This window comes from Nyctereutes procyonoides, unplaced genomic scaffold (genome assembly GCF_905146905.1).
Source record: "Nyctereutes procyonoides isolate TBG_1078 unplaced genomic scaffold, NYPRO_anot_genome, whole genome shotgun sequence".
NCBI lineage: Eukaryota > Metazoa > Chordata > Mammalia > Carnivora > Canidae > Nyctereutes > Nyctereutes procyonoides.
The window spans coordinates 47,954,645-48,069,033 of record NW_026575131.1 but is presented as its reverse complement, the minus strand read 5'-3'; the positions used below and the strand labels follow the sequence as shown (position 1 = coordinate 48,069,033).

Genomic DNA, 114,389 nt, shown 5'->3' with positions numbered 1-114,389 from the left:
TAAGTATTCTGACTTCTGTCACCATAGATTTGTTTTTCCTAATCATAGAAGGGGAACCACACACTCTGCCCTCTTGTGGCTAGTTTTTCTTTTTCTTTCTTTTTATTTTTTTATTTTTTATTTTTTTAATAATAAATTTATTTTTTATTGGTGTTCAATTTGCCAACATACAGAATAACACCCAGTGCTCATCCCATCAAGTGCCCCCCTCAGTGCCCGTCACCCACTCACCCCCACCCCCCACCCTCCTCCCCTTCCACCACCCCTAGTTCGTTTCCCAGAGTTAGGAGTCTTTATGTTCTGTCTCCCTTTCTGATATTTCCTACCCATTACTTCTCCCTTTCCTTCTATTGCCTTTCACTATTTATATTCCCCAAATGAATAAGTCAATTGGAGAAGGACAAACATTATATGTTCTCATTCTTTCTTTTTTTAAACAAAACATTTTTTTTTTTTTTTTTTAGAGACAGAACATAAAGACTCCTAACTCTGGGAAACGAACTAGGGGTGGTGGAAGGGGAGGAGGGTGGGGGGTGGGGGTGAGTGGGTGACGGGCACTGAGGGGGGCACTTGATGGGATGAGCACTGGGTGTTATGCTAAATGTTGGCAAATTGAACTCCAATAAAAAAATTTAATAATAAATTTACTTTTTATTGGTGTTCAATTTGCCAACATACAGAATAACACCCAGTGCTCATCCCGTCAAGTGTCCCCCCCCAGTGCTCATTACCCAGTTGTCCCAACCCCCGCCCACCTCCCCTTCCACTACCCCTTGTTCATTTCCCAGAGTTAGGTGTCTCTCATGTTTTGTCATCCTCACTGATATTTTTACTCATTTTCTCTCCTTTTCCTTTATTCCCTTTCACTAATTTTTATATTCCCCAAATGAATGAGACCATATAATGTTTGTCCTTCTCCGATTGACTTATTTCACTCAGAATAATACCCTCCAGTTCCATCCACGTCGAAGCAAATGGTGGATATTTGTTGTTTCTAATGGCTGAGTAATATTCCATTGTATACACTTAATATAGTGTTGATGAAATTTATCTTTGTCACATTATCAATAGTTTATTCTCTTTAAAACTACTGGGTAATATTTCATTGTCTGAATAGCCCACAGCCAAAACACACCATACTGTTTATGAACTTTTAGGTTATTTCCAGGTTTTGCTATTAGGAATAAAGCTGCTGCCAATGTTCTTGGGCAAGTCTTGTTATGAACAAATGTTCTCATTTTTCTGGAGTGTCAGCTTGGAGTGGAATACCTGGGTCACTGTGTAGGTAGACTATGAGCTTTTGCCAACAATTCTCCAGAGTAGTTGAAACAATTTATACATCCCTCATCAATGCATGAAAATTTTATTTGCTTCACATCCTGATAATGCATACTGTTAATTTAATTATGTTTTAAATTTAAATTCAATTAATTAACATATAGTGTATTATTAGTTTCAGAGGTAGAGTTTAGTGATTCATCTGTTGCATATAACACCTAGTGCTCATTGTGTCAGTGCCCCCCCCCTTTTTGAAGATTTTATTTATTCATGAGAGACACAGACAGAGAGAGAGGCAGAGACACAGGCAGAGGGAGAAGCAGGCTCCCTGCAAGGAGTCTGATGTGGGACTCGATCCCAGGAATCCAGGATCAGGCCCTGAGCCAAAGGCAGATGCTCAACTGCTGAGCCACCCAGGTGTCCTTGTGTCAATGCCTCCTTAATGCCCATCACCTAGTTACCCCATCCTCCCAGCCACGTCCCCTCCAGCAAACCTCACTTTGTTTCCTCAAAAAAAAAAAAAAAGTTTCTCATGGTTTGTCTCCCTCTCTGATTTCATCTTATTTTACTTTTCCCTCTTTCCCCTACGATCCTCTGTTTCTTTCTTAAATTCCATATGAGCGAAGTCATATGATAATTGTCTTTCTCTGATTGACTTATTTTTACTTAGCGTAAAACCCTCTAGTTCCATCCACATCATTGTAAATGGTTAAGATTTCATTTTTTGAAGGCTGAGTAATATTCCATTAAAGAATTTAAAAATATTTATACAAAATAACTAACTAACATCTTTATTCATTCATCTGTCAATGGACATCTGGCTCTTTCCATATTGTGGCTATTGTGGACATTGCTGTTATAAACATTGGGGTGCAGGTGCCCCTTTAGAGTACTATGTTTGTATCCTTTGGGTAAATACCTAGGAGTGCAATTGCTGGATAGCTCTATTTTTAATTTTTTGAAGAAGCTCCATACTGTTTTCCTGGGTGGCTGCACCAGCTTGTATTCCCACCAGTGGTGTAAGAGAGTTTCCCTTTCTCTGCATCTGAGCCAACACCTGTTGTTTCCTGAGTTGTTGATTGTAACAATTCTGACATGAGGTGGTATCTCATTGTGGTTTTGATTTGTATTACCCTGATGCAGAGTGATGTTGAGCAGGTTTTCATGCGTCTTTTGGCTATTTATGTCTTCTTTGGAGAAATGTCTGTTCATGTCTCTGCCCATTTCTTGACTGGATTGTTTGTTTTTTGGGTGATTTTGATAAGTTCTTTATAGGTTTTTGGGTACTAACCTTTTATCTGATAAGACATTTGTAAATATCTATCCCCATTCTGTAGCTTGTCTTTTAGCTTTGTTGACTGTTTCCTTTGCTGTGCAAAATAATTTATCTTGAAGTCCCAATAGTTCATTTTTGCTTTTGTTTCCTTTTCCTTTGAAGACCTGTCTAGCAACAAGTTACTGCATCTGAGGTAAAGAGGTTGCTGCATGTGTTCCCCTTTAGGGTTTTGATGGATTCCTGTCTCACATTTAGGTCTTTCATCCATTTTGAGTTTATTTTTGTGTATGGTGTAAGAAAGTGGTCCAGTTTCAGTCTTATGTATGTAGCTGTTCAATTATTGTTCAAGAGAATATCTTTTTTCCATTGGATATTCTTTCCTGCTTTGTGGAAGATGAGTTGACCAGGGTTGAGAGTCCATTTCTGGGTTCTCTATTCTGTGTCATTGATTTATGTGTTTGTTTCTGTGCCCGTATCATACTGTCTTGATGACCACAGCTTTGTAATAGAGCTTGAAATCTGGAATTGTGAGGTCTTCCATTTGGTTTTCTTTTTTAACATTCCTGTAGCTACTCGAGGTCTTTTCTGGTTCCATAAAAGTTTTAAGATCGTTTGTTCCAGCTCTGTGAAAAATGTCGATAGTATTTTGATAGGAATTGCATTGAATGTGTAGAGTGCTCTGGGTAGTGTAGACATTTTAACAATATTTGTTCTTCCAATCCATAAGTATGAAATGTTTTTCCATTTCTTTCTATCTTCCTCAATTTCTTTCATAAGTGTTCTATAATTTTTAGAGTATAGATCCTTTATTTCTTTGGTTAGGTTTATTCTTAGGTATCTTATGGTCTTTGGCACAGTTGTAAATGGGATTAATTCCTTAATTTGTCTTTCTTCTGTCTCATTATTAGTCTACAGAAATGCAATTGATTTTTAAAAAAGATTTTATTCATGAAAGACACACACACACACATACACACACACAGAGGCAAAGACATAGGCAAAGGGAGAAGCAGACTCCCTGCAGGGAGCCTGATGCAAGACTTGATCCCAGGACCCTGGGATCATGCCCTGAGCCGAAGGCAGACACTCAACCACTGAGCCGCCCAAGGATCCCTGTGCATTGATTTTATATCCTACCACTTTGCTGAATTCCTGTATGAGTTCTAGCAATTTCTGAGTGGAGTCTTTTGGATTTTCCACATACAGTATCATGTTGTCTGCAAAGAGTGGAAGTTTGACTTCTTTGCCACTTTGGATGGTTTTTGTTTCCTTTTGTTGTCTCCTGAGGCTAGGACTTCCAGGACTACGTTGAACAACAGTGGTGAGAATGGATATCCCTGTCATGTTTCTCACCTTACGGGAAAACCTCTCAGTTTTTCCCCATTGAGAGTGGTATTTGCTGTGGAATAAATCCCACTTGGTCATGGTCAATAATCCTTTTAATGTACTGTTGGCTAGTATCTCGGTGAGAATTTTTGCATCCGTGTTCGTCAGTGATACTGATCTGTAATTCTTTTTGGTGGAGTCTTTGTCTGGTTTTGGGATTACGGTAAAGCTGGCCTTATAGAACAAGTTTGGAAGTTTTCCTTCCATTTCTATTTTCTGAAACAGCTTCAGAGGAATAAGTATTAGTTCTTTAAATGTTTGGTAGAATTACCCTGGGAAGCCATCTGGCCCTGGACTCTTGTTTTTTGGGAGATTTTTTGATTACCGTTTCACTTTCCTTGCTGGTTTATGGGTCTGCTCAGGTTTTCTATTTCTTCCTGTTTCAGTTTTGGTTGTTTTTATATTACTGGAGATGCATCTATTTCTTCCAGATTGCCTCATTTGTTGGCTTATAGTTGCTCATAATATATTCTTATAGTTTTTGTATTTCCTTGGTGTTGGTGGTGATCTCTCCTCTTTCATTCATGATTTTATTTCTTTGGGTTCTCTCTCTCTCTCTCTCTCTTCTCTTTCTGGCTAGGGGTTTATTTATCTGATTCTTTCAAAGAACCAGCTCCTTGTTTTGTTGATTTGTTCTACTGTTCTTTTGATTTCTATTTCATTGAGTTCTGCTCTAATCTCTATTATTTCTCCTCTCTTGCTGTATTTAGGCTTTGTTTGCTGTTCATTTTCCAGCTTCCTTAGGTATAAGGTTAGGTTGTGTATTTGTTTCCATTAATTTTTAAAATTCTTCTTTAATTTTCTTGACTCATTCATTCTTTAGTAGGATGCTCTTTAACCTCCACGTATTTGTGTTCCTTCCAAATTCCCTTTTGTGATTGAGTTCATATTTTAAAGCACTGTAGTCTGAGAATATGCAGGGACAATCCCAATCCTTTGGTACTGTTTGAGAGGTGACTTGTGACCCAGTACATAATCTATCCTGAAGAATGTCCCACCTGAGAAGAATGTGTATTCTGTTGCTTTAAGATGGAATGCTTTGAATGTATCTGTGAAGTACATCTGGTCCAATGTGTCATTCAAAGCCATTGTTTCCTTGTTAATCCTCTGCTTAGATTATCTGTCCATTGCTGTGAGTGGTGTGTTAGTCTCCTACTATTGTTGTATTGTTATCAATGTGTTTCTTTAATTTTCTTGTTAATTGGTTTATATAATGGCTGCTCCCAAGTTAGGGACATAAATATTTAGAATTCTTATACTTTATTGTTGGATAGACTCTTTTATTATGATATAGAGTCCTTCCTCATCTCTTATAATCTTTGGTTTAAAAGAGTCTCTTATAATATTTGGTTTAAAATATAAGAAAAGATTCTCTCATAACTTTTGGTTTAAAATCTAATTTGTCTGATATAAGAAATGCTACCTCAGCTTTTCTTTGATGTCCATTAGCATGATAAATGGTTCTCCATCCCCTCACTTTCAATCTGGAGGTGTCTTTGGGTCTAAAATGAATCTCTTTTTTATTATTTAAATTTGATTTGCCAACATATGGTACATAATTAGTTTCAGATATAGTTTTCAATAATTAATCAGTTGTGTATACACCCAGTATAAAAGGAATCTCTTTTAGATAGCATATCAATGGGTCTTGTTTTTTTTTTTTTTTCAATTCAATATGATACACTCTGACTTTTGAATGGAGCATTTAATGCATTTACATTCAGAGTTATTATTAAAAGATATGAATTTATTGTCATTTTATTACCTGTAAAGTCACTGTTCCTGTAGATTGTCTTCATTCCTTCCTGGTCTTTGTTACTTTTGGATTCTCTCCTCTTTCAAAGGATCCCCTTTAATATTTCTTGCAGGTACGGTTTAGTGGTCACAAATTCTATTAGATTCTGCTTGTTCCAGAAGCTCTTTATCTCTCCTTTTAGTCTGAACGACAGCCTTGCCGGATAAAGTATTCTTGGTTGCATTTTTTTTTCTCATTTAGCACCTTGAATATATCATGGCAGCCCTTTCTGGCCTGCCAGGTCTCTGTTGACAGGTCTGCTGCTAGCTTTAGGTTTCCACCCTTGTGGGTTAAGGACCTCTTGTCTCCAGGTGCTTTCAGGATTTTCTCTTTATCTCTGAAGTTTTCCAGCTTCACTATGATATGTCAAGGTGTTGACCTATTTTTATTGATTTTGAGGGAGTCTCCCTGTGTCTTCTGGACTTGAATGCCTGTTTCCTTCCCCAGATTAGAGAAGTTCTCAGCTATAATTTGTTCAAATGAACCTGCCAACCTCTTTCTTTCTTCTTCCTCTGGGACCCCAATTATTGTAATATTGTTTTGCTTCATGGTATTGCTGATCTTTTGAATCCTCCTTTCATGATCCAGTAGTTCCTTATCTCTTTTTTCCTCAGCTCTCTTATTCTCCAACATTTTGTCTTTTAAATCACCGACTCTTTTACCACATTTGTCTTAACAGTTAGAGCCTCCATTTTAAAACAGATTTGATTTATTCATAAGAGACACACAGAGAGAGGCAGAGACACAGGCAGAGGGAGAAACAGGCTCCCCGTGGGAAGCCTGATATCAGACTCAACCCTGGGACTCAGATGACTGCCCCTCCCCACAAGTTGAAGGCAGACACTCAACCACTAAGCCACCCGGGTGTTCCTAGAGCCTGCATTTTTTATTGCATCTTGCTAATAGCTTCTTTGATTTTGGCCTGATTGGATTTAATTATTTTATTTTATTTTTTATTTTAATTTTTTTTATTGGAGTTCAATTTGCCAACATATAGCATAACACCCAGTGCTCATCCCGCCAGGATTTAATTTTTTAAAAAATTTCTCCAGTATGAGATTCTCTAGTGTCTTCTATGCTTTTGTCAAGCCCAGCTAGTATCTTTATAAAAATTATTTGCATTATAGTTCTGACATCTTACTTATATCTACGTTGATTAAATTCCTGGCAGTGGGTACTGCCTCTTGTTTTTTTTTGGAGGGAGGTGAGTTTTTCCATCTCATCATTATATCTAGAAAAGAATAGATGAAAGTGAGAGAAAATACAAAAATAGCAACAACACTAGTAAAATACAGACTAAACCAATCAGAAGATAACAGAAACAAAATAAAACAACAGAGAGAGAGAGAGAGAGAGAGAGAGAGAAGAGAGAGAGAGAGAAATCAAACCAGAAATTGACCAGAACACAAGAATAAACTAGATACTAGGAGTATTTTGGTCGGATTGTTAGAAGAAACTAGATCTTAAAACAGGAAAGAAAGAAAGAAAAACTTATATATGTACAAAAATATAATTGAATATGATGAAAGGAAACCATAAATGAAAGAAGTATATATAATGTAAATGTAAAAATAAAAGTTAAGAAAGACTTAAAAATAATTGATAAAACAAGAGATTAGCTGAAAAGGAAAAAAAAAAAGTAATACCGAAAGACCAAAGAAGAGTAAGAAAAAGTGACAAATGCTATATACTATTTTCTCTGTGAGCTGGATGGAGTATTGCATCTCTCTATGATCAGTAAACTTGGTGCGAGCTGGTTGTTCCTGCTGATCCTATAGGGGAAGGGCCCATTATGCCAATTCTCAAGTGTCTTTCCCCAGGTGGAATTGGACCCCACCTTGCCAGGGGCTGGATCAGTGTAAGTAGCTTCAGCTTCGGATTGCACTATGTGGCACTGTTTTTCTCCCTCAAGACTTTCAGCACTGATGGGGGCAGGATGAAAATGGCTGCGGGCTATCTCCAGCCCTGGAGCTGGAAGTTCATACCTCCCCACTTCAGTGAACTTTATAGAAAAGCAGCCAATCTTTAGTAGAATAGGTATTATTTCTTCTTTAAACGTTTGATAGAATTCCCCTGAGAAGCCATCTGGCCCTGGGCTTTTGTGTCTTGGGAGGTTTTGGATGACTGCTTCAATTTCCTCCCTGGTTATTGGCCTATTCAGGTTTTCTATTTCTTTCTGTTCCAGTTTTGGTAACTTGTGGTTTTCCAGAAATGGATCAATTTCTTCTAGTTTGCCTAATTTGTTGGCATATAGATGCTCATAATACGTTTTAAAAATCATTTGTATTTCCTTGGTATTCGTTGTGATCTCTCCTCTTTCATTCATGATTTTATTAATTTGAGTCTTTTTTCTTTTAAATAAAGCTGGCTAGGGGTTTACCTATCTTATTCATTCTTTCAAAGAACCAACTCCTGGTTTTGTTGATCTGTTCTAGTTTCTATTTCATTGGGTTTGGCTTGAAACTTTATTATCTCTCTTCTGTTTGGTGTAGGCTTTACTTGCTGTTCTTTCTCCAGTTCCTTTAGGTGGAGGTTAGCTTGTGTATTTGAGTTTTTCCAATTTTTGAGGGATGCTTGCATTGCTATGTATTTCTCTCTTAAGATCACTTTTGCTGTATTCCAAAGATTTTGAATTGTTTTATCTTCATTTTCATTAGTTTCCATGAATCTTTTCAATTCTTCTCTAATTTCCTGGTTGACCCATTCATCTTTTAGTAGGATGCTCTTTAACCTCTATCTGTTTGAATTTCTTCCAAATTTCTTCTTGTGATTGAGTTCTAGTTTCAAAGCATTGTGGTCTAAAAATATGCAGGGGGCAATCCCAATCTTTTGGTATCAGTTGAGACCTGATCTGTGTCCCAGTATGTGGTCTATTCTGGAGAAAGTTCCATGTGCACTTGAGAAGAATGTGTATTCAGTTGCATTTGGATGGAAAGTTCTGTATATATCCATTTCAAAGGATAGAAAAGGATGGAATACTTCCAAACTTGTTTTATGAGGCCTGCATTACCTTGATTTCAAAACCAGACAAAGACCCCACCAAAAAGGAGAATTATAGACCAATATCCCTGATGAACACGGATGCAAAAATTCTCAACAAGGGCAGGCCCAGGGGCGCAGCGGTTTAGCGCCACCTGCAGCCCAGGGTGTGATCCTGGAGACTCGGGATCGAGTCCCATGTCAGGCTCTCTGTGTGGTGCCTGCTTCTTCCTCTGCCTGTGTCTCTCTGCCTCTCTCTGTCTCTATGAATAAATAAAATAAAATCTTAAAAAAATTCTCAACAAGATATTAGCCAATAGGATCCAACAGTACATTAAGAAGATTATTCACCATGACCAAGTGGGATTTATCCCCGGGATACAAGGCTAGTTCAACACTTGTAAAACAATCAATGCGATAGATAATATCAACAAGAGAAAAAACAAGAAGCATATGATCCTCTCAATAGATGCAGAGAAAGCATTTGACAAAGTACAGCATCATTCCTGATCAAAACTCTTCAGAGAGTAGGGATAGAGTGAACATTCCTCAATATCTTAAAAGCCATCTGTGAAAAGCCCACAGTGAATATCATTCTCAATGAGGAAAAGCTGAGAGCCTTTCCCCTAAGATCAGGAACATGACAGATATCCACTCTTACCACTATTGTTCAACGTAGTACTAGAAGTCCTAGCCTCAGCAATCAGACAACAAAAAGACATTAAAGGCATTCAAATTGGCAAAGAAGTCAAACTCTCCCTCTTCACAGATGACACGATACTGTACATAGAAAATCCAGAAGACTCCAAGATTGCTAGAACTCATAAAACAATTCAGCAATGTGGAAGGATACAAAATTAATGCCCAGAAATCAGTGGCTTCTATACACTAACATTGAGACTGAAGAAAGAGAAATCAAGGAGTCAATCCCATTCACAATTGCACCCCAAAGCATAAGATACCTAGGAATAAACCTAACCAAAGAGGTAAAGGATCTATACCCTAAAAACTACAGAACACTTCTGAAAGAAATTGAGGAAGACACAAAGAGATGGAAAAACATTCCATGCTCATGGATTGGAAGAATAAATATTGTGAAACTGTCAGTGCTACCCAGGGAAGTTTACATGTACAGTGCGATCCCTATAAAAATAGCATGGACTAAAAAAAATAGCATGGACTTTCTTCACAGAGTTGGAACACATAATCTTAAGATTTGTATGGAATCAGAAAAGACCCTGAATGGCCAGGAGAAATATTGAAAAAGGAAACCAATGCTGGGGGCATCAAAATGCCGGATTTCAAGCTGTATTACAAAGCTCTGATCATCAAGACAGTGTGGTACTGGCACAAAAACACACATAGATCAATGGAACAGAATAGAGAACTCAGAAATGGACCCTCAACTCTAACAAATATTCAACAAAGGAGGAAAGACTATCCACTGGAAAAAAGACAGTCTCTTCAATAAATGGTGCTGGGAAATTGGACATCCACATGCAGAAGAATGAAACTAGACCACTCTCTTGCAACACACACAAAGATAAACTCAAAATGGATGAAAGATCTAAATGTGAGACAAGATTCTATCAAAATCCTAGAGGAGAACACAGGCAACACCGTTTTTGAACTCGGCCACAGTAAATTCTTGCAAGATACATCCATGAAGGCAAGAGAAACACAAGCAAAAATGAACTGTTGGGACTTCATCAAGATAAGAAGCTTTTGCACAGCAAAGGATACAGTCAACAAAACTAAAAGACAACCTACAGAATGGGAGAAGATATTTGCAAATGACGTATCAGATAAAGGTCTAGTTTCCAAGATCTATAAAGAACTTATTAAACTCAACAGCAAAGAAACAAACAATCCAATCATGAAATGGGCAAAAGACACGAACAGAAATCTCACAGAGGAAGACATAGACATGGCCAACACGCACATTTAAAAATGCTCTGGATCACTTGCCATCAGGGAAATACAAATCAAAACCACAATGAGATATCACCTCACACCAGTGAGAATGGGGAAAATTAACAAGGCAGGAAACCACAAATTTTGGAGAGGATGTGGAGAAAAGGGAACATGCTTCCACTGTTGGTGGGATTGTGAACTAGTACAGCCACTCTGGTAAACTGTGTGGAGGTTCCTCAAAAGGTTAAAAATAGAGCTACATTATGACTCAGCAATTGCACTACTGAGTATTTACCCCAAAGATACCGATGTAGTGAAATGCCAGGACACCCCCACCCCGATGTTTATATCAGCAATGTCCACAATAGCCAAACTGTGGAAGGAGCCACTATGTCCTTCAACAGATGAATGGATAAAGAAGATGTGGTATATATATACACAATGGAATATTACTGAACCATCAGAAAGAACGAATACCCACCATTTGCTTTGACGTGGATGGAACTGTAGGGTATTAGGCTGAATAGATTAAATCAATTGGAGAAGAAAAATCATCATACGGTTTCTTTTTTTTAATAATAAATTTATTTTTTATTGGTGTTCAATTTGCCAACATACAGAATAGCACCCAGTGCTCATCCTGTCAAGTGCCACCCTCAGTGCCCGTCACACATTCACCCCCACCCCCGCCCTCCTCCCCTTCCACCACCCCTAGTTCGGTTCCCAGAGTTAGGAGTCTTCCATGTTCTGTCTCCCTTTCTGATATTTCCTACCCATTTCTTCTCCCTTCCCTTCTATTACCTTTCACTATTATTTATATTCCCCAAATGAATGAGAACATACAATGTTTGTCCTTCTCCAATTGACTCATTTCACTCAGCATAATACCCTCCAGTTCCATCCACGTTGAAGCAAATGGTGGGTATTTGTCGTTTCTAATGGCTGAGTAATATTCCATTGTATACATAGACCACATCTTCTTTATCCATTCATCTTTCGATGGGCACCGAGGCTCCTTCCATAGTTTGGCTATTGTGGACATGGCTGCTAGAAACATCGGGGTGCAGGTGTCCCGGCGTTCATTGCATCTGTATCTTTGGGGTAAATCCCCAGCAGTGCAATTGCTGGATCATAGGGCAGGTTTATTTTTAACTCTTTGAGGAACCTCCACACAGTTTTCCAGAGTGGCTGCACCAGTTCACATTCCCACCAACAGTGTAAGAGGGTTCCCTTTTCTCCGCATCCTGTGCAACATTTGTGGTTTCCTGCCTTGTTAATGTTCCCCATTCTCACTGGTGTTAGGTGGTATCTCATTGTGGTTTCTTTTTTTTTAATATTTTATTTACTTATTCATGAGAGACACAGAAGGCAATAAGCTGAGCCAGTAAGGCATCCCAGTCATATGGCTTTACTCATATGGGAACTATAAGAAATAGTGAAAGGGATTATTAGGGAAAGGAGGGGAACTGAGTGGGAAAAATTAGGGAGACCAACCATGAGAGACTCCTAACTCTGGGAAATGAACAAAGGGTTGTGGAAGGGAAGGTGGGTGGGGGGTTGGGGTAACTGGGTGATGAGCACTGAGGAGGGCACTTGATGGAATGAGCACTGGGTGTTATGCTATATGTTGGCAAATCTTACTTCAATAAAAACAAATGAAAAGAAAAAAAAGTAAAGTAGTCAGTCACCATTGTCTTCCTGGTAATTGCCCTCACCCAGTGTTCACCCAGCCTATTTCTGAGTGTTTTTATCTCAGGCATGTGACCCTATTTTCCATCTCCATACTTTACAGATTACTGCAGCACACATCTGTGCTGCTTTTCCCTGGGGAGGGAGGAGATGCCTCATCCCAGTTCAGCCTCTTGCTGGGCCTCTGCTTGGAGTTTGGTCGCCTGATGCCTGGGTTTGAGGTTTATGGCCACACCTAGCAGAAAGCCAGAATGGGTTCACTGTTTGCTGCTGGCTTCCCTGATACAATGCCTGGGAACTTTGCTGCACTCAGGCATGCCCATTTTTTTCTTTCTTTCTTTACTTTTTTTGTGATCCTAGGGATCGTGAGACCATGCTGTCACACTTGAGACTGCTCTGCTTCACCACCTGAGCATCAGGCAGGGACGTCCCCCACTGGAGCAGACTTCTAAAAGTTATGATTTTGTGCTCTGCTGCTTTTGACACTTTCTGGTACCCAGCTTACAGAAGCCCCCTACCCCTGCGGTTTATCTTCTGATATATCACCTTGGATTCACATCTCCACACCTCCTACCTTGAAAAAAGGTGGTTGCTTTTCTATTTGAAGAATTACAGTAATTCTTTTCTCAGTTCTCTGGTTGATTTTGTAGGTGTTCAGAATGATTTGATAGCTATCTAGCTGAATTCCAGGGACCAGACAAAATTAGGGTCCCCTACTCTTCCACCATCTTAACTCCTGTTAGTTTAATTTTAGCTATGTTAGTGGATGTGTAAGTGGTTTCTTGTGTTTTAGTTTGCATTTGTGTGTGTGTGTGTGTGTGTGTGTGTGAATAATGATGTAGTGGATGATTGCTGCAATAATTCCTCCTATCCCTCAAGGACTTTGCTGCTCCTCCCATCAAGAGGTTATATTTCTGTACTTCATGAAGATAAGCTGGATTTTGGGACTTTGGCTAATGGAACATTATCAAACATGGCAGGAGCAGATGCTTGAAAAACCCACACTGAGGTTTTCCCTCTTTTAGTTATGGTTAGAGTCTTTTTTTTTTTTAAAGATTTTTATATATATAGAGAGGGAGCAGGAGGGAGAGAGAAAGCACTCTTATGGGAGGGGGAGAGGGAGACAACCTTAAGCAGTATCTCCATTGACTGTGTAGCCTAACCCAGGGCTTCCTCTCACAACCCTGAGATCATGATCTGAGCTGAAATCAAGAGCTAGGCACTTAACTGACTAAGCCATCCAGTCACTCCAAATTATGGTTAGTCTTAAGAGCAAAATGTGAAGAAGCCTCAGCCAACCTCTCCTCTAGGTTGAGAGACCACATGAAGAGGGCCTTGCTGATGGTTGGCACTAATCAGCAGGCATATAAGTGAGGCCATCTAGGACCAGATGGCCCCTTGCAAGCCTCCAGGTGACAGCGGTTGCATGAGTGACTCTAGGTGAGACTATCAGTAGAACTGCCCAGCTGAGTTCAGCCTAGATTGAATTTCACAGAATTATGAGCACATAATGTAATGGACACAGAAGTTAGTATCAGAAATAGGATGCTGCTGTAACAAAAACTTAAAATGTGGAGTTGACTTTGGAATTTGGCAGCAAGAAAGCAGCTGTAGAGAGGTGAAGAAATTTCAGCTGGAAACATGGTGAGAGACCCGGTGCCAGGCATTAGAAAAAGCCTATGTGGTTACATGGTATAAGAACCATTGGCAAAAATGTGGTGGTAACTTGGGAGACAGACCATGAACTTGTGGATCTGGTTGAGGAGGAGAGCTTCCCCAATCTCTGTCCCTATCCCCAACCTTCCTCCTGACTGCCTGATGATGGTCCCAGAAGAGAGGTGGGTGAGAAGTCCTTGTGTCCAATGCTCCCAAATTCTCCACCCTCACACCAGCCCACCTTTGTCTTTAGCAATCTGTTAAAACTTCTAGCAGAAATCTCCCCTCTTGTCTGGTGGCACTGTATTCATCCCATGCTACAGGTGAGCCAGTGCTCTTGTCCATTTCTCTTCTAGATTTCTGGCTAGTGGTTTGCCTGTGACCTCAGCTCTCTGATGGGTTCAAGGAAATTATGTTTTTGTTGATTATTCAGCCTTTTCTTGTTGCTTTGGTGGCAGCAATGCCTGGCAGTTTTCTACATCCAAGGCGGAAGCCAGAAACTGGGTTCTTTCCTAAATCGCATGTCTTTTTGGAACTGATCACTTAAGACATCACCTTCCTCTTTTCTGTAAGTTTCCTGAAAGCAAAGATCATGCTGGAGCTTGTTTGGTGTGACTGCTTTTAAACCCAGCACTGCCTTGGGCAGAAAATAAGTCCTTGGCATGCTTGCTGAGTCTGTGAATTCATACTGGAAATACCAGCAGGCTTCAGGATTGTGTGTGGGCTGCTTCCTTTCATCAACATGGAGTCAAAGCTGTGGCCTCTGAAAGTTGCTAACACCCAGCAGTCTCCCGAGGAGTGCAGACAGTGTGGTGCCTAGAATTGGTGGAAAATTTACTACCAGGCATCTGAGTCAGTCTGAGGCTGTATTTGTAGATTTAGGAGATGCTCCCTCCTCGAATTCTTCTCCTATGTGTTGCCAGGCATCCAGTGAGGCTCTCCATCCAAGTCATTGTCTCTGCACCCTCTCTGGTTACACAAGAGAGTGATTATATGATTTCAGTCATATGTGGAATTTAAGAAATAAAACAGATGAACATAGAGCAAGGGAAAGAAAAATAAAATAAGAGGAAAACAGAGAGTGTAGGAAATCATGAGACTCTCAATTCTAGAGAAAAAAACTGAAAGTTCCTGGAGGAGAGGTGGGTGGGGCGATGGGGTACCTGGGTGATGGACAATAAGGAGGGCATGTGATGTGATGAACACTCAGTGTAGTATGCAACTGATGAATCACTGAATTCTACCTCTGAAACTAATGCTATCATATTAACTAAGTTGAATTTAAATAAAAAATTAAAAAAAAAAAGAGCGACTTAGTAGAAAGAGCATAGGCTTTGCCAGTAAAGAACCCAGAATGTGTTTCTTGGTCTTGCTCATTCCTGGTTTTGGGATATCACGCATGTTTTCTTGTTGAACGAGTGGTAGATTGATGCTCATCTCACAGAGTTGTAGGAACCCTTTCATAAGCTAGTCAGGAAGCTTCCTTGTGGGGGCCGTTCTTATATCTTTGCTCCCTCATCAATAGGAAATCTGAAGCACCACCAAATGGTCTGACTGTACAGTTGCTGGTAATGCTAAGGAAAGAAAAAAGTAGGGATGCCTGGGTGGCTCAGTGGTTGAGTCTGCCTTTGGATGAGGGTGTGATCCTGCAGTCCTGGGATCGAGTACTGCATCAGACTCTCTTCACAGAGCCTGTTTCTCCCTTTGCCTCTGTCTCTGCCTCTCTCTGTGTCTAACATGAAGAAATAAATAAAATCTTTTAAAAATACATAAACACACTTTTGCTGTATCTTTGCCAATGCCTGTTATTTCTTGTGTTGTTGATTTTAGCCATTCTGACTGGTGTGAAGTGATATCTTATTGTAGTTTTGATTTGTATTTCCTTGATGATTGGTGACATTGAGCATCTTTTCATGTGTCTATTGGCCATCTATGTTTTCTTTGTATTTATTTATTTATTTATTTATTCATTCATTCATTCATTCATTCATTTATTTATTTATTTTTACTTTTATTTTTTAATAACAAATTTATTTTTTATTGGTGTTCAATTCGCCAACATACAGAATAACACCCAGTGCTCATCCCATCAAGTGCCCCCCTCAGTGCCCGTCACCCAGTCACCCCCACCCCCCGCCATCCTCCCCTTTCACCACCCCTAGTTCGTTTCCCAGAGGTAGGAGTCTTTATGTTCTGTCTCCCTTTCTGATATTTCCTTTTTTTTAATAAATTAATTTTTTATTGGTGTTCAATTTACCAACATACCGAAAACACCCAGTGCTCATCCCGTCAAGTGTCCCCCTCAGTGCCCGCCACCCATTCATCCCCACCCCCGCCATCCTCCCCTTCCACCACCCCTAGTTCGTTTCCCAGAGTTAGAAGTCTTTATGTTCTGTCTCCCTTTCTGATATTTCCCACACATTTCTTCTCCCTTCCCTTCTATTCCCTTTCACTATTATTTATATTCCCCAAATGAATGAGAACATATGTTTGTCCTTCTCCAATTGACTCATTTCACTCAGCATAATACCCTCCAGTTCCATCCACGTTGAAGCAAATGGTGGGTATTTGTCATTTCTAATGGCTGAGGAATATTCCATTGTATACATAGACCACATCTTTTTTATCCATTCATCTTTCGATGGACACTGTGGCTCCTTCCACAGTTTGGCTATTGTGGACATTGCTTCTATCCATTTTTTATTTTGTATTTTTTGATATATATTTTTTATTGAACTTTGATTTGCCAACATATAGTATAACACCCAGTGCTCATCCTGTCAAGTGCTCCCCTCAGTGTCCATCACCCTGTCACCCCATCCCCCCACCCACCTCCCCTTCCAGTACCCTTTGTTCATTTCCCAGAGTTAGGAGTCTCTCATGGTTTGTCTCTCTCTCTAAAATTTCCCACTCAGTTCCCCTCCTTTCCCTTATAATCCCTTTCACTATTTTTTATATTCCCTGTATGAGTGAAACCATATGATGATTGTCCTTTTCCAATTGACTTACTTCACTCAGCATAATACCCTCCAGTTCCATCCACATTGAAGGAAATGGTGGGTATTCATCATGTTTAGTAGCTGAGTAATATTCCATTGTACATATAGACCACATCTTATTTATCCATTCATCTTTCGACAGACAGGCTATTGTGGACATTGCTGCTATAAACATTGGGGAGCAGGTGTCCCAGTTTTTCACTGCATCTGTATATTTGGGGTAAATCCCCAGTAGTGCAATTGCTAGGTCATAGGGTAGCTCTATTTTTAACTCTTTGAGGAACCTCCACACTGTTTTCCAGAGTGGCTGCACCAGTTCACATTACCATCAACGGTGCAAGAGGGTTCCCCTTTCTCTACATCCTCTCCAACATTTGTTATTTCCTATCTTGTTAACTGTTGGTGGGAATACAAAGTGGTGCCGCCACTCTGGGAGGCAGTATAGAGGTTCCTCAAAAAGTTAAAAATAGAACTACTGTACAATCCAGCAATTGCAGGACCATTTACCAAAAGAATACAAAAATACTAATTCAAAGGGGTATGTGAACCCTGATATTTGTAGCAGCATTATCTACAATAGCCAAATTATGAAAACAGCCCAAGTATCCAAGTGAATTGGTAAAGAAGAGGTGGAATATACATACAATGGAATATTAGCCATCAAAAAGAATGAAATCTTGCCATTTGCAGTGACATGGATGGAGCTAGGAAGTCTTATGCTAAGCAAAATAAGTCAGTCTGAGAAAGACAAATACCACATGATTTCACTGATAAGTGGAATTTAAGAAACAAAACAAATCATTTGGGGGATATAAATAATAGTGAAAGGGAATAGAAGGGAAGGGAGAAGAAATGGGTAGGAAATATCAGAAAGGGAGACAGAACATAAAGACTTCTAACTCTGGGAAATGAACTAGGGGAGGTGGAAGGGAGGAGGGCGGGGGGTGGGGGTGAATGGGTGACGGGCACTGAGGGGGGCACTTGATGGGATGAGCACTGGGTGTTATTCTGTATGTTGGCAAATTGAACACCAATAAAAAATAAATTTATTATTGAAAAAAAAAGAAACAAAGCAAATGAGCAAGGAGGGGGTAAGGGGCAGGGAACAAACTAAGGAACAGAGTCTTAACTATAGAGAACAAACTGAGTGTTACCAGAAGAAAGATGAGTGCGTGGCTGGAGGGAGAGTGAAATAGGTGTTGGGGATGAAGGAGTGCACTTGTGAATTATATGTAAGCGCTGAATCACTATATTTTACTCCTCAAACTAATATTATATTGTATGTTAACTAGCCGGAATTTAATATTTTTTTTAAATTAAAAAAGTTTTACCCTTCAAAAAAATACATAAACACATAAAATATTATCTTTTGCAGGAAGTCAGGTGAAGGATTTCTGTTTATTGTTTTTGAAACTTCCTGTCAACTTACATTTATTTCCAAATAAAGACTTAAACATAAAGATGTCTGTGAATAGATAATACATAGATAAAAACAATCTGTTCACTCTGAACCACAGACCTCGTAGGGGCCAAGACACCAGGGGATTGAGTCTCCGTGTTTGAGAGGTCTTCCTATTTCACAAAGATAGTAAAATTAACCAAGAGGCTTTAGTAGGAATACTAGTAATATTAAGAAAATACTTAAAAAGGGATATGTGAGTGTCAGAGATATTCTTCTTGGGGAAAGAAGCATCCAGACCAGCAGTTTACTAAGTCAGCTCATCTATATTCAACCAATGATGAAGTATGTTTTAAGTCAGACTTAAAACAGGAAGTGTTTTTAGCACACACGGACCAAGACCAGATGGCATCCTCTGTGGCTGGGCTCACTGGTGTCTGCACTATGAGACATGGGCATCCAAGGTTGCTGCCAGGTAGGCAGATTATCTGCAATCATGATAGACAACTAAAGCTACCCGGGAACTCTATCTAGTTTAATACTTTTTCTGTTCTTTGCTTTATTTCTGGTTTTTGCTCTATTTCTGGTTTTCTCACTACCTCTTTAAGGGAGAACAGGGAGGAATTTTAAGAAAGGTATTAAGTCAGTTCTATTAAGTTTTTACAAGAGAAAGTGGGTGAAAATTTTTTTCTAGGCATGCTTGGGGACTTATCAGAGCTTTCTCATTGTATGGCCTGTTTTAGACCAGGTTCTCCAAAGAAACAGAACCAAGTTTCTGTGTATGTATACCTGTATATGTACGCATATGAATAGAGGTGTAAATTTGTGTGTAGATATATATGTATATGTGTGCGTGTAGAGAGAGAATGTGTTAGTTTAAGAAATTGGTTTATGAGATTGTTAAAGTTGGAAAGTCCAAAATCTGTAGGACAGGCTGGAAACCCAGGCATGTTTTCAGGGACACTGATGTTGGATCTCGAGTCTGAAGTCAGTCTGGAAGCAGAATTCTCTCTTCTTTGGAGGAGGTCAGTCTTTTTTTCTCCTAAGGTCTGTAACTGAGTGGGTGAGGCCCACCCACATGATGGAGGGTAATCCACTTGACTCAGAGTCTACTGACTTCAGTGTTCCTCTTATTTAAAAAACCCACCTTCACAGCAACATCATGCCTCCCATGAATGGAATGACAGATTCTAACAGGTGGCCGGGTGATGATTGCCTGTGGGGTAGATTCCTTCCCACCTGCAAAGATTTTCATACCACGAGGCCTGTCCGGTGCTCAGGCTGCTCAGGACCAGCCTGGGAGAGAAAGGGAAGGGCTGTGTCCTCAGTGTGCTGTAGGAGGGCTAGGAGCTCACTAGGAAAGAACCATAGAAGCCATGGGTGCTCCACCTGGAGAGTCCACTTAACCAAGAGATGGTGTCTTGACCTGTCAGTGCAATAGTTCTCTACCCCTCCCCTGTCATTAGCTCCCCTTCTCATGATTCCTGGGCTCCCTCCATTGGGAGAGGTTGGCATTTCTAAGGTATGTCCCACACATCAGCTGTCTGCACATAATTTTTCCCCTTTCCTGTAGCACCGAGGCTCCAGAGGACAGTGTCTGTTAGTGACTGACTCCTTGAGGAGTCCAGGGGGAGGGAGAGAAGAGGACTGCTTTTACAATCTTCATAAATGACAAGAGCTTTGGGAGAGCCATGGACTGCAGCATCAGAGCCACCACCCATGATGCAATGGCCATGAGGATAAGGGTTGAAACTGGAGCTCCATCTCTTCTCTCTGTCACATCTCTGTTTTTTGTTTTTGCCCCAGGACTCTTGATGCTGCTGCTGTTGCCATTGGGAGCTGCAGCCCAGAAACCTAGCGGTGAGTCTGCCCAGCCAGCCCCTCTGATGACATAAGCTGGGGAGTGCATGCTGGGGCCTTGGTCCTGCCACCAATAAGAGGGGAAGTGGGGGAATATTCTTGAGGTAAGGCTCTGGTCCCCTGGAGAAACTGCTCTACCTCCCTAGATGTCCAGAGCTTTCTTTTTCCTCTTCCAATGGCAGCTATCCCTCTCTTCTTCCTCCACTTCCCCTCTTCTGCTCCTGGACACCCAGCTGGCAGCAGGCTTCCTCCATTTCTTGAGCTTTCTGACTGTGGTCTCTGTCCCCACACCCTTTGCCCCCACAGGCTGTGCTCGCTGGTGCCCTCCGAAATCCACATGTGTCAATGCCACCACTTGTCGCTGCTCTCCAGGATTCAGTACTTTGTCTGGGGAGGTCTTCAGCAGCCCCTTGGAGAGTTGTGATGGTACAACTTGTGACTTGGGTGGTGGAGGGGCATGGAGATGGTGGCGGGAGGTATTGGGAGGAAGGTGTTCTACTCTATGCCTCATGTTGCTTGTCTGTAAATTGGAGATAATCTTTGTACCTACCCTCGACGAATGGAGTGAGATTTAAAATTTATGTGTGTGAAGAACAGAAAGAGACTACTACAGAGCAGAGTGTCAAATACAAGTTATTATCATAGTCACTGCTGTTATTACTGTGATAATTCTCATAGCACAAGGAAAGGAGAGAGTAGTCGAAGCAACAGAAGGAAAGAAACACCTAGGACCTGGAAGCTCAGGCTCTCATCCTAATGTGAGCTCACCAGGAACACCAGGCCTCTTACCATTATGTTTTCCCACCTGACTTGTCACAGCAATCCCATGAAGCAAGCAGAGCTACATGGTTTTTTAAATGATCAAATTTGGACTCAAAGAGATTGAGTGACTAGGTGGAAGAACCTAGGTCTGGTTTGAAAATAGATTTTATTCTTCACCCAGACAGGGTTACAAAAGGAGATTATATTACTTAAAAATAATTAAGGTGGTTAATTTTGTGTTATGTGAATTTTACACTAAAAATAAGGAAAAATGAAATTATAGTGTTTTTACACCAATTTCATTAATTAAAATTGTGTTAGATGGATATTTTCATATAACAAAGGAAAGTATTCCTAATGTTAGAAAAGAAAAAAATACTCTTAAAATTTCCCAGTAGTCTGTGTAGTGTACTTATGGGTGATTTTCTTAGCTTTCATTCTTATTTTACTTTTTCTTTGTTCTTCTAAATACCCGTGTGTCATTTGATATTTGGGGGAAAGTAAATTTTATCATGGAAAAAAAGGTGATGTTACTTTCGCCATGCCCCTCCATGTTGTAGAGGTATCCCTACAGATCCCCCATGTATTTGCATGTGTATCTTGTGGAAACTCTTGGCTGGGTGAGCATGGCAAGGAGACATGGCTGGTGTGATTGGATCCCAGGTCCTTTCTGGGAGCACACCTGTCAGGTTGAGGATTTCTCATCATTGTGTCTTCCCCTTCTGCACACCTCATTCTCACCTGTCTCCCACCCCGCCCCACCCAACAAAATTGAAGGCAGGTGTCCAGCCATTGCCACCATCTGAGAGAAGAGGTCAGTCCCATCCACCAGGTGGGGGTGAACATGAATGTGTCAGGTGTGTCTTCCCACATCCTGTCATGTCCTGGTGCTGACACCCAAGCCTGGACCTGGGACCTTAGAAGGGAAGTCTAGGAGTTCTGGTGGGAAACTGCTCTGGAGGAGACAAGTTGCCTGCCCTGACTCAGTGTGATGCCATGAGTCCTTTCAGGCTCTGAAAGTCTTTGGTTTCCTGATTGGAATGTACAGAAGAAACATTCTGTCTCTGCATTTTGATACATTCCTGTCTTGTAGATTCTTATTGAACAGTTATTTTTAGCCAGTGATGTGTAGCCCCAGCTCTGTGGGTCCTGAAGCTACTCAAAGAAAACCTTGCTGGAGGGAATCTTTGCTCTCATGTTTAGAGAACAGACAGAGATAAGATTCCAGAAATGCCTGCAGTGACTCAGCTGTGAGAACTGCATGCTGCTTCCTCATTTCATATCTGTGATCGGCTCTGATAAGAGGAACTTCCTCCAGGGTTGGAGGTAGCAAGTCTCCTCCAGAAACATCCTCAGGCTTCTTGAAAATGTCTGATGTTGAGAGCTTGGGGGAGCAGGTGATGAGTACTCTGAGGTGTACTAAGGTCACCATGAGTAATTGGAGGTGGAAACTATCAATGGGCAGGGGCCTGACCACCTGGCTTTATCTTCAGGTGTGAATGGTAAGTTTTAACAGTCGATGACTCCTTTCACTGACTTAGCATCGAGAGTGGGCTTCAGTGCCACTGTCACCCTGACTGGAGCCCAACTCCACATCCACAATAGTGTAAACAGATTATAGTGCTTTCGTCCACCTCACAAGGCCTGCAGAAGGGGATGCAGACCTCCTCGTAGCTCCCATTCTAAAACAACAGAGTATCTGAATCTAGGTGCCCTCAGATCCAACCAGAGAGTAGAGATGAGCAGAGCAGGTAGCAGGCTTTCTAGAGCAGCTGGCTCCAGCTCAGACCTGCTCCAGGAATGCCACCTGCAGGCTGAGTTCTCTCCAGTCCTGTTGGCAGAGTCAGGCTGGAGGTCAGGCCTCTGCCCTGCAGGAACTCACACCTTTGGGAGGTGACCCTTTCCCCTGTTGTGTTCCAGACATTGATGAGTGTGGACCACCCCCGTTGGTGTCCTGTGGACGGTTAGCAGACTGTCAGAACACAGAGGGGAGCTACCACTGCATGTGCAGCCCGGGATACGCACTTGCTTCTGGGGCAACGACGTTCATGAATGAGAGTGAGAACACATGTCGAGGTAGGAACCTCCCTACATCTTCTATCTCTGCATCCATGAGGTTTAGGATCACTCACCCCACTTTCTCCAGGCTCAGAGAACACTCTGGACATCTACTCGGCATAATGTTTTTTCCAAACTCCAAGACTCAGAACCCTCTGCAGAGAGTCACTTCTGTAATTTTGGAATATCCTCCATGCCCACCTGGCATTTTCTTTTTTTTTTTTCTTTTCTCTTCTTTTATCTATTTATTTTCAAATTTTATTTATTTATTTATTTTTTAAAGACTTTATTTATTTATCTATTCATGAGACACACACACACACACACACACACACACACAGAGGCAGAGACACAGGCAGAGGGAGAAGCAGGCCCCATGCTAGGAGCCTGATATGGGACTCAATCCTGGGACTCCAGGATCACTCCCCTGGCCGAAGGCAGGAGCCAAACCACTGAGTCATCCAGGGATCTTCTATTTTCAAATTTTATTTAAATTCCAGTTAGTTAACATATAGTATAATAGTTTCAGGTATAGAATTTAGTGATTCATCACCTCCATACAACATCCCCTGCTCATCAGGACAAGTTCCCTCCTTTGTCCCCATCACCTACTTAGCCCATCGCCCACTCACCTCCTGTCTGGTAACCAGCAGTTTATTTTCTATAGTTAAGAGTCTAATTTCCTGGTTTGCCTCCCTCCACTGCTACTCATCTGTTTTGTTTCTAAAATTCCATATATGAGGGCCATCATATAATATTTGTTTTTCTCTGATTGATATATTTCACTTAGCATAATATGTTGTAGCTCCATCCACATCATTGTTAATGGCAAGATTTCATTATTTTTGATGGCTGAGTAATATTCTATTGGGTATGTACACCACATCTTCCTTGATCAATCATTAGCTGATGGACATTTGGGCTCTTACTATAGTCTGGCTATTGTTCGTAATACTGCTATAAATACTGGGGTGCATGAATCTCTTTGAATCAGTTTTGTGTCCTTTGAAAAAATATCTAGTTGGCATCTTATTTTCATAAAATAAGCAAAATAAGCTTTATTTTCATAAAGCAAAAGAGAGAGATGGCATCAAGATACTTCACAATTGGAAGCATGTGTGTTCCAACACAATATCCATCTTGTTCACCATCATCAATGACTGCCATGATGAGTCCTGCCCCCACTGTAGTCCACATGGGCTTGGCCACACTGGGAGCCCTGTCATACCCCTGGGCCCTGAAGGATCAGGGATACTGTCCAGAAACATGGGAGGAGGGATATTTGAGGCAATGCCCGTTGTCCCCTGCTGGCCCTGCTCCTGGCCAACAACTCCATCTGGAGAAGAGGCTTCCTGGCATATTGACATGGCTTTTCATGCTTGGCCTCTATCTATTACCCCATGCAAGGTTCTGTCTGACTGTCCCTAATAATTTCAATTCACTGAACTGTGGCAAATATGATCAGCATCTGGGATGTTGTTGTGTTGGTGGTGGGTAGGGTCATGTGGACCAGCCCTCAATACTCAGAGATTCAAGTGAATGGAAGAGGCTGCCATCTGGACCAAATGGCAAGAGAGGTCATATTGGGGACCACTGCCCCAGACTGATGGTCTTCCAAGGGGGTCAACACAAGTCCCAGGATGACTCAGACCAGTTGGGGACAGAAGATGAAGGCTGAGCCCATTTGTAGGGCCCACAGGTCCATGTCCTTTGTAGAGACACAGGGCCAAGAAGACAGAAACATCTTCCACCCCTCACTATCAGCACATGACCCCATTCCAGCTACTCATCCCCTGCTTAGTGCTGGTCTTACTCAGGTGTGGATTCTCACCACTTCCTGCCAGTCAGGGAAGGTCTTCTTGGGAATCAGAAAAAGTCACCTTCATCACCTGAAGGTCACTTGGCTGAACATAACCTCCTTGTCCACCTCAGCTTGGTGCCCACTGTCTAGGTGGCCCTGGACTGTCTGGCATCATCTTTATTCTCCCTTCCTCTGTAGAAAGTTTTCTTCTGAGGAGGCTGGCCCAGGTTTGGTCTTGGTCCATTTCTACAGAGCTGGAGTCTCAGAGACATAGTGGATGAGGGAGGGCTGTCTTGCTGGGTCACCAGGATTCCAAGGGGAAGTTAGGCAGCAAGAAGTTGCCCTGGAAAATTAGGAAAAAACCATCGCTGGGATCTCAGATAGTTCTGCTTGGGGAACACAGCATTTGCCCTGCACTTGGTTCTGAGGAAGGCCCACCCTGGACTTGTCTAAGTCCTCAAAATGGGACTAGATGGCCATGAGGTCCCTGCCTCAGCTGGGAGCTGCCATGAGAGGCCAAGGGAACCAGAACTGGCAGACAGGGAGGACTTAGGCTGATTCCTGCCACATCTGGACAACAGAACATCAGGGCCACCATACTGGCCCATAGGATGCCTCTGTGTAAATTAGAAAAAGCACACACTCATTGAAGTTGAGAAAGCAGGGGCTTCCAGATTTTTCTATCCCAGAAAACAGGTGTAGGCATCCATCACCCTCTCCTTTCTCCTGAAGATGTGGATGAATGTCAGCTGAAACCCAGACTGTGTAAAAGCCGCGGCATCTGCACCAACACCAAAGGCAGCTATACCTGCAAGTGCCCGCCTGGCTTTGAGCTCAATCTGGGCGACCTGAATCTGTGCACAGGTAGAGGCCCTGGAAGATGCTGTGAGGCTGTGCTGGAGTTGGGGAGAGGCCGAGGAAGATCCCGCAGCCCCAGGCGGAGAGAGAAGACCCTCAGTTTCCAGAAACACTGGGGGTTTGATCTGCCCAAGGATTCACCTCCCCAGAAGATACCACCACAGAGCAGGGAGGCAGCAGGGCCTTTCAGGCCTGGGGTTCCATTGTGGAGGTTCCAGAAGCTATCTGGGTCCCCCACTTGCCCCTGTTCATCTGTAACACTCAAGCAGGAAGTATCTCTATATCTCTGAGAAGAGAGCCTCAATTTTGAGCTGAGGAGGAAATGAGTAAGAGCCTTGATTGGGAGGTCCAGTTCCCATGACTCTGTTTCCCTCTTTGCCATAGTTATTGCCTGAAAATGGGGGATAGTGTCCCTGCTGAGCTCATCTTGAAGGAAGATTCCATGAGGAGGTTTGGCAGTGGAGAGGCAGCCATACTTTCAGGAATGGTGCGTGCTCAGTGCAGGCAGTGAGGAGACAGGAAACCTGGCCTGGGTAGGGCAGGGCTGACCCTCTGGGATATGTTCTAATAAGGACAGGGATGCAGCTTGGGATAGCATTTGTGCCATTCCCGAGCCCCCATCAGTCAACACAAGGGCATCTCAGTGTCACAACCTCCCTGGTTAGAGGCCCATCACAGCCTCCCCCCTTTATCCACCCCCACAATCCCCACCATATGTGAAGAGACTTAGCTTTGTCTGGAATGACACATATTCCTGGTTCTCCCCTGTCCACTTTGCAGGGAAATTATGCAGTTTTTACAGAGGAAAATGCTATCATTACATTTATATTGACAGGCTAGGTGGCTGGTACATGGTGTGTGTGTGTGTGTGTGTGTGTGTGTGTGTGGTATTCTTGATGTAAAGAGCTAAGGAGTCTGAGAGTAGGGAAGGAAGGATGGCCAGCGAGGGGAGGAGACTCTGACCATCTGGTTTTGTCCTCAGATGTGAATGAATGTACCTCGGGGCAGAACCCATGCCACAACTCCACCCACTGCCTCAACCACATCGGTGGCTATGAATGCCGCTGCCGCCCGGGATGGAAGCCGGTTCCTGGATCCCCCAATGGCCCAAACAGCACCGTCTGTGAAGGTCCAGAGCTCAGACGCCACATCCTGGAGACCCACACTCAGAACATCTGATCACATATTCAGTGACATCCACACAAACCAAGCAGCATGAACCCTGGGGGTGTCCTGCCCTACCAGGCATTAATTCCTTTGAGACTGCATGGTAAAAGATCTGGGGTTTCCCGGGGAAGGAGCTGGGGTACCAAGGAGCAGGCTCCTTGGAGACCCCAGGCAGCAGCTAATTACTAACTGGGGCAAAGGTATTTCTATATTCACAACCTGCACATCAGTACAGGGATCACATGCTAGGTGTCAGGCTTCCGCACACTTCCCATAAGCCCTGCATCACCAGGATGTGGGGTCAGCAGGTGATATCACCTCCCATCAATGGGAGACACTAACACAGGAAACAGGAGCAGGGCATGGAGAGGAAAGGTGTTCTGATTCCCATCTTTGTGCCCCCAGATGTGGACGAGTGCAGCTCCGGGAAGCATACATGCCATCACTCCACCTTCTGCATCAACACTGTGGGCTCCTACAAGTGCCGCTGCCACCAGGGCTGGAAGCCCAAACCTGGATTCCAGGATAAGCAACTGAACACCACCTGTGAAGGTACCTGGTCTCACCTGACCCCAGAATCCACCCCGACACAGACACACTCTTTTTTTTTTAAGATTTATTTATTTATGAGAGAGAGAGAGAGAGAGAGAGAGAGAGGCAGAGACACAGGCAGAGGGAGAAGCAGGCTCCATGCAGGGAGCCCGACGCAGGGCTTGATCCCAGGATCCCATGATATCGTGCCCTGGGCCAAAGGCAGGCGCTAAACCTCTGAGCCACCCAGGGATCCCCAGACACACTCTTTTTTCTTGTATATTTTTTTAATTTTTTTATTTATTTATGATAGTCAGAGAGAGAGAGAGAGAGAGAGAGGGGGAGGGAGAGACACAGGCAGAGGGAGAAGCAGGCTCCATGCACTGGGAGCCTGATGTGGGATTCGATCCCGGGTCTCCAGGATCACGCCCTAGGCCAAAGGCAGGCGCCAAACCGCTGCGCCACCCAGGGATCCCTTTTCTTGTATATTTTTTAATTGAAGTTTGATTTGCCAACATATGGTATGACACCCAGTGCTCATCCCATCAAGTGCCTCCTCAGTGCCCGTCACCTAGTCACCCCAACCCCATGCCCACCTCCCCTTCCACTACCCCTTGTTCATTTCCCAGAGTTAAGAGTCTCTCATGTTCTGTCTCCCTTTCTGATATTTCCCACTCATTTTTCTCCTTTCCCCTTTGATCCCTTTCACTGTTTTTTATATTCCCCGTATGAATGAGACCATATAATGTTTGTCCTTCTCCTATTGACTTATTTCACTCAACATAATACCCTCCAGTTCCATCCATGTCGAAGCAAATGGTGGGTATTTGTCATTTCTAATGGATGAGTAATATTCAAATGTATATATACACATCTTCTTTATCCATTCATCTTTCAATGGACACCGAGGCTCTTTCCACATTTTGGCTATTGTGGACATTGCTGCTATAAGCATTGTGGTGACACAGATACAGACACTCTTACAAGTAATGAAAATCTGTTCTAGCCCCTGCAGAGATATCCTTCCCCAACTGGACCCCACCCCCTGGAATCAAGAGCCAGGTGAGTGGCCCCAGCAGGGACCAGGAGGCAGGCATCCCTCTGTGCAGCCTGCCTGGTCCACCCATTTTCCCCAAGCTCCCACATCCACATGTGAGGATCTCTGACCTCTCTCATCTCTATTCTAGAGACTCTCTAATTTCTTTGAAAGAGTCCAAGAGCTGCACAGAGACTTCAAGCCAGCCTTGGCTCAGGAAACCATCCAGGTAAGGGCACACCCCAGGAGGGGCAAGGTGGAGGCATCCCATAGAGGCCTGGGAGCAGGAAGCCCCAACATAATGTCGCCTCTCTGAGGCCCTGTTTCTCCCAGGGTGGATGGGAAGAGCAGACATGCAGACATTGGTACATTGGTAACAACATTGGTTGTTAACACCCACCTGAGCCCATAAATGACTTTTCTTCCTGCTGTTTGTGGACATTGGGCTAATTTCATTCTTGGTATTTGTGAAAAAGGGTTGACTATGTGTGGCTGGATTGTAGAGGCAAAGACCCAGGGACTCTGAATCAGTAACACCTTTATCTACCAATGAGTCTCCAGGGTCTGTTTCTGGGGTTGTGTGGGCAGGGTCTTCATGACTCACTAGCTCTGTGTCCTCATTCCTCTAGGACCTAATACAGGAGGTAGATGAGCTGCTGGAGATTCCTGGGGATCTGGTGGCCCTTCCCCACTCAGAGCAGCATTGTGTGGCCACTAACCTGCTTGTTGGCCTGGAAGGTGTCCTCAGAAATGTAAGCCAGGCCCTGCCCAATGGGCCATGGACCTTCAATGCATCTGCACGCACAGGTAAATTCTGGAGTCTGCCCCAGGCTCCTGCTCTGTCTGTTCCCCACCTCATTTGTCCCCCGAATTCACTGGAGGGAGTGAATATATATGTATCCCTCAGTGTTACATCCATAAACCAGTCAGTAAGAGATTAAATGAATAAAACCAAATATTACACATTTTTATTGTAATATAAGTTATCAGCAGATGATATAATTATAAAGAATTTAAGATAAAATAGAAACATCTTCATGAGAAGACAATTTGCTAAATTTTTAAGAAAAAAATTGATATTATCTGATAACTAAGTATGATTTATTTTATTCAGGTAAAACTCATGTATCATAAAATTCAACATTTTGAACAAAAGATACAGTTCAGTGGCACTTGTACACTCACAGAATTGTACAACTATCACCTCCATTTCTAGAATATATTCATCACCCCAAAGTAATCAGTGTACCCATTACACAGTCATTTCTCATCTCTCTGTCACCAGCCCCTGGCAGCCACCAGGCTGTTTTCTGTGTCTGCAGATTTGCCTATTCTGGACATTTCATATCTATAGAATCTTGTAATAAGTTACTTTATAGTTTGGCTTCTTTCACACAGCATCATGGTTTCAAGGTGAATCCATGTTGTAGCATTTGGCAGTATTTCTTTCCTTTTTACAGTTGAATAATATTCTATCATTGTGAATAGAGCACCTTTTGTGAATCCATTCGTCTGCTGACTGACCTTTGGGTAGTTGCCAACATTTCACGATTTTGAATAGTGTTACTATGAATATTGGTGGACAAGTTTTTGTTTGAGTAACTGTTCTCAGCTCTTTACATACATACATAGGAGTGGAATTTATTTTCTTTTTTGAAAAATTTTTTTATTGGAGTTCAATTTGCCAACATATAGCATGACACCCAGTGCTCATCCCGCCAAGTGCCCACCTCAGTGCCCATCACCCAGTCACCTCAACCCCCCACCCACTTCCCCTTCCACTACTCCTTGTTAATTTCCCAGAGTCAGGTGTCTCTCATGTTTTGTCACCCTCACTGATATTTTCACTCATTGTCTCTCCTTTCCCTTTACTCCCTTTCACCATTTTTTATATTCCCCAAATGAATGAGACCATATAATGTTTGTCCTTCTCCGATTGACTTACTTCACTCAGCATAATACCCTCCAGTTCCATCCACATCAAAGCAAATGGTGGGTATTTGTCATTTCTAATGGCTGAGTAATATTCCATTGTATACATAAACCACATCTTCTTTATCCATTCATCTTTCGATGGACACCGAGGCTCCTTCCACAGTTTGGCTATTGTGGACATTGCTGATATAAACATCGGGGTGCAGGTGTCCTGCCGTTTCACTGCATCTGTATCTTTGGGGTAAATCCCCAACAGTGCAATTGCTGGGTCATAGGGCAGGTCTATTTTTAACTCTTTTGAGGAACCTCCACACATTTTTCCAGAGTGGCTGCACCAGTTCACATTCCCACCAACAGTGCAGGAGGGTTCCCCTTTCTCCACATCCTCTCCAACATTTGAGGTTTCCTGCCTTGTTAATTTCCCCATTCCCACTGGTATGAGGTGGAATCTCATTGTGGTTTTGATTTGTATTTCCCTGATGGCCAGTGATGCAGAGCATTTTCTCATGTGCTTGTTGGCCGTGTCTATGTCTTCCTCTGTGAGATTTCTGTTCATGTCTTTTGCCCATTTCATGATTGGATTGTTTGTTTCTTTGCTGTTGAGTTTAATAAGTTCTTTATAGATCTTGGATACTAGTCCTTTATCTGATAGGTCATTTGCAAATATCTTATCCCATTCTGTAGGTTGTCTTTTAGTTTTGTTGACTGTTTTTTTTTTAAATAATATTTTATTTTTAATTGGTGTTCAATTTGCCAACATACAGAATAACACCCAGTGCTCATCCCGTCAAGTGCCACCCAGTCACCCATACCCCACACCCTCCTCCCATTCCACCACCCCTATTTTGTTTCCCAGAGTTAGGAGTCTTCCATGTTCTGTCTCCCTTTATGATATTTCCTACCCATTTCTTCTCCCTCCCCTCTATTCCCTTTCACTATTATTTATATTCCCCCAATAAATGAGACCATATAATGGTTTGTCCTTCTCCGATTGACTTATTTCACTCGGCATAATACCCTTCAGTTCCATCCACGTTGAAGCAAATGGTGGGTATTTGTCGATTCTAATGGCTGAGTAATATTCCATTGTATACATAAACCACATCCTTTTATTTATTTATTGTTTTGACTGCTTATTTTTATTTTTTTTAGTAATAAATTTATTTTTTATTGAAGTTCAATTTGCCAACATACAGAATAACACCCAGGGCTCATCCCGTCAAGTGCTTCCTTCAGTGCCCGCCATCCAGTCACCCCCACCCCCCACTCTCCTCCCCTTCCACGACCCCTAGTTCGTTTCCCCGAGTTAGGGGTCTTTATGTTCTGACTCCCTTTCTGATATTTCCTACCCATTTCTTCTCCCTTCCCTTCTATTCCCTTTCACTATATTTATATTCTTAAAGGGGGATTTTAAGAGTCCCCCTCAAAATTTCTTGCAGAGCTGGTTTGGAGGTCACATATTCTTTCAGTTCCTGCCTGTCTTGGAAGCTCTTTATCTCTCCTTCCATTCTGAATGAGAGCCTTGCTGGATAAAGTATTCTTGGTTGCATGTTCTTCTCATTTAGGACCCTGAATATATCCTGCCAGTCCTTTCTGGCCTGCCAGGTCTCTGTGGAGAGGTCTGCTGTTACCCTAATATTCCTCCCCATAAAAGTCAGGGATTTCTTGTCTCTTGCTGCTTTGAGGATCTTCTCTTTATCTTTGGAATTTGCAAGCTTCACTATTAAATGTCGAGGTGTTGAACGGTTTTTATTGATTTTAGGGGGCGATCTCTCTATTTCCTGGATCTGAATGCCTGTTTTCCTTCCCTGATTGGGAAAGTTTTCAGCTATGATTTGTTCAAATACATATTCTGGCCCTCTGTCCCTTTCGTTGCCCTTGGGAACCCCAATTAAACGAAGGTTTTTCTTCCTCAAGCTGTTGTTTATCTCTCTTAATGTATCCTCATGGTCTTTTAATTGTTTTTCTCTTTTTTCCTCAGTTTCCCTCTTTGCCATCAACTTGTCTTCTATGTCACTCACTCGTTCTTCCACCTCGTTAACCCTCGTCGTTAGGACTTCTAGTTTGGATTGCATCTCATTCAACTGATTTTTAATTTCTGCCTGATTAGATCTCAGTTCTGCAGTCATGAGTCCCTTGAGTCCTTTATGCTTTTTTCTCGAGCCACCAGTAGCTGTATAATAGTGCTTCTGAATTGGCTTTCTGACATTGAATTGTAATCCAGATTTTGTAACTCTGTGGGAGAGAGGGCTGTTTCTGATTCTTTCTTTTGAGGTGAGGTTTTCCTTCTAGTCATTTTGCTCAGTGCAGAGTGGCCAAAAACAAGTTGTATTGGGAAAAGGAGAAAAAGAGAGGAGAGAAAGAAGGAAAGAAAAGAGAAAAAGAAAAAAGGGGGAAAAAAGAACAAAAGAGAAGAAAAAGGGAAGAAAAAGGAAAAAAAAAGGGTGGGGAAAGCAAACAAATCAAAAAGCAAAACAAAAAAAAAAACAAACAAAAAGCAAAAAGGAAAAAACAAAAAACCAAAAAACACGGGGGAGTATCTTCTGATTCTGTAGACTTTAAGTCCCTTGACTTCCCCTGGAACTGGTCCGTCCAGCTGGTCTTCTGGGGGAGGGGCCTGTTGTGCTGATTTTCAGGTGTTAGCACTTGGGGGAGCTGCTCTGCCCCTGCCTGCTGCCGGGCTCAGTCCAGGTTGTTTACCCCGTGAGGCCCCAGGAGGAACAGCCCCAGTGGCGGGGCCAGCTCTGCAGCCCTGGATTCAGCCTCCGCAGGAACTCCAGAGCTCTCCGTCTGCAGGGCCTGGGGGCTCCGGGGCGGGGCCGCTGATCTGCTCAGCTCGGGGCAGGAGCGTCCTTGCTGTCCTGGGCCCTCCCGGCCTCTGCCTGTCCCGGGGGGAGGCCGGATCCTGGGCTGTGTCCCGGCGCCCTGTGCTCCGGGGCCTGCGCTGTGGGATTCGCGCTCCCGCCCCGCAGCCCCCTCCCTGGAGCCGCCGCCCGAGCCCCTCCGAGCTGCTCCGGTTGGTCCCGCCGTGCGCTGCAGCCCTTAGGGAGCTCGGCGCACTCTCCTGCGCTCGCAGGTGTCTGTTAGTGTCCCCGGGTGCCCGAGGGCATCCCCGCCCTCCTGGGTCCTGCTCCAACTCCCTGCGAGCCCCTTTCCGCCCGGGAAGGTTGGTGCAGCTCCTGCTTCTCCGGGACGGGGCTCTCCTGTCCTGGGGACACTCGCCCCGGCCTCAGCCCGGCTCCTCGCGGGGCCCCTCCCCCTTGGACGCCTTTTGTTTCTTTCTTTTTTCCCCCCGGCTTCCTACCTTGATAGAAGCTCGAACTCTCCTTACTGTAGCATTCCAGCTGGTCTCTCTTTAAATCTCAGGCCGAATTCGTAGATTTTCAGGATGATTTGAAGGTTATCTAGGTAATTTGTTGGGGACATGTGACTTGGGGACCCTACTCTTCCGCCATCTTATTATTTTCTATTATTTTGTAGTTTGTATGTCTCTAGGAATTTTTCACTTTCATCCGTTTGTTGGTGTCCAGTTGCTCATAGTATTTTCGCATAAACCTTTATAAATTCAGTGTGTGTGTTTTCGTGTGTTTGTGTGTATGGAAACACACATATAAAATAATGATATTATAGCAGCTACTATAGGCAGAATTACTAACCTACTTCTCTTATATAACTCCTACCACTCATAGACTTGTCCCTGGAGGTGCAGGAGGAAGGATACAGAAATGTCACTTTGAGTCAGAATCTGGCAAAGATGATGCTGAAATGGGATGTGGTGCACAAATCTGGTGACTCAGGTAATGGCTGAGATGGGAGGAAGGTCACAAGTTGCCCCAGGATGTGACAGGCAGGGAACTGAATGATAAAGCGAAAGGGGATGTTTAGTAGGCCACAAAGAGTGCATCTGAGGAGGACAGGGCTCTGTTGTGCACCCCAAGGTTTCAACATGGTCTTGTCCTGCAGGTCCTTCTGTGGTGGGCCTCCTCTCTACTCCAGGAATGGGCAAGTTGCTGGCGGAGGCTTCCCTGGTCCTGGAGCCTGAGAAGCAGGCAGTTCTGCATGGGGCACCCAAAGGCTTGCCGCAGGGAGTCTCCCCTGTCCTGCTCTCAGACGTCATCTCTGCGTTTATGAGCAACAAGGTCACCCAGAAGCTCAGCTCCCCTGTCACTTTCATCTTCTCTCACCATGTGAGTGCTGGTGCATGGGGCTGTGGATGTGGAAGGAGCCTGGAAGGAGCCTGGGTCCTGGGCACAGCTTCGCTGCCTAGCTCACCCTTGAGGTTCTGCAGGGAGGTCCCCCATGAGTGCATCATTCCCCCAGGAAAGCCCTTTGCTAGCCAGCTTTGGATAAGCATTTCTGAGCACCAGAACCACTGGCTCCCACCTATGCTCTTCCTACAGTCAGCGACCCACGAGCCAAAACTAAAGGTGTTCTGTGTCTTCTGGGAGCACACTCAAGATGAATGTGGTCATTGGTCCACCAGAGGCTGCACAATGGTGGACAGTGGAGACACCAGCACCACCTGCCAGTGCACTCACCTCAGCAGCTTTGCCGTCCTCATGGCCCACTATGATGTGCAGGTGAGAGCCCTGAGAGGGACTGCATCCCTTGTCTATTGCTTTGTAACATATTTCCTCCATGTAGGGGTTTAGAAAAATAGAAATTTATATCTTGTGGTTTCTTCAGAGCAGCAGTCAGGCATGGTGTGGCTCAGTTGCTGTTCAAGGTCTTATAAGCCTGAAATAAGCCAGAGCTGCATTCTCCTCTAAGGCTCAGATTCCTCCTTGAGCTCCCTAGTTACTGGTAGGTTTCAGTTCCTTGCAGTTGTAGGGCTGGGGTTCCACTTTCTAGCAATCTCTGAGCACGAGATCATGCCTAGCAACTAGGGGCTACCTGCATTCCTTCTCTCATGGGCTCTTAGAGTGTATCGGCATTTCTTCTTTTTTAAAAAATTTTATTTATATTGAATTTAGTTAAAATTCACTGTATTTTCAGTTTCAGGGATAGAATTTTTTTGATAGTATTTATTTATTTATTTTTAATAATAAATTTACTTTTTATTGGTGTTCAATTTGCCAACATACAGAATAACACCCAGTGCTCATCCTGTCAAGTGCCCCCCTCAGTGCCCGCCACCCAGTCACCCCCACCCCCCCGCCCTCCTCCCCTTCCACCACCCCTAGTTCATTTCCCAGAGTTAGGAGTCTTTATGTTCTGTCTCCCTTTCTGATATCTCCTACCCATTTTTTCTCCCTTCCCCTCTATTCCCTTTCACTATTATTTATATTCCCCAAATGAATGAGACCATATAATGTTTGTCCTTCTCTGATGGACTTACTTCACTCAGCATAATACCCTCCAGTTCCATTACGTTGAAGCAAATGGTGGGTATTTGTAATTTCTAATGGCTGAGTAATATTCCATTGTATACATAAACCACATCTTCTTTTTTTGATAAATTTATTTTTTATTGGTGTTCAATTTACCAACATACAGAATAACACCCAGTGCTCCTCCCGTCAAGTGCTCCCCTCAGTGCCCGTCACCCATTCATCCCCACCCCCACCCTCCTCCCTTTCCACCACCCCTAGTTAGTTTCCCAGAGTTAGGAGTCTTTATGTTCTGTGTCCCTTTCTGATATTTCCCACACATTTCTTCTCCCTTCCCTTATATTCCCTTTCACTATTATTCATATTCCACTAATGAATGAGAACATACAGTGTTTGTCCTTCTCCGATGGACTTACTTCGCTCAGCAATATACCCTCCAGGTCCATCCACGTTGAAGCAAATGGTGGGTATTTGTCGTTTCTAATGGCTGAGGAATATTCCATTGTATACATAAACCACATCTTCTTTATCCATTCATCTTTCGATGGACACCGAGGCTCCTTCCACAGTTTGGCTATTGTGGACATTGCTGCTAGAAACATCGGGGTGCAGGTCTCCTGGCGTTTCATGATCAGGGATAGAATTTAGTGATTCATCAGCTGCATATAACACCTAGTCCTCATTATATCAAGTGCCCTCCTTAATGCCCATCACTCAATTACCCCATTCCCTTATACATCTCCCCTCCAGCAACCCTGTTTGTTTCCTTTAGTTGAGTCTCTTGCTGTTTGCCTCCCTATTTTCCTCTTATTTTATTTTTCCTTCACTTCGCCTATGTTCATCTGTTTTGTATCTTAAATTCCAGATATTAGTGAAATCACATGGTATTGATCTTTCTCTGAGTGACTTATTTTGTTTAGCCTAATACCCTCTAGTTCCCTCTATGTTGTTGCAAATGACAAAATTTCATTCTTTTTGATGGCTGGGTAAACATTACATTGCTTATATAATCCTCCTCTTCCTTATCCATTTATCTGTTGATGGACATCTGGGTTCTTTCCATATTCTGGCTATTTTGGCCATTACTGCTATAACCATTGGGGTGTATGTGACCCTTTGAATCATTATTTTTGTATACTTTTGATAATATCTAGAGGTGCCATAGCTGGATGGTAGTATAACTTTAACTTTTTTTAATTTTTTAATTTTTTTAACTTTTTTTTAATAAATTAATTTTTATGGTGTTCAATTTACCAACATACAGAATAACACCCAGTGCTCATCCCGTCAAGTGTCCCCCTCAGTGCCCGTCACCCAATCACCCCCACCCCCCGCCCTCCTCCCCTTCCGCCACCCCTAGTTCGTTTCCCAGAGTTAGGAGTCTTTATGTTCTGTGTCCTTTTCTGATATTTCCCACACATTTCTTCTCCCTTCCCTTCTATTCCCTTTCACTATTATTCATATTCCCCAAATGAATGAGAACATACACTGTTTGTCCTTCTCCGATTGACTTACTTCACTCAGCACAAACCCTCCAGTACCATCCACGTTGAAGCAAATGGTGGGTATTTGTCGTTTCTTTTACTTTTTTATTTTTTTTTAATAAATTAATTTTTATTGGTGTTCAGTTTACCAACATACAGAATAACACCCAGTGCTCATCCTGTCAAGTGTCCCCCTCCGTGCCCGTCACCCATTCACCCCCACCCCCCGCCCTCCTCCCCTTCCACCACCCCTAGTTCATTTCCCAGAGTTAGGAGTCTTTATGTTCTGTCTCCCTTTCTGATATCTCCCACACATTTCTTCTCCCTTCCCTTATATTCCCTTTCACTATTATTCATATTCCCCAAATGAATGAGAACATACACTGTTTGTCCTTCTCCGATTGACTTACTTCACTCAGCATAATACCCTCCAGTTCCATCCACGTTGAAGCAAATGGTGGGTATTTGTCGTTTCTAATGGCTGAGGAATATTCCATTGTATACATAAACCACATCTTCTTTATCCATTCATCTTTCGATGGGCACCGAGGCTCCTTCCACAGTTTGGCTATTGTGGACATGGCTGCTAGAAACATCGGGGTGCAGGTGTCCCGGCGTTTCATTGCATCTGAATCTTTGGGGTAAATCCCTAACAGTGCAATTGCTGGGTCGTAGGGCAGGTCTATTTTTAAGTCTTTGAGGAACCTCCACACAGTTTTCCAGAGTGGCTGCACCAGTTCACATTCCCACCAACAGTGTAAGAGGGTTCCCTTTTCTCCGCATCCTCTCCAACATTTGTTGTTTCCTGCCTTGTTAATTTTCCCCATTCTCACTGGTGTGAGGTGGTATCTCATTGTGGTTTTGATTTGTATTTCCCTGATGGCAAGTGATGCAGAGCATTTTCTCATGTGCATGTTGGCCATGTCTATGTCTTCCTCTGTGAGATTTCTCTTCATGTCTTTTGCCCATTTCATGATTGGATTGTTTGTTTCTTTGCTGTTGAGTTTAATAAGTTCTTTATAGATTTTGGAAACTAGCCCTTTATCTGATATGTTATTTGCAAATATCTTCTCCCATTCTGTAGGTTGTCTTTTAGTTTTGTTGACTGTATCCTTTGCTGTGCAAAAGCTTCTTATCTTGATGAAGTCCCAATAGTTCATTTTTGCTTTTGTTTCTTTTGCTTTCGTGGATGTATCTTGCAAGAAGTTACTGTGGCCAAGTTCAAAAAGGGTGTTGCCTGTGTTCTCCTCTAGGATTTTGATGGAGTCTTGTCTCACATTTAAATCTTTCATCCATTTTGAGTTTATCTTTGTGTATGGTGCAAGAGAGTGGTCTAGTTTCATTCTTCTGCATGTGGATGTCCAATTTTCCCAGCACCATTTATTGAAGAGACTGTCTTTCTTCCAGTGGATCGTCTTTCCTCCTTTGTCGAATATTAGTTGACCATAAAGTTCAGGGTCCATTTCTGGGTTCTCTATTCTGTTCCATTGATCTATGTGTCTGTTTTTGTGCCAGTACCACACTGTCTTGATGACCACAGCTTTGTAGTACAACCTGAAATCTGGCATTGTGATGCCCCCAGATATGGTTTTCCTTTTTAAAATTCCCCTGGCTATTCGGGGTCTTTTCTGATTCCACACAAATCTTAAAATAATTTGTTCTAAGTCTCTGAAGAAAGTCCATGGTATTTTGATAGGGATTGCATTGAACGTGTAAATTGCCCTGGGTAACATTGACATTTTCACAATATTAATTCTGCCAATCCATGAGCATGGAATATTTTTCCATCTCTTTGTGTCTTCCTCAATTTCTTTCAGAAGTGTTCTATAGTTTTTAGGGTATAGATCCTTTACTTCTTTGGTTAGGTTTATTCCTAGGTATCTTATGCTTTTGGGTGCAATTGTAAATGGGATTGACTCCTTAATTTCTCTTTCTTCAGTCTCATTGTTAGTGTATAGGAATGCCATTGATTTCTGGGCATTGATTTTGTATCCTGCCACGCTACCAAATTGCTGTATGAGTTCTAGCAATCTTGGGGTGGAGGCTTTTGGGTTTTCTATGTAGAGTATCATGTCATCGGCGAAGAGGGAGAGTTTGACTTCTTCTTTGCCCATTTGAATGCCTTTAATGTCTTTTTGTTGTCTGATTGCTGAGGCTAGGACTTCCAATACTATGTTGAATAGCAGTGGTGAGAGTGGACATCCCTGTCTGGTTCCTGATCTTAGGGGAAAGGCTCCCAGTGCTTCCCCAATGAGAATGATATTTGCTGTGGGCTTTTCGTAGATGGCTTTTAAGATATCGAGGAAAGTTCCCTCTATCCCTACACTCTGAAGAGTTTTGATCAGGAATGGATGCTGTATTTTGTCAAATGCTTTCTCTGCATCTAATGAGAGGATCATATGGTTCTTGGTTTTTCTCTTGCTGATATGATGAATCACATTGATTGTTTTACGAGTGTTGAACCAGCCTTGTGTCCCGGGGATAAATCCTACTTGGTCATGGTGAATAATTTTCTTAATGTGTTGTTGGATCCTATTGGCTAGTATCTTGTTGAGAATTTTTGCATCCATGTTCATCAGGGATAGTGGTCTTTAATTCTCCTTTTTGGTGGGGTCTTTGTCTGGTTTTGGAATTAAGGTGATGCTGGCCTCATAGAATGAATTTGGAAGTACTCCATCTCTTTCTATCTTTCCAAACAGCTTTAGTAGAATAGGTATGATTTCTTCTTTAAACGTTTGATAGAATTTTCCTGGGAAGCCATCTGGCCCTGGACTCTTGTGTCTTGGGAGGTTTTTGATGACTGCTTCAATTTCCTCCCTGGTTATTGGCCTGTTCAGGTTTTCTATTTCTTCCTGTTCCAGTTTTGGCAGTTTGTGGCTTTCCAGGAATGCGTCCATTTCTTCTAGATTGCCTAATTTATTGGCGTATAGCTGTTCATAATATGTTTTTAAAATTGTTTGTATTTCCTTGGTGTTGGTAGTGATCTCTCCTTTCTCATTCATGATTTTATTAATTTGAGTCTTCTCTCTCTTCTTTTTAATAAGGTTGGCTAATGGTTTATCTATCTTATTAATTCTTTCAAAGAACCAACTCCTGGTTCTATTAATCTGTTCCACAGTTCTTCTGGTCTCAATTTCGTTGAGTCTGCTAGAATTTTAATTAACTCTCTTCTTCTGCTGGGTGTCGGGTCGATTTGCTGTTTTTTCTCTAGCTCCTTTAGTGTAAGGTTAGCTTTTGTATTTGAGTACTTTCCAGTTTTTAAATGGATGCTTGTATTGCAATGTATTTCCCCCTCAGGACTGCTTTTGCTGCATCCCAAAGATTTTGAACAGTTGTATCTTCATTCTCATTAGTTTCCATGAATCTTTTTAATTCTTCCTTAATTTCCTGGTTGACCCTTTTATCTTTTAGCAGGATGGTCCTTAACCTCCACGTGTTTGAGGTCCTTCCAAACTTCTTCTTGTGATTTAGTTCTAATTTCAAGGCGTTATGGTCTGATAATATGCAGGGGACGATCCCAATCTTTTGGTATCGGTTCAGACCCGATTTGACCCAGTATGTGGTCTATTCTGGAGAAAGTTCCATGTGCACTTGAGAAGAATGTGTATTCAGTTGAGTTTGGATGTAAAGTTCTGTAGATATCTGTGAAATCCATCTGGTACAGTGTATCATTTAAAGCTCTCGTTTCTTTGGAGATGTTGTGCTTAGAAGACCTATCAAGGATAGAAAGAGCTAGATTGAAGTCACCAAGTATAAGTGTATTATCATCTAAGTATTTCTTCACTTTGGTTAATAATTCGTTTAAGTATTTGGCAGCTCCCACATTCGGGGTTATATATTGAAGATTGTTAAGTCCTCTTGTTGGATAGATCCTTCAAGTATGATATAGTTTCCCTCTTCATCTCTCACTACAGTCTTCGGGGAAATTTTAGCTTATCTGATATAAGGATGGCTACCCCTGCTTTCTTTCGAGAACCATTTGAATGGTAAATGGTTCTCCAACTTTTTATTTTCAGGTTGTAGGTGTCCTTCTGTCTAAAATGAGTCTCTTGTAGACAGCAAATAGATGGGTCCTGCTTTTTTATCCAGTCTGACACCCTGCGCCTTTTGAAGGGGTCATTAAGCCCGTTCACGTTCAGAGTTACTACTGAGAGATATGAGTTTAGTGTCATCATGATATCTATTTAGTCCTTGTTTTTGTGGATTGTTCCACTGAACTTCTTAAAGGGGAATTTTAAGAGTCCCCCTTAAAATTTCTTGCAGAGCTGGTTTGGAGGTCACATATTCTTTCAGTTCCTGCCTGTCTTGGAAGCTCTTTATCTCTCCTTCCATTCTGAATGAGAGCCTTGCTGGATAAAGTATTCTTGGTTGCATGTTCTTCTCATTTAGGACCCTGAATATATCCTGCCAGCCCTTTCTGGCCTGCCACGGTTCTGTGGAGAGGTCTTCTGTTACCCTAATATTCCTCCCCGTGAAAGTCAGGGACTTCTTGTCTCTTGCTGCTTTAAGGATCTTCTCTTTATCTTTGGAATTTGCAAGCTTCACTATTAAATGTCGAGGTGTTGAACGGTTTTTATTGATTTTAGGGGGGGATCTCTCTATTTCCTGGATCTGAATGCCTGTTTTCCTTCCCTGATTGGGAAAGTTTTCAGCTAGGATTTGTTCAAATACATATTCTGGCCCTCTGTCCCTTTCGGTGCCCTCGGGAACCCCAATTAAACATAGGTTTTTCTTCCTTAGGCTGTCGTTTATTTCCCTTAATCTGTCTTCATGGTCTTTTAATTGTCTGTCTCTTTTTTCCTCAGTTTCCCTCTTTGCCATTAACTTGTCTTCTATGTCACTCACTCGTTCTTCCACCTCGTTAACCCTCGTCGTTAGGACTTCTAGTTTGGATTGCATCTCATTCAACTGATTTTTAATTTCTGCCTGATTGGATCTAAATTCTGCAGTCATGAAGTCTCGTGAGTCCTTAATGCTTTTTTCTAGAGCCACCAGTAGCTGTAGTAATAGTGCTTCTGAATTGGCTTTGTGACATTGAATTGTAATCCAAATTTTGTAACTCTGTGGGAGAGAGGACTGTTTCTGATTCTTTCTTTGAGGTGAGGTTGTCCTTCTAGTCATTTTGCTCAGTGCGGAGTGGCCAAAAACAAGTTGTATTGGAACACGGGGGAGTATCACTGGTCCGTCCAGCTGGTCTTCTGGGGGAGGGGCCTGCTGTGCTGATTCTCAGGTGTTAGCACTTGGGGGAGCTGCTCTGCCCCTGCCTGCTGCAGGGCTCAGCGGGGGTTGTTTACCCCGTGAGGCCCCAGGAGGAACAGCCGCAGTTGCTATGGCAACTCTGGAAGCCTGGATTCAGCCCCCGCAGGAACTACGGGGCTCTTCGTCCCGTTCTCAGGGCCTGGAGGCTCCGGGGCGGGGCCGCTGATCTGCTCAGCTCGGGGCAGGAGCGTCCTCGCTGTCCTGGGCCCTCCCGGCCTCTGCCTGTCCCGGGGGGAGGCCGGATCCTGGGCTGTGTCCCGGCGCCCTGTGCTCCGGGTCTGCGCTGTGGGATTCGCGCTCCCGGTCGCGCAGCCGCCGCTCTGCGGAGCCGCTCGAGCCCCTCCGAGCTGCTCCCGGAGCCGCGCAGCCCCCTCCGCGGAGCCGCCGCCCGAGCCCCTCCGAGCTGCTCCCGGAACCGCGCAGCCCCCTCCGCGGAGCCGCCGCCCGAGCCCCTCCGAGCTGCTCCGGCCCCGCCGTGCGCGCTGCAGCCCTTAGGGAGCTCGGCGCACTCTCCGGGGCGCAGGTGTCTGTTAGTGTCCCCGGGAGCCCGAGGGCATCCCCGCCCTCCTGGGTCCTGCTCCAACTCCCTGCGAGCCCCTTTCCGCCCGCCCGGGAAGGTTGGTGCAGCTCCTGCTCCTCCGGGACGGGGCTCTCCTGTCCTGGGGACACTCGCCCCGGCCTCAGCCCGGCTCCTCGCGGGGCCCCTCCCCCTCGGAGGCCTTTTGTTTCTTTATTTCTTTTCCCCGTCTTCCTACCTTGATAGAAGCGCGAACTCCTCTCACTGTAGCATTCCAGCTGGTCTCTCTTTAAATCTCAGGCCGAATTCGTAGATTTTCAGGATGATTTGAAGGTTATCTAGGTAATTTGGTGAGGACAGGTGATTTGGGGACCCTGCTCTTCCGCCATCTTGCCCCTCCTCCTAACTTTAACTTTTGAGGAACCTCTACACTGTTTTTGAAAGTGGCTGCACCCATTTCCATAACCACTATAGTATAAGAGGGTTCACCCTTCTCCACATCTTTGTCAACATCTGTTGTTTCCTGGGTCGTTAATTGTAGCCATTCTGACAGGCATGAGGTGGTATCTCCTTGTGGTTTTGATTTGTATTTCCTTGATGGCGAGTGATGTGGAGCATTTTTTCAGGTGCTTGTTGGCCATATATGTCTTCTTTGGAGAAATGTCTGTTCATGTGTTCTGCCCATTTCTTGACTGGATTGTTTGTTTTTCAGGTGTGGAGTTTGATATGTTCATTATAGATTTTGGATATTAGCCCTCTATCTGAGAAGTCTTTTGCAAATATCTTCTCCCATTCTGTAGGTTGTCTTTTAATTTCGTTGACTGTTTCCTTTGCTGTGCAAAAGCTTTTTATTTTGATGAAGTACCAAAGGTTCATTTTTGGTATTTTTTTTCCTCTTGCCTTTGGAGACTGTCTAGCAACAAGTTGCTGCAGCAAGATCCAAGAGGTTGTTTCTTTTGTTTTCTAGAATTGATGGATTCCTATCTCACATTGAGGTCTTTCATCCTTTTTGAGTTTATTTTTGCATATGGTGTAAGAAAGTGGTCCAGTTTCATTCTCCTCCATGTGGCTGTCCATGTATCCCAACACATTTTGTTGAAGAGAATATTTTTTTCCATTGGATATTGTTTCCTGTTTTGTCAAAATCAGTTGGCCATAGAGTTGAGAATCCATTTTTGGGTTCTGTATTCTGTTTCAGCGTATTAGCATTTGTAACCTGTAGCCAGGAGGAGAAGCTCCCTCACCTCAAATGCTCTCATACTTTGAGTCTTTTTCTTCAGGAGAGCTCAGAGTTTTTGAGGGCTCACTGATTTGGCCATCCTTCCCAGGATAAAATGCCTCCCTAAAGTCAAGTGACATAGGACCCAAATTCCACCTGCAAAATCCTTTCACCACAGGACCCAATCTGGCATTGACTGAAAATCTGGAAGAAAGTGTATGTACACATTCTATCATTCATTGCCAAATTAGAGTTCTGCTTATCACTAGAGTCTTTAGGGCTGGAAATCTGTAGACAAGGGCTCTCAGGGGCTGCAGAAGGATGATTTTGTGGTGGCAGAGGTCCAAGGGGGCCAGGAATGCCAGTGAGTGTAGGTGGGTTAGGAACTATGTTTGCCTGCTCCCCTGGTTAGGTAAGCTGGTTACTTCCTCTGGATTACCATAACCAAAGACTTACTTAGGTGATCTGTAAAGTAAAATAAACTGTTGTGAGTTCTGGGGCTTTGTCTTGAGTGAGGACCCTCCTATCCCTCTATTCTTGTAGGCTCTGAATTAATCACGTCAGAATCCCATAGAGTTCTAGCATTCTGAACCCAAAGGAACTACTCTCAATAACATAACAATTTTACCTGGTTCCTCCATTCTTGACGTTGCTCTGTCAATAAATAAAATTAAAAATGATGGAAGAGTCATTCCCCCATATAGGGAAAATATAAGTATAATGTCTTCATTGCTTCTCTTGGCTGGGTCCCAGGAAGAGGATCTTGTGTTGCCTGTGATCACCTATGTGGGGCTGGGCCTCTCTCTGCTGTGCCTCCTCCTGGCAGCCCTCACCTTCCTGCTGTGCAAAGCCATCCAGAACACCAGCACCTCCCTCCACCTGCAGCTCTCGATCTGCCTCTTCTTGGCCCACCTGCTCTTCCTCATGGCCATTGACCGGACCGAGATCAAGGTAGTGTCATGTTCACAGAGGAGACCCTGTCCCGTCCCAAGGATTGCTCAGTTCACAGTACCATACTATATTGGTACATTAATAAAATGGCCTTGGGTTCTGGGGAGGTTAGAGGGGGTAAGTAGCCTATTCCACATTGACTAATGAACTAGAAGACAAACCTTCTGCTAAGAACTCTACCATATATAGGAGCACTCACTTCAATGGCAAGGTATGGCACAGGTCCTGGGCCCACCTCCTCTCTGAAAAATCCCTCCTGGTGGCACTTTTCTCCTCCCCCAGGTGCTGTGCTCCATCATCGCTGGTGCCTTACACTATCTCTACCTGGCCTCCTTCACCTGGATGCTGCTGGAGGGTCTACACCTCTTCCTCACTGCACGCAACCTGATGGTGGTCAACTACTCCAGTGTGAGCACGCTTATGAAGAAGCTCATGTACCCTGTGGGATACGGAGTCCCGACTTTAATTGTGGCCATTTCTGCCGCATCCAGGCCTCACCTCTATAGAACACTCACCCGGTAAATGCAGATTCTCTACGTGATCATGACCACCACTGGAATCAAAGTAGCACTTTTTATTATGCCAGAGAATAATGGAGAGAAGGCATAGGAAGTAAGAATTCTTAGGAAATCTTTTTAGTGGAAAATGATAAGAGTTAAGGAGAATGTCTTTAAAGCTCTGTCATTTGAATAGCAAAACTGAAGCTGAAAGAAGTGCTTAGGACATCAGTTAAAAAAATTGAATCTACTCTTTGTCCAAATCTTTCAGGATATTACAGTGTTTTTATTTCAAAAGTAGAGTTGATTTAAATAATCATATAATAGATTATATTATAGTTAAGATTTATGAGGTACCTCCTTTATGCCATGCATTTTTCCAACCATTTCTGTATGTGGTGACTATCTTAGTCCTTACACTAATACTATGAAGTCGGTACAGTCCTTTGCCCCATTTTACAGATGAATAAAATGAGCCACAGATAGTTTAATTAAATGCCCCAGGTGCATGGCTAGTAAGTGGCAGAGGTGGGATTCAAATCTAGAGTCAAGCTGTAGAACTTGTACTCTCTTATCTTCACCTTTAACGCTCAGTTTTGTGTTTTTACTCTTATTGACATGTATTTCACACACCATAAAATAGACTCTTTAGAGGCGTACAAGTTAGTGTTTTTAGAATAATCACAGATAGATAGGGAGTGTGCAAGCATGAGTGGCGGTGGGCAGAGGGAGAGAAACAAAGATTCCCAAGCAGGCATCATACTTAGTGTGGATTCCAACATGGGGCTCCATCCCATGACCCCAAGATCATGACCTGAGCCAAAATCTAGAGTTGGATTCTTAACTGACTGAGCCACACGGTGCCCCTTCCTTTAGTGTTTTAGACATTTAGTGTTTTCAATATATTCATAACAATCGATATAAAGAATTCATCTACAAAGTTTCTAATCAGTGCTTCCTTAGAGACATTTTCTTTTTTTTTATATTTTCAAAAAGATTTATTCATCCATCTGACAGAGATAGAGAGAGAGCACAAGCAAGGGAATCAGTGGGCCCAATGTGGGGACTGATCTCATGACCGTGGGATCATGACCTGAGCTTAAGGCAGATACTTAACTGATGGAACCATCCAGGTGCCTCTTGCTTACATTCTTCTTAGCCTATACTTTAGTTGTCCTGAAATGGCCTTTCACACTCCCCATTGTTCTGAAGTGCCTTGCTCACTCTCTACTTTACTGGAATGTTGGATCAAAAGTAGATTCTGTCACTGTGTGTCAGTAATACCTTCAACAATAGACTGAAGATTTTTATACATTAATTACCAATCTGTGATCATAAGAGAACATCTGTTTTGCGCTGTTGTTAAAACTAAATCAAACAACTCAACAACAAAAGACAAATAATTCAGTTTAAAAATGGGGGTACTTGGCTGGCTCAGTTGGAGCACATGACTCTTGATATCGGGGTCATGAGTTTGAGCCCCATGTGGGGTGTAGAGATTAGTTAAGTAAATAAAAAATGAAAAAATGGACAAAATATGTTAATACCCATTCCTCCAAAGATGATATGTAAATGACTAATAATCACATGAGAAGATGCTCAACAACCATAGTCATCAGGAAAATCAAGTCAAAAACCACAAATAAGATGTTACTTCATACCCATTAGTTAAAACGGTTAAAAAAGACAGGCAGTAAAAAGTGCTTGTAACGATGTGGAAAATTTGGAACACTTATACGTTGGTGGTTGGAATGTAAAATGGTGCAGCCACTTTGGAACTTGGTTGGACAGTTTGTCACAGGGTTCAAAGTATAGCTACCACATGCTAGGATATCTACCCAAAACAAATGGAATCGTATGTTCACACAAAAACTTGTACCTGAGCACTGAGGGGGGCACTTCATGGGATGAGCACTGGGTGTTATACTATATGTTGGCAAGTCAAACTCCAATAAAAAATTTAAAAAATATACAAAAAAACTTGTACCTGAATACTAATAGCATACTCTTCAAAACTGGAAATAACTGGAATGTCCATGAAGTGAAGAATAGATAACCAAGATGCAGCTGGATATCCATCCATCAGAATATTATTTAGCTATGAAGAAAAGGCAGGAGTATAACTTATCCATAAAAACGTGCTGCAATTCAGATAACATTGAAAGCATGATGCTAAATGAAAGGATCCAGTCATAAAAGACCACATATTGCATGATACCACTTATGTAAAATGTTCAGAACAGGCAAATCTGTTGAGTGAGAAAGCAGAGTAATGGTGCCCTGGGGGGAGGGGAGGAATGGAGTGTGTGGCGGTGGGGAACACATGACTGCTAGAGTGAATGAAGTTTCTCTTTGAAGAGCTGAAATTATCTTAAGGCACTAATCTAACCTTAAGTTAGATTTTGGTGCAGGCACGCAACACTGTGGATATTCTAAAGACGACTGAACTGGATAATTTAGATGGGTGAACTTATGGTATGTAAAATATATCTGAATAATGCCATGAAAAAAATACAAAACTAAGTGGATGGGTTTTGCAGAGGTGGGGTTCAAGGTGGGGCTTTTGCTGATGGAAAAAAATTATATTGAACAGTACAAAAAAGGCCGTTAAAACCATGTTAGATTCACAGGACTCTCTAAATCTGTTAACAGGTGTGTGGGCTTCTCCTTGGCTTCAACACCGTTTATCTCAGTGACAGCATTCACTCTTCATATCGCAACCAAAAATATAATTTCCTTATTGAATCATCCTTAGCCATCCTAATCCTTTAGACTTTCATCTAATCATGATGTCCAATGATACATTCTCACAGCCTCACATTTTATTTATTTATTTTTATTTTTAATTTTTTTTGATTTTTTAATAATAAATTTATTTTTTATTGGTGTTCAATTTGCCAACATACAGAATAACACCCAGTGCTCATCCTGTCAAGTGCCACCCTCAGTGCCCGTCACCCAGTCACCCCCACCCCCTGCCCTCCTCCCCTTCCACCATCCCTAGTTCGTTTCCCAGAGTTAGGAGTCTTTATGTTCTGTCTCCCTTTCTGATATTTCCTACCCATTTCTTCTCCCTTCCCTTTCACTATTTTTCCCTTTCACTATTTTTTATATTCCCCAAATGAATGAGACCATATAATGTTTGTCCTTCTCTGACTGACTTATTTCACTCAGCAAAATACCCTCCAGTTCCATCCATGTTGAAGCAAATGGTGGGTATTTGTTGTTTCTAATGGCTGAGTAATATTTCATTGTATACATAAACCACATCTTCTTTATCCATTCATCTTTCGATGGACACTGAGGTTCCTTCCACAGTTTGGCTATTGTGGACATTACATCCTCACATTTTTGTTTTATTGTTGCAGTATGTCAAATTATGTGTCTCTGCTCCATGTGAGATTTGTGGGTTTTAAGACCGTATTTACTTTCTTTATCATGTATCTTCAGAGCTAACCACAGAGCCTGTCACAAAAGAGTCACTCAGTATTTGTTGATGAATGAATGAATGTTGGTGAGTGAATGAATTTACATGATAGTTCTATATTCCTAAGGACCAATGCATTTTTGTGTTCTCTTGCTCAGCTGCTGGCTCAACCCAGAAGAGAGATTTATATGGAGCTTCCTTGGGCCAGTCTGCACCATCTTCTCTGTGAGTGATGACATCAAAGCATCCTTAATGCTCAGCTGGGGGTCATTAGAGGAGCAGAATTTTAAGGGAGGGTGACAGAGGCAGGCATGTCACTGGATTTGTTTAGTTTTCTAAGACTATTCTTAAAACTACAAACTCTACCATTGATAGTTAATATGAAAATGACTTAAATATGGAACTGATGTTGGACAGGCTAGGATGCAGAGAACAGATCGAAATTTTATTCAGTAAACCGTCTGTGGTTTTCTGAAGGTCAATTTAGGTTTCTTTCTGATGACCCTCTGGATTTTGAAAAGCAAACTGTCTTCCCTCAACAGTGATGTATCCACCCTCCAGAACACAAGGTAAGATGAAGAAAAGAGTGACAACCCAACAGACACGTGTGATCCTAAGGGCAAAGCTGTGTACCTCAGCAGTCCCTGATGCTTCTTCTCGGGGTCTTCTGAGGGGACCTGAGTAGAGAGATGAAGCTATTCTTCTATGGAAGATAGCTCAGATTCACTGGTGTGATGCTGACAACCTGGGCAAATGTGCTATGCTTTTTCTTTTCTTGAGAGAGAGAGAGAGAGAGAGAGAGAGAGAGAGGTGGAGGGGATAGAAGAGGGAAAGGGAGGGGGAGAATCTTTTGCAGGCTCCACATTCAGTGGGAAGCCTGACTTGGGGATCCATCCCAAGACCCTAAGATCATGATCTAGCTGAAATCAAGAGTCAGACATGTAAGTGACTGAGCCACCAAGTTGCCTCTGTTCTATTTCTAACCCCAGTTTGTGACTCCCTCAGAAACAGGAAGAATTGGCATTTGTTAACAAACATTCTTTGGACTTTTGCCATCAGTCCTACTTTTGCCATCAGTCCTATGACTAACGTGCAGAGACCATTTATTTTTCTATGAAGCACTTAGAAAAGCCTGTGACTAATCCCACATCCTAGTTTACACTTCCACACCCCACCCTTGATTCAGGCTCCTACTGACCCCTCTTCCATTCCTCTCTCTGGGGAAAATCCTATTCCATGTCAAATCTTCTGGGAGGCTTGGGCAGTCCTTTGCTCCAGCAACGTTTGTGCAAATTTAATGTTGTTCTTTCATTTTCCTATCATTATCCTTTCCAAATGAAAATAGAAATATTGCCTTTGTTATTTTTAATGCCCAGGTCCCAGCACAGAACCTGATGCAAAATGCCTTCTCCATAGTGTTGGATGAAATTCAGGATCTCTATATAGCATCATAAAACCTTTGAAAATTACTTTAGGAAATGTCCCTATCCTCCCAATCCAAATCAAAATGCCATCCTTGTCAAAGTGGTATGTTTTATAGGAAATCATTGATAATAAATTTCAAGCTGATCACCAGTCAGAGAACTCATCACCAGCAGGGGAAGACGAAGCATCAATGGACTAAAGAGGTGAGAAATGGCTTTCATTGTGTTGCCCTGGGTGAATCATTAGTCTTCTTTCTCTTCCTACCCAGGATGCTGACATTTAAAGCCACAGCTCAGCTCTTCATCCTGGGCTGCACGTGGTGCCTGGGCATCCTGCAGGTGGGTCCAGCTGCCCACGTCATGGCTTACCTGTTCACTATCATCAACAGCCTGCAGGGTGTCTTCATCTTCCTGGTGTACTGCCTCCTCAGCCAGCAGGTACTACTGCCCAGCTCCCACCTGGGATGCTTCCTATCCTCACTCATCTCAGTGAACTGATCCAGAGCATACTTTGCCTCTGCAGGTGAGGGAGGAATATGGAAAATGGTTCAAAGGAATCAGGAAAACAAGAGCTGAGTCAGAGAAATACACACTTTCCAGCAGGGCCATGTCTGATGTCAACAAAGCCATGATGGTAAGTAAGATCAGGCATTGCTCCCAGAGCACTTCATTAAGTGATCTGCTTGAGTACCATATGCTCACTCCATTTAGCAATGTTAGTGTGCAGCAAAATATGCCTCAGAGTGCTCTCACTTACTTTGTTTTTGACTCATTAACTATTTTTAAAAATTTTTATTTATTGCTTTTTAATTTGAATTCAATTAGCCAACATATAGTGACTCATAAACTGTTAACAATGACCTATTTTTAAAGGGTTGTTTTAGACAAATACCCACTATTTGCTTCGACGTGGATGGAACTCGAGGGTATTATGCTGAGTGAAATAAGTCAATTGGAGAAGGACAAACATTATATGGTGTCATTCATTTGGGGAATATAAAAATTAGTGAAGGGGAATAAAGGGAAAGGAGAGAAAATGAGTGAAAATATCAGTGAGGGTGACAAAACATGAGAGACACTTAACTCTGGGAAATGAACAAGAGGTAGTGGAAGGGGAAGTGGGCAGGGGGTTGGGGTGCCTGGGTGATGGGCACTGAGGGAGGCACTTGGCGGGATGAGCACTGGGTGTTATGCTATATGTTAGCAAATTGAACTCCAATAAAAAATTTAAAAAAAGATAAAAAAAGGATTGATTATATTTTGGACCACAAGCTAGTCTTAATAAATTTAAAAAGATTAAAATTAAAAAAATAAAGGGTTTAGAATATATTTTGTTCTTAGGAGCTGTGTTCATGTTAACACTTACACATCAACACTCTAATGAAGCACTTGCTGTATGCCAGACATGCCCACTCGGTAAACAAGACTCAGTGATCTGAAGCAGTGACGCACATTCTACTTAAAGCCATGTTATCCTATCCTTTTTCTCTACCTCCACCTATATCTCCCTGAGCAGCAAGTCACATAAAGGCAAGCATGGGGGAAGTTGATGTACATATTTATAAATTAAACAGAAATAAGTGTTATCTGGCATTTTGGAATCTTGTCAGAGAGCTTGATATTTTCAGTACTCCTGTAACCACCAGGAAAGCAGGAAGATAAACAATAATACCATAGGATAATTCATGGCTATGGTTATTAGGAACCAACACTTACTAGTTTAGATTTAACTGAGTATTTACCTATTGTTTCTAAACTCTTCTATTGTCTGTAAAAGATTCCCATGAGTCTCCCTTCCCATCTAAAGGAACCTACTCTCCTGCCAGGAAGTCTTCCTGTATTTCTCTCATTACCTTGTTCTCCCAGCCTCCACTGGCACTGGTTCTGCCGCTGAATCTTCTGTCTCCTCCCCCTTCCTCAGTAAATGTCTTACCACCTATTTCATAGAGAATTCAGAGTCATCTGATGACACCCGGTGAAATCTATGTCGTTGGCCATACCAACCAAACATCAGCATGCATCCTGTCCACAGTCCCTTATCATTGGTGCAATTTCTCTCCACCTCTACGTCGAGTGCTTCCACCTACTCTTTAATCCCATTCTTCATGGCTTAAAGGTAATTATCTTTAAGTTATTGTTCACACATTCTCCCTCTCTCTTGCTCTCCTTATGTCACAGTCTTAAAGTATTCTTTCACAGTTCTGCAAACATGTTTGGTTCTGTCCCATCTTAAAATCATGTACTACTTGTTCCCTTTTTAGCTATCAGCCAAGAGTTGACTTCTTTCTCTGTCTCCATTTCCTTGCCTTATACTCACTTCCTCCTCCTGCACCTCTTGCAAATATGGTTTCTTTACCCTATCATGCCACCCAAACAAACATGTCTTAGATCTACAATGATCTCCATGTTCCTAAAAAGTTTTCTCAGAAACTTGGGACAATATTAATCTTTTCTTTTCTTTTTTTAAAAAATATTTTATTTATTTATCCATCTCTCTCTCTCTCTCACACACACACACACACACACACACACACACACACACAGAGAGAGAGAGAGAGAGAGAGAGAGACCCAGAGACACAGGCAGAGGGAGAAGCAGGCTCCACCCAGGGAGCCTGATGCGGGACTCCATCCCGGGAATCCAGGATGGCTCCCCGGGCCAAAGGCAGGCGCTAAACCGCTGAGCCACCCAGGGATCCCCTGCCCTCATCTTTTCTGAGGAAACACTCCATCATTATCTCCTCTAGATTCTACTCACATACATTTATTTCTATGTCTTTCTTCCATTCTCCCTACCTTTTACCTCTTTGTTCCGTTTATGGCTCCATCCAATAGATCAGTTCCAGAATGACTTCAGTTCTCACTAGGTTCTTTCCACCTAGACAATAGCATCTATTTTTTAGGTTCAGTTACCACTTAGATACAAATGACAACAATATATATTTCTCCATTTGATCTCTGAGATCTAGATGAGTATTTATAGCTTCTTATTTCCTATATCTTGAAGACACCTCTAACTCAGTTTTATTAACTCTCTTCTTATGTTTGGTGTAAGTTTTATTTGCTGTTCTTTCAGTTCCTTTGGGTGCGAGGTTTGCTAGTGTATTTGAGTTTTTTCCAGTTTTGTGAGGGATGCTTGTATTGCGAGGTATTTCCCTCTTAGGACTCCTTTTGCTGTATCCCAAAGATTTTGAGTGGTTGCATTTTCATTTTCATTAGTTTCCATGAATCTTTTTTTAAAAAATAAATTTATTTTTATCGGTGTTCAATTTGTTAACATACAGAATAACACCCAGTGCTCATCCCGTCAAGTGCCCACCTCAGTGCCCGCCACCCAGTCACCCCCCACCCCCCGCCCACCTCCCCTTCCACCACCCCTAGTTCGTTTCCCAGAGTTAGGAGTCTTTCAAGCTCTGTCCCCCTTTCTGATATTTCCCATTTATTTTTTCTCCTTTCCCCTTTATTCCCTTTCACTATTTTTTATATTCCCCAAATGAATGAGACCATATAATGTTTGTCCTTCTCCTATTGACTCATTTCACTCAGCATAATACCCTCCAGTTCCATCCACATCGAAGCAAATGGTGGGTATCTGTCGTTTCTTTTTTTTTTAATAAATTAATTTTTATTGGTGTTCAATTTACCAACATACAGAATAACACCCAGTGCTCATCCCGTCAAGTGTCCCCCTCAGTGCCCGTCACCCATTCACTCCCACCCCCTGCCCTCCTCCCCTTCCACCACCCCTAGTTCGTTTCCCAGAGTTAGGAGTCTTTATGTTCTGTCTCCCTTTCTGATATTTCCCACACATTTCTTCTCCCTTCCCTTATATTCCCTTTCACTATTATTCATATTCCCCAAATGAATGAGAACATACACTGTTTGTCTTTTTCCGATTGACTTACTTCACTCAGCATAATACCCTCCAGTTCCATCCACGTTGAAGCAAATGGTGGGTATCTGTCGTTTCTAATGGCTGAGTAATATTCCATTGTATACATAAACCACATCTTCTTTATCCATTCATTTTTCTTTTTTTTTCCATTCATCTTTTGATGGACACCGAGGCTCCTTCCACAGTTTGGCTATTGTGGACATTGCTGCTAGAAACATCGGGGTGCAGGTGTCCCGGCGTTTCACGGCATCTGTATCATTGGGGTAAATCCCCAGCAGTACAATTGCTGGGTCGTAGGGCAGATCTATTTTTAACTCTTTGAGGAACCTCCACACAGTTTTCCAGAGTGGCTGCACCAGTACACATTCCCACCAATAGTGTAAGAGGGTTCCCTTTTCTCTGCATCCTCTCCAACATTTTTGGTTTCCTGCCTTGTTAATTCCCCCCATTCTCACTGGTGTGAGGTGGTATCTCATTGTGGTTTTGATTTGTATTTCCCTGATGGCAAGTGATGCGGAGCATTTTCTCATGTGCATGTTGGCCTTGTCTATGTCTTCCTCTGTGAGATTTCTGTTCATGTCTTTTGCCCATTTCATGACTGGATTGTTTGTTTCTTTGCAGTTGAGTTTAATAAGTTCTTTATAGATTTGAAACTAGCCCTTTATAGTTTCCATGAATTTTTTCCAATTCTTCTCTTATTTCCTTTTAATTACCCATTAACCAAAGCAGGATGCTCTTTAACCTCCATGTGTTTTTCCAAATTTCTTCCTGTGATTGAGTTCTAGTTTCAAAGCATTATGTTCTAAAAATATGCAGGGGACAATACCAATCTTTTGGTATCAGTTGAGACCTGATTTGTGACCCATTATGTGGTCTATTCTGGAGAAAGTTCCATGTGTGCTTGAGAAGAATGTGTATTCAGTTGCGTTTGGATGCAAAGTTCTGTAAATTTCTGTGAAATCCATCTGGTCCAGTGTATCATTTAAAGCTCTTGTTTCGGGCATTCTGGGTGGCTCAGCAGTTTAGCACAACCTTCAGCTCAGGGTGTGATCCTGGAGACCCTGGATCGAGTCCCATGTCAGTCTCCCTGCGTGGGACCTGCTTCTCCCTCTGCCTGTGTCTCTGCCTCTCTCTCTCTCTCTCTCTGTATGTGTGTGTGTGTCTCATGAATAAATAAATAAAATCTTAAAAAAAAAACAAAGCTCTTGTTTCTTTGCTGATGTTGTGCTTAGAATATCTGTCATTTGCAGAAAGGGCCGTGTTGAAGTCTCCTACTATTAGTGTATTATTATCTAAGTATGTCTTAACTTTGTTTATTAATTGATTGATACACTTGGCAGCTCCCACATTAGGGGCATAAATATTCATGATTATTAGGTCTTCTTGTTGGATAGACCCTTTGAGTATGATATAGTGTCCCTCTTCATCTCTTACTACAGTCTTTGGGACAAACTTTAATATCTGATATGAGGACTGCTACCCCAGCTTTCTTTTGAGGACCATTTGAATGATAAATGGTTCTATAACCTTTCATTTTCAGGCTGTAGTTGTCCTTAGGTCTCAGATGATTCTCTTGTAGACAGCAAATAGATGGGTCTTGCTTTTTTATTCAGTTCAAAACCCTGCACCTTTTGATGAGATCATTAAGCCTATTCACGTTCAGAGTTACTATTGAAAGATATGAATTTAATGTCATCGTAATACCTATTCAGTCTCTGTTTCTGTAGATTATTTCTTTGGGCTTCCTCTTTCTTTACAAGGTCCTCCTTAATATTTCATGCAGAGCTGGTTTGGTGGTCACATATTCTTTCAGTTTCTGCCTATCTTGGAAGCTCTTTATCTCTCCTTCTATTCTGAATGAGAGCCTTGTTGGGTAGAGTATTCTTGGCTGCATGTTCTTCTCACTTGGGACCCTGAATATAACCTGCCAGTCCTTTCTGGCCTGCCAGGTCTCTGAGGAGAGGTCTGCTGTTAATCTAATATTTCTCCCCATTTAAGTTAGGGATTTATTGTCTCTTGCTGCTTTAAGGATTTTCTCTTTATCTTTGGAATTTGCAAGTTTCACTATTAAATGTTGAGGTGCTGAATGGTTTTTACTAATTTTTTTTGGGGAAACCTCTCTATCTCCTGGGTCTGAATGCTTGTTATCTTCCTCAATTTAGGGAGGTTCTCATCTATGATTTGTTCAAATATGCTTTCTGGCCCTCTGTACCTCTCAGCGCCCTTGGGAACCCCAATTAAATGTAGATTTTTCCTTCTGAGACTATCATTTATTTCCCTTAACCTTTCCTCATGGTCTTCTAATTGTTTTTCTTTTTTTCCCCTCAGCTTCCTTCCTTGCCATCAACTTGCCTTCTATGTCACTCAGTCTTTCTTCCATCTCATTAACCCTCATCGTTAGGACCTCCAGTTTGGATTGCATCTCATTTAATGGATTTTTAATTTCAGCCTGATTAGATCTAAATTCTGCAGTCATGAAGTCTCTTGAATCCTTCATGCTTTTTTTCCAGAGCCACCAGTAGCTTGATAATTGTACTTCTGAATTGGCTTTCTGACATGGAATTGTAATCCAAATTCTGTAACTCTGTGGCAGAGAGGACTGTTTCTGATTCTTTCTTTTGTGGTGAGTTCTTCCTTCTAGTCATTTTGCTCAGTACAGAGTGGTTGTATGAGTGGGCTCAGTCCAGAATATCAAACACAATCTAATAAATTTCACCCCAGATGATTCTGACAAGGTCAGAGACCAGAAATTGAAAACAAATATCAGACTGAAATAAAACAAAAGGACCACTAAAGAAAAACAAATTTTAAAACAAAGTAGTAAAAGGTGAAAGATTTATATGATCTAAAGAGAAACAAGAGGGGTAGTGGAAAGGGAGGTGGGTGGGCGGTTGGGGTGACTGGGTGACGGGCAACGAGGGGGGCACTTGACAGGATGAGCACTGGGTGATATGCTATATGTTGGCAAATTGAACTCCAATAAAAAAATTAATCATCAGATTTCCACAAATTCTTTTTTTTACTGTTTTTTAAGCATTTGGTGCTAAAAAATTTATTGTGCAGATCAACTTTTACAATCCACTCCGTTTTTCTTTCCCTTTCACTTCATACACAAAAGTTCATCATTTAGTTTATATAGCATTATTTTGAAGTGAGCCATCTTGATTTGATCATGGCACATGGAAAAGGTAGACCAAGGGTGGATAACCTCACCAAAGATACTCGTCTCCTGGTACAAAACCAGAGATTTATTTTATTAACTCATACAATGACAATGCCAAGAATACCTTTAGATAGACAGTAAAGATAGTCTCTAATGTTACTGATTAAAAATAAACATAGCAGTAGTGAGAATATGGAGAAATGAAAATTCTCATACCTTGTTGATTGGAGCATAAAATGGTACAGTATCTTTTGAAAACAGTTTGGTAGTTCTTCAAAATGTTAAGCAAAGAGCTACATGACCCAGTAATTCTATTCTTAGGTACAACCATACCTTGTTTTATTTCATGCCACATTATTGCCTTTCTCAGATACTGTGTTTTTTTCAGACTGAAGGTTTGTGGCAACCCTATGTCAAAAGAATCTATTGCTGCCATTTTTCTAATAGCATTTACTCACTTCGTGTCTCTGTGCCACATTTTTGTTCTTACAATATTTTAATTTTTCAATTATTATTTTATTTGTTACAGTGATCTGTGATCAGTGATTACAATTCACTGAAATCTCAGATCATGGCTAACATTTTTTAGTAATGAAATATTTTTAAATCAAAAAGTAAGTAAATAAAGCATTTGTTATGAGAAGTGATCCATGTTATGAGAAATGATTTCCCAGACAGAACATGAAAGACTCCTAACTCTGGGAAACGAACAAGGGGTGGTGGGCGGGGGTTGGGAGTGACTGGGTGATGGGCACCGAGGTGGGCACTTGACAGGATGAGCACTGGGTGTTATTCTATATGCTGGCAAATTGAACACCATAAAAATAAATTCATATATATATATAAAATAAAGCTGCTTGTGGAATTGAAAAAAAAAGAAATGATTTCCCAGAAATAAGGAAAAGTTATATGCATAGATGAGGTAAACAATATGTAGAATTCCACAAATTCTTAAAGCGAATTATGAAGTTAGTTATTATAAAAATCCTTCTTCATTTGTTATATGTAATTATATTTTTGTAGTAATAGATCTTAAATGCTACAGAACTAAAAATTGCTAAATATTTAATAAATGTCATATAAAATATCTTAAGTACTTCATTAATATTAAAGTTGCCAATTAATACACCTAAAAAATAAAACAAAGTAGTAAAAAAGGCCAAGAATCCCAAAGAAGAAGAAAAAAAAAGAGAAAAAAAAACAAATGTAAAGAGAAAAAATAAGAAAAAAATAATGAGAAGGAAAAAAGGGGGGACTGGGAGATGGTGGTAGTGACAAAGTTGTAGTGGAGGGAGAATGTAGTCTCCCTGAGGGGTCCTAGAGGGTGATCCTCTTGGTTCTGAGTATATTAAGTTCTGTACGTTAGAAGATGCTCAGTCCCAAATTTATATAAACCAGAAACACTTGTAGAAAGCCCCAACATTGACCACCAAAACATAAATAAGATAAAAGGGGGGGCAGAATGGGAATGAGGAATCTCACAGAATGAACCAGTACGGTATACCACTTGATTCTGGGTGCATGCTGGTCATATTTTAGAAGGTATTAACTTCTGCCATTGTAGAACAAAGTGAGGCAGAGAAAATCAAAAACACAAAATAACAACAACAACAACAAAAAATATCTCCCAAAAATAAGTTGAATATGTTGAAGGGAATCTAGAAGTGAAAATATATCTAAAGCCTGTAATTGTAGAAGTATGAAAGTCAAAAAGGAAGAAACTTAAAAATGAAAAGGTGGTAAAATATTGTAGTTAAGGTGGGAAAAGAAAAAAATATTGGAAATTTATAGTCTGATATAAAAATGAGTTGTACTGGAAAAATGAAAAAAAAAAATAGGAGTACCCTCTAGTTCTTTGTACTGTAAATCCCTCGACTTCCCCTGAAGCTTTCCAGGGCTGCTTGGTCAAGAATTTGCTCTTCCCCTGTCCTTCTAGCGGGTCTTCTGGGGGAGGGGCCTGCTGTGCTCATTCTCAGGTGTGTGCACCTGGGGGAGCTGCTCCCCCCCTCCCCCGCCGGGTGCCGGGCTCAGTGGGAGCTGTTTACCCTGTGAGGCCTCTGTTCCTTGGAGGCCCCGCCCCTCTCAGGCACAGGTGACACAAGGAGGAATAACAACACTGGTGGCAGCCAGGTCTCCAGCTCTGGCGGGGTCAGCTCCCCCCCAGTAACTACTGCAGTCTCCCAGTCCGCACTGGCCTAGATGCTCCCGGGGCGGAGGTGCTGATCTGCACAGTTTGGGGGCGCCAGGTGGCAGAGGGTCCTTGCTGTCCTGTGCCCTTCCCACCTCCACCTGTGCCAGGGGGAGCGCAGGATTGTCACTTTGTCCACTGGGCACCTGGGATCCGGGACCTGTGTTGCTTGAATTGCACTCCTGGGCCGTGGCTCCCGACGGCAGCAGGGCACAGACCCCTCCGTCTGGAGCTCCCGCCTGACCGACTGGCTTCTACCCGAGGCCCCGCTGAATGCGGGCTCCAGCCCTTAACCGAGATTGGCCTGCAGTGTGCGGTGCGCTCTCCCCCTGGCGCACTTCCTCTATTAGTGACTGGGAGAATGGAGGCTCCACTGCCCCTCCTGCGATTCTGCTCGATTTCCCTGCTAAGCAATTTTCCCTCTTTTAATTTTTTAAATTCGCTATCCCTCTTTGGTACAAAGGCTTTGCACATATTCCTTGTCCTTGAAACACTCTTGTTTTCCTTGATTCAAAAGTATGTCAGCCTTCACATCTCAGTTCACGTGTCCATTCCTCCAAGAAGCCTTCTCTTCCTGCTTAGGTTAAGTCAGGTTCTCTTATTTTTCATTCTGATAGCCCCTGTGCCTTTTCTGCAGAGCATTTGTCAGAGTCATTTTAGTCTTGGTTCTCACTATTTGATTTGTATCTGTCTTCCCTGTAGATTTCAGGCCCAACAGGTGCCATGTTGGTTTTTCCCTCTAATGTATCCCCAGCATTTCACATGGTGCCAGGCACACAGAAATGCTCGATACATAACTGCTGCATGACTATTTAAATTAAATGAACAAAGTGCAGCTGCAGAAGGTGCAGGAACTGTCTTGCTCATCAATCTCTTTCTAATTTTCCCAGTGCTCATTAATGGTCTAGAGAGCAAACAAGTGAAGGAATAAATAATGGAATGAATTGCCTGACCAGGAGGGTAATAAGACAGGAGAATAAACTACTGATTCGGTAATGATGCCCCCTTTTCTTGCAAATTTCAAGTTAATTCTCAGCCTTGTGGTTTTTTTTTAAAGATTTTATTTATTTATTCATGAGAGAGAGAGAGAGAGAGAGACAGAGACAGAGACACAGGCAGAGGGAGAAGCAGACTCCATGCAGGGAGCCCAATGTGGGACTCAATCCAGTGCCTCCAGGATCCTGCCCTGGGCTAAAGGCAGGCGCTAAACCGCTGAGCCACCCAGGCTTCCCATCAGCCTTGTGGTTTTATTAATGACCTTCACATCTACTTATTAAGACCCAAGTATTTCTTTATGATCCAAGAGCATTGTGTAGATATACTGACTGAAACAGGTCTGGACTGAAAGACCAGACCAGACCTGAAAGGATATACATAGAGGGAGAAGCAGGCTCTCTGCAGGGAGCCTGATGCTGGACTTGATCCCAGAACCCCAGGATCATGACCTGAGGCAAAGACAAACACTCAACCATAGCACCCGGCATCATTCTCCTATTTCTGTCATTGTATCTTCTTTCCTGTATTTCCTCCTCTCCTGCCTCCCTCTTTCTCTTATGAAGACTGTAGTCTTTACATTCTCACACCTCATCTAAGATACTTAATTTTTTCTACAAAGTCCATTTTTTCCATGTAATGTTACATATTCACAGGATCCAGAGATTAGAACGTAGGCATCTTTGGGGGAATCATTATTCTGTCTACCATAACTACTGTACATAGGTTTGGTTTGCTTATTGTAGAACCACCAAAATCTGCCTCATGATAGATGGTATTTGAGTAAGTATCACTCCCTCCTCCTGAGATGATATACACATTATAGGAACATATTCTCTGTGAGAAAAATACACGCACATAGCCAAGGAAGGTATCTAAAGTGTGAATCATCTGATCAACTCTTTCATATACATTCTGTGCACAAAAGGCCAAGGAAAGGAAATCCATTCCTTAATGTGGTTGTGTCCTCTCCTGTCTCCTCAAATTTGTGTGTCTGGTGTTTAAAGATATTAGTGTCTCCCCCACCCCCCCGATCCTGTCATGTCCTCTGTGGCTTCCTGAAGCCTTGTTCAAGAAAAGCACAATATTTGCTCTTGTGTTTAGTTCTGAATATTTCCACAAGGCACAAGTTTTGTAAGCTTATTGTGTAAAGATAAGCATGTGAAACTGCCTAACTCAAACATCAGAAATCACACTACGCACTATGGACCCGGAAACAACTACCTCATATTGGAAATGGAAAGGATAAGGCATAACAAAGAGAATTTTGTGTTTTTCTCCTTTACATCATTGGTGATTGAAAACAGGTGATGTGTCCCACCTTGTGTTAACTCACCACCGACCTTTATTTCTCTATGTGTAAAGCAATATTTCACAAATCCAGAAGCAGAGGAATTAGGGTGGGTATATATATATATATATATATATATATATATATATATATATATATATATGTAAAATCTCCATACCTTGAAACAGATCATTTTTTTCTGTCACACATTCCATTGCTCTTACCTTCTGTATTTTGGGGATTAGGAAGTATAGAGTAAAAGAAGACCAGGGTGTTGCAAAATGTAATCTGATGTGGCTTTTTGTTTTAATCTGAAATATCCATCTGGCAAGGAAACATTGTGATTGAGATCTTCTTAAATGTGATTTGATCACATGACTCTGAGATTAAGACCCTAGCCAAAGCCAAGAGTCAGGTGCTCAACTGACTGAGCCACTCAGGTCCACCAAAGGAAAATGTAACATTCTCTTTCTGTAGTCTTGTATTTCATTTCTAAAATATTATTTTTTCTAGGTTAATTAAAATATCTGTTAAATTATATCCTCTTATCCCATGGAAAATTGGACCTGTTAATCTCTGAGCCCTTGAAAGAGGATAAACAAGACTTCATTGTGTGTGTATTTCAAGAAATTCACCATGTCAACAGTGTGAAAGAAGTCAATCTTGCTTGATACACAATGCCTGCAAAGTCTGGAATTTGTGTGCTTAGAAAACTCTCAACATATAAAGAGCCATCTGTGGACCAATTTCTTGGTCACTTTGTTTACAACCTTTTCTGAAGCCTCTCCTTCCTACAAAGATGCTTCTAGATGCTGAACGTCTATGAGCAGGAAAACCTGCCTCAATGGATTTTCCTACCCACAGCAACTATGAGAATGGACATGTTCACCCCAGAGTCTGGATTTTGAAATTTCTTTGTTCTGTGTTCTGTGGGCTTAATTATTCATGCTTTCAAAGATATTGATTTCTCACTAGGTCCAAGGGAGTGATCATGAAAGACATAGGTTTAACCTTCATTGAGATTTCAGGAGAAAATAAGTGATTTTTGCAGCTATAGTGGACTCAGAGACTGAAAGATTCCTATAAATCTTGTCTCTAAATCTGGATAACTTAAGTATAGACCATTTCAGTCACCATCTTGTTTTATCCTCATAGATGATATAAATGGAAAACTCTGATCATGATATGTATATTTTGGGCTTTGTGGGCTAGTGTATTAGTCACTACATTAGTCACATTAGACATTAGTCAAGGTTATCCAGAGAAATAGAACCAACAGGACACACATGTTTTTATGAAGGGATTTATAATGAGGTATTGGCTCACATGATTATGGATTTAAGTCCCATAGTCTGTTGTCTGCAAGCTGGAGACCCAGGAAAGTTAGTGGTTTAGTTTAAAGGCCTGAGAGCCTGAGAGCTGATGGTGTAGATTCTACACTGTGTCTGAAGTCCTGAGATTTGAGTCTGTTGATTGTAGAAGATGTATGTCCCAGTCAATTTACCAGACTGAATTAACTCAAACTTCCTCCACATTTAAAAAAAGATTTAGGGGATCCCTGGGTGGCTCAGGGGTTCAGCGCCTGCCTTTGGCCCAGGGTGTGATCCTGTAGTCCCAGGATCAAGTCCCACGTTGGGCTCCCATCATGCTTTTCCTTCTGCCTGTATCTCTGCCTCTCTCTCTCTCTCTTTCTATCATGAGTAAATAAATAAAATCTTAAGAAAATAAAAATAAAAAAATTTATTCAGGCCCTCAAGGGATTGGATGATGGCCATCCACATTGGAGAGGGGCTTCTGTTTTATCTAGTCCACCAAAATGGTAATCCTTTCTTGAAAACCTGTACAGATGCACCCAAAATTCATGTTAACCAGCTATCTGGCAACTTTTGGCCTAGTTGGGTTGACATATAAAATTAACCATCTCTGCTACGATCTGTAGCAACAATTTAATTGCCATTATAGCATGAAAACTGCTGTAGACACTCAGAAATGACGATCATGACTGTGTTTTAATAAAACTTTATTTTTAGACACTGAATTTAAATTTCATGGAATGTTAATATAACACAAAATATCATTCTTCTTTTGATTTTTTTTGCCTGTTTAAAAATGTATACTCCAGGAGGAGGGGGCAAGATGGTGAAGAGTAGGGTCCCCAAGTCACCTGTCCCCACCAAATTACCTAGATAACTTTCAAATCATCCTGAAAACCTATGAATTTAGCCTGAGATATAAAGAGAGAACAGCTGGAATGCTAGAGTGAGAAGAGTTCACGCTTGTATCAAGGTAGGAAAAAAAATAAAGAAATAAAAAGCATCCGAGGGGGAGGGGCCCCGCCAGCAGCCTGGCTAAGGCCGCCCAGCGAGTGCCCCCAGGACAGGAAAGCCCAAGCCCGGAGAAGCAGGAGCTTTACCAATCATCCCAGAAGGAAAGGCCCACCTGCAGGGAGCTCGGGCAGGACCCAGGAGGGGCGGGGATGCCCTCAGACTCCCAGGGGCACTAACAGAGCACCTGTGCCCTAGGGGAGAGCATGCCACACCCTGCAGCTGAGCTCCCTAAAGGGCTGCAGCTAGCGCATGGCTGGACCCGGGAGCAGCTCAGAGGCAGCTCCGGCGGTGGCTCTGCAGAGGGGGCTGTGCAACCCGGGAGCCCGATTCCAGAAGTGCAAGCCCTGGAGCCCAGGGTGCTGGAGGACACAGCGCAGGATCCGGCGCTCCCCCGGGACAGGCAGAGGCTGGGAGGACACAGGAGAGCAAGAATGCTCCTGCCCTTGCGGCCCAGCTGTGCAGATCAGCAGCCCCCGCCCCCGGAGTATCCAAGCCCCTGCAGACTGAGAGCTGCGGTAGTTACTGCTAGAGCTAACTTCAGGGCTGGAGAGCTGGCCACCGCCACTGTTGTGGTTCCTCCTGGGGCCTCACAGGATAAACAACCCCCCATTGAGCCTCACAGCGGCCTCATAGGATAAACAGGATAAACAACTCCCACTGAGCTGTGCACCAGGCAGGGGGGTGAGGAGCTCCCCCAGGTGGCCACACCTGAGAATCAGCACAGCAGGCCCCTCCCCCAGAAGACCAGCTAGACAGACGGGAAAAGCAAGTTGTTGACCAAGCAGCACTGGAAAGTTCCATGGGAAGTCGAGGGATTTACAGTATATAGAATCAGAGGATACTCCCACTTGTTTTTTATTTTCTGTTTGCTTCCCCCCTTTCTCTCTCTTTTCTTCTTCTTCTTCTTCTTCTTCTTCTTCTTCTTCTTCTTCTTCTTCTTCTTCTTCTTCTTCTTTCTTCTTCTTCTTTCTTCTTCTTCTTCTTCTTCTTCTTCTTCTTCTTCTTCTTCTTCTTCTTCTTTTCTTCTTCTTCTTCCTTTTCTTCTTCTTCTTCTTTCTTCTTCTTCTTCTTTCTTCTTCTTCTTCTTTCTTCTTCTTCTTCTTCTTCTTCTTCTTCTTCTTCTTCTTCCTTCTTCTTCTTTCTTCTTCTTCTTCTTCTTCCCTTCTTCTTCTTCTTCTTCTTCTTCTTCTTCTTCTTCCTTCTTCTTCTTTCTTCTTTCTTCTTCTCCTTCTCCTTTCTTCTTCTTCTTTTCTTTTCTCTTTTCTCTCTTTTTCTCCTTTTCCCAATACAACTTGTTTTTGGCCACTCTGCACTGAACAAACTGACTAGAAGGAAAAACTCACCTCAAAGGAAGAATCAGAAACAGTCCTCTCTTCCACAGAGTTACAAAATTTGGATTACAATTCAATGTCAGAAAGCCAATTCAGAAGCACAATTATAAAGTTACTGGTGGCTCTAGAAAAAAGCATAAAGGATTCAAGAGACTTCATGACTGCAGAATTTAGATCTAATCAGGCAGAAATTAAAAATCAATTAAATGAGATGCAATCCAATCTAGAGGTCCTAATGATGAGGGTTAACGAGGTAGAAGAACGAGTGAGTGACATAGTAGACAAGTTGATGGCAAGGAAGGAAATTGAGGAAAAAAAGAGAAAAACAATGAAAAGATCATGAGGATAGGTTAAGGGAAATAAATGACACCCTCAGAAGGAAAAATCTATGTTTAATTGGGGTTCTGAGGATGCCGAAAGGGACAGAGGTCCAGAATATGTATTTGAACAAATCATAGCTGAGAACTTTCCTAACCTGAGAAGACAGACATTCAGATCCAGGAGATGGAGAGATCCCCCCCTGAAATCAATAAAAACCATTCAACACCTTGACATTTAATAGTGAAACTTGCAAATTCCAAAGATAAAGAGAAGATCCTTAAAGCAGCAAGAGACAAGAAATCTCTAACTTTTATGGGGAGAAATATTAGACTAACAGCAGACCTCTCCACAGAGACCTGGTAGGCCAGAAAAGGCTGGCAGGATATATTCAGGGTCCCAAATGAGCAGAACATTCAGCCAAGAATACTGTACTCAGCAAGGCTCTCATTCACAATAGAAAGAGAGATAAAGAGCTTCCAAGATAGGCAGAAACTGAAAGAATATGTAACCACCAAACCAGCTCTGCATGAAATATTAAGGGGGACTCTGTAAAAGAAAGAGGAAGTCCAAGGGAACAATCCACAAAAACAGGGACTGAATACGTATCATAATGACACTAAATTAATATCTTTCAATAATAACTCTGAACGTGATTGGGCTTAATGACCCCATCAAAAGGCGCAGGGTTTCAGACTGGATAAAGAAACAAGACCCATATATTTGCTGTCTACAAGAGACTCATTTGAGACCTAAGGACACCTACAGCCTGAAAATAAAAGGTTGGAGAACCATTTACCATTCATATGGTCCTCAAAAGAAGGCAGGGGTAGCCATTCTTATATTAGATAAACTAAAGTTTATTCCGAAGACTGTATAAGAGATGAAGAGGGACACTATATCATATCATACTTAAAGGATCTATCCAACAAGAGGACCTAACAATCATGAACATTTATGCCCCGAATGTGGGAGCTGCCACGTATATCAATCAGTTAATAACCAAAGTTAAGTCATACTTAGATAATAATACACTTATACTCGGTGACTTGAATGTAGCGCTTTGACCATCGACAGGTTTCTAAGCACAACATCTCCAAAGAAATAAGAGCTTTATTTATTTATTTTTTAATAACAAATTTATTTATTATTGGTGTTCAGTTTGCTAACATACAGAATAACACCCAGTGCTCAACCCGTCAAGTGTCCCCTTCAGCGCCCGACACACATTCACCCCCACCCCCCGCCCTCCTCCCCTTCCACCACCCCTAGTTCGGTTCCCAGAGTTAGGAGTCTTTATGTTCTGTCTCCCTTTCTGATATTTCCTACCCATTTCTTCTCCCTTCCCTTCTATTCCCTTTCACTGTTATTTATATTCCCCAAATGAATGAGAACATACAATGTTTGTCCTTCTCCGATTGACTTATTTCACTCAGCATAATACCCTCCAGTTCCATCCACGTTGAAGCAAATGGTGGGTATTTGTCGTTTCTAATGGCTGAGTAATATTCCATTGTATACATAAACCACACTTCTTTATCCATTCTTCTTTCAATGGACACCGAGGCTCCTTCCGCAGTTTGGCTATTGTGGACATTGCTGCTAGAAACATTGGGGTGCAGGTGTCCCAGCGTTTCATTGCATCTGTATCTTTGGGGTAAACCCCAACAGTGCAATTGCTGGGTCATAGGGCAGGTCCACTTTTAACTCTTTGAGGCACCTCCACACAGTTTTCCAGAGTGGCTGCACTAGTTCACATTCCCACTAACAGTGTAAGAGGGTTCCCTTTTCTCTGCATCCTCTCCAACATTTGTGGTTTCCTGCCTTGTTAATTTCCCCCATTCTCACTGGTGTGAGGTGGTATCTCATTGTGGTTTTGATTTGTATTTCCCTGATGGCAAGTGATGCCGAGCATTTTCTCATGTGTGTGTTGGCCATGTCTGTGTCTTCCTCTGTGAGATTTCTGTTCAAGTCTTTTGCCCATTTCATGATTGGATTGTTGAAACAAGGGCTTAAATGATACACTGGACCAGATGGATTTCACAGATATTTACAGAACTTTACAGCCAAACACAATTGAATACACATTCTTCTCAAGTACACATGGAACTTTCCCAAGAATAGACCACATACTGGGTCACAAATCAGGTCTTTTTTTTTTTTTTTTTTTTTTTTACAAATCAGGTCTTAACTGATACCAAAAGATTGGGATCATCCCCTGCATATTTTTAGACCATAATGCTTTGAAATTAGAGCTAAATCACAAGAGGAAGTTTGGAAGGATTTCAAATACGTGGAGGTTTAGGACCATCCTGCTAAAAGATGAAAGGGTCAACCAGGAGATTAGGTAAGAATTAAAAATATTCCTGGACTATGAAGATATAACCATTCAAATCTTTGGCATACAGCAAAAGCAGTCATGAGGGGAAATATATCACAATACAAGCATCCATCCAAAAACTGGAAAGAACTCAAATACAAAAGCTAACCTTGCACCTAAAGGAGCTGGAGAAAAAAAAGCATATAGTTCCTACACCCAGCAGAAGAAGAGAGTTAATAAAGATTCGAGCAGAACACAACGAAATCGAGACCAGAAGAACTGTGGAACAGATCAACAAAACCAGGAGTTGGTTCTTTGAAAGAATTAATAAGATAGATAAACCATTAGCCAGCCTTATTAAAAGGAAGAGAGAAAACACTCAGATTAATAAAATCGTGAATGAGAAAGGAAACATCACTACCAACACCAAGAAATTACAAACTATTTTTAAAACATATTATGAGCAGCTATACACCAATAAATTAGGCAATCTAGAAGAAATGATGCATTTCTGGAAAGCCACAAACTGCCAAAACTGGAACAGGATAAATAGTAAACCTGAACAGGCCAATAACCGGGTTGGAAATTGAAGCAGTCATCAGAAACCTCCGAAGACACAAAAGTCCAGGGCCAGATGGCCTCCCAGGAGAATTCTATCAAATGTTTAAAGAAGAAATAATACAGATTCTGCTAAAGCTGTTCCAAAAGATAGAGATGGATAACTTCCAAACTCATTCTATGAGGCCAGAAGACCTTAATTCCAAAACCAGACAAAGACCCCACCAAAAAAGGAGAATTATAGACCAATATACCTGATGAACATGGATGCAAAAATTCTCAACAAGATACTAGCCAATAGGATACAACAATACATTAAGATTATTCACCATGACCAAGTAGGATTTAACCCTGGGATGCAAAGCTGGTTCAACACTCATAAAACAATCAATGTGATTCATCATATCAGCAAGAGGAAAAAACAAGAACCATATGATCCTCTCAATAGATGCAGAGAAAGCATTTGACAAAAGACAGCATCCATTCCTGATCAAAACTCTTCAGAGGTAGGGATAGAGGGAACATTCCTCAGCATCTTAAAAGCCATCTACGAAAAGTCCACAGCAAATCTAATTCTCAGTGGGGGAGTACTGGGAGCCTTTCCCCTAAGATCAGGAACAAGACAGGGATGTCCACTCTCACCACTGCTATTCAACATAGTACTGGAAGTCCTAGCCTCAGCAATCAGGCAACAAAAAGACATTAAAGGCATTCAAATTGGCAAAGAAGAAGTCAAACTCTCCCTCTTCACCCATGACATGATACTCTACATTGAAAACCCAAAAGACTCCACCCCAAGATTGCTAGAACTCATACAGCAATTTGGCAGTGTGGCAGGATACAAAATCATGCCCAGAAGTCAGTGGCATTTCTATACACTAACAATGAGACTGAAGAAAGAGAAATTAACCAGTCAATCCCATTTACAATTGCACCCAAAAGCATAAGATACCTAGGAATAAACCTAACCAAAGAGGTAAAGGATCTATACCCTAAAAACTACAGAACACTTCTGAAAGAAATTGAGGAAGACACACAGAGATGGAAAAATATTCCATAGTCATGAATTAGAAGAATTAATATTGTGAAAATGTCAGTGTTACCCAGGGCAATTTACACGTTTAATGCAATCCCTATCAAAATACCATAGACTTTCTTCAGAGAGTTGGAACAAACCATCTTAAGATTTGTGTGGAATCAGAAAAGTCCCCGAATAGCCAGGGGAATTTTAAAAAAGAAAACCATATCTGGGGGCATCACAATGCCAGATTTCAGGTTGTACTACAAAGCTGTGGTCATCAAGACAGTGTGGTACTGGCACAAAAACAGACACATAGATCAATGGAACAAAATAGAGAACCCAGAAGTGGACCCTGAACTTTATGTTCAACTAATATTTGACAAAGGAGGAAAGACTATCCACTGGAAAAAAGACAGTCTCTTCAATAAATGGTGCTGGGAAAATTGGACATCCACATGCAGAAGAATGTAACTAGACCACTCTCTTGCACCATACACAAAGATAAACTCAAAATGGATGAAAGATAGAAATGTGAGACAAGATTCCATCAAAATCCTAGAGGAGAACACAGGCAACACCCTTTTGGAACTCGGCCACAGTAACTTCTTGCAAGATACATCTACAAAGGCAAGAGAAACAAAAGCAAAAATGAACTATTGGGACTTCATCAAGATAAGAAGCTTTGCCCAGCCAAAGATACAGTCAACAAAACTAAAAGACAAGCTACAGAATGGGAGAAGATATTTGCAAATGATCTATCAGATAAAGGGCTAGTTTCCAAGATCTATAAAGAACTTATTAAACTCAACACCAAAGAAACAAACAATCCAGTCATGAAATGGGCAAAAGACATGAACAGAAATCTCACAGAGGAAGACATAGACATGGCCAACAAGCACATGAGAAAATGCTCCACATCACTTGCCATCAGGTAAATACAAATCAAAACCACAATGAGATACCACCTCACACCAGTGAGAATGGGGAAAATTAACAAGACAGGAAACCACAAATGTTGGAGAGGATGTGGAGAAAGGGGAACCCTCCTGCACTGTTGGTGGGAATGTGTACTGGTGCAGCCACTCTGGAAATCTGTGTGGAAGTTCCTCACAGAGTTAAAAAGAGATCTGCCCTATGACCCAGTAATTGCACTGCTGGATATTTACCCCCAGAGATACAGATGCAATGAAGTGCCGGGACACCTGCACCTGACGTTTATAGCAGCAATGTCACAACAGCCAAGCTGTGGAAGGAGCCTTGGTGTCCATCGAAAGAAGAATGGATAAAGAAGATGTGGTCTATGTATACAATGGAATATTACTCAGCCATTAGAAATGACAAATACCCACCATTTGCTTCAACGTGGATGGAACTGGAGGGTATTATGCTGAGTGAAATGAGTCAATCGGAGAAGGAAAACATTATATGTTCTCATTCATTTGGGGAATATAAATAACAGTGAAAGGGAATATAAGGGAAGGGAGAAGAAGTGTGTGGGAAATATCAGAAAGGGAGACAGAACATAAAGACTCCTAACTCTGGGAAATGAACTAGGGGTGGTGGAAGGGGAGGAGGGCAGGGAGTGGGGGTGAATGGGTGACGTGCACTGAGGGGGGCACTTGACGGGATGAGCACTGGGTGTTATGCTATGTTGGCAAATTGAACACCAATAAAAATAAATTTATTATAAGAAGATAAAAATAATAAAAAGATAAAGAAGATGTGGTCTATGTATTCAATGGAATATTACTCAGCCATTAGAAACGACAAATACCCACCTTTGCTTCGTCATGGATGGAACTGGAGGGTATTATGCTGAGTGAAATGAGTCAATCAGATAAGAACAAACACGTTCTCATTCATTTGGGGAATATAAATAATAGTGAAAGGGAGTATAAGGAAAGGGAGAAGAAATGGGTAGGAAATATCAGAAAGGGAGACGGAACACGAGAGACTCCTAACTCTGGGAACCGAACTAGAGGTGGAGGAAGGGGAGGTGGGCGGGCGGGGAGGTGGGGTGACTGGGTGGTGAGCACTGAGGGGGGACTTGACGGGATGAGCACTGGATGTTATTGTATATGTTGGCAAGTTGAACACCAATAAAAAATAAATTTATATTTAAAAAAAACCACAATAAGATACCGCCTCACACCAATGAGAATGGTGAAAATGAACAAGACGGGTGGCCACAAATGTTGAAGAGCATGTGGAGAAAGGGGAACTCTCTTGCACTCCTGGTGGAATGTGAACTGGTGCAGCCACTCTGGAAAACTGTGTGGAGGTTCCTCAAAGAGTTAAAAATAGAACTACCCTATGACCCAGCAATTGCACTACTGTATTCTGTACAGATACAGATACAGTGAAACGGTAGGACACCTTCACCGCATTGTTTCTAGCAGCCATGTCCACAGTAGCCAAACTGTGGAAGGAGCCTCGGTGTCCATCGAAAGATGAATGGAAAAGGAGGTGTGGTTTATGTATACAATGGAATATTACTCAGTCATTAGAAATGACAAATACCCACCATTTGCTTCAACGTGAATACAACTTGAGGGTATTATGCTGAGTGAAGCAAGTCAATCAGAGAAGGACAAGCATTATATGGTCTCATTCTTTTGGGGAATATAAAAAATAGTGAAAGGGAATAATGGATAAAGGAGAGAAAATGAGTGGGAAATATCAGTGAGGGTGACAGAACATGAGAGACTCCTAACTTTGGGACATGAACAGGGGGCAGTGGGATGGGAGGTGGGCAGGGGGATGAGGTGACTGGGTGTTGGGAACTGAGGGGGTCACTTGACAGGATGAGCACTGGGTGTTATTCTATATGTTGGCAAATCGAACTCCAATAAAAAATATACAAAAAAAATACGAATCTCAGTCTGTGTTGAGTTTTGCTGAAGAGCAAAAACATCTTGTTTCTAGACCAGACAGGGCTTAGGGATCTTGGGGTCACATGAGAAGGAGCTTTGTGTTGACAGGATACTTATCTACTTTATTGCAGTGACAGTTACAGGAATCTACACATGTGATAAAATGCCATAGAAGAGTACGCATGTATCATGCTGTTGTCAAGTTTTTTCCCCCATTTTATCAGAATTTTATTTTATTTTATTAAAAAAAATTTTTATTGGAGTTAATTTGCCAACATACAGCATAACACCCAGTGCTCATCCCGCCAAGTGCCCCCTTCAGTGCCCATCACCCAGTCACCCCAACCCCCCGCCCACTTCCCCTTCCACTACCCCTTGTTCACGATTTAGATATTTGAATATCATTACAAAAAATACATATATATTTAAAATGTATCTTTTTCAGGAAACCAGGTGAAGGACCTCTGGTTATTGTTTTTGAAACTTCTTGTCAACTTACACTTATTTCAAAATAAAGACTTAAAAATAAAGACGTCTGTGAATAGACAATAAATAGATAAAAAACAGACCTTGTAGGGGCAAAGACACTAGTGGAATGAGTCTTCGTGTTTGAGAGGTCTTCCTATATCAAAAAGATATAACAGCCATCAAGGAAGCTTTCTACGTGAATATTGGTAATGCGAAGGAAATACTTAAAAAGAGAAGTATGAGTTTCAGAGATGTTCATCATGAGGAAACAGGGGAAAGAAACCTCCAGACCAGCAGTTTACTAAGTCAGTTCATCTAGCGCACAAGTAAACAGAAGTCTTTTTAGCACACACAGACCAAGTCCAGATGGCATCCTCTGTGGCTGTGCTCACTGGTGTCTGCACCAAGAGAAATGGGCATCCAAGGTTGCTGCCAGGTAGGCAGAATTACAATTGGCATAAGGCAACTAAAGCAACCCAGAACTCTATGCAGCATGAGAATTTTCTCTGTTCTTTGCTTTATTTCTGGTTTTTGCTCTATTTTTCACTGTTAGTTTCTACTATCTCTGTAAGGGAGAACAGGGATAAAATTTGAGGAATGGTATTAATTTAATTATACTAAGTTCTCAAGGAAGGAAGTTGGTGAAATTTTTTTCTAGGCACACTCGGATACTTTTCAGACCTTTCTCATTGTATGGCCTGTATTAAACCAGGTTCTCCAAAGAAACAGAACCAAGTTTGGTCTATCTCTATGTGTATATGTGCGCATATGTATAGAGATGTAAATGTGTGTGTAGATATGTATGTATGTGTGTGTGTGTGTGTGTGTGTAGAGAGAGAGAGAGAGAGAGAGAGAGAGAGAGATGAGAGAGAATGTGTTCGTTTAAGAAATTGGTTTATGAGATTGTTAAAGTTGGAAAGTCCAAAATCTGTAGGACAGGCTGGAAACCCAGGCATATTTTCAGGGACGCTGATGCTGCATCTCAAGTTTGAAGTCAGTCTGGAAGTAGAATTCTCTCTTCTTTGGAGGAGGTCCGTCTTTTTTCCTCCTAAGGTCTGTAACTGAGTGGGTGAGGCCCACCCACATGATGGAGGGTAATCCACTTGACTCAGAGTCTACTGACTTCAGTGTTACTCTTATTTAAAAAACCCACTTTCACAGCAACATCATGCCTCCCATGAATGGAATGACAGATTCTAACAGGTGGCCAGGTGATGATTGCCTGTGGGGTAGATTCCTTACTACCTGCAATGGTTTTCATACCACGAGGACTGTCCGGTGACCCATTGCTCAGGACCAGCCTGGGAGAGAAAGGGAAGGGCTGTGTCCTCAGTGTGCTGTAGGAGGGCTAGGAGCTCACTAGGAAGGAACCATAGAAGCCATGGGTGCTCCACTTGGAGAGGCCACTTAACCATGAGATTGTGTCTTGACCTGCCAGTGGTATAGTTCTCACCCCTTACCTGTCATCAATTCCCCGTCTCGCGACTCCAGGCTTTCTGCCTGGCCAAAACCACTATGAGCTGGGACTCAGACTTGGGGCTGTCTGATCCTCCAACCCACACTCTTCTTGTGTTCCCTGAAATATGTATTTTAAGAAGGGGGGATTGATCCTGGAAGAGAAATGCTCAGGGTAGATTTCCGCCATTGCCAGAGAACCAAGAACTTGGGCATGGGTATAACACAACAATCTGAGTACTTTGTGCTTCAAGGTGTACTGCCTCCATTGGGAGAAGCTGGAACTTCTCTCTCTCTCTCCCTCTCCCTCTCTTTTTAAAATGGTTTATATACTTGAGTGGGAAGGAGGGTTAGAAGAGGAGGGAAAGTATCCCAGTCAGACTTCCCACTGAGCAGAGAGCCTGATGCAGGGCTTGATCTCCCAAGGCATGAGATCATGACCTGAACTGAAAGTGAAAGTTGGACCTTAAACCTAGTGACCCACCCACGTGTCCCTGGGAGAGGCTGGAATTTCTAAATTGTGTCCTTGATATCATCTGTGTTTATTCTGTCCCTTTACTTTTAGCATGGAGGTTCCATAGGCATGGTGTCTGTTGGTGACTGACTCCTTGCAGAATCTGGGGAGAGGGAGGGTAGAGAACTGGTCCTGAAATCTTCATAAATTACAAGAGCCTTGGAAGAAACATAGGCTGCAGCATCAGAGCCACCAACCATAATGCAATGACCATGCGGACATGAACTGAAATTGGAGCTCCACTCCTCTTTTTGTCATCTTTCTGTTTTTTTTTTCTGCCCTAGGACTCTTGCTGTTGCTGCTGTTGGCATTGGGTGTTGGAGCCCAAATAAATAGTGGTAAGTCATCCTAGCCAGCCCCACTGAGGCTCTGGCGTTTTGCAGATAGCAGAAATTGTTTCTATCTTCTCAAATGTCCAGAGTTGTCTGTCTTTTCCTCTTCCAGTAGCAGCTATCCCTCTTTTTCCTCCACTCACCTTCCCCTGCTCTTGGACCCCCAACTGGCAGCTAGTTCCCTCCATTTATTGAGGCTTCTGACTGTGTCTCTGTCCCCACACCCTCTGCCTCCACAGACTCTGTTCGCCATTGCCCTCCGAAATCCACTATTTTCAAAGGTGACGCCTGTCTCTGCCTTCCGGGATTCAGTTCTTCATCTGGGAAGATTTTCCATGGCCGGGGGAGTTGTGATGGTAAAGGGGCCTGGAGTGTTGGAGGGGGATGGAGATGGTGGAGGGAGGTGATGGGGGGAAGGTGTTCTCCTCTCTATGCCTCAGTTTGCTTGCCTGTAAGTTGGGGATAATCATTGTACCTACCCCCCATGGATAGAATCAGATTTAAAATTTATGTGTGAGAAGGACAGGTAAAGACTAGTACAGAGCAGACTGCTAAACACAAGCTATTATCATGGTCACTGCTGCTATTAATTTATGATTCTCATAGCACAAGGAAAGGCGAGAGGTTGTGAAAGTAAGGAGAGGGAAGAAACTGCCAAGGCCTGCAAGCTCAGGCTCTCCTCCTAGCAAGAACTTGTGTGGAACATGTGCCTCCCTCTCACAGTCAAGATTTTCCACCTTCTTCCTCACAGTAGACCAATGAGAGAAGCAGAGCTACGTGTTTTTTTAAATGATCAAATTTGGACTCAAAGAGATTGACTGACCTGTCCAAGGTCCCGTAGTTAGTCTGGTGGTAGAACTAGATCTGGGTTGAAAACAGATTTTATTCTTCAACAACACAAATTATAAAAGGAGATTAATACTAAAAATGGTTAAGGTGATAAATTGTATGTTATGTGAACTTTACAATAAAAATGGGGGAAGGCAAATTGCACTGTATTCATACAAAAAATACTCTTCATTAATTAAAATTATCTTGGATGCATATGTATTAATAACAAAGGAAAATGGCTGGTGTGATTGGATCCCAGGTCCTTTCTGGGAGCACACCTGTCAGGTTGAGGGTTTCTCATCATTGTGTCTTCCCCTCCTGCACACCTCATTCTCACCTGTCTCCCACCCCACCCCACCCAACAACCTTGAAGGCAGATGTCCAGCCATTGCCACCATCTGAGAGGAGAAGAGGTCAGTCTCATTCCCCAGGTGGGGGTGAACATGAATGTGTCAGGTGTGTCTTCCCACATCCTGCCATGTCCTGGTGTTGACACTCAAGCCTGGACCTGGGACCTTAGAAGGGAAGTCTAGGAGTTCTGGTGGGAAACTGCTCTGGGGGAGACAAGTTGCCTGCCCTGACTCAGCGTGATGTCACAAGTCCTTTCAGGCTCTGAAAGTCTTTGGTTTCCTGATTGGAACGTACAGAAGAAACATTCTGTCTCTGCATTTTGATACATTCCTGTCTTGTAGATTCTTATTGAACAGTTATTTTTAGCCAGTGATGTGTAGCCCCAGCTCTGTGGGTCCTGAAGCTACTCAAAGAAAACCTTGCTGGAGGGAATCTTTGCTCTCATGTTTAGAGAACAGACAGAGATAAGATTCCAGAAATGCCTGCAGTGACTCAGCTGTGAGAACTGCATGCTGCTTCCTCATTTCATATCTGTGATCGGCTCTGATAAGAGGAACTTCCTCCAGGGTTGGAGGTAGCAAGACTTCTCCAGAAACATCCTCAGGCTTCTTGAAAATGTCTGATGTTGAGAGCTTGGGGGAGCAGGTGATGAGTACTCTGAGGTGTACTAAGGTCACCATGAGTAATTGGAGGTGGAAACTATCAATGGGCAGGGGCCTGACCACCTGGCTTCATCCTCAGGTTGAATGATGTGTACCACCCAGCCAGGGTTCCCTTCACTGACTTAGCATCGAGAGTGGGCTTCAGTGCCACTGTCACCCTGACTGGAGCCCAACTCCACATCCACAATAGTGTAAGCAGATTTATAGTGCTTTCGTCCACCTCACAAGGCCTGCAGAAGGGGATGCAGACCTCCTCGTAGCTCCCATTCTAAAATAACAGAGTATCTGAATCTAGGTGCCCTCAGACCCAACCAGAGAGTAGAGATGAGCAGAGCAGGTAGCAGGCTTTCTAGAGCAGCTGGCTCCAGCTCAGACCTGCTCCAGGAATGCCACCTGCAAGCTGAGTTCTCTCCAGTCCTGTTGGCAGAGTCAGGCTGGAGGTCAGGCCTCTGCCCTGCAGGAACTCACACCTTTGGGAGGTGACCCTTTGCCCTATTGTGTTCCAGACATCAATGAGTGTGGACCACCCCCGTTGGTGTCCTGTGGACGGTTAGCAGACTGTCAGAACACAGAGGGGAGCTACCACTGCATGTGCATCCTGGGATATGAGCTTGCTTCTGGGGCAACGACGTTCATGAATGAGAGTGAGAACACATGTCAAGGTAGGAACCACCCACACCTTCCATCTGCCCATCAGTGAGGTTTGGATCACTCACTCCACTTTCTCCAGGCATCAGAGAACACCCTGGGCATCTACCTGGTATAATGTCCCTTTCCAAATTCCCAGAGTCAGTACTTTCTCGAGAGGGTCACTCCTGTAATTTTTAAATATCCTCCTTGCCACTTGGCATCTTCTTTTCTTTTCTCCCCTCTTATTTAATTAATTAATTGTTTTTAAATGTTCAAGTTTTAATTTAAATTCCTTTTAGTCAACATACTAGTATATTAGTTTCAGGTATGGAATTTAGTGATTCATCACATCCATACAACACCCAATGCTCATTAGGATACATGCCTGTTTTCTTTTTTTTTTTATTTTTTTTTAAATTTTATTTATGACAGGCACACAGTGAGAGAGAGAGAGGCAGAGACACAGGCAGAGGGAGAAGCAGGCTCCATGCACCGGGAGCCCGATGTAGGATTCGATCCCGGGTCTCCAGGATCGCGCCCTGGGCCAAAGGCAGGCGCCAAACCGCTGCGCCACCCAGGGATCCCATGCCTGTTTTCATGCCCATTACCTATTTAGCTCATCCTCCCATTCACAACCCATCTGGAGGGACACAACCAGAGGATTATGTTCTATATTTACGAGTCTGTTTTCTCTCTTTTCCCCCCTAATGTTCATCTGTTTTGTTTTTTAAATTCCACATATCAGGGAAATCATATGATATTTGTCTCTCTCTGATTGACTTATTTCAGTTAGCATCATATACTCTTGCTTCATCCACATCACTGCAATGGCAAAAATTCATTCTTTTTGATGGCTGAGTAATATTCCATTGATATATACACCACATCTTCCTTAATCATTCATTAGTTGATGGACATTTGGACTCTTGTATAGTTTGGCTATTGTTGATAATGCTGCTATAAACACCAAGGTGCATGCATCCCTTTGAATCATGTTTTTGTATCCTTTGTGCAAATATCTAGTTGGCATTTTATTTTCATAAAGCAAAAGAGAGATGGCATCAAGGTACTTCACAATCTGAGAGCATGTATGTTCCAACATAATGTCCCTGCTGAGCCCATCTTAAAGGAAGCTGCCATGAGGAGGTGTGGCAGTGGAGAGGCAGCCATACTTTCAGGAATGGTGCGTGCTCAGTGCAGGCAGTGAGGAGACAGGAAACCTGGCCTGGGTAGGGCAGGGCTGACCCTCTGGGATATGTTCTAATAAGGACAGGGATGCAGCTTGGGACAGCATTGGTGCCATTCCCAAGCCCCCATCAGTCAACACAAGGGCATCTCAGTGTCACAACCTCCCACAACCTCCCATCACAGCCTCCCCCCTTTATCTACCCCCACAATCTGCACCATATGTGAAGAGACTCAGCTTTGTCTGGAATGACACATATTCCTGGTTGTCCCATGTCCACTTTGCAAGGAAATTATGGAGTTATTAGAGGAAAATGCTATCATTACATTTATACTGACAGGCTAGGTGGCTGGTACGTGTGTGTTGTATTCTTGATGTGAAGTGCTAAAGAGTCTGAAAGAAGGACAGGAAGGATGGGTTCAGTGAGGGGAGGACACTATGACCGTCTGGCTTTCCTCAGATGTGAATGAATGTACCTCGGGGCAGAACCCATGCCACAACTGCACCCACTGCCTCAACAACATCGGTGGCTATGAGTGCCACTGCCACCCGGGATGGAAGCTGGTTCCTGGATCCCCCAATGGCCCAAACAGCACCGTCTGTGAAGGTCCAGAGCTCAGACGCCACATCCTGGAGACCCACACTCAGAACATCTGATCACATATTCAGTGACACCCACACAAACCAAGCAGCATGAACCCTGGGGGTGTCCTGCCCTCCCAGGCATTAATTCCTTTGAGGCTACGTGGGAAAAGATCTGGGGTTTCCCGGGGAAGGAGCTGGGGTACCGAAGAGCAGGCTCCTTGGAGACCCCAGGCAGCAGCTAATTACTAACTGGGACAAAGGTATTTCTATATTCACAACCTGCACATCAGTACAGGGATCACATGCTAGGTGTCAGGCTTCCGCACACTTCCCATAAGCCCTGCATCACCAGGATGTGGGGTCAGCAGGTGATATCACCTCCCATCAATGGGAGACACTAACACAGGAAACAGGAGCAGGGCATGGAGAGGAAAGGTGTTCTGATTCCCATCTTTGTGCCCCCAGATGTGGACGAGTGCAGCTCTGGGCAGCATACATGCCATCACTCCACCATCTGTGTCAACACTGTGGGCTCCTACCAGTGCCGCTGCCGCTGGGGCTGGGAGCCCAAACCTGGATTCCAGGATAAGCAACTGAACACCACCTGTGAAGGTACCTGGTCTCACTTGACCCCAGACCTGCCCCTGATACAGACATAAACACAGACACTCTCACACCTAATGAACATCTGTTCTATCCCCTGCAGAGATGTCCTTCCCCACCTGGACCCCACCCCCTGGAATCAAGAGCCAGGTGAGTGGCCCCAGTAGGGACCAGGAGGGAGGCATCCCTCTGTGCAGCCCATCTGATTCACCCATTTCCCCTAGGCTCCCACATCCACATGTGAGGATCTCTGACCTCTCTCATCTCTATTCTAGAGACTCTCTAATTTCTTTGAAAGAGTCCAAGAGCTGCGCAGAGACTTCAAGCCAGCCTTGGCTCAGGAAACCATCCAGGTAAGGGCACACCCCAGGAGAGGCAAGGTGGAGGCATCCCATAGAGGCCTGGGAGCAGGAAGCCCCAACAAAATGCTGCCTCTCTGAGGCCCCGTTCCTCCCAGAGTGGGTGGGAAGAGCAGACATGCAGACATTGGTACTCATTGTTAACACCCACCTGCGCCCATAAATAACTTTTCTTCCTGCTGTTTATGGACATTGGGCTAATTTAATTCTTGGAATTTGTGAGAAAGGGTTGACTATTTGTGGCTGGATTGCAGGGGCAAAGACCCAGGGAATCTGATCCAGTACCACCTTTGTCTACCAATGAATCTCCAGGGTCTGCTCTTGGGCTGAGTGGGCAGGGTCTTCATGGCTCACTGTGTCCCCATCCCCCTAGAAACTCATATGGGGGGTGGATGAGCTGCTGGAGACTCCGGGGGATCTGGAGGCCCTGCCTCGCTCAAAACAGCACTATGTGGCCACTAACCTGCTGGTTGGCCTGGAAGATGTCCTGAGAGATGTAAGCCAGGCCCTGCCCAATGGGCTGTTGACCTTCAATTCATCTGCAGGCACAGGTAAGTGCTGGGGTCTGCCTCAGGCTCCTGCTCTGCCTGTTCCCCACCTCATTTGTCCCCCAACCTCCCTGGAGGGAGTGAACATGTGTATAGCATTATAAACCAATTAAGAGGTTAAAAATAAATGAATAAACCTTGAATCATATACATTTTCATTTTATTTTTTTATTTTTTGAATTTTAAAGACATTTTTATTTATTTTATTTTTATTTTATTTATTTTATTTTATTTTTTAATAATAAATTTATTTTTTATTGGTGTTCAATTTGCCAACATACAGAATAACACCCAGTGCTCATCCTGTCAAGTGCCCACCTCAGTGTCTGTCACCCATTCACCCCCACCCCCCGCCCTCCTCCCCTTCCACCACCTGTAGTTCGTTTCCCAGAGTTAGGAGTCTTTATGTTCTGTCTCCCTTTCTGGTATTTCCTACCCATTTCTTCTCCTTTCCCTTCTATTCCCTTTCACTATTATTTATATTCCCCAAATGAATGAGAACATATAATGTTTGTCCTTCTCCGATTGACTTATTTCACTCAGCATAATACCCTCCAGTTCCATCCACATTGAAGCAAATGGTGGGTATTTGTCATATTACTTAGCCATTAGAAATGACAAATACATTTTCATTTTAATGTAAGTTATCAGCAGATGAAATAATTATAGTGAAGAATTTAAGATAACCAAAGAGAAATATCTTCAAAAGGAGATAATTAAAAAATTTTAAGAATATACATTTGCTATTATTTGATATTTAAGTATGACTTATTTTATTGAGGTAAATTCATGTAACATAAAATTCACCATTTTGAACAAAGTGTACAATTTAGTTGTACTTCATACACCCAGAGTTGTACAATCATGACCTCCATCGAAAATATTTTCATCACCCCAAATGTAAATAGTGTATCCACTATGCAGTTCCTTCTCATCTCTCCTCCGTCAGCCCCTGACAGCCACCAGTCTGTTTTCTATGTCTATGGATTTGCCTTTTTTGGGCATTTCATATCTATATGAAAGAATCATAGTTTCTTTCACACAGCATCATGGCTTCAAGGTGAATCCATGTTGTAGCATGTGGCAGTATTTCTTTCTTTTTTATGGTTGAATAATATTCCAGCATTGTGGATACAGCACCTTTTGTATATCCATTCATCCACTGACGGACTTTTGTGTTGTTGTTACCATTTGATTATTTTGAATGGTGTTATTATGAATATTGGTGGACAAGGTTTTTTTGAATAACTGTTCTCAGCATTTTGCATATATACATAGGTGTGGAATTTCTCAGCATTGAGGTCACTCTGTGTTCAACCAACTTTTTGAGGAACCACCAAACTCTTTCCAAAATGGAGGCACCATTTCACATCCCCACCTAGAACACACAGAGTTCCAATATCCACATTCTCAGCAGCACTTGGTACTTAACATTTTTTTCTTATAGCCTTTATAGTGTATGTCAGGTGATATCTCGTTATGGTTTTGATTTGCATTTTCCAAATGACTAATGATATTTAACGTCTTTTCATGTGATTGTTGAATATCAGTATTTTTTTGAGAAATGTCTATTCAAGTCCTTTGCCTTTATAAAATAATTCTTTGTTTAACTTTTGGTTTTAAGCTGTAAGAATTCTTTATATATTCTATGGTAGACTGTATGAGACATGTGATTTGCTAATTTTTTTCATTTCATAGGTTGTCTTTCCACTTTCTCATGGTCTTTTTGCTCTAATGAACAAATGCTTCTGTTTTGATGAAATCCTTTTTGTTGCATGTGCATTTGGGGTCTTCTGTAAGAATCCATTGCCAAATCCAAGGCTATGGAGATTTACATCTGCATTTTTTCCCTAACTGTTCTAGTTTTAGCTCATAAATTTAGGTCTTTGATACATTTTTTTTACATTTTAAAATTTAAATTCAATTTTCCACTACAGTATAACACCCAGTGCTCATTCCATCAAGTGCCTTTGATACAGTTTGAGTTAATGTTTGTGTGTTGTGCGAGATAAGAGTTCCAGCTTCCTTCTACTGCAAGTGGATATCCACATGTGCCAACACCATTTGATGAAGAGAGTTTTCTTTTCCCACTGAAGAGTCTTGGTATCCTTTGTTGAAAATCAATTGATCGGGGCACCTGGGTGACAGTGGTTTAGTGTCTGCTTTTGGTTCAGGTCATGATCCCAGAGTCCTGGAATCGAGTCCCACATTGGGCTCTCCACAGGGAGCCTGCTTCTTCCTCTCTCTCTCTGCCTCTTTGTGCCTCTCATGAATAAATAAATAAAATATTTTTTAAAAAAGAAAATCAATTGATTACAGAAGTATGGGTTTATTTTTGGACATTCAATTTCATTTTATTGCTCTATATGTTTTTTTGGCATTTTTTTATTGGAGTTAAATTTGCCAACATATAGTATAACACCCAGTGCTCATCCTGTCAAGTGCCCCCCTCAGTGCCCATCACCCAGTCACCCCATCCCCCTGCCCACCTCCCATTCCACTACCCCTTGTTAATTTCCCGGAGTTAGGAGTCTCTCATGTCTGTTACCCTCTCTGATTTTCCCACTCATTTTCTCTCCTATATGTTCATCCTTATGTCAGTAACCTACTGTTCTGATTATTATAGGTTAGTAGTTAGTTTTGAAATCAGGAGGTGTAAGTATTCCAATTTTGGTTTTCATTTTCAGGATTGTTTTAGGTATTTGGGCCCCTTGGAATGTCCTGTGAATTTTAGGATAGACTTGTCCATTTCTTTTTTTTAAAGATTTTATTTATTCATAGACACACACACACACACACACACAGAGGCAGAGACACAGGCAGAGGGAGAAGCAGGTTCCATGCAGGGAGCCTGACGTGGGACTCGATCCTGGGTCTCCAGGATCACGCCCTGGACTGAAGGCAATGCTAAACCTCTGAGCCACCTGGGCTGCCCTGACTTGTCCATTTCTAAAGAAATTATTTTTGGATAATATTCTATAAAGGAGGAAAGACTATCCACTGGAAGAAAGGCAGTCTCTTCAGTAAATGGTGCTAGGAAAATTGGACATCCACATGCAGAAGAATGAAACTAGACCACTCTCTTGCACCATACACAAAGATAAACTCAAAATGGATGAAAGATCTAAGTGTGAGACAAGATTCCATCAAAATCCTAGAGGAGAACACAGGCAACACCCTTTTGGAACTCGGCCACAGTAACTTCTTACAAGATACATCCACAAAGGCAAAATAAACAAAAGCAAAAATGAACTATTGGGACTTCATCAAGATAAGAAGCTTTTGCACAGCAAAGGATACAGTCAACAAAACTAAAAGACAACCTACAGAATGGAAGAAGATATTTGCAAATGACGTATCAGATAAAGGGCTAGTTTCCAAGATCTATAAAGAACTTATTAAACTCAACAGCAAAGAAACAAACAATCCAATCATGAAATGGGCAAAAGACATGAACAGAAATCTCACAGAGGAAGACACAGACATGGCCAACATGCACATGAAAAAATGCTCTGGATCACTTGCCATCAGGGAAATACAAATCAAAACCACAATGAGATACCACCTCACACCAGTGAGAATGGGGAAAATTAACAAGGCAGGAAACCACAAATGTTGGAGAGGATGTGGAGTAAAGGGAACCCTCCTGCACTGTTGGTGGGAATGTGAACTGGTGCAGACACTCTGGAAAACTGTGTGGAGGTTCATCAAAGAGTTAAAAATAGATCTTCCCTACGACCCAGTAATTGCACTGCTGGGGATTTACCCCAAAGATACAGATGCAATGAAACACTGGGACACCTGCACCCCAATGTTTCTAGCAGCAATGTCCACAATAGCCAAACTGTGGAAGGAGCCTTGGTGTCCATCGAAAGATGAATGGATAAAGAAGATGTGGTCTATGTATACAATGGAATATTACTCAGCCATTAGAAACGACAAATACCCACCATTTGCTTCAACATGGATGGAACTGGAGGGTATTATGCTGAGTGAAGTAAGTCAATCGGAGAAGGAGAAACAGTGTATGTTCTCATTCATTTGTGGAATATGAATAATAGTGAAAGGGAATATAAGGGAAGGGAGAAGAAATGTGTGGGAAATATCAGAAAGGGAGACAGAACATAAAGACTCCTAACCCTGGGAAACGAACTAGGGGTGGTGGAAGGGGAGGAGGGCGGGGGGTGGGGGTGAATGGGTGACGGGCACTGAGGGGGACACTTGACGGGATGAGCACTGGCTGTTATTCTATATGTTGGCAAATTGAACACCAATAAAACATAAATTTATTTAAAAAGAAACACACTTAAAAAGAAAGAAATTATTGTTGGAATATTGATATAAATTGTATTTATTCTGTAGAGCCTATTGGGAAATATTGCTATCTTAATAATATTAAACCTTTTAATCTATGAATAATGAATGTTTTCCCAGTTACTTAGGGTATTTCACTTCTAATTTTTTTTGTAGTTTTCTGTGTACAAGTCTTGACCCCCCTTGGGTTAAATTATTCTTAATGTTTTGCTAATTATTTTACATTTACGACAGGCAGTGAGGGGGGCACTTGATGGGATGAGCACTGGGTGTTATACTGTATGTTGGCAAATCAAACTGGCATATAAAATATATAAAAATGCATTTATGTTCATAAGAAATATTGGTCTATAATTTTCTTATAACGAATTTATCTGGTTTTGTTATCATGGTTATGGTGGCTTCATAAGATTATTAGGTATAATTCTTTCCCTTTCTATTTTTGGAAGAATTTACAAAGGATTCTTGTTAATTCTTACTTAAATAGTTGGGAGAATTCAGCAGTAAAGTCATCTGGTCTAAGCTTTTTATTTTGGGGAATATCTGTTCCATTATCTTTGCCCATGATGGGTCTGTTCAACTTTATTCTTTTATTACTTTTGTAGTTTGTATGTCTCTAGGAATTTGTCACTTTCATCTAGGTTATCCATCCATTTGTTGGTGTCCAAAAGCTCATAGTATTTTCTCATAAACCTTTGTAAATTGTGTGTATGTGTAAACACATATATAAAATAATGGTGTTATAGCAACCATTCCAGGCAGAATTACTAACCTAACTTCCTTATATAACTCCTACAACTTGTAGATCTGTCCCTGGAGGTGCAGGAGCAAGGACATAATAATGTCACTTTGAGTCAGAATCAGGCAAAGATGCTGTTGAAATGGGATGTGGTGCATGAATCTGGTGACTCAGGTAATGGCTGAGGTGGGAGGAAGGCCATGAGATGCCTAAGGATGTGACAAACAGGGAACTGAAGATTAAAGGGAAGGGGGGATGTAGTGGGACCACAAAGAATCCATTTGAGGAGAAAGGGGCCCTGTTGGGCTTCCCAAGGTATCAACATTGGTCTTGCCCTGCAGGTCCTTCTGTGGTGGGCCTCATCTCTACTCCGGGGATGGGCAAGTTGCTGGCTGAAGCCCCTCTGGTCCTGGAGCCTGAGAAGCAGGCTGTTCTGCACGGGGCACACAAAAGCTTGTTGCAAGGAGTCTCCCCTGTTCTGCTCTCAGATGTTATCTCGGCCTTTATGAGCAACAAGAAGCTCAGCTCCCCCATCATCTACATCTTATTCCACCATGTGAGTGCTGGTGGCATGGGGCTGTGGATGTGGAAGAGCCTGGGTCCTGAGTACAGCCTCACTGCCTACCTCAGCCTTGAGGTTCTGGAGGGCTCCCCCACGAGTACGTCATTACCCCAGGAAAGCTCTTTGCAAGCCAGCTTTGGATAAGCATTTCTGAGCACCAGAACCACCAGCTCCCACCTATGTTTTTCCTACAGTCAGTGACCCCTGGGCCAACAAAAAAGGTGTTCTGTGTCTTTTGGGAGCACAGTCAGGATGGATCTGGTCATTGGTCCACCAGAGGCTGCACAATGGTGAATAGTGGAGATACCAGCACCACCTGCCAGTGCACCCACCTCAGCAGCTTTGCCGTCCTCTTGGCCCACCACGATGTGCAGGTGAGAGGGGCTGCATCCCATGTCTATTTCTCAGTAACACATTTCCCCACATGTAGAAGCTTAAAAAACAGAAATCTGTGTCTTGTGGTTTCTTTAGGGCAGCAGTCAGGCATGGTATGGCTGAATTGCTATTCAGGATCTTCACAAGCCTGAAATCCTTGAATCAGCTAGGGCTGCATTCTCTTCTGAGGCTCAGGGTCCTCCTGTGAGCTCCCTGGTTACTGGCATGATTCAGTTCCTTTCAGTCATAAACTGGGGTTCTACTTTCTAGCTAGCTGTGAGCAGGGGACTGTGCTCAGCTCCTAGGGGGTACCTCCATTCCTTCTCTCTCAGACCCTCACACAAATATCAGCATTCCTTTTTCTTATCTAATTTTTAAACTTAAATTGAGTTTAGTCAATGTGTCTGTATTTTTAGTTTCAAGGGGAGGATTTAGTGATTCTTCAGTTGCACATATCATACCTAGTGCTCATTACATCAAGTGCCCTGAGTAATGCCCATCACTCAGTTACCTCATTCCCCTATGCACCTCCCCTCCCCCCAGCAACCCTGTTTGTTTCCTAGAGTTAAGAATCTCTTACAGTTTGTCTCCCTTTCTATTTTCATCTTATTTTGTTTTTCCATCCTTTCCCCTATTTTCATATTTTGTTTCTTGAAGTCCATATATGAATGAAATCATATGGTATTTATTTTTCTTTGATTAGCTTATTTTGCTTAGCATTATACCCTCTATTTCCATTCAGATTATTGAAGATGACAAGATTTCATTCTCTTTGAGGGCTGGGTAATATTCCATTTTTTGATGGTTGAGTAATAATCTATATCTATATCTATATCTATCTCACATCTTCTTTTTTATTTTATTTTTATTTTTTTATTGGAGTTCAATTTGCCAACATATAACATAACACCCAGTGCTCATCCCATCAAGTGCCCCCCTCAGTGCCTGAACCCAGTCACCCCCACAGCCCGCCCACCTCCCTTTCCACCACCCCTTGTTTGTTTCCCAGAGTTAGGAGTCTCTCATGTTCTGTCTCCCTTTCTGATATTTCCCACTCATTTTTCTCCTTTCCCCTTTATTCCCTTTCACTATTTTTTACATTTCCCAAAAGAATGAGACCATATAATGTTTGTCCTTCTCTGATGGACTTACTTCACTCAGCATAATACCCTCCAGTTGTATCCACGTTGAAGCAAATGGTTGGTATTCATCGTCTCTAATGGCTGAATAATATTCCATTGTATATGTATACCACATCTTCTTTATCCATTCATCAGTCAAAGGACATCAAGGCTCCTTCCACAGTTTGGCTGTTGTGGAAATTGCTGCTATAAACATTGAGGTGCAGGTATAGGATCTGAATTCCATCTGAAAAATCCCTTCACAGCAGCACCTAAAATGGTATTTAACTGAAAATTTGGAAGAAAGTGTGTGTGCACCTTCATCATTCATTGCCAAATTAGAATTCTGCTTATCACAAGAGTCATCAAGACTAGAAGGCTGTAGGCAGGGGCTCTCAAGGACTGTAGAAAGGAAGATTTGGTGGTGGCAGAGGTCAAAGGGGGCCAGGAAAGCCAGTGAATGCAGGGGGGTTAGGAACTGTTTGACTCCTCCCCAGCCATGTGAGCTGGTTACTTCCTCTGGATCACCACTCCAAAGACTTAGGCGATCTGTAAAGTAAAACAAATCCCTGTAAGTTCCAGGGCTTTGTCTTGAATAAGGACTTTCTTATCCAGAAGATGTGGTTTATGTATACAATGGAATATTACTCAGCCATTAGAAACGACAAATACCCACCATTTGCTTCAACGTGGATGGAACTGGAGGGTATTATGCTGAGTGAAGTAAGTCAATCGGAGAAGGACAAACAGTGTATGTTCTCATTCATTTGGGGAATATAAATAATAGTGAAAGGGAATATAAGGGAAGGGAGAAGAAATGTGTGGGAAATATCAGAAAGGGAGACAGAACATAAAGACTCCTAACTCTGGGAAACGATCTAGGGGTGGTGGAAGGGGAGGAGGGCGGGGGGTGGGGGTGAATGGGTGACGGGCACGGAGGGGGACACTTGATGGGATGAGCACTGGGTGTTATTCTGTATGTTGGTAAATTGAACACCAATAAAAATTAATTTATAAATAAAAAAAATAAATTTATTAAAAAAAAAAGAAATGACAAATACCCACCATTTGCTTCAACGTGGATGGAACTGGAGGGTATTATGGTGAGTGAAATGAGTCCACCGGAGAAGGACAAGCATTATATATTCTCATTCATTTGCAGAATATAAATAATAGTGAAAGGGAAGAGAAGGGAAGGGAGAAGAAATGGGTAGGAAATATCAGAAAGGGAGACAGAACATAAAGACTCCTAACTCTGGGAAACGAACTAGGGGTGGTGGAAGGGGAGGAGGGAGGGGGGTGGGGGTGGATGGGTGATGGGCACTGAGGGGGGCACTTGATGTGATGAGCACTGGGTGTTATTCTGTATTTTGGCAAATTGAACACCAATTAAAAATAAGTTTATTATTAAAAAAAGGACTTTTTTTATTCCTCAATTCTTACAGGATCTGAACTAATCAGATCAGAATTCCATAAAATTATAGCATTCTGAACCTGGAGGAACATACCCAACAACAGAGTAAATTTACCTGGTTCCTATATTCTTGATGTTACTATGTCAATAAATAAAATTATAAATGATGAAAGAGTCACTACTCCAGAGTAGGAAAATGTGACTTTGATGTATTCTTTGCTTCTCTTGGCTGGGTCCCAGGATGATGATCCCATGCTGGCTATGATCACATACGTGGGGCTGGGCCTTTCTCTGATGTGCCTCCTCCTGGCAGCCCTCACCTTCCTGCTGTGCAAGGCCATCCAGAACACCAGCACCTCCCTCCACCTGCAGCTCTCAATCTGTTTGTTCCTGGCTCACCTGCTCTTCCTCGTGGCCATTGACCGGACTGAAATCAAGGTACTGACACTGTCACAGAGATACCCCTGCCCTGCAACAGGGGATCCTCAGTTTATGGACCTGTGCTGCATTGGTACCTTAATAAAATGGCCTTGGGTCCCAAAGAAGTTTTTAATGATATGTAGCCTATTTCACATTGACAAAACTAGATAAAAACCGTCTTTTGACAAGTGCTTTATTGTACACATGAGAGTTCACTCCAATGGCGAGATATGGGACAGGTCCTGGGGCCACCTCCTCTCTGAAAATCCCTCCTGGTGGCACCCCCCCAGGTGCTGTGTTCCATCATTGCAGGTGCCTTACACTATCTCTACCTGGCCTCCTTCACCTGGATGCTGCTGGAGGGTCTACACCTCTTCCTCACTGCACGCAACCTGAAGGTGGTCAACTACTCCAGTGTGAACAGGTTCATGAAGAAGCTCATGTTCCCTGTGGGATATGGAGTCCCAGCCATAATTATGGCCATTTCTGCTGCATCCAGGCCTCACCTTTATGGAACACCCACCCGGTAAGTGCAAGTTCTCTACACGATCATGGCCATGACTAGAACCAGAGTAGCAGTTTTTAATTATGCCAGAGCGTAATGCAAAGAAGGCACAGGAAGTAAGAATTCTTAGAACATCTTTCTGGTGGAAAATTATAATCAAGCAGAATGTCTTTAAAGCTCTGTTCTCTGAATAGTAAAAGTGAAGCCAAAATAAGTGCTTGGAACATCATTTTGAAAAAAAATGTAATCTACTTTGTCAAAATCCTTTAGGATGTTCCAATATTTTTATTTGGAAAAAGAGAGTTGATTTAAATAATCAAGTAATAGGTTCCATCATAGTTTTCATGGTACCTACTTTATGCCATGCATTTCTACCCATTTCTATATGTGTTAACTCACTTAATCCACTTTTATATGCAATTCCAATGCATATAAAAATAGTGAAAGGGATCATAGGGGAAAGGAAAGAAAATGATTGGGGAAAAATCAGAGAAGGTGACAAAACGCGAGAGACCCCTAACTCTGGGAAATGAACAAGGGGTAGTGGAAGGGGAGGTGGGAAGGGGATGGGGTGACTGGGTAATGGGCACTGAGGGGGGCACTTGACAGGATGAGCATTGGGTGTTATACTATATGTTGGCAAATCAAACTCCAATAAAAGAATATACCAAAAAAAAACCCCATAAAAAAGAGATACCACCTCACACCAGATTGAGCAGTTTTTCTTGTGTTTATGGACTATCTGGAGTTCTTAGGAAAATGCCTTTGGAGGGGCAGAAGGAAAGAGAGATGGATCTTAAGCAGACTCTGTGCTCAGCATGGAGCCCACCTGGGGCTTGATCTCATGACCCCGAGATCATGACCTGAACTGAAATCAAGGGTTGGATGCCTTTTTTTAAAAAAGATTTTATTTATTGATTCATCAGAGACACACACACACACACAGAGGCAGAGACACAGGCAGAGGGAGAAGCAGGCTCCATGCAGGGAGCCCAACGTGGGACTCGATCCTGGGTCTCCAGGATCATGCCCTAGGCTATAGGCAGCGCTAAAGCGCTGAGCCTCTGGGGCTGCCCAAGGGTTGGATGCTTCAATGACTCTGCCACCCAGATGTATCTTTTGCAACAGGAAAACCAAAGAGTCACAAACAAAAACATACTTACAGTGTCTTTCCTTATACCTACCTAGGTACTTTTACTGGTGCTCTTTATTTCTTTGGAGTCACATTACCATTTAGTGTCCTTTCCTTTCCTTTTTTTTTTTAGTGTCCTTTCCTATTAGCCTGAAGGACCCATTGAGTATTTCCCTTAGGACTGTTCAGCAAGCAAGAATTATCTTATTTTTGTTTATCTTGAAGTGCCTTAATTTCTTCAGTTTTCTTTTTTTTAAAGATTTATTTTTATTTATTTATGATAGACATAGAGAGAGAGAGAGAGGCAGAGACACAGGCAGAGGGAGAAGCAGGCTCCATGCTGGGAGCCCGACGCGGGACTCGATTCCGGGAATCCAGGATCACGCCCTGGGCCAAAGGCAGGCGCGAAACCGCTGAGCCACCCAGGGATCCCTCTTCAGTTTTCAAGGAGAATTTAGCTAGATATGGAGGTCTTGGTTGACCATATATATTTTTGGACACTTTGAAGATGTTATTCCACTGCTTTTTGACCTTCATGATCTCAGACAAGGAATCACTCTTTAATCTTATTGAGATCTTTTGACACGAAAAATCAGTTTTCTCTTGCCACTTTAAAGATTTTGTCTTTTGTTAGAAGGTCTATGAGATGTTTCAGTGTTTCAGGATCTATTTGAATTTATTCTACTTGTAGTTCATTGAGCTTCTTAGATGCTTAGTTCAATATTTTTATTAAAATTTGGGAAGTTTTTAGCCTTTCATTCTTCAAGTTTATTCTGTTCTTTTGCTTTGTCTTATTCTGGGATTCTAATTATGTGTATGTTGGTGCACTTGGTCCTGTGCCATAAGTCTCTGAGGTCTGTATGTTTTTCTTCATTCTATTTTCTTTTGTTCCTCAGATGGCATAATTTCTATTGACCTATTTTCAAATTTATCAATTTTTTCTTTTACCAGTTACAATCTTTTTTTCAGTTTAAATATTTATTTTATTTTATTTTTTTTATAAATTTATTTTTTATTGGTGTTCAATAGATCATAAATTTTTGGTTAAAACTCAATATTTAAGATAATATATTGTGACACTTCTGTTTTCAGACTTGTCTATCCTCCAAGATAATGTGTTGTTTCTTATTTTTGGTGTTTTTGTTTGTTTGTAGGTAACTTTTTTGGGCTAATTCTATAGATTGGTTATTCCTTGTAGAGTGTGACCTCTGAGTTCTCTGTTAGTTTTATTAAGGTTCTTATTTTTATTCCTAGTTCTGGGTTGTTAGGGTTTTGGTCACATCTGGGTCAGTATAATTTAATGATTACCCAATGTTTGTTCAGATTTCCTTAGTGCTTTGCCTATATGCTTCGCATTCTTTTTCAAAGGTATCTGTGTGAGAAGGCACACCTCCAAACTTTGGGTAGTTTACATAATAGTCTTAGCTTTCACTTTCTGATTGCACAAAGCCTCAAGGTCAGTCAGAGGTGAGAAACTAGTGCTTTTTTTCTCCCATGCCCTTCTATTTTTTAAAAAAATTATATTGAATTTAATTAAAATGTAGTGTATTATTAGTTTCAGAGGTAGAATTTAGTGATTCATTAGTTGTAAGTAACACCCAGTGTTATTGCATCAGATGCCCTCCTTAATGCCATCACCCAGTTACCCTATCTCCCCACCCACTTCCCTCCAGCAACCCTGTGCTGAGTGTCTCTTTTGGTTCATTTCCCTTTTTGATTTTGTCTTATTTTATTTTCTCTTACCTTCCCCAATATTCATCTGTTTTGTTTCTTAAATTATGCATATGAGTGAAATCACCTGAGATTTGTCTTTCACTTACTTACTTATTTCACTTAGCATAGTACTCTCTATTTCCATCCATGTCAAATCAAATGATAAGATTTCTTTCTTTTTGATGGCTGAGTAATATTCCATTGTATGTATATGCCACATCTTCTTTATCCATTCATCTGTCAATGGACATCTGAGATCTTTTCATATTTTTGTTATTGTGGACATTGTTGCTATAAACATTGGGGTACAGGGATCCCTGGGTGGTGCAGCGGTTTGGCGCCTGCCTTTGGCCCAGGGCGCCATCCTGGAGACCTGGGATTGAGTCCCACATTGGGCTCCTGGTGCATGGAGCCTGCTTCTCCCTCTGCCTGTGTCTCTGCCTCTCTCTCTCTCTCTCTCTGACTATCATAAAAAAATAAAAATTAAAAAAACCCCAAAACATTGGGGTACATCCTCATGCCTTTTTTGAATGAGGCATATCCTCATACATCCTTAGACTTACAGGAGTATTTCAGAGATTTTCAAAATTTGTTATGATCCTTTGGTTCTACAATATTTCCTTTTATTTTTTTTAAGATTTTATTTATTTACTTGAGAGAGAGGGATACAGAGAGAGGGAGAGCATGTATGTAGAAGAGGGAAAAACAGTCTCCCTTCTCAGCAGGGGCTCAATCCCAGGACCCTGAGATCATGGCCTGAGCTAAGGGTAGATGCTTAACCAACTGAGCCACCCAGATGCCCCTCTAGTATTTCCTTCAAAATGATGGACAAGTTCTTGTTGATCCCACCTGAAATCACAAGCCTAGGCTGCTGGTGATGTGAGAGTAGTTTGCAATTATATTGGCAATTGTCTAAAGTAGGTTCCTTACCCATGAGTTCTCAGTCAAATCAAATAGCCACCAAATTTATAGAATAAAGAGCTGGGGAACTGGAGTAAAAAAATATTGGTTGTGTTTTGGGGGTATGTGTGATGATGATGCCTTTAATGGAACTCCAAAAATAGATCTCTCCATTGTCTTCAGTGCTCTCAACTTGTGCACCTGATGCACCACTAAGCTCTAAGTTAAAGCATCACAGATTCCTTTATCCTCAGTCTTACTGAGGTTCAGGAATTTCTCTTGGACAGACTATCTTCAATTTGTTCTGTGGTTTTGGGTAATTGCCAGAGTCTTGAAATGATTGGTTGTCATTATTTTGCTTGTATTTTTGTTGTCTTAGAAGGAGAGCAAGTTCACAAATGTCCTTACTCCTTCATTCAGGAAGTCGGTTCCCAGAATGTGCACTCTAAACCACAACTTGCTGCTAAAGCTTACATTCATCTACATCAACTGAACTCTTTCCAGGTTGTTTTTCCTGGGCACTTCAGTTCTTCCTTGCTTAGATTCTTCTTAGTCTATACTTCACGTGTCCTGAAATGGCCTTACACACTTTCCATTGTTCTGAAGTACCCTGCACACTCTACTTTAATGTAGGATCAAAAGTGAATTCTATCACTGTGTATCAGTGACAGCTTCAGCAAGAGACCAAAACTTTCTATGAATTATTAACAATTGGTGATCATAAGAGAATGTCTGTTTTGTGCTGTTGTTAAAATTAAATCAAATATCTCAATAACCAAAGACAAATAACTCAATTTAAAAATGGACAACACAGGGATCCCTGGGTGGCACAGCGGTTTGGCGCCTGCCTTTGGCCCAGGGCGCGATCCTGGGGACCCGGGATCGAATCCCACATGGGGTTCCCGGTGCATGGAGCCTGCTTCTCCCTCTGCCTGTGTCTCTGCCTCTCTCTCTCTCTGTGTGTGACTATCATAAATAAATAAAAAATTAAAAAAAAGGACAACACAGGGGTGCCTGGCTGGCTCAGTCAGAAGAGTATGAGACTCTTGATCTCAGGGTTTGAGTTCAAGCTCCATGTGGGGTGTAGAGATTACTTAAATAAATAAAATAATTTAAAAATTGGACAAAATATTTTAATAGACATTTCTCCAAAGAAGATATGTAAATGACCAATAAGCACATGGAAAGGTGCCCAACAACCTTAGTAATTAGGAAAACACAAGTCAAAAACCATGAATGAGATACTACTTTATACCCGTTAGTTTAAATGGCTAAAAAAGACAGGCAATAAAAAGTGCATGGAAGAGTGTGGAAAATTTGGAACACTCATACTTTGCTGGTTTGAATGTAAAATGGGGCAACTGCTTTGGAACGCAGTGGACAGTTTGTCACAAATTTCAGTATATAGCCACTGCATGCTGGTATATACCCCAAATAAATGGAAACATATGTTCACACAAAACTTGTACCTGAATGCTTGTAGCAGCATTATTCAAAATTGGAAATGACTGTAATGTCCATCAAGTGATAAATGGATAAACAAATGCAACATATCCATCCAGCAGAATATTATTTGGCCATGGAAAAGAGTAAGATTATTACTCATCCATAAAAACATGCTGCAATATGGATGAACTTTGAAAGCATGATGCTAAATGAAAGAATCCTGTCATGAAAGACCACATATCACATAATACCACTTATGTAAAATGTTCAGAATAGGCGAATCTGTCATGTGGGAAAGTGGAGTAATGGTGTCCTGGGGGAAGAGGAGGAGTGGAGTGTGTTGAAGTGAGAACACATGACTGCTAGTGTAAATAAAATTTCTCTTTGTGGGGTTGAAAATATCCTAAAGTTAGATTTTAGTGCTGGTGCACAACTCTTGGGAATATTCTATTTTTTAAATAATAAATTTATTTTTTATTGGTGTTCAATTTGCCAACATATAGAATAACACCCAGTGCTCATCCCGTCAAGTGCCCACCTCAGTGCCCGCCAACCAGTCACCCACATCCCACACCCACCTCCCCTTCCACCACTCCTAGTTCATTTCCCAGAGTTAGGAGTTGTCCATGTTCTGTCTCCCTTTCTGATATTTCCCACTCATTTTTTCTCCTTTCCCATTTATTCCCTTTCACTATTTTTTATATTCCCCAAATGAATGAGACCATATAATGTTTGTCCTTCTCCGATTGACTTATTTCACTCAGCATAATACCCTCCAGTTCCATCCACGTCGAAGCAAATGGTGGGTATTTGTCATTTCTAATGGCTGAGGAATATTCCATTGTATACATAGACCACATCTTCTTTATCCATTCATCTTTCGATGGACACCGAGGCTCCTTCCGCAGTTTGGCTATTGTGGACATTGCTGCTATAAACATGAGGGTGCAGGTGTCTCTTGGGAATATTCTAAAGATCACTGGACTATATAGTTTAGATGGGTGGATTTTATAGTTGGTAAAATATATCTGAATAATGCCATGAAACAATGTAAGACCAAGTGGATGGGTTGTGAAGCTGATGGAAAAAAAATAAATTGAACAGTGCAAGAAAGGCCCCTAACCATGTTAGTTTCCCAGGATTCTGAAAAGTTGTTAACACGTGTGTGGGCTTCTCCTTTGCTTCAACACCATTTATCTCAGTAACATTATTCACTGTTAATATCTCAGCTAAAAATATAATTTCTTTAGAGAATCTTCCTTAACCATCCTAATCCCTCTGATTCCAAAGTAAGCATGACAACCAATAATACAGCTCATTGACTCCCATTTTTGTTTTATTGTTACCATATATTTGTGTGTATCCTACTCCAGGTTAGATATGTGGTTTTAAAACTATGTTTACTTTCTTTTTAACGTTATCTTCAGACCCAACCACAAAGCCTATCACAGAAGAGTCACTCATTATTTGTTGATGAATGAATGAATGATTTATAGAATAGTTCTTTCTATATTCTTAAGAACCAATGAATTTTTTGCTTTCTCTCTTGTTCAGCTGCTGGCTCAACCAAGAAAAGAGATTTATATGGAGCTTCCTTGGGCCAGTCTGTGCCATCTTCTCTGTGAGTGATGACATCAGAGTATCCTTAATGCTCAGCTGGGGGGTCACTAGAAGAGCAGAATTTTAAGCAGGGTGACAGTGGCAGGCATGTCACTGGATTGTCATGGCTTTGTTTAGTTTTCTAAACCTGCTCCTAAAACTAGAAACTCCACTGTTATTTAATATGAAGATGACTTAAATGTGGAATTGATGTTGGACAGGCTAGGATGCAGAGAACAGATTGAAATTTTATTTAGTAAGTCTTCTGTGGTTTCCCAAAGGTCAATTTAGCTTTCTTTCTGATGACCCTCTGGATTTTGAAAAGCAAGCTGTCTTCCCTCAACAGCGAAGTATCTACCCTCCAGAACACAAGGTAAGATGGAGAAGAGAGTGACCAACCCCATAGACATGTGTGATCCTAAGGATAAAGCCATGTGCCTCAGCAGTCCCCGATGCTTCTTCTCGGGGTCTTTTGAGGGGACCTGAGTAGAGAGAGGCAGCTACCCTTCTATGGCAACTGGCTCAGATTCAGTAGGTGCAGCTAACAACTTGGCCAAATTTTCTGTTGATCCTTTTTTTTTCCAGAGAGAGTGAGAGCATCGGGGAGGGGAGTGCAGAGGGAGAGGGAGAGAGGGAATTTTATGCTGGCTCCACATTCAGTGGGGAGCCTGATTTGGGGCTTGATCCCAGGATCCTGAGACCATGATCTGAGCTGAAATTAAGAGTCAGATGCATAAATGACTGAGCCACCCAGATGCTCCTGTTCTATTCCTAACCCAAGGTTGTGACTCCGAACAGCAACAGGAAGAATTGACATTGGTTAATAAACATTCTTTCGACTTTTTCCATCAGTCCTATGACAAATGTGCAGGGAATCTTTATGTTTCCACAAAACACTTAGAAAAACCTGTGAATGTTCCCACAACCCAGCCTGTACTTCCATACTCCACCTCAGTTCAGGCTCCTACTGATACCTCTTGCATTCTTCTCCTGGTCCATGTCAAATCTTCAGGGAGGCTTGGACGGTCCTTTGCTCTAGCAACCTTTGTGAAAATTTAATGCTGTTTCTTCCATGTTCTTATCATTATCCTTTCCAAATGAAAATAGAAATCTTGCCTTTGTTATTTTTTAAAGAGTTTATTTATTTATTTATTTACTTATTTACTTATTTATTTACTTATTGATGAGAGAGAGAGAGAAGAGGAGAAGAGAGGAAGAGACATAGACAGGGGGAAAAGCTCCCTGCAAGGAGCATGATACAGGACTCGATCCCTGGACCCTGGGATCATGCCCTGAACCAAAGGCAGATGCTCAACTGCTGAGCCACCCCACGGGTCCCTCCTTTGTTATTTTTAATGCCCAGATCCAAGCACAGAGCCTGATGCAAAATGCCTCCTCAGTAGTGCTGGATGAAATTCAGGGTCTCCAAGGAGCATCATAAAATTTTTGAAACTTACATTGTGAAATATCCCTGTCCTCCTCAATCCAAATCAAGATGCCATCGTGGTCCAAGTGGCATCTGTACTGTAGGAAATCATTGAGACTAAAGATCAAAGTTGATCACCAGTCAGCTTGAGAACTCATCACCATCAGGGGAAGACAGAAGCTTCCATGGCTAGAGATGAGAATGGCTTTCATTGTGTTGTCCTGGGTGAATCATGAGCATTCTTTCTCTTCCTACCCAGGATGCTGGCATTTAAAGCCACAGCTCAGCTCCTCATCTTGGGCTGCACATGGTGCCTGGGCATCCTGCAGGTGGGTCCAGCTGCCCAAGTCATGGCTTACCTGTTCACCATCATCAACAGCCTGCAGGGTGTCTTCATCTTCCTGGTGTACTGCCTCCTCAGCCAGCAGGTACTACTGCCCAGCTCCCACCTGGGATGCTTCCTATCCTCACTCATCTCAGTGAACTGATTCAGAGCATACTTTGCCTTTGCAGGTACGGGAGCAATATAGGAAATGGTTCAAAGGGATCAGGAGAGCAAGAGCTGAGTCAGAGAAATACACAGTGTCCAGCAGGGCCACCTCTGATGCCTCTAAATAGAGCATGGTAAGATCAGGCATTGCTCCCAGAGCACTTCATTAAGTGATCTGCTTAAGTACCATATGCTTACCCCATTGAGCAATGTTAGTGTGCAACAGAATAGGCCCTTCAATGGCTCACACTTGATTTGCTTTTTTTTTTGTATATTTTTTTATTGGAGTTCGATTTGCCAACATCTACTATAACATCCAGTGCTCATCCTGTCAAGTGCCCCCTTAAATGTCCATCTTTTATCTATTAATTTAATGTTAACAATTTAGTTATTAATTAATTATTAACTTTCTGACTCCTCTATGAAGACGGTGCTTCCACCTGTTCTTTGGATCCCATCATTCATGCCTTATCCATTATCTTTAACTGTTAGCAATAGTCTCTTTTTAAAGGTTTGTTTAAGAATATATTTTGCTCCTTAGGGTATTGTGTTCATCTTAACACTTACACATCAACATCTTTTTTTAAAATAATAAATTTACTTTTTATTGGTGTTCAATTTGCCAACATTTAGCATAACACCCAGTGCTCATCCCATCAAGTGCCCCCCTCAGTGCCCGTCAACCAGTCACCCCCACCCCCTGCCCTCCTCCCCTTCCACCACCCTTAGTTCGTTTCCCAGAGTTAGGAGTCTTCCATGTTCTGTCTACCTTTCTGATATTTCCTACTCATTTCTTCTCCCTTCCCCTCTATTCCCTTTCACTATTATTTATATTCCCCAAATGAATGAGAACATATAATGTTTGTTTTTTTTAATTTATGATAGTCACAGAGGGAGAGAGAGAGAGAGAGAGAGAGAGAGAGAGAGAGAGAGAGAGAGAGACACAGGCAGAGGGAGAAGCAGGCTCCATGCACCGGGAGCCTGACGTGGGGTTCGATCCCGGGTCTCCAGGATCGCGCCCTGGGCCAAAGGCAGGCGCCAAACTGCTGCGCCACCCAGGGATCCCCTGGTTTATCTATCTTATTAATTCTTTCAAAGAACCAACTCCTGGTTCTGTTGATCTGTTCCACAGTTCTTCTAGTCTCAATTTCGTTGAGTTCTGCTCGAGTCTTTATTAACTCTCTTCTTCTGCTGGGTGTAGGATCTATTTGCTGTTTTTTCTCTAGCTCCTTTATGTGTAAGGTTAGCTTTTGTATTTGAGTTCTTTCCAGTTTTTGAATGGATGCTTGTATTGCGATGTATTTCCCCTTTAGGATTGCTTTTGCTGCATCCGAAAGATTTTGAATGGTTGTATCTTCATTCTCATTAGTTTCCATGAATCTTTTTAATTCTTCCTTAGTTTCCTGGTTGACCCTTTCACCTTTTAGCAGGATGGTCCTTAACCTCCACGTGTTTGGGGTCCTTCCAAACTTCTTGTTGTGATTTATTTCTAATTTCAAGGCATTATGGTTCGAGAATATGCAGGGGATGATCCCAATCTTTTGGTATCGGTTCAGACCCGATTTGTGACCCAGTATGTGGTCTATTCTGAAGAAAGTTCCATGTGTACTTGAGAAGAATGTGTATTCAGTTGAGTTTGGATGTAAAGTTCTGTAGATATCTGTGAAATCCATCTTGTCCAGTGTATCATTTAAAGCTCTCGTTTCTTTGGAGATGTTGTGCTTAGAAGACCTATCGAGGGTAGAAAGAGCTAGATTGAAGTCACCAAGTATAAGTGTATTATTTTCTAATACTTGATTGACATATTTGGCAGCTCCCACATTCGGAGCATAAATATTCATGATTGTTAGGTCCTCTTGTTGGATAGATCCTTTAAGTATGATATAGTGTCCCTCTTCATCTCTCACTACAGTCTTCGAGGTAAATTTTAGTTTATCTGATATAAGGATGGCTACCCCTGCTTTCTTTCGAGAACCATTTGAATGGTAAATTGTTCTACAACCTTTTATTTTCAGGCTGTAGGTGTCCTTCTGTCTAAAATGAGTCTCTTGTAGACAGCAAATAGATGGGTCCTGCTGTTTTATCCAGTCTGACACCCTGCGCCTTTTGATGGGGTCATTAAGCCCACTCACGTTCAGAGTTACTATTGAGAGATGTGAGTTTAATGTCATCATGATATCTGTTCAGTCCTTGTTTTTGTGGATTGTTCTACTGGACTTCTTAAAGGGGAATTTTAAGAGTCCCCCTTAAAATTTCTTGTAGAGCTGGTTTGGAGGTCTCATATTCTTTCAGTTCCTGCCTGTCTTGGAAGCTCTTTATCTCTCCTTCCATTTTGAATGAGAGCCTTGCTGGATAAAGTATTCTTGGTTGCATGTTCTTCTCATTTAGGACCCTGAATATATCCTGCCAGCCTTTTCTGGCCTGCCAGGTCTCTGTGGAGAGGTCTGCTGTTACCCTAATACTGCTCCCCATAAAAGTCAGGGATTTCTTGTCTCTTGCTGCTTTAAGGATCTTCTCTTTATCTTCGGAATTTGCAAGCTTCACTATTAAATGTCGAGGTGTTGAACGGTTTTTATTGATTTTGGGGGGGGGGATCTCTCTATTTCCCGGATCTGAATGCTTGTTTACCTTTCCAGATTAGGAAAGTTTTCAGCTAGGATTTGTTCAAATACATATTCTCGCCTTCTGGCCCTTTTGGCGCCCTTGTGAACCCCAATTAAATGTAGGTTTTCTTCCTCAGGCTGTCATTTATTTTCCTTAATCTATCCTCATGGTTTTTTAATTGTTTGTCTCTTTTTTCCTCAGTTTCCCTCTTTGCCATCAACTTGTCTTCTGTGTCACTCACTCTTTCTTCTTCCTCATTAACCCTCATTGTTAGGACCTCTAGTATGGAGTGCAGCTCATTTAATTGATTTTTAATTTCTGCCTGATTAGATCTAAATTCTGCAGTCATGAAGTCTCTTGAATCCTTTATGCTTTTTACTAGAGCCAGCAGTAGCTTTATAATAGTGCTTCTGAATTGGATTTCTGACATTAAATTGTAATCCAAATTTTGTAACTCTGTGGGAGAGAGGACTGTTTCTGATTGTTTCTCTTGAGGTGAGTTTTTTCTTCTAGTCATTTTGCTCAGTGCAGTGTGGCCATAAGGAAGTTTGTATTGGGAAAAAGAGAAAAAGAGAGAAAAGAAAAAAGAAAAGAAAAAGAAAAAAAAAGAAGAAAAAAAAAGAGAAGAGAAGAAAAGAAAAAAGGGGGGGAGGTGGAAGCAAACAGAAACCTAAAAACAAGGGGGAGTATCGTCTGATTGTATATATTGTAAATCCCTCGACTTCCCCTGGAACTTTCCAGTGCTGCTTGGTCAATAACTTGCTTTTCCCCTGTCCTTCTAGCTGATCTTCTGGGGGAGGGGCTTGCTGTGCTGATTCTGAGGTGTGAGCTCTTGGGGGAGCTCAGTGGAGTTGTTTTTCCTGTTTATCCTGTGGGGCCACTGTGAGGTTCAGTGGGGGTTGTTTATCCTGTGAGGACCCAGGAGGAAAAACAACAGTGGAGGCAGCCAGCTCTCCAGCCCTAGAGTCAACTCCTGCAGTAACTATGGAGCTCTCATTCTGCAGGGGCCTGGATGCTCGGGGGGCGTGCCGCTGATCTGCACAGCTCGGTGCTGCCCAGGGCCAGGAGCATCCTGGCTGTCCTGGGCTTTCCCAGCCTCTGCCTGTCCGGATCTTGGGCTGTGTCCCCCTGCACCCTGGGCTCCCGGGCCTGCACTGCTGGAATCACGCTCCTGGGTCCTGCAGCCCCCTCTGCGCGGAGCCACTGCCTGAGCCGCCTCTGAGCTGCTCCCGGGTCCAGCCGGGTGTGTGCTGCACCCTTTAGGGAACTCGGCTGCGGGGTGTGGCATGCTCTCCCCCCCGGGGCGCAGGTCCTCTGTTAGTGTCCCAGGGAGCCTGAGGGCATCCCTGCCCTCCTGGGGTCCTGTCCGAGCTCCCTGCGAGCGCCTTTCCCTCTGGGAAGGTTGGTAAAGCTCCTGCTTCTCCGGGCCTGGGCTTTCCTGTCCTGGGGGTACTCGGGCTGGCCTTAGCCTGGCTCCTCGCGGGGGCCCCTCCCCCTTGGATGCCTTTTATTTCTTTATTTTTTTACTGTCTTTCTACAGAAGCGCGAACTCTTCTCACTGTAGCATTCCACCTGTTCTCTCTTTAAATCTCAGGCCGAATTCGTGTTTTCAGGATGATTTGAAAGTTATCTAGGTAATTTGGTGGGGACAGTGACTTGGGGACCCTACTCTTCCACCATCCTGCTCCCTCTGGTTCTCTTCTGACTTAAAAAAATGTGTGCGACTTGCCCCACTTTTAGCTACCAGACAAGAGTTGACTTCTCTCTGCTTAAACGTACTCCCTACTTCCCCAACCTTTCCAAGTGTGGTTTCTTTCCCTTATCATGCCACCCAAACAAACATCTCTTAGACCTACAATGATCTCCATGTCCCTGAAAGTTTTCTCAGAAACTGGGGACACTATTCATCTTTTCTGATGGAACACTCCATCCTTATCTCCTCTAGATTCTACTCATACAGACTTCTACGTCTTACTTCCATTCTCTTTAGCTTTTTTCTCTTTGTTTCCTTTATATCTCCATCCAATGGATCAGTTCCAGAAGCACTTCAGTTCTCATTACGTTCTTTCCTCCTAGACAATAGCATCTATCCTTTAGGTTCAATTACCATCTAAATACAAATGACAGCCATGTACATTTCTCCATCTGATCTCTGAGATCTAGATGAGTATTTCCAGTTTCTTATTTCTCATATCTAGAACTAACTCAGCCTTCTAGTAAAAGACTTGCAATCTTTACCCCAATTTAGTCCTTTCCCATGATGTCTTTCTCTGGATGCACTACATTCATCTTGTGGCACAAGTTTGGACTCCTTAAAAGTTATCCTCAGTAATGATCTTATTTCCCAACACAGCCTATCCATTATACAATCCTTGTTTTATATTCTCAATATGTTCCCAGTGTGTCCAGCAGGCTCAGTCTTCGTCACCCCTCCTTAGGACACTGCTATCTTTACTTGCCTAAATAGCTGCAGTATCCCCCTAACTGACCACCCCTTTCTAGTCTTGTCACCTTCTTGTGCACCTTTACATACAAATCAGAGGGATCTTTTCAAAACACAAATAAAATCGTGTCACCCCTTTGTTAAACTCATTACATGTAAGATCAAACCTCAAATCTGTAAATCAATGAGGACCTGCTTGGGTTGTTTCCTGCTCACCTCTCCAGCTTCGTCTATTATGAATGTACCATCATTCTGGTCAGATCAGATTTCTTTCAATTTTTTAAATTCACTGTGCTTCTTTGGTACAAAGGCTTTGCACATATTCCTTGTCATTGAAACACTCTTTTGTTTTCCTTGACTCAAAAGTATGTCAGCCTTCACATCTCAGTTCATGTGTCCATTCCTCCAAGAATCCTTCTCTTCTTGCTTAGCTTAGGTCAGGTTCTTTTGTTTTTCACCTTGATGGCCCCTGTGCCTTTCCTGCAAAGCATTTGTCAGAGTCATTTTAGTCTTGGTTCTCACTATTTGGTTGTATCTGTCTTCCCTGTAGATTTCAGACCCAACAGGTGCCATGTTGGTTTTTCCCTCTAATGTATCCCCAGCATTTCACATGATGCCAGGCACATAGAAATGCTTGATACATAACTGCTGCATGACTATTTAAATTAAATTCACAGTGTGCAGCTGCAGAAGGTGCAGGAACTGTCTTGCTCATCAATCTCTTTCTAACTTTCCCAGTGCTCATTAATGGTCTAGAGAGCAAACAAGTGAAGGAATAAATAATGGAATGAATTGCCTGACCAGGAGGGTAATAAGACAGTAGAATAAACTACTGATTCGGTAATGATGCCCCCTTTCTCGCAAATTTCAAGTTACTTCTCAGCCTTGTGGTTTTATTAGTGATCTTCACATCTACTTATTAAGACCCAAGTATTTCCTTATGATCCAAGAGCATTGTGTAGATACACTGACTGAAACAGGTCTGGACTGAAACAGGTCTGGAATGAAATCCCACTCTCCCAAGTGCTTGCTATGTGAACTGGGTCAAATTGCCACACATTTTAAATCTTCCATTGCCTCCTCTTTCTCTTCCTCACACATGAGATAGTTGTCTTAGAATCACTGAATTGGAGCTAATTGCTGGCTTCCTTATGTAGGCTTTCAGGTCATGCGTTGGTGGGAGGGGGGCTGAATATCTCCCATATACACTGTAGATGTTGATTCAGCCAAGGATGGGGAATGTAACCCCATCCACCTAACTGGGAGCTAATGCAACATCCCTTAGTACAACTGATGCCATCACATAAGGGGCGGGTCACACAGATCTGAGATGTTCCATTCTGGCTGTATCACAGCCTTGTCCCACTGGGGGCTTGCAGTTATTCAGCAAGAATGTAACAGATAGTCCACATCTTTCTGTTTAGGGAATGCTAATAGTACTTAACCCTCCATGTTTTTGGTGTCAGCCAGTCCTCAGCAAGGCCAATCTTCATTCCTGGAAGCTAATCCCTAGGAGTCCCTAAATAATATCTGAGCTTCTCTCACTCTGGAATTCCAGTAAATGGGTATTTCCACATGGATTCTTTGTATTAGTTTCCTATTGCTATTGTAACAAGTTATCGCAGACCTACTGCTAAAAACAACATAAGCATTAAAGGTGACTAGGTGGCTCAGTTGGTTAAGCATCTGACTCTTGATTTCAATTCAGGTCATGAACTCAGCATAAAAAATAAATTTATTATTAAAAAAATAAAATAAAAGAAATTAGTAAATCTTTAAAAAAAAACAGAAACATTTATCTTACATATCTAGAAGTTTAAAGTTTCAAGTGGGTCTTTTTTAATAAATTAATTTTTTATTGGTGTTCAATTTACCAACATACAGAATAACACCCAGTGCTCATCCCATCAAGTGCCCCCTCAGTGCCTGTCACCCATTCACCCCCACCCCCTGCCCTCCTCCCCTTCCACCACCCCTAGTTTGTTTCCCTGAGTTAGGAGTCTTTTTCTTCTCCCTTCCCTTATATTCCCTTTCACTGTTATTTATATTCCCCAAATGAATGAGAACATACACTGTTTGTCCTTCTCCAATGGACTTACTTCACTCAGCATAATACCCTCCAGTTCCATCCACGTTGAAGCAAATGGTGGGTATTTGTCATTCCTAATGGCTGAGTAATATTCCATTGGATACATAAACCACATCTTCTTTATCCATTCATCTTTCGATGGACACCGAGGCTCCTTCCACAGTTTGGCTATTGTGGACATTGCTGCTAGAAACATCGGGGTGCAGGTGTCCTGGCATTTCATTGCATCTGAATCTTTGGGGTAAATCCCCAACAGTGCAATTGCTGGGTCGTAGGGCAGATCTATTTTTAACTCTTTGATGAACCTCCACACAGTTTTCCAGAGTGGCTGCACCAGTTCACATTCCCACCGACAGTGTAAGAGGGTTCCCTTTTCTCCGCATCCTCTCCAACATCAAATGGGTCTTATGGGAGTAAAATCAAGGTGTCAGCATAGCTGAGTTTCCTCTGGAGAGTTGAGGAAAGTTTGAACTTCTGTTTTTTTCCAGCACCTAGAGGCTGGCTGCGTACCTTAGCTAGTAGCCCCTCACTCTATTCACCTTTCAAAGCCTACAGTGCAGCATCTTCAACTGTATCTCTCTCTCTCTCTCTCTCTCTCTCTCTCTCTCTCTCTCTCTCTCTCACACACACACACACACACACATTCTTTCTCTCTTCCTTGCTTCTGTCATTGTATCTCCCTTGCTCTCCTCAACTTTCCTGCCTCCCTCTTTCCCTTAAAAAGACCTCAATCATTACACTGCCTCACTTTCCATTTACAATACTTAATTTTATCTGGAAAGTCCATTTTTTTTCTGTGTAAAATGAAATATTCACAGGATCCAGAGATTAGAATGTGGGCATCTTTTGTGAAATCCTTACTCTGTGTACCACACTATGGTAGGATGTCTACTGTACATAGGTTTGGTTTGCCTATTGTAGAGCCACCAAAATCTGCCTCAAGTTATAGTATTTGAGTAAATATCAACCCCCACCCCCTGTGATGATCTATACAGTGAAGAAACATACTTTCTGTGAGAAAAATAGCACCTCAAAGCCAAGGAATGTATTAAAATTTGAGTAATCTTATCACTGTTTCTACTGTCTTTGGGAAAAGGACTAAGCAAATTCATTCCTTTATGTATTTGTATCTTCTACTGTCTCCTAAAATTTGGTGCCTCTGGTGTTTAAAGATATAAGGAATGTTTCCCTCTCATCCTGTCATCTCTTCTGTGGTGTCCTGTAGTCTTGTTCAAGAAAAGCACTTGTGTTCAGTTCTAAGTAATTTCATGATGCATACTTTTTATAAGCTCATTGTGTAGAGATAAGCATGTGAAGTTTCCTAACTCAAAAACCAGAAATCACACTAAAGTTCCTATAGACACAGGAACAAATAACTCATATTGGGAATGACAAGGATAAGTGGGAAAAGGAGAATTCAGTGTTTTTTCCTTTACATCTTAGCTGATTGACAACATATAACATTTCTTTTTTTTTATAAATTTATTTTTTATTGGTCTTCAATTTTCCAACATATAGAATAATACCCAGTGCTCATCCTGTCAAGTGCCCACCTCAGTGCCCGTATGTTTCTGACCTTGTGTTAATTTCTCACTTACTGAAACGCCTAGGTGGCTCAGCAGTTGACCATCTGCCTTTGGCCCAGGGCGAGATCCCGGAGTCCCAGGATTGAGTCCCACATCAGGCTCCCTGCATGGAGCCAGCCTCTCCCTCTGCTTAAGTCTCTGACTCTCTGTGTCTCTCATGAATAAATAAATAAATAAAATGTTTTAAAAAATTTCCCACCTACCTTTTTAGTTTCTCTATATGTAGAGTAGCATTTCACAAACCCTGTAGGAGAGCGATTTGGACATACATCTTGAAACAGATAATATTTTTCTATCGCACATTTCATTACTCTTATCTTCTGTAACTTAGGGGTTAAGAAATATAGGGAGATGGGACTTCTGGTGAAGATGTCACAAATATCTGATATTTTACTCTGACATATTCACTTGGCAAGGGGATCTTGTGATTGAAAGCTTCTTAAATTTCCTGTATCTTTTTTTCAAAGGAAACTTTTAAAAAAGATTTGTTGATTAATTTTGAGAGAGAGAGGCGGAGAGGGAGGGACAGAAGGAGAGGGAGAGAGAATCTCAAGCAGACTGTGCACTGAGTGTGGAGCCCAACATGGGGCTCGATATCATGGCTCTCATCATGACTTGAGCTGAATCCAAGAGTCAGATGTGTAACTGACTCAGCCACCCAGATGCTTCAAAGGAATTTTTTGAATTATCTTTCTGTAGTCTTGTATATCATTTCTAAATATTGTTTTTCTAGGTCAATTAAAAAATCTGATGAATTATATCCCCATCTCCCATGGAAAATTGGAACTGTTAATCTCTGAGCCCTTGAGAGAGGATAAACAAGACTTCATTGTGTGTATATTTCAAGAAATTCACCATGTCAACAGTGTGAAAGACGTCAACCTTGCTTGATACTCAATGCCTGCAAAATCTGGAATTTGTCTGTGCCCTTCAGTGTGCTTAGAAAACTCTCAACATATAAAGAGCCATCTGTGGATCAATTTCTTGGTCACTTTGGTTTACAATCTTTTCTGAAGCCTCTCCTTCCTACAAAGATGCTTCTGGATGCTGAACGTCTATGAGCAGGAAAACCTGCCTCAATGGATTTTCCTACCTACAGCAACCATGAGAGTGGACATGTTCACTCCAGAGTCTGGATTTTGAAATTTCTTTGTTCTGTGTTCTGTGAGCTTAATTATTCATACTTTCAAAGATATCAGTTTCTCACTAGGTCCAAGGGAGTTATCATAAGAGACACAGGTTTAACCTTCATTGAGATTTCAGGGGGAAATAAAGTGATTTTTGCAGCTATGGTTGACTCAGAGGCTGAAAGATTCCTATAAGTCACATCTCTATAGCTGGACAACTGAAACATGAACCATTTCACAGTTATCGCTGTCTTGTTTAATCATCACCTGATGATACAGATAGTTGGAAAACTCCGATCATGATATGTATGTTTCAGGCTTTCTGGGCCAGCGTATTAGTCAGGGTTGTCCAGAGAAATAGAACCAACAGAACACACACACACACACGTTTTTATGAAGGGATTTTATATATATAAAATATATTTGTATATTTTTTATTGGAGTCTGATTTGCCAACATATAGTATAACATCCAGTGCTCATCCCATCCAGTGCCCCCCTCAGTGCCCATCACCCAGCCACCCCATCCCCCTACCCAACTCCCATGAAGGGATTTACAATGAAGTATTGGCTCATGTGATTATGGAGCTGAGTCCCACAGTCTGCTTTCTGCAAGCTGGAGACCCAGGAAAGATGGTGGTTTAGTTTAAAGGCCTAAGATCCTGGGAGCTGATGGTATAGATTCCATACTGTGTCTGAAGGCTTGAGATTTGAGCCTGTTGATTGTAGAAGATGTAGGTCGCAGTCAATTTACCAGACTGAATTCATTCAACCTTCCTCCACTTAAAAAAAATTTATTTAGGCTCTCAAGGGATTGGATGATGCCTATCCACATTGGAGAGGACCTTCTGCTTTACCCAGTCCATTGAAATGCTAATCTCTTCTGGAAACACCCTTACAGATACACCTAGAAATCATGTTTAACCAGCTATCTGGCATCCTGGGGCCCAGTCAAGTTGACACATGAAATTAGCCATCACTGCTAGAATCTATAGCAACAATATGACTCTGCCATTGTAGCATGAAAACTGCTATAGACATTCATAAATTGATGGTTATGACTGTTTTAATAAATCTTTATTTTTAGACACTGAATTTGAATTTCATGAAATGTTCACATGACACAAAATATCATTCTTCTTTTGTTTTTTTTTCACATGTTTAAAAATATAAGTACTGTTCTTACCTCGTATGAATGGTCACCGGCAACTCAATGGTGCATAGACCTGGTGGTGAGCCAGATTTTGCACATGGGCTGTTGTTGGCTGACCTGTATCCTAGGATGTTTGGGGGAACTCTTCATCCACACCAATTTATTCAGGCACTTTTCAAATATTTGTTGAGTACTTACTCTTTAAGGCACGATGTTAAATTGAAAGAAATGGAAATGGCACTTGATGGGATGAGCACTGGGTGTTATTCTGTATGTTGGCAAATTGAACACCAATAAAAAATTAATTTATTATTAAAAAAAGAAATGGAAATGAAGAAGGTAGACATGCTTCCCCTGTCCAGGAATCCTGAGGACCTTGTATTAGCTTAGACTTCCATAACAAAATACCATAGACTGAGGGCTGAAACAACGGAAATTTATTTTGTCCCAAATGTGGAGGCTGGGAAGTCCAAATCTAGTTTTGACAGTGTTTGGTATTTGGTGAGAGCACTCTTCCTGTGTACCTGCTCACTGTGCTCTCTCTCTCTCTCTCTCTCTCTCTCTCTCTCACACACACACACACACAATCATTCTATAGGCATCTATTGTTTACAGTTTTGTATCTATCCTTATTATCATTATTTCTGTACATGTGCATTTGTATTTATGTATCTCCATACATGTTATAGAAATGGATTCATGCTGTGTGGATAAAATTGTGGAATTTATTTTTTATACACAGCTTTTACACAGTTATAGAGTAGTCCCTAGTATGGCTATATCGTGTTTAACAGCTTCTTATTAATGAACATTTGGGTTACCTCCTGGCAGTGAAAATTCTGAATATAGAAGTTGCATATTTGATATTTTGATGGACATTTGGGTCAGAAAATACTCTTCTGGATACCACACTTATAATGGAAGGGGATGAGGCCTATCTATGAGATCCTTCACCTACTACACCAGAGGTCAGTAAACCTTCTTTAAAGGTCCAGATAGGAAATATTTTCAGCCTTGTGAGCCATATGGCCTCTTACAAGGCCTCAACTCAACTCTGTGGTTGTCCCCCCAAAACAATTATGTAGACAATACATCAATGAATGGGAATGACTATGTACCAATAAAACTTTATATACAGACTCAGGCAGCCAGCCCATGAGCTGTTGTTTGCCAACCTCTATAATAAACAGAAGTAAGTCCTAGGGTCAGAGTCAGAATTCAGGGACCTGCACAATCTGAGAAGACAGAGGAGAAATTTAATGGGATAAGACAGAGTGTTCATATGTAAGTGGCCCTCCTTGCAGCCCTGACTACATCAGCACAGTCCCGCCCTGAAGCTGGATCTGCTGGATGTGATGGCACACCTGATTCAGTGCATCCACATGTTCCAACTGTTATTTCCTGTTAACAGTACACTGTCCTCTGCCTGCAGTTGTTTCTGATAAGAGGTCAATGAAAACTTATGTTGTGGTTTCTCTTCATGTAAGGTGTCATTTTTCTTTGTTTTTGAGGATTTTGATTAGGATGTCTGTAGGTGTGCTTTTCTTTGTATTTGTCCTGCTTAGGGTTTACAGGGCTTCGTGAATCAATAAATTATGTCTTTCAACAAATTTGGGGAATTCTTAGCCATTATTTAAATATTTTTCTGCTCCATTTCTCTCCTCTCCTTTTTTTTTTAAGATTTTATTTATTTACAAGAGAGACTCATTCCTGGGACTCCTAGATCATGCCTTGAGCCGAAGGCAGACGCTCAAACACTGAGCCACCCAGGCGTCCCTTTTTCTCTCCTTTCCTTGAAATTCAGATACAGAGAGTCCTCAGAAAACTGTATAAAACATTACTTTAAATGTAGAATATGTGTTTTTCTTTGTGAAATAGATTATTTGTAATTGACTAATTCATAATGAAAATGAAAGGCTATCAATGTACACTCATAAATACCCATAAAAGGGCTTATGTTTTTGTATTGGATGACAGTCCTTTGGATGTATTCTCCCGACACACTGGTGATCTTAGAACCAATGTAAGGATGACCATGTTAGAGCATTACTTACAGGGACATCTTAGGAGGAAGGGGAGCAAGTGGGAAACAACAAGAAATTTGGGACTGGGTGACGGGCACTGAGGGGGCACTTGATGGGATGAGCACTACTGGGTGTTTTTTTTTAAATAATAAATTTATTTTTTATTGGTGTTCAATTTGCCAACATACAGAATAACACCCAGTGCTCATCCTGTCAAGTGCCCACCTCAGTGCCCATCACCCATTCACCCCCACCCCCCACCCTCCTCCCCTTCCACAACCCCTAGTTCGTTTCCCAGAGTTAGGAGTCTTTATGTTCTGTCTCCCTTTCTGATATTTCCTACCCATTTCTTCTCCCTTCTCTTCTATTTCCTTTCATTATTATTTATATTCCCCAAATGAATGAGACCATATGTTTGTCCTTCTCCAATTGACTTATTTCACTCAGCATCATACCCTCCAGTTCCATCCACGTTGAAGCAAATGGTGGGTATTTGTCATTTCTAATGGCTGAGTAATATTCCATTGTATACATAAACCACGTCTTCTTTATCCATTCATCTTTCGATGGACACCCAAGCTCCTTCCACAGTTTGGCTATTGTGGACATTGCTGCTATAAACATCAGGATGCAGGAGTCCCAGCGTTTCATTGCATCTGCATCTTTGGGGTAAATCTCCAGCAGAGCACTGGGTGTTATACTATATGTTGGCAAATTGAACTCCAATAATATATATACCATAGTCCATAGTTTACATTAGGGTTCACTCTTGGCATTGTGCATTCTATTGCTTGCATAGTTTTCAATACTTCACTCTTGCAAAATGGATTTTTTTTTTTTAAAAAAAACCTCAGCCATTAGAAATGACAAATACCCACCATTTGCTTCAACGTGGATGGAACTGGAGGGTATTATGCTGAGTGAAATACGTCAATTGAAGGACAAACATTATATGTTCTCATTCATTTGGGGAATATAAATAACAGTGAAAGGGAATATAAGGGAAGGGAGAAGAAATGGGTAGGAAATATCAGAAAGGGAGACAGAACATAAAGACTCCGAACTCTGGGAACTGAACTAGGGGTGGTGGAAGGGGAGGAGGGTGGGAGGGATCAGGGTGAATGGGTGACGGGCACTGAGGTGGGCACTTGACGGGATGAGCACTGGGTGTTATTCTGTATGTTGGCAAATTGAACACCAATAAAAATAAATTTATTATTAATAAAAACCTTCTTGTAAATATCTTCCTATGAATATGGTAGTGTTTCTCTGAGGTAAGATCAAAGGAAGTGGGATTCCTGGGTATGTGGGTGTGTGTATATGTGCATCTTAAACTTTCATTGCTAATAACAAATTGCTGAATAAAGTGTTTATATCAATTTACCCTAATGCCATAAAACAATAACCATTTCATCCTGGTCTAACCCATATTGAATACTGTCCAGTTTTGAGGATTTTTAAAAAATATCTTATTTATTTATTCATAAGAGACAGAGAAGCAGAGACATAGGTAGAAGGAGAAGCAGGCTCACTATGGGGAGCTTGATGTGTGACTTGATCCCAGGACCCTGGGCTATGACCTGAGCCAAAGGCAGATGCTCAAGCACTGAGCCACCCACGTACCCCTTGAGGATTATTTTTTTCAATCTAATGCATGATAAAATTAGCTTCTTCTATTAGCTTCCTTGATTACTATGTATTTTTTAGTAATTTGTTTTTTCTCTTTCTGTTAATTACCGATTAATTTTAAAATATTTTATGAACCTTTTTATTATAGAATTTTAGAAGTTCTCTGTACATGATAGATATCAGTCTCATATGAACATAGCAAATATTTTATCTGGTCTTTAGGCTTTGTTAACATTGCCTTCTTTCATCCCAAAACAATTATTTAAGTAATAAAGCCATCTACAAAAAGCC

General features: G+C 42.0%; 2 protein-coding genes across 3 annotated transcripts; both read left to right on the top strand.

The window, feature by feature from the left end:
- Positions 1 to 18,776: 18,776 nt before the first annotated feature.
- LOC129521283 (adhesion G protein-coupled receptor E2) lies at positions 18,777 to 64,013 on the top strand. Of its 2 annotated transcripts, XM_055342574.1 has the most exons (19): positions 18,777 to 18,846; positions 20,178 to 20,231; positions 20,538 to 20,657; positions 22,914 to 23,069; positions 26,693 to 26,839; positions 27,283 to 27,429; positions 28,415 to 28,470; positions 28,596 to 28,673; positions 29,074 to 29,251; positions 34,069 to 34,176; positions 34,343 to 34,566; positions 34,780 to 34,959; positions 44,942 to 45,139; positions 45,422 to 45,657; positions 49,222 to 49,288; positions 49,541 to 49,632; positions 50,757 to 50,925; positions 51,011 to 51,121; positions 62,530 to 64,013. In XM_055342574.1, exons 1-19 carry the CDS (start codon positions 18,777 to 18,779, stop codon positions 62,536 to 62,538), a joined length of 2,400 nt encoding a protein of 799 aa, XP_055198549.1. In that variant the 3' UTR covers positions 62,539 to 64,013. The 2 variants fall into 2 exon arrangements, with proteins under 2 accessions (XP_055198549.1, XP_055198550.1); XM_055342575.1 differs by lacking the exons at positions 50,757 to 50,925; positions 51,011 to 51,121; positions 62,530 to 64,013 and having other exon boundaries at positions 49,606 to 49,806.
- A 9,585-nt stretch (positions 64,014 to 73,598) lies between these two features.
- Positions 73,599 to 109,358, top strand: LOC129521284 (adhesion G protein-coupled receptor E2-like). Its single transcript, XM_055342576.1, has 18 exons — positions 73,599 to 73,668; positions 75,486 to 75,539; positions 75,773 to 75,889; positions 77,884 to 78,039; positions 80,244 to 80,390; positions 80,485 to 80,531; positions 80,657 to 80,734; positions 81,114 to 81,291; positions 86,408 to 86,515; positions 86,683 to 86,897; positions 87,098 to 87,277; positions 90,054 to 90,251; positions 90,524 to 90,759; positions 97,484 to 97,550; positions 97,810 to 97,901; positions 99,214 to 99,382; positions 99,468 to 99,578; positions 108,900 to 109,358. Exons 1-17 carry the CDS (start codon positions 73,599 to 73,601, stop codon positions 99,570 to 99,572), a joined length of 2,217 nt encoding a protein of 738 aa, XP_055198551.1. The 3' UTR covers positions 99,573 to 99,578; positions 108,900 to 109,358.
- Positions 109,359 to 114,389: the final 5,031 nt, after the last annotated feature.

Coding starts and splice junctions, on each gene's coding strand:
- LOC129521284 (XM_055342576.1), top strand. CDS start 73,599: ATGGCATCCTCTGTGGCTGTGCTCACTGGTGTCTGCACCAAGAGAAAT. Junction 86,898..87,097: donor TCTACATCTTATTCCACCAT/GTGAGTGCTGGT, acceptor TTTTTCCTACAG/TCAGTGACCCCTGGGCCAAC. Junction 97,902..99,213: donor TCTACCCTCCAGAACACAAG/GTAAGATGGAGA, acceptor CTTCCTACCCAG/GATGCTGGCATTTAAAGCCA.
- LOC129521283 (XM_055342574.1), top strand. CDS start 18,777: ATGGCATCCTCTGTGGCTGGGCTCACTGGTGTCTGCACTATGAGACAT. Junction 45,658..49,221: donor CTCTATAGAACACTCACCCG/GTAAATGCAGAT, acceptor TCTCTTGCTCAG/CTGCTGGCTCAACCCAGAAG. Junction 49,633..50,756: donor TCCACCCTCCAGAACACAAG/GTAAGATGAAGA, acceptor CTTCCTACCCAG/GATGCTGACATTTAAAGCCA.